This window comes from Marmota monax, unplaced genomic scaffold (assembly GCF_021218885.2).
Source record: "Marmota monax isolate L192 unplaced genomic scaffold, Marmota_monax_Labrador192_F-V1.1 WCK01_AAM20220418_F8-fsc00019, whole genome shotgun sequence".
Classification (NCBI taxonomy): domain Eukaryota; kingdom Metazoa; phylum Chordata; class Mammalia; order Rodentia; family Sciuridae; genus Marmota; species Marmota monax.
In genome coordinates this window covers 3,960,524-4,104,702 of record NW_026695242.1, presented here as the reverse complement: position 1 = coordinate 4,104,702, position 144,179 = coordinate 3,960,524, and the positions used below count along the sequence as shown (strand labels likewise).

The 144,179-nt window shown below is 44.0% G+C and overlaps 2 protein-coding genes and 3 long non-coding RNA genes across 8 annotated transcripts in view; 2 read left to right on the top strand and 3 right to left on the bottom strand.

Annotated features, from left to right (window-relative positions):
* Nucleotides 1-42,425: 42,425 nt before the first annotated feature.
* On the bottom strand, nt 42,426-94,637 carry LOC124076132 (uncharacterized). 2 transcript variants are annotated; one of them, XR_006846255.2, is made up of 5 exons: nt 94,444-94,637; nt 60,273-60,482; nt 56,094-56,199; nt 55,041-55,223; nt 42,426-44,674 (listed from the first exon to the last, which is right to left on the bottom strand). It is a non-coding gene; the product is annotated as an uncharacterized LOC124076132 (long non-coding RNA). The 2 variants fall into 2 exon arrangements; XR_006846254.2 differs by lacking the exon at nt 42,426-44,674 and having other exon boundaries at nt 51,569-55,223.
* Nucleotides 94,638-95,015: 378 nt separating this feature from the next.
* Znf503 (zinc finger protein 503) lies at nt 95,016-99,089 on the bottom strand. Its single transcript, XM_046419925.2, has 2 exons — nt 98,285-99,089; nt 95,016-97,583 (listed from the first exon to the last, which is right to left on the bottom strand). The coding sequence occupies exons 1-2, from the start codon at nt 98,585-98,587 to the stop codon at nt 95,952-95,954; spliced, it is 1,935 nt and encodes a 644-aa protein (XP_046275881.1). The 5' UTR covers nt 98,588-99,089; the 3' UTR covers nt 95,016-95,951.
* A 1,997-nt stretch (nt 99,090-101,086) lies between these two features.
* Nucleotides 101,087-105,756, top strand: LOC124076130 (uncharacterized). The gene is made up of 2 exons (XR_006846252.2): nt 101,087-101,224; nt 104,519-105,756. It is a non-coding gene; the product is annotated as an uncharacterized LOC124076130 (long non-coding RNA).
* Nucleotides 105,757-121,651: 15,895 nt separating this feature from the next.
* Nucleotides 121,652-128,018, bottom strand: LOC124076019 (uncharacterized). Its single transcript, XR_006846234.1, has 2 exons — nt 127,915-128,018; nt 121,652-122,117 (listed from the first exon to the last, which is right to left on the bottom strand). It is a non-coding gene; the product is annotated as an uncharacterized LOC124076019 (long non-coding RNA).
* The window catches only part of Lrmda (leucine rich melanocyte differentiation associated), a 1,020,522-nt gene continuing 1,004,331 nt past the window's right edge, over nt 127,989-144,179 (top strand). For 2 of the 3 annotated variants that reach the window (XM_058577983.1, XM_058577979.1), the window contains exons 1-2: nt 127,990-128,116; nt 134,697-134,797. In XM_058577983.1, the coding sequence (XP_058433966.1) occupies nt 128,087-128,116; nt 134,697-134,797 (131 nt within the window). In that variant the 5' untranslated portion in view covers nt 127,990-128,086. Of the gene's footprint in view, nt 128,117-134,696; nt 134,798-144,179 lie in introns of all 3 variants that reach the window. The other variant, XM_058577977.1, reaches the window with a different exon arrangement.

The following is a 144,179-nucleotide window of genomic DNA, read 5'->3' as shown; positions in this document are numbered from 1 at the left end:
TAGAGGAGGATTGCAAGTTCCGGGCCAGCCTGGATAACTTAGCAAGACCCCATCTCAAAATTAAAGGTAAGAAGGACTAGCTCAGTGATAGAGTGCCACTGGGTTCAATCCCCAGTGCTGGAGGTGGAAAATAACTTTTCATGTTAGGGGCAAGGCCTGGATTTCAAATTGGGAGAAAACCTGGCAGGAGAGAGGGCGATCCTGGAGGAGATGGAGGGCCAGTGTCCAGTGGAGGCTAATTAATACCTGAGTCATCAGTGGGTCTCAGCCCTAGCTTATCTCATAGTCACAGGCCTCTGAGAATATCTTGGTTATTTTGCCTTGATTGTTTTAGTGGTAATTGCTGCATAACAAACTATTCAAAGCCAGTTCATTATATCACAGTTTTTATAAGTCAGAAATTTGGATAGGGCACTTTCTGTAGGACTTCAGCTAGGCCTACTCAAAGACTGGGGGTTACATAATGGATGGGGGCTGGAATCATCTGGAAAAGTCTTCATTTGCTTATTTTCAACTTGTCTTAATTATGATAAAAATACACATAACATAAAATTTACCATCTTAACCACTTTAAGTGTACAGGTCAGTGGTATTAAATACATTTATAATGTTGTGCAACCATTTCCAGCATCCATTTTCATAACTTCTTTTATCTAAAATTGAAACTCTTGTAACTCTGAAACTTAACTCCTTATTCTCTCTTTCCCCTAAATCCCTGACAACCAACATTCTATTTTCTATATAATTTTGAATACTCTAGGAACCTTACAGAAGTGAAATATATAATATTTGTCTTCTTCTGATTGGTTTATTTCACGTAAATCATATTTTCAAGAATTCACCATATTGTAGCACGTGTCAGACTCTCTTTCCTTTTAAAGGCTATATAATATTCCATGTATGTGTATACCTCATTTCATTTATTCATTCATCTGTTTATAGACAGTTGCTTGCTTCAGTGTTTTGGCTACTGAGAATAGTGCTGCTATGAATAAATCTTTATTCACTTTTGCTGAATGATGCTGTCAGCTGAGACCTTGAACAGGCTGTGAATCAGATACTTCCATGGGCCTCTCTGTGGGAATTCTCTGAATTGGCTAGTTGGGGCTTCCTCACAGCATGGCAGCTGGTGCATAGGGTCAGGCATGCACAGAACTAGCAAAGCAGCATGGCCTTTCTAATTTAGCCCTGGAAGTCATTCAGTATCACTTCTGCAACATTCTGTTTGGGGAAGTCATCACAAGCTGATTCTGATTGAACAGGATGAGAATCAGCCTCTTCTTTATGGGGAGAGGCAAAGCTATACAGTGTGTGGAACAGGAGCAATTGCTGCAGCCATTGCCGAAAATATAGTCACATCTTTGAAAAATTGAGCATTCCTGTAAATTTAGGAAGATGAGAGGAGTTGACTCATACCTACTTTGCAGAGGCTGCCAAAGTCACTGTATGGAAAAGGGGCCCTAAAAGCCCAACATCCACTCACTTTAGGGGTTATTTATATTCCACCCCTGGAGTTAATTATCTAGCCTCTGAATATGTGCAGTGACATGGAGATTATTACCTTACGTAGGGGCCTGTTACAGTTATGCATGGTCGGAATGGTAAAAAAATTTTTAGATTGTGATAAAAACCTCTTGCATACAAGGTCCTCTCATAGCTCTGGTCCTGTGCCTGGTGAATGAGGACAAGACAGAAGGAAATGAATGCTCTTGAGTGCTGTGTGCCAGTGTGTGCCTGGGGCCTCCCAGCCATTTCATGGAGGAACAAACCTGTGCCAATCCTCTTGATGTCCATGGAGATAGTTTTCCCCTTGTTCCTTGAAGACAGGGTTTCTCGACCACTCATCACCTTGGCCTAAGCTACAGTTTCTCAGAATTCTTTAAAATTTTTCTCTTTTTCTGGTACTGAGGACTGAACCCAAGGCCTTGCAGATGCTAGACAAGTGCTCTACCACTGAGCAACATTTCCAGCTCTAGCCTTTAGAATTCTTAAAACGTCATTTGAACATCATGCTCTAGCTTAACCAGGCTCATCGTTTTATTTATTTGCTTATTTTTGAAGAAGCAACATCACACAGGTTGGCTCATCGTAGGCTTGCAGTTAGCTAAAAGTCCCTCATCATTTTTCACTTTGCTGTTGCACCTGGTCTCTCCCGTTTGTCCAGGAAACTTGTCATCAGACCAAGACTAGAATAAGGACAAATATCCAGAGGTCCATTTTTGGCCCCAAAGGATCTTCTGAGCCAGGTATTAGTGGCACATGCCTGTAGTCCCTTGGGAGGCCAAGGCAGGAGGATCACTTGAGCTCAGGAGTTGAAAGCCAACCTGAGCACCATAGCAAGACCCCACCTTGTGGGTAGGAGGAAATGAGGCCTGAGGCTGTGTCTGAGGTGGATGAGGGGTCAAATTGAACCCTGGATTCCTGCTTGGATGGAAGTGGGGAGAGGGACAGGCAGATGACTTACTCAGAGACCGTGAGAATCACTACTCACTCTGTACCTGTCCTCTTATTGTCTGGGAATGGATACAAATCATAGAGATTGAGAAATAGCATTCTGGCCAGGTTCAGGAATCCAAGTCACTCAGGCGTGATCTGGGAAGAGCTAGATCCATGTAGAAACAGCCATTCAGACTAACTCCCTGGCAGAAGGACTAGGTAAGGTCACAGAGAGAATTTGGGGAAGGAGAGGATCAGAGAGGGCTGGCTGTGGGCCTCATTATTTTGTGCTTCTGTGGGTTCTTATTCATGTGTATTTACTTAAAAAGGGTAGAATAACTTACTGATGTCCCTCGAACACTAGTTTGAAGACTCTTGGGTTGCAAGAGACAGAAATCAAAATTAAACTTACTTAGAGCAAGGCAAGGAACATACTGGCTCACCTGCTGGGAAGGCCAAGTATAGAGAAGGCTTTAGGCTTGACTAGATAGATGCAAGGGCCTGAAGAAGCTATCAGGACTTGTCATCAGTGGGCTCCGCTATTCTGATTGGCTTATTTGCTCTACAGTAGACGGGTTTCCTACAAGTAGAACAGCCACGGCATTAGAAGCTCTGGATACTAGCCTTGCAATACTTAATCAACGAAGAACATCTCTTTCAGAATCAACATAAAATCCCAGGGAAGGGCTCTGATTGAGCTGTGTGGATCACATGACTATCTCTGGGCCAATCATCTTAGGTAAGATAAGAGAAATTGGCCAGGCGTGGCTTTGATGTCTTCCCTAGTGGCTGGCTGCCTTACAGGCATCTAAGGGCAAGAACAGTATAACCAGGCTTCTGGGACAGGAACTGGCAAGCCAGGAATTGAAGCCGTGCTGCCTTCTCTTGTGTCTACCTGGGATCTCATGTTTACTTTCCCCCTTTCTCATTCTCCTGCTTGCCTTTGAACACCAGCTTTTCCTTCCCTCCTCTCTCTCTCTCTCTCTCTCTCTCTCTATATATATATATATATATATATATATCTCATAATGTCTGCCCCAACTGAAACCCACATAAATATTTAAGAGCCTAATAACAACTGTGACTGAGTTCACATTTCAAGGAAAAGAGAATCCAGTTGGTTGTAGGGATAGGTGTTAAAATACCGGACTGATCAGTAGGGGCGAGGGGCAGGGTTATGTAATACAAACATGGCCCCAGAAGCCTTCCCAATGAAATGCCTGGTAGGAGTACTTTCTTAGAGAAGGGGCTATGGGTGAGGCAGACACTTCTGAACAAGATATTCAAGTCCCAGGAGACCTAGAAAACTGTAAAACATGGCACTGTCCCTGGCCTCACATAGCTTCAAGCCTACCTAGGTATGCAAGATGCTCATCTGGGCTGGGGGTCATTGGAAGGGGGAGGTCAGTGTAGGTCAGGACACACAGAGCTTCTTGGTAGTGTTAGGAATGGACTGGACTTCCAGGTGGACAGAAAGGAAGGAACAGATGCTTTAGAGTTCAGAGTGGATGATGGTCAACGGAGGCTCTTTTCTCACACTTGAGCTGGCTCTGCTGAAGCAGGATGCAAACGCACTTGAGGTGTCATGGTCATTGTGGAGCCTTTTCTCAGGGAAAAAGCTCTGGCCTCCCTGACTCTTCCTGCCAGACTTCTTATAGCACTCTGTTGCTGGATGACCCCTGAGTGGTCTTTTTTCTCCTCTGCCCACCATCTCTGGACATATGTGTACCTATGTCTGTACGAGGGTTATTGGGAGTTTTTCATTACTTTTTGGAAAGTCAAGGAACTTCTCAGGAAGCTAAGAATGAGAAAAAGCAAAGTAAAAACTCCTCCAAGGATAAAAGGAGGATGTAAAGAAATCTGTAAGACCTTCCAGGTGTGGGACTTCTATTCTTATGTTATGTGGTCCAGGAAAGTTCTGGACTTGTTCAAGGCCTCATGGCTGGGACTAGAACCCCAGCTTCTGACCATCAGGGTGGGGCTCTTCCTTGTGCCCTTGCTGGCTAGTGGGGAGAGGGCCTGGCAGGGATGATCTCTATGAAAGGGGTTGAGATCGCCCCCCTCATAGGGAATAAATGCTCAGCCCAGGGAAGTATGGCTCAAATCAAGTCCAGAGAGTGGCCAAGAGGTCACAGCATTTCCTCAGGGAAGCAGCTGAAGGGCCATCAAATGCATCTTATCTGGTCAGATTTCATTTCCTGGTGGAGGAAAAGGAAGAGGAAGAGATCTTTGTGTTTCTCTGCTGTTTTTTCCCCTTTGAGACACACCAGAAACCAGATCCCGTCAGATAAGTCCAGCAGAGCAGAAAGAGACTGAGGCACAAAGAAAAGGTCTCTTAGCAAAGTCACACAGGAAGACGCCCAGAGAAACCCTCTCCAGAAGAGGAGGAAGGAGGGAGCTCATGGCAGTCTCACTTTCCTCAAGTGCCTCACTTTAGACTTGATAATATTTCCAAATGAGCTTTTACATTACAGTGATTGCATTAATATTCTTTTGCAATGGCTAAAAGCCACCAATTGCTAACTGTGAACTTAAAGCCTTCACACTTCTTGTCACTCTGATGTGACATCTCATGGTTTCACACACGGGCAGCTTCACAGAATGGAAGTGGCCCAAACCTCACTTGACCTCGGAGAGGCCCTTGAAGGCAGTCACCCGAGGGCAGGGGACACAGGGAGGGGATGGGGGGGGGAGGGAGGGAAGTGGGGGAGGAAGAGAGAAAGGAAGAGGAGAGGAGGGGCTGCAGGAGTGGGAGAGGAAGAAAGAGGGGGAGACCCCAAGAGGAAGAGGAGGAGCCCCGGAGGGCGAGGGGGGGTATCAGTGAGGGGCCAATTGTCAGGGTTCTATCTGTGCGATGATTGATGCGAGCCTGGGTTTTTCTGTCAGCCTGTCACGGCGCAGGAATGTTTAATGTTCTCATTATTGGTTACGCTGTTGTGTATATTTCTCTGTCAGCACCGCGGACCCAGCTGAACTGGCAGAGCACTTCAAAGGCCTGCGGGTCATTCATCATCCCCATGACGCTCCGGCAAATGCTCAGCTTCAGCTCCGCGCCAGGGATTTGTTATGACTTGCGAGCCGGCTGACAGACAGGGCTGTGGCGGCCGGGAGGGGGACGCGGGAGGCAGGCTCCCAGCCCTTTTTGTCACTCTGGGCAGACGGCAGCGCCCGGGTGCCCCTACTCCAGGGGTGACCCCCCGGGGTGGGGGTGGGGCAGGAGGGCTGGGGCAGCATCAGGGCAGCCCCGCTGGGGTCTCAGGACACCCCAAACTCTTCACCCTGCAGCCCTGCCCTTCCTTCTCTCGGCTGGCGGTGGCGGCTCCCAAAGTTGTGCTGAAAACCCAGAGGTTGGGGGGAAAAAAAGCGAAACTTGCAACCCTCCAGGGTCCGGGAGGGGTGGACTTGCTGGTGGAGGGGGGCGGGGGGGGGGAGCCCGAGAATATCGGAGCTTTGTTTCTTTTCCCAGGCCGTGACATGATTAATCGTTTTCTTCTGATCTAATTTTGGAACATGAAAAACAGCACATTTGTCTTGAAGAAAAATGATGTGCCGAACTGCGCAGATGGAAATTTCGAGCAATGAGAAAGATTAAAGTGAAACCCCACTCCTTAGACCTAATCATGAGTTGTAGATTATTCTGTCGGCCCAGCCAGATGGTAGCTCTGATTCCACAGCCCCTTCTTATATTAATGAATACTAGACTGTTATATTTGACTTAGGTAAGTGAAATGTCTATCAGAGCTAATGGACTGCCAGCCAGCATAACACATGTTGTACCGCTAAGGGTTCTTGCTGCATTTTTCATGTTTTATACTAATGTAGAACATTTTGTTTCCTACTGTTTTTCATCATTGTCACTGTTTGCTAAATATTTTCACATGGAAGTGGGGGGGAGGGAGAGAAAGTCAGGAGGAAAAAGTACCCCCCTCCAAACTTGTGTCCAAAGCTAATTTCCTCCCGTTGGGCTTGGCTATAACTCTACAAGTAAAACAGTCACCCCAAGCAATGCGTACAGGAACTCGATAGTAACGTGATTAAGTTCCTAGTCAACAAGACTACACTCGACTGTATGTTAACAAACCTAATTATAGCCCCATGGTGATAAATTGGGACTGGGCCCTTGCTGCACATCTCTAAGGTCACATCCAGAAGAGCAGCTTGACCCTCTTGTCCCAGGGGAGAGAATTGTCCTGGAGAGGTGTCCTAGGACCAGCATGGTGGAGGGGCTGTTCCTCCCTGACCTAGTTGTCTAGCCCTGAGGGAGGGTGGGCAGATGCCAGGAAGCATTTCAGAGCAGAAGGTCAGAGACATGAGTAATGGGCACTAGGCTTTCCTGCATGAGGCTGGAAGGGCAGTGGCTTCTGAGCCAGAGGCCACAGCATCAGATACCCCAGAGGAAAATATGGTGTTTCCAGCTCATTGGTTTCATGTAGGCCTTTGAAGCTGGTGGCTCAGCCCCTCTGGCCCAGTGGAGGGTGACTCAGATGCTCCCCCTTGCTCCAGACTTCCATCTGTACACTGAGGAGACCCCAAAGAGCTTGTTGTTTAAGAGGAAATCCCGAGTTACTTATTTCTGAAGGACCCAACCAGGCGGGGATGACATCCTGGAAAAGGATTAAGTCCTGGAGATGAAATCTGAAAGTGATTTGGGGACAGTTAAAATGGAGAATATTTGGGACATCTTCGAGGAGTAGTGTCTTGAGAGAAAAATGAGAAGAAATCCACAGGCAGAGGAGAAATCCATACGTGAAAACATGTGGAGGCAGAAAGAAGGAAGAAGAAGAATGCAGAGAGACAATGCAGACACCAAGGAAGTAAAGGGCCTCTGAGCTCAGCTAGGCCCAGCTAAAACGAGCTTCCTACAAAGCACATTTGACCCCTGCTTAAGATTCTTTCTTGGCTATGATTTCTGCAGGAGTCAGTTTCAGGTCTTGGCTGGTAATAGGTAACCCTCTTCATCTACCCCCCAGCTTACCTTGCCAGCCTCATTTCTCACCTGGCCTCAACTGTGAACACTGAATTTCCCCAAGAACACCAGGCTCTTTCAGAACAATGTGCTTTTGCCTGTATTTATCTCTGTCTATCCCATTTTCCTGCCTTCATTCTCTGACAAACTCCTATTCATCCTTCAGGACCCAGCTCCCATGTCTTTCCTCTCTGACATGTTCCTGACATTTCCCAGAAGGCATTATTCTTCTTCTGGGCTTGCAACAGTGTTTTTATCCATATCCCTGGGAAATATGAAAACGTTTGTCAAGTTGCATTAAAAAATGTCTGTATTTACAAGTTTCTCCCTCATCAACTCCCTTCCACAACTACTTCTCTGTTCATTCATTTTTAATCATTCAAAAACTTTTTTAGTGCCAGCTATTGTTCTAGGCACTGGGGATTCAGCAGTGTACAAGTTCCCTGCCCTCCTGGAGGTGACATTTTGGTAGCTGTATGTATAGCTGGCACTAAAAAAGTTTTTGGTGAGGCTTTTTAATAGTAAGAAACAAACTTACTCATGCCAGCTCTAGGAATGGGATAATTGTAAGATGGTGGCAGAAATTCCATGGAGACCCAAGATCAACTGTACAACTGAGTCTTTCAGCTTCTGTAACTTGTAACTGGCTTATTCCGCCACCCCCCCCCCCCCAATTCCTTAATGCCATTTAACGATTTTTTAATTTGGTATGAAATACATAAAGAAAAGTGTGCATGTCACAAGAGTACAGCTCAATGAAGTTTTACAAATTGTAACCTACAACAAGGTCAAGAAACAGAACATTCACTACCTCAGTACCACCCAACCTTCTTTGTTCATTTTTAAAGTTAACCCAACTTTGCCTCACTTATTTACTATGATATTTTGATTTGTTTTCAGTGAACTCATTTTTAAACAGCTTTACTGAAATAGAATGTATATACCATAAAATCATCCATTGTATATGAACAATCCAATGATTTTTAGTAAATTTATAAATTGCAGCTGTGACTATAGGCCAGTTTTAGAGCATTTCCATCATCCCCCCAAATCATCTTGAGCTCCTTTCAGTCAGTACTCAGAGCCAGCCAGCTCTAATAGCAGGCAACCAGGTTTTACATTTAGGTCTATAGGCTACTAAAACAAAACAAAACAAAACAAAAACAAAAACAAACTTTATTGAAATAAAATTCATATATCACAAAGACTACACTTAAAATGTCATTTTTATTATATTCACAAAATTGTACAAAGATCACCACTATCTAATTCCAGAACATTTCATCAACAAAAAGATACCTCATGTCTTTTTTTTTTTAAAGTTTTTTTTTTTTTTTGGGTACCAGGATTGAACTCGGAGGTTCTCAACCACGAGCCACATCCCCAGCCCTATTTTGTATTTTATTAAAGAAAGAGTCTCACTGAATCGCTTAGTGCCTCACTAAATTGCTGAGGCTGGCTTTGAACTCTCTATCCTCCTGCCTCCACCTCCCGAGCTGCTCAGATTACAGGTGTCCACCACTGCGCCTGGCCCCTCATACCCTTTTGCTGTCACTCTCCATTTCTCCCTTACTGTGTTCCCTATAAATCAGTAATAACTTTCTGTCTCTGTGGGTTTGCCTGTTTTAGACATTACATATGAATAGAACCATGCAATATGTGACTTTTTGTATGTCTTCTTCACTTAGCATAATGGTTTCAGGACTCATCCATGTTGTAGCTTGTGTGAGAGCTTCATTGTTTTTTAATGGCCAAATAATAATATTTCATGGAATGAATCCACAACACTTGTTTATCCATTTTTTGGTTATGGGCAATTGGATTGTTTGCACTTTTGAGCTATTATGAATAATGCTGTTGTGAACACTTACTTGTGTGCAAATTTCTGTGTGGACATACTTTTTTTTTTTCTTTTTTACTTGTGTCTATACCTATAATTGGGATTACAGGGTCATGTGCCAACTCTATGTTTAACTTTTTGACTGTGATCCATTTGGAATTAATTTATGCAGATTGAATGAGAGAAGTCTATTTATTTATTTTTGCATATGGATATATAGTTATCCTAGCTCTACTTTTTTTTTTTCAATCATGAATTGCATGGAATTTTGCCAAATGCTTTTTCTGAATTTACTAAGTGAGGTATTAGAATCTCTAGTTAATATTGTTGAATTATCCATTTCTCCTTTCAGTTCCATCAGTTCTGGTTTTATGTATTTTTATGTATTTGTTGTTAGGTGTATATATATTTATTATTCTTACTTCCTGATAACCATTTTATCATTATAAAAGGCCCTTTTTTTTGTCTCTAGCAATATTTGTCTTAAAGTCTGTTTCATCTAATAGTAATGTAGCCACTCCAACTCTCTATGATGACTTTTTGCTTGAGATCTCTTCTCACTTTTTTACTTTCAGTCTATTTATATCTGAGTCTGTGGTGTATATCTTGTTACATTTGGTTAGATCTTTCTTTTTAATCCAGTGTGACAGTTTGCCTTTTGAATGAAGTTTTCAGTCCATTCCCTTTTAATGTGATTATTAATGTGGCTGCATCTATACTTGCCATTTTTTATTTGTTTTGTGTATTTTTGTTTTTCTGTTCCATTGTTATTGCCTTATTTTGTGTTAATAATTATATTTTTATTTTAAAATAAAAATATTTCTTCTAGATTTTTTTCATATAATTCTCTCAGTGGTTGCTCCAGAGATTACAGTTGCATTTAACTTATCAAGATCTATTTCAGAATAATAATACCTTCATTCTGGTAGAAACTTTGCTCAAATATATCTCTTTTTCTTCTCTTCTTTTTTTGTACTTTTATCCCCCCACCACCACACCTTTATCTGTGTTATAAACCCAACAATAAAATGTTATAACAATAATTTTTTGGAAAGTACTGGGGATTGAACTCAGGGGTGCTCTACCACTGAGTATGCTTCCCCCCCTTTTTAAAAATTCTTTTTAGTTGTTGATAGACGTTTATTTCATTTATTTATATGTGGTGCTGAGTATCCAACCCAGTGCCTCACACATGCCAGGCAAGTGTACTACCGCTAGCCACAACCCAACCCTGCTCCCTCCTTTTTTGAGACAGGATCTTATTAAGTTGCCCAAGTTGGCCTTGAACTTGTGATCCTCCTGCCTCAGCCTCCTCAGTAGCTGGGATTACAGGTGTGTGCCTCTGTGCCCAGCTCAGTGTTATAATTATTTATTATTACAAACTTGTGTTTTTATTTTTTATTTTTGGTACTGGGGATTGAACCCAGGAGTGCTTTAACACGGAGCCACATCCCCTGCCCTTTTTATTTTGAGACAAGGTCTTGCTAAGTTGCTTAGGGCCTCACTAAATTGCTGAGGCTAGCCTTAAATTTGTGATCCTCCTGACTCAGATTCCTGAGTTGCTGGAATTATAGTCATGTGCCACCATGCCTGGCCAAACTTGTGTTTTTAAAAAAAGTTAAGAGGAGATTCCTTGGAAAACTGGGAATGGAATCACCATTTGACCCAGCTATCCCACTCCTCGGTCTATACCCAAAGGACTTAAAAACAGCATACTACAGGGATACAGCCACATCAATGTTTATAGCAGCACAATTCACAATAGCTAAATTGTGGATCCAACCTAGATACCCTTCAGTAGATGAATGGATAAAGAAAATGTGGTATATTTACTCAGCATTAAAAGAGAATAAAATCATGGCATTTACAGGTAAATGGATGGAGTTGGAGAATATAATGCTAACTGAAGTAAGCCAATCCCCCAAAAACAAATGCCAAATGTCTTTTCTAATATAAGGATGCTGATTCATAATGGAGATGGAGGGGGGACTATGGGAGGAATAGAGGAACTTTAGATAGGTCAAAGGGGCGGGAAGGGAAGGGGGTTATTGGGTAGGAAAGATGGTAGATTTGAGATGGACACCATTACCCTAAGTACATGTATGAAAACACAAATGGTGTGACTGTACTTTGTGTACAACCAGATATATGAAAAACTGTGCTCTATTTGTATAATATGAATTGAATTACATTCTGATGTCATATATAACTAATTAGAATACATACAATAAAAAATTTAAAAAAGCTAAGAGAATAAATGAGCAAAATATGTACAAGCATCTTTTATATTTATGCAAATATCATTTTTGGTACTTTGTTTCTTTTTCTGCATTCAAATTATCATATGGACTTATTTCCTTTTAACATAAAAGGACTTTGTTTTACTGTATGTAAGCAGACATGCTAGTAATACACATTCTCAGTCTTGTTTATCTGGAAACATCTTTTTTATTTCCATGTTGAGGAATTATTTTATCTGGATGTGGAGTTCTTAGTTGAACATTTTTCTATTTTAGTACTTTGACTATGTTGTTCCATTGCCTTTGGACCTCCATTTTTCTGATGAGAAGTTAGCTGTTCACTGTATTGTCATTCTTCTATACATGGTGAGCTGTAATTTTTCTCTGCTGCTTCTGAGGGTTTTTCCTTGTCGTATGCTTTCAACAGTTTGACTATGTGAATTCAAGTATAGATCTTTTTTTAGTCATCCTACTTAGGTTTATTTAGCTTCTTGGTGTATAGATTAATTTTCACCATTGATTTTTCATCAAATTTGAGGAAATTTTGTTCATTATGTCTTTGAATACTTTTTCTGCTCCTCTTCCTACTATTCTTCTAGAATACCAATTACAGATACGTTGACACCATTAATATAGCCTCACATCTCTGCACATGTGCACAGGCTCTGTTGGCCAGAGGTGTACAGGTTTCTTTAATCTCTGCAATACATGCATGCAACATCTGGCCAAACCAGAATATGTGAGAAATACTCTGACGCTGTCTTACCTCTTGAAACTTTCTAATAAATCCCTGCTAGTCCATCAGTTCTTTGCTTATCTGACATAAATCTGCAAACTTAGATTAAAGGATCCATTGGTCTTTTCTCTTTGTTAGCCACTGAGATCACTTCAATTGACCATACTCTAAATCAGGTGCACAGCCCCTGCACCCCCCAGCATTGGTGGTAAATCTGTTGATTGTACTGGCACTGAAAGAGCTTGGGGAAGAAAGATGGAGTATAAGCAGCCATAGATACATTCTGCTGTTACTAAATTTCAGCAGTTTTCATTAATAAATGTTTCTCTAGCTTTATATATGTTTGGTAGAACTCCAAGGTGCTACAATAGATATTTTTGACAATTTTGTCCAATTTTATAGTTTTTTTTTTTGTGGGGAAGAGGTTTTGAAGATCTTCTAACTCCCTTATACCAGAAGTCAGAAGCCCCTTGACCTGCTTTTTGATCTTCTGCTTCTGTTTACTGAACATCCCTGTCTTCCACACTTGCAGTTCAAATTTCTAATAGAAATTTGAACTGATTGGTCCAAATAGGCTTGGGTAATGTCCCTTCTCTAAGACATTTCATAAGCAGCTGTCTGGCTCTCCTTTGAGAGAAGTGAGAAAGTTAGGGGAGAATTTCAGCTGAGAGAACAACTGTGTGAAACCAGGGCCAAGTTTGTGCCACAAATGTGTTCATTGTGGTTTCCACCTAGGTCTAATTGACCCCAGGTATAGTTGGAAAGTGGTTCTAGATAACTTTAGAGCTGTGGCTGTAGGTTGGGTGAGTGTATGTGTCAGAAAGGATTGGGGAGGTGGGTGGCAAGGCTGTTTGGTCTACATTGTCAAGATAAGTCTATAAAAAGGGGCATGACCAGACCAAACTGCTCTTCTCTTATTTCTTCCTGATTCTGACTCTTTGATTCACCCTGCCTCTGTCTGGAGTGGGTAGAGACTCTAGTATTGAGTATAAATTCCACATTCTTTTCTGTAAGCATTCATTCATTTATTCACAAATGCATTCAAGCAGTATATAATCACTCACCTTGTGTCAGATGGTGTGCCTACTGGTAATGGTCAAGGCACACTTGCTCCTTACCCTCAGAGATTAGTTTATTAAAGGCAAAGGATCTGTTTGCCACAGAGAATGAGTCTGGATAAATCTTTATAGATGGGTTGGGTTGCTATTGTTAGGTCTCTGGGAAAAAAGCGGTTTACCAATTGAATAGAACAGTATAAACCAGATTGTGGAGAATGTTTGAACTACTTAAAATAACTTACTATGTATAACACCTCAACATTTTGTCTGCTTTCAGATTAATCTTGCTAGTTACTAATGTGCATCATTATTCATTAAAATAGGCCAGGTGAGAATCCCATTTAGTAAACTGGTTATTAGTGAAAATGTAATTTTCAAATGTACAGTAAAAGTTCTGTTAATTGACTTTCATTTAAATACTTCTTCATTCTCTCTATAAAACATATGGAGTGATGCCTTTAGCACAATAAACTTCTTTCTTAAGAGATCTTTTTTCTTTCCACTTTTTTTATTGGAGTATTATAGTTGCACACAACGATGGGATTTGTTGTTACATATTCGTACATGCATACAATATAACGATATAATTTGTCTAATATCACTCCCCAGCATTTCTCCCCTCCTTATCCTCTTCCCATCTCCGGGTCCCTTTCCTTTATTCTACCTATGCCCTTTCCCTTTTCATGACCACTCCCCCAACTTTCATTTCCTTTTTCCTCTCTAGCTTCCACATATGGGAGAAAATATATGACCCTTGACATTCTGAGTTGTGCTTATTTTGCTTAGCATAACGTTCTCAAGTTATGTTACATTTTCCTGCAAGTTACATAATTTCATTTTTCCTTATGGCCAAATAAAACTCCATTGTGTATATATATACTACATTTTCTTTATCCATTCATTGGTTGATGATGAACCCACCTGGGCTGGTTCCATAATTTGTCCATTATAAATTTTGCTGCTATAAGCATGAGTGTGCATGTATCACTATAGTATGATAACTTCAGTTCTTTAGGATAAATACCAAGGAATGATGAATAGCTAGATCATATGGTGGTTCCATGCCAGGTGTTTTGAGGAATCTCCATACTGATTTCCATAGTGGTGTATTAATTTACAATCCAACAACCAGTATAAAAGTGTTCTTTTTTCTCCACATCCTGTCCTCCACAGTCATTATTGTTTGTATTATTGATGACTGATATTCTGACTGGTGTGAGACGAGATCACAGTGTAGTTTTAACTTGCATTTCCCTCATCAGTAAAGATGTTGAATATTTTTTTAATATATTTATTGTCCATTTGTATTTCTTCCTTTGAGAAGTGTCTGTTTAATTCATTTGCCCAATTATTAATTGGATTATTTATCTTTTTGGTATTAAGTTTTTTTGTGTTCTTTATATAGTCTAGAATTTTTTTGTGTTCTTTATATAGTCTAGATATTAATACTTTGTCAGAAATGTAGCTAGCAAAGATTTTTTTCCCATTCTGTAGGTTCTTTCTTCACATTTCTATTTGTTTCTTTTGCTTTGCAGAAGATTTTTAATTTGATGCCATCCCATTTATTAGCTCTTGGCATTATTTACTGAGTTTTAAAGTCCCATTGAGAAAGTCATTGCCTATAGCACAATAAGCTCTTGTAACTGATATGTTACTCTCACATATCTAGAAATTACTACAAGTTGGTTATGTGTGCTCCCAAACTTGTTTATGTCTACTTGTGATTTTAATCACATAACTTATTTAAGTATAACACAAGCCAATAAAATATGACTATGACACAAACATTTTTTACATTAACACAATTGAATGTTTAGGAAAAGCTAAATAAATGCATGTAGCAAAATGAATTGGGGGGATATGAAAACTAGAAAACATTGAAGAGAAAAGTTACAAATAACCAAAATATATTCTCCAGGTGAAGGATTTTGCTTGAAAATTATTTTAAAATTCTCACTATATCTTAAAAAATCCCAAATTATTAACATAGATGATTAATTAAGTGTTTATTTCTCTATAGGAAAAACTATGCAAAAGTCCTAACAGTGAAATTATGAGGGGGAAAAATGCTATTGGCTCTAGATAACAAGATTGCTAAATAAATGAATAGCAGTATATTTTAATTTAAAATGTGTATGGTTATGTTTTATTATTTTCTGCTTTAACTTTAAATATTTAAAATATTTTCAGAAATATCTAAATGTTATCTGTATCACAACATTATAAACTATTATTTTGAGTAGGAGTCCTTCTTATTCCTTTCCCTAGAGGAAGTGAATGATGTCAGTTTCCCATATATTTTTTTCCATGGAATCGTTGTTCAAATCAAATAAAAAATTACCCTCTGTATTATGTGACATGAATTAATAGACTTTTTTGATAAACTAGCCAAATCCAAGTCCAATTTATATGGTTTAGGAAGAGTCCTATTGCATAAAGCATCATTTTATTAAAAATCTTGTACATATTATTTGGCATACTTCCTTTCTGACAGCATATATTTTGGCAGAAAAATTATCATCTTAGCCATTTTAAAGTATATAGATCAGTAGTGTTAAGTTCATTCATATTATTGTGTACCATCATCACCATCCATCTCCAGAGCTCCTTTCATCTTGCAAAACAAACTCTCTTCCTTTTAAACAGTGACTCCCCACTATTCTCTCTCACCGAGCCCCTAGCAACCACAATTGTAGTTTTTATTTCTGTGAATTTGACTACTCTATACACCTCACAGAAGTGGAATCATATGGTAGTTATCTTTTTGCATGAAGTCCCTGAAGTTCTGTTCAGTCTATCATTTTTTTTTCCTGTTACCCAAGTTGGATAATTTATATAGTTCTATGTTCTAGTTTGCTGATTTTTTTCCTCTGTCCTCCATTACACTATTGATCCTATAAACTCAGATTTTATTTCAGTTATACTTTTTGTTCTAATATTTGCATTTGTTTTTTTCTTATATCTTTTATTTCTTGGCTGGGATTTTCTATTTTTTTTTATTTGTTTAAAACACATAATTGTCTATTGAAGCATTTTTATCATGACTGCTTTCATATTTGTCACATAATTTTAGCATTTATGCTTACTGGTATTGACATTGATTGGTTTGCCTTTTAAAGAATTCATTTAGAGATATTCCTGTTTTTTAAAAAATATATTTTTAGTTGTAGATTGATTTGTATTTAATTAATTTATTTTTATGTGGTGCTGAGGATCAAACCCAATGTTTCACACATGCGAGGTGAGCACTCTACCGCTGAGCCACAACCCCAGCCCAACATTCCTGGATTTTGGTATGACAGTCTTTTGAAACATGGACAGGAAAGAGACATAAACTCACATTTAAGAAACTGAGTGAAGTCCAAATAGAATAGACCTAAATTAGTCTATGCTAATCAATTACACCACAGTCAAATTACTGAAAACTCAAAATAACAGAAAAAAATATTGAAAACAGATAGATAAAAATAACACCTATAAGAGAAAATAATTTAAATAGTGGTAGGTTTCTCATCAGGAGCCATCAGCAAGATGACAACATTGGAATTTTCTATAGTCATTCCCTCACAGAAGCATGGATTTTGACAACCTATCCCAGACTCTGTAAGTCTGGGAGTCCAATGGATAAGTTCCAGCACTCCATTGATCAAAAAATTAAAGAAAAGACCATTGAAGAGTGTAAGAAGAACAGTTTCATTGTATGCATATCACACCTTCCCCAAAGTGCCACAATTCAGTGCCAGAGACACCAGAAGCCTGTGATTTCTCCCATAGGGAAAAGCGAGAGCACAGTGAATGAGTGCCTATCTCCCTGGCTGTGTGATATGCTGTCTGAAAGGTCCACTTCTTGTTCCACTCAGACCACTAAGGTGATCATCACAAGTGAATGGTTGGGAGAAGATGGGAGCATGAAAGAGAGGCCATCGACTCTAGTAAACATTCTATGGACCCCATCAGGAATCCTGACCATGAGACACTTGAGATTACTTGCCTGTGGCACCAAATGGGTCCCTGGGCAAACCAAATGTTCTGCTCCCCCATGCTGTCTTCTTGAGCTTTCCTGGGCAGATAGCAAGTGAAAGTATCTCATACAGATGACTGGTTCAAGCTGCAGTATCCGTAGCAAGCACACAGACTTGAGCATTTCAGGGCATTGCCCTAGTTAAAACAAAAAGGAAGTTCTCAGCACCTGACCTGGATTTGTGGGGTGGAGAGAAGGCATACAATCTTAATCTTTTCACTTTTTTCAAGAAGGAACTAGAGGTAATTAGTGAGCATTAGAAAAGTTCTGAGAAAGGTCAGAGGACATAGCTGGGTGGTTTGGTGAAGGTGATTCTCTCCCAAAACCAGTGGAGGAGGTGATAATTTCTTCAAAAGTGAAGACAACATGGGGCTGAAGTTGTGGCTCAGTGGTAGAGCACTTGCCTTGCACATGTGAGGCACTGGGTTTGATCCTCAGCATCACATAAAAATAAATAAAAAAAGGTACTGTGTCCATCTACAACTACATAAAAAAAAAGTGAAGAAACAGACTTAAGGAACACGAAGACTCAAGGGAAAAGACACTACCGAAGTAATCAACCCAAAGATATAGAGATCGACAAATTGTCTGACAAAGAATTTAAGATAATAATTTTAAGAAAGCTCAGTGAGTTTCCTTAAAGAACACATATAGACAACAAATCTGAAAAACAATACAAGAACAAACAGAAAAGTAGAGAGAAACTATAAAAATGTACCAAACAGAAATCCTGCGGGTTTAGCACACAATGAATGCAATGAAAAAAGTGAAGGATAGTACGACAGCATACTTAAGCAGAATAGAGCACCTGTGAATTCAAGGGCTGGTTACTTGAAAATCAATCAGAGGACAGGGGAAAAAGGAGAGTGATATAAGAAGCCTGTGGGGTTTATGAGACATCATCTTTGCATGAAAACTTCCCAAATGTGGAGAGAGAGATGAACAGCCAGGTACATGAATCCGAAAGGTCTCTGATCAGGCTCAACCCAAATAAAACTTCACTATGACACATTATGATCAAACTGTTAGAAATCAAAGAGAATTTTGAAAGGAAGAGAAAAGAGGCTCATCACATAGAGGGAACCACTATGAGGCTATCATTGGATTTCTTAAGAGAAACCTTGCAGGCCTGGAGACAGCAGGATGATATACACACATTGCTGAAAGAGGAAGGGGGAGGGGGAGAGGGAGAACATGCACCATGAATCCTTCAACTGGCAAAGATGTCCTTCAAAATGAAGGAGAGACAAAGAGTGATATGTATTCAAGAGGCTGAGGCAGGAGGATTGCTTGAGTTCAGGAGTTTAGGGCCAACTTAGGCAACACAGTGAGACCCTACCTCTTAAAAAAATGAAGAAAAATAAATGAATTTCTCAAATGCTGAAGGAGTTGTTGCCATTAGACCTGCCTTATAGAAATTGCTAAAAAGAGTTCTTCAAGCTAAAATGTAAGGATGCATATTAGTAACATGGAAATATGAAGTATAAAACTCACCAGTAAATAGAAGTAAATAGTTCAATTTAGAATGCATTACAATATTGTGTTGCTGGTGTGTAAATCACTTATAGCTCTAGCATAAAAGATGAAAATATTAATAATAACTATCACTTTAATAACTTGTTAATGGATATGGAAAATAAAAGATGTAAATTGGGACATCAGAAACATAAAGTTGTGGTGAAGTAAAAGTATAAAATTTTGTATGTGATTAATGGTAAGTTGTCATCTTAACATAGCTTGTTTTAACTCCCTCTTTATATATTTTCTTTTCCTTTTTTTTTTCTGTTGGTACTAGGGATTGAACCCAGGGATGCTCTACCACTGAACTATATCCCTAGACCTTTTAATTTTTTATTTTGAGACAGGATCTCACTAAATTGCCCGGGCTAGCCTCAAACTTGTTATCCTCTTGCTTCAACCTCACCAGTAGCTGGAATCATAACCATGCTGCACCTTGCCCAGCTAACTATATATACACATATATAAAATTACATATATGTGTAATTTTAGAGAGAGAGAGAGAGAGAGAGAGAGAGAGAGAGAGAGAGAGAGAGAAAAGGAGAGACACAGGGTCTCATTATGTTGCTCAGGCTAGTCTTGAACTCCCAAGTTCAAGTTATACTCTGATCTCAGCTTCCCAAGTAGCTGGGAGTACAGGCACACATTTCACTGTTCCTGGATTGTCCTAACAATTTTTATATAATTCTCATGGTAACTGCAAACAAAAATGTACAGTAAATACACAAAAGATCAAGAGGATGGAATCAAAGAATACCACCTACAGAAACTAATTAAATCACAAAGGAAGATAGCAATGAAGGGAGAAAGGAACAAAGGATCTACAAATCAGCCAATGAACAAAACATCAATAGTAAGTCCTTACCTATCAGTAATTATTTTAAATGTACATGGATTAAATTTTTCAATCAAAAGACGTAAAGTAACTGAACAGATTAAGAAGCAAGACCCAAGTACACATGTGCTGCCCATAAGAAACTCATTTCATCTTTAAGGTCACAGAGTTTGAAAATGAGTGGATGGAAAAAGTTACCATGTGCAATAGAAACCAAAAGAAAGCAGCAATAGCTCTATTTATATCAGGCAAAATAGACTTTAAGTTGAAAACTGAAACAAGGGAAAAATAGGGTCATTACATAATGATAAAGCACTCATAAGAATTATAAATAGGACATAAGAATTATAAATATATATGCTACCAACATTGGAGCAATGAAATGTATTAAGCAATTATTAACAGATTGAAAGGGAAAATAGGCAGCAATACAATAATAGCAGGGAACTTTAGTACCCCACTTTCAACAATGAGCAGGTTATCCAGACAGAGAATCAATAAGCAAATGTTGAACTTGAACTATGTGTTAGATCAAATTGAGCTAACAGACTATACACAAAACATTCCATCCAAAAGCAGCAGAATATACATTCTTCTCAAAGGTACATGGAACATTCTCCAGGATAGATCATATATTAGATCACAAAACAAATCTATGCAAATTTAACAAGGTAGAAAGCATATCAAACATCTTTTATGACCACAGTGCTATGAAGCTAGAAATCAATAATAGGAAGAAAATTGAAAATTCACAAAAATGTGGAAATTAACTCATTATTAAACAACAAATAGGACCATGAAGAAATCAAAAGGGAAATGTAAAATATTTTGAGACAACTGGGTGTGGTGGTGCACTTATGTAACCCTAGAAACTTGAAAGCTGAGGCAAAAGGATTACAAGTTCAAGGCCAGCCTCACAATTTAGCAAGGCCCTAAGTAGCTTAGCAAGACCCTACCACAAAATAAAAAATTAAAAAGGGCTGGAGGTCTTTCACCTCCTTCATAAGTTGATTCCAAAGTATTTTTTTTTGAGGCTATTGTAAATGGGGTAGTTTTCCTCATTTCCCTTTCAGAGGATTTGTCACTGATATACAGAAATGCTTTTGATTTATGGGTGTTGATTTTTTAAATATTTTTTAGTATCAATGAACCTTTATTTTATTTATTGATACATGGTACTGAGAATCAAACCCAGTGCCTCACACATGCTAGGCAAGTATTCTGCCACTGAGCCACAACCCCAGCCCTATGGGTGTTGATTTTGTATCCTGCTACTTTGCTGAATTTACTTACTAGTTCTAGAAGTTTTCTGGTGGATTTTTTTGGGCCTTTTAGGTATAGAATCATATCATTGGCAAACATTGTTAATTTGAGTTCTTCTTCACTTACCCGTATCCCATTAATTTCTTTCATCTAATTGCTCTTGCCAGTGTTTCAAGAACTATGTTAAATAGAAGTAGTGAAAGAGGGCATCCCTGTCTTGTTCCAGTTTTTATTTTTTTTTAAATTTTTTATTGTTGGTTGTTCAAAATATTACATAGTTCTTGACATATCATATTTCACACTTTGATTCAAGTGGGTTATGAACTCCCATTTTTACCCCATATACAGATTGCAGAATCACATCAGTTACACATCCATTGATTTACATATTGCCATACTAGTGTCTGTTGTGTTCTGCTGCCTTTCCTATCCTCTACTATTCCCCCTCCCCTCCCCTCCCCTCCCCTCTTCTCTCTCTACCCCCTCTACTGTCATTCATTTCTCCCCCTTGTATTATTTTTCCCCTTCCCCTCACTTCCTCTTGTATGTACTTTTGTATAACCCTGAGGGTCTCCTTCCATTTCCATGCAATTTCCCTTCTCTCTCCCTTTCCCTCCCACCTCTCATCCCTGTTTAATGTTAATCTTCTTCTCCTGCTCTTCGTCCCTACTCTGTTCTTAGTTACTCTCCTTATATCAAAGAAGACATTTGGCATTTGTTTTTTAGGGATTGGCTAGCCTCACTTAGCATAATCTGCTCTAATGCCATCCATTTCCCTGCAAATTCAATGATTTTGTCATTTTTTAATGCAGAGTAATACTCCATTGTGTATAAATGCCACATTTTTTTTTATCCATTCGTCTATTGAAGGGCATCTAGGTTGGTTCCACAGTCTTGCTATTGTGAATTGAGCTGCTATGAACATTGATGTAGCGGTGTCCCTGTAGCATGCTCTTTTTAGGTCTTTAAGGAATAGACCGAGAAGGGGAATAGCTGGGTCAAATGGTGTCTCCATTCCCAGCTTTCCAAGAAATCTCCATACTGCTTTCCAAATTGGCTGCACCAATTTGCAGTCCCACCAGCAATGTACAAGTGTACCCTTTTCCCCACATCCTCGCCAGCACTTGTTGTTGTTTGACTTCATAATGGCTGCCAATCTTACTGGAGTGAGATGGTATCTTAGGGTGGTTTTGATTTACATTTCTCTGACTGCTAGAGATGGTGAGCATTTTTTCATGTACTTGTTGATTGACTGTATGTCCTCCTCTGAGAAGTGTCTGTTCAGGTCCTTGGCCCATTTGTTGATTGGGTTGTTTGTTATCTTATTGTCTAATTTTTTGAGTTCTTTGTATACTCTGGATATTAGGGCTCTATCTGAAGTGTGAGGAGTAAAGATTTGTTCCCAGGATGTAGGCTCCCTATTTACCTCTCTTATTGTTTCTTTTGCTGAGAAAAAACTTTTTAGTTTGAGTAAGTCCCATTTGTTGATTCTAGTTATTAACTTTTGTGCTATGGGTGTCCTATTGAGGAATTTGGAGCCCGACCCCACCGTATGTAGATCGTAGCCAACTTTTTCTTCTATCAGACGGCGTGTCTCTGATTTGATATCAAGCTCCTTGATCCATTTTGAATTCACTTTTGTGCATGGCGAGAGAAAGGGATTCAGTTTCATTTTGTTGCATATGGATTTCCAGCTTTCCCAGCACCATTTGTTGAAGATGCTATCCTTCCTCCATTGCATGCTTTTAGCCCCTTTATCAAATATAAGATAGTTGTAGTTTTGTGGATTGGTTTCTGTGTCCTCTATTCTGTACCATTGGTCCACCCGCCTGTTTTGGTACCAGTACCATGCTGTTTTTGTTACTATTGCTCTGTAGTATAGTTTGAAGTCTGGTATCGCTATACCGCCTGATTCACACTTCCTGCTTAGCATTGTTTTTGCTATTCTGGGTCTTTTATTTTTCCATATGAATTTCATGATTGCTTTCTCTATTCCTACAAGAAATGCCGTTGGGATTTTGATTGGCATTGCATTAAACCTATAGAGAACTTTTGGTAATATCGCCATTCTGATGATGTTAGTTCTGCCTATCCATGAACAGGGTATATTTTTCCATCTTCTAAGATCTTCTATTTCTCTCTTTAGGGTTCTGTAGTTTTCATTGTATAAGTCTTTCACCTCTTTTGTTAGGTTGATTCCCAAGTATTTTATTTTTTTTGAAGATATTGTGAATGGAGTGGTTGTCCTCATTTCCATTTCAGAGGATTTGTTGCTGATATACAGGAATGCCTTGATTTATGCGTGTTGATTTTATATCCTGCCACTTTGCTGAATTCATTTATTAGCTCTAATAGTTTCTTTGTAGACCCTTTTGGGTCTGCTAGGTATAGAATCATGTCAACTGCAAATAGTGATAATTTAAGTTCTTCTTTTCCTATTTTATGCCTTTAATTTCTTTCACCTGTCTAATTGCTCTGGCCAGTGTTTCGAGAACTATGTTGAACAGAAGTGGAGAGAGAGGGCATCCCTGTCTTGTTCCAGATTTTAGAGGGAATGCCTTCAATTTTTCTCCATTCAGAATGATGCTAGCCTGAGGCTTAGCATAGATTGCTTTTACAATATTGAGGTATGTTCCTGTTATCCCTAGTTTTTCTAGAGTTTTGAACATAAAGGGATGCTGTACTTTGTCGAATGCTTTTTCCGCATCTATCGAGATGATCATATGGTTCTTATTTTTAAGTCTATTGATGTGGTGAATAACATTTATTGATTTCCGTATATTGAACCAGCCTTGCATCCCAGGGATGAATCCTACTTGATCATGGTGCACAATTTTTTTGATATGTTTTTGTATCCGATTCGCCAGAATTTTATTGAGGATTTTTGCATCTAGGTTCATTAGAGATATTGGTCTGTAGTTTTCTTTCTTTGAAGTGTCTTTATCTGGTTTACGTATCAGGGTGATGTTGGCCTCGTAGAATGAATTTGGAAGTTCTCCCTCTTTTTCTATTTCCTGAAGTAGCTTGAAAAGTATTGGTATTAGTTCCTCTTTAAAGGTTTTGTAAAACTCTGCTGTATACCCATCCAGTCCTGGGCTTTTCTTAGTTGGTAGTCTTTTGATGGTTTCTTCTATTTCCTCAATTGATATTGGTCTGTTTAGGTTGTCTATATCCTCCTGACTCAATCTGGACAGATCATATGACTTAAGAAATTTATGGATGCCTTCACTATCTTCTAATTTATTGGAGTATAAGGATTCAAAATAATTTGTGATTATCTTCTGTATTTCTGAAGTGTCTGTTGTGATATTGCCTTTTTCATCCCATATGCTAGTAATTTGAGTTCTCTCTCTTCTTCTCTTCGCTAGCATGGCTAAGGGTCTGTCGATTTTGTTTATTTTTTCAAAGAACCAACTTTTAGTTTTCTCAATTTTTTCAATTGTTTCTTTTGTTTCAATTTCATTAATTTCAGCTCTGATTTTAATTATTTCTTGCCTTCTACTTCTTTTGCTGTTGTTTTGCTCTTCTTTTTCTAGGATTTTGAGATGAAGTATGAGATCATTTACTTGTTGGTTTTTTTTTTTTTAAGGAATGAACTCCAAGCAATGAATTTTCCTCTTAGAACTGCTTTCAATGTGTCCCATAGATTCCGATATGTTGTGTCTGTGTTTTCATTTATCTCTAAGAATTTTTTAATTTCCTCCTTGATGTCTTCTATAACCCATTGATCATTCAGTAACCTATTGTTCATTCTCCAAGTGATGTATGCTTTTTCCTTCCTTCTTTTATCGTTGATTTTCAGTTTCATTCCATTATGATCAGATAAGATGCATGGTATTATCTCTACTCCTTTATATTGTCTAAGAGTTGCCCTGTGACATAATATATGATCTATTTTTGAGAAGGATCCATGTGCTGCTGAGAAAAAAGTGTAACTGCTTGATGTTGGGTGGTATATTCTATATATGTCAATTAAGTCTAGGTTATTAATTGTGTTATTGAGTTCTATAGTTTCCTTATTCAACTTTTGTTTGGAAGATCTGTCCAGTGGCGAGAGAGGTGTGTTGAAGTCTCCCATGATTATTGTATGGTGGTCTATTAGACTCTTGAACTTGAGAAGAGTTTGTTTGATGAACATAGCTGCACCATTGTTTGGGGCATATATATTTATGATTGTTATGTCTTGTTGGTGTATGGTTCCCTTAAGCAGTATGTAGTGTCCCTCTTTATCCCTTTTGATTAACTTTGGCTTGAAATCTATTTTATTTGATATGAGTATGGACACTCCTGCTTGTTTCCAAAGTCCATATGAGTGATATGATTTTTCCCAACCTTTCACCTTCAGCCTATGTATGTCTTTTCCTATCAAATGCGTCTCCTGTAGGCAGCATATTGTTGGGTCTTGTTTTGTGATCCATTCTACTAGCCTGTGTCTCTTAATTGGTGAGTTTAAGCCATTAACATTTAGGGTTATTATTGAGATATGGGTTGTTCTTCCAGCCATATTTGTTTATTTATGTTACTAAACATGGTTTGTTTTCCTCTTTGATTATTTTCCCCCCCTTTACTGTCCTACCTCCCACTGTTGGTTTTCATTGTTATTTTCCATTTCCTCTTCCTGTAATGTTTTGCCGAGGATGTTTTGAAGAGATGGTTTTCTAGCTGCAAATTCTTTTAACTTTTGTTTTTCGTGGAAGGTTTTAATTTCATCTTCCATCCTGAAGCTTAATTTCGCTGGATACACAATTCTTGGTTGGAACCCATTTTCTTTCAGTGTTTGAAATATGTTATTCCAGGATCTTCTAGCTTTCAGAGTCTGTGTTGAAAGATCAGCTGTTATCCTGATTGGCTTACCCCTAAATGTAATCTGCTTCCTTTCTCTTGTAGCTTTTAAAATTCTCTCCTTATTCTGTATGTTGGGCATCTTCATTATAATGTGTCTAGGTGTGGATCTCTTATGATTTTGCACATTTGGCGTCCTGTAGGCTTCTAGGATTTGGGATTCTGTCTCATTCTTCAAGTCTGGGAAGTTTTCTCGTATTATTTCATTGAATAGATTGCTCATTCCTTTGGTTTGGAGTTCTGTACCTTCCTGTATCCCAATGACTCTTAAGTTTGGTCTCTTAATGTTATCCCATATTTCTTGGATGTTCTGCTCATGGTTTCTTAACAGTCTTGCTGAGCTGTCTATGTTCTTTTCAAGTTGAAATACTTTGTCTTCATTGTCTGATGTTCTATCTTCTAAGTGTTCTACTCTGCTGGTAGTATTCTCCATTGAGTTTTTAAGTTGGTTTATTGCTTCCTGCATTTCTAGGATTTCTGTTTGTTTGTTTTTTATAACCTCTATCTCCCTGTATAGTTGATCCTTTGCTTCCTGGATTTGTTTGTGTAATTCATTGTCGAAGTGATCTTTCATTGTCTGATTTTGCTGTCTAATGTCTTCCTTGATACTCCAGATCATCTGAAGCATATATATCCTGAATTCTTTATCTGACATTCCATCTGCTGCAGCTGTTACCTCTTCTAAAGTTGAGTTGACCTGCATTGCTTGTGGTCCTTTCTTTCCTTGTCTTTTCATACTGCTTGTGTTTCTTTCTGCTTGGTGAAACTGTTGTGTTTTTGAAATGTTTTTTTCCCCTATATATTTATATTGTTCTTGTATAGTTGAAAAGTCTCCCTTGCAGGGTCGGGCGGCGGTCTGCCTACCTTGCAGGCGTGGGTGGGGGCTCTGCTCTGCCCTTACTCCAATTGGGGTGACGTGTCTACCATGCCGGTGGGTCGCTGGGCTTATTCCGGGCGCGGGAGGCGGCTCTGCTCTGCCCTTACTCCAATTGGGGTGTCGTGGCTACCACGCCGGCAGGTCACTGGGCCTGTTCTGGGCGCGGGCGGTGGCTCTGCTCTGCCCCTACTCCAATTGGGGTGATGAGTGTACCACGCCGGCAGGCCACCGGGCCTGATCCGCCCGTCGGTTGCAGGTCTGCCTACCCTGCAGGCGCGGGCTGCGGCTCTGCTCTGCCCCCTCTCCAATTGGTGTGACTTGTCTACCACTCCCGCAGACCACTGGGCCTGTTCCGGGCGCGGGCAAAGGCTCTGCTCTGCTCCTACCCCAATTGGGGTGACGTGTCTACCACCCTGGCCGGCCGCTGGGCCTGTTCCACCGGTCGGTCGCAGGTCTGCCTACCTTGCGGGCACGGGCGGCGGCTCTGCTCTGCCCCTACTCCAAATGGGGTGACGTGTCTGTCGCACCGGCAGGCCACTGGGCCTGTCCCGCTGGTCGGTCTCCGGTCTGCCCACCTTTCGGGCACGGGTGGCGGCTCTGCTCTGCCCCTACTCCAATTGGGGTGTCGTGGCTACCACGCCGGCAGGTCACTGGGCCTGTTCCTGGCGCGGGCGGCGGCTCTGCTCTGCCCCTACTCCAATTGGGGTGACGTGTGTACCACGCCAGCAGGCCGCTGGGCCTGATCCGCCGGTCTGTCACAGGTCTGCCTACCTTGCAGGCGTGGGCTGCGGCTCTGCCCTGCCCCTCCTGCCACGCCCGCGGTCCGCTGGGCCTGATCTGCAGGTTGGTCGCAGGTCTGCCCACCCTGCGGGCACGGGTGGCAGTTCCACCCCGCCCTCACTCCAATTGGGGTCACGTGACCACCACACCGGCGGGGCCTGATCTGGGCTCGGGTGAAGGCTGTGCTCTCCCCCTACTCCAGTTGGGGTGACGTGTGTACCACGCTAGCAGGCCGCTGGGCCTGACCCGCCAGTCTGTCGCAGGTCTGCTTACCTTGCAGGCGCGGGCGGCGGCTCTGCTCTGCCCCTCCTACCACGCCCGTGTACCATTGGGTCGCAGGTCTGCCCACCTTGCGGGCACGGGTGGCGGCTCCGCTCCGCCCCCTCTCCAATTGGGGTCACGCGACCACCACGCTGGCGAGCCACTGGGCCTGCTCCGGGCGCGGGCAGCGGCCCGGCTCCTCCCCTCTGGCTCGAAGACAAAGCGAGAGAGACTCGGGTGTCTGTGACTCACCCTCCCTACCAGGAGACCAACTGTTTCTGTCGCCGCTGGTATTGATGAAGTTCTCTCATCCGCCGCTTTCTGATGACATCAGATCTCTGCCATGTTGGTATCCTATGCAAATGGCAGCATTTCGTTCCCTTTGCCGGGTGACCAAAGCAACGGGTGAGTCCTGACCGGCCCTCACAGGCCCCGTCTCAGTCCTGTTGCCACTGCCCACGAAGGCTCGGTTGGTATTTACCTCCACAGTACTCAGCAGGACCCGGACCGAGAAGCAGTTTCCGTGGGCTCCTTAGTCCTGGGCCAGAGCAGTTCCGGGAGCCGGAACTCAGCCGCTCCGTCGGTGTATGCTCTGATAAGAGCAGGCTCCAAGAAGCAGTCTCCTCGGGTCATCTAGCACTGAGCCTGAGTAATCTGTCTGCAAGCCGCAGGCGAATGGCAGCCTGGAATTACCTGTTCTATGGCTCAATGAGCTGCGGTCAGTCGAAAACAGGGATGGTGACGTCAGCTCTCCAAGATGGTGGCTGCTGGCCTCCTCTGTGGTCTGACCGGTGTGGAGAACCGAATTGGACCGCTTCCTTCCCCCGTCTCGAACCCAGAATTCAGCACTGAGTATGGTGCTTGCAAGCCTGGCAGAAACTGCAGCGCTATATCCCTGCGTTGCTATCTCTTCGTTTCCCAGCGCGCGCTGCAGACTCTAGCCGCGGGGCGATTTGCTGAATAAGCAGTGTTACCCTCCGTGTGACAAATCTCTCGCGTTTGAGTCCCCGCAGCTGATCCTCGTGCGATGGAAATCCTTCCTCCAGGTTCCGGAGCACCCCACTATTGCTGGAAATTCCTAACAAGATAGCCTTTAGCAGTCCTGACTCGTCATTTTCCCACACAGTGACGCTGCACACGGGGGCAATGCATTCCCCTCGCCGCCATCTTCCGTCTCCTCCCTTGTTCCAGTTTTCAGAGGGAATGCCTTCAACTTTTCTCCATTTAGAATTATGTTGGCCTGGGGCTTAGCATAGATAGCTTTTATGATGTTTAGATATGTTCCTGTTATCTGTAGTTCTTTTTAGTGTTTTGAACATGAAATAGTGCTGTATTTTGTTGAATGCTTTTTCTGCATCTATTGATATAATCATATGGTTCTTATCTTTAAGTCTACTAATGTGGTGAATTAAAGAAAGAAATTAAAGAAGACCTTAGAAGATGGAAAATTCTACCTTGTTCTTGGATAAGCACAATTAATATTGTCAAAATGCCCATATTACCAAAAAACTCTATACAGATTTAAGGCAATTCCAATAAAAATCCCAATGACATTCCTCATATAAATAGAAAAAGCAGTCATGAAATTCATCTGGAAAAATAAGAGACTCAGAATAGATAAAGCAATCCTTAGTAAGAAGAGTAAAACAAGTGGCATCACTATACTAGACCTTAAACTATACTACAGAGCAATAGTAACAAAAACAGCATGGTATTGGCACCAAAATAGACTTGTAGACCAGTGGTACAGAATAGAGGACACAGAGACTAGCCCACATAATTACAGTTAACTTATATTTGATGAAGGCACCAAAAATGTACATTGGAGAAAAGATAGCCTCCTCAACAAATGGTGCTGGGAAACTGGAAATCCATATGCAACAAAATGAAATTAAACCCCTATCTCTCACCATGCACAAAACTCAACTCAAAGTGGATTAAGGACCTAGGAATTAAACCAGAGACTCTGTGTCTATTGGGAGAAAAAGTAGTCTCAAATCTCCATCATGTTGGATTAGGCCCCAACTTCTTTAATAAGACTCCTAGGGGGAATGGAAGGCAGCAGAATAAAATAGACATTATTATTGCTGTGGGTATATATGTGACTGCATGACCAATGTGATTATGCAACCTGTACACTCAGAAAAATGAGAAATTATATCCCATGTGATTCAAATGTATGATATGTAAAGATCATTGTACTGTCATGTGTAACTAATTAAAACAAAACATAAAAGATCTAAACAAAACAAAACAAAAAGACTCCTATAGTTCCTATAGTGCAAGAATTAATATCAAGAATCAATAAATGGGATGGATTCAAATGAAAAAGCGTCTTCTCAGCAAAAGAAACAATCACTGAAGTGAATAGGAGCAATTTAGGAACAAATTTTTATCACATGCACAACAGAGCACTAATATTTAGGATATATAAAGAACTCAAAAATCTTAACACCACAAAAACAAATAACCCAGTCAATAAATGAATAGACACTTCTCAGAAGATATACAATCAATCAACAAATATATGAAAAAATGTTCAACATCTCTAGCAATTAGAGAAATGCAAATCAAAAGTACTCTAAGATTTCATCTCACTCCAGTCAGAATGGCAGCTATTAAGAATACAAACAACAATAAGTGTTGGCGAGGATGTGGGGGGAAAGGTACACTCATACATTGCTGGTGGGACTGCAAATTGGTGCAGCCAATCTGGAAACCAGTATGGAGATTCCTTGGGAAACTGGGACTGGGAATGGAACCACCATTTGGCACAGCTATCCCACTCCTTGGTCTATACCCAAAGGACTTAAAAACAGCATACTACAGGGACACAGCCACATCAATGTTTATAGCAGCACAATTCACAATAGCTAAACTGTGGAACCAACCTAGATGCCCTTCAGTAGATGAATGGATAAAGAAAATGTGGTATATATACACAATGGAATATTATTCAGCATTAAAAGGGAATACAATCATGGCATTTGGAGGTAAATGCATGGAGTTGGAGAAGATAATACTAAGTGAAGTTAGCCAACCCCCCAAAGCCAAATGCTGAATGTTTTCTCTGATTTAAGGCTGCTGATTCATAATGTGATGATGGTGGGGCATGGGAGAATTAGATGAACTCCAGATATGGCAAGGGGAAAAAGGGAGGGAGGGGAAGGGGGCATGAGGGTAGGAAAGACAGTGGAATGAGATGGGCATCATTACCTAAGTAAATGTATGAAGACATATATGGTATGACTCTACTTTGGGTACAACCCAATATGAAAAATTGTGCTCTGTATGTGTCCTGTGAATTGTAATGCATTCTGCTGTTATATAACAAATTAAAATTTCAAAAAAATGAGAAAAAAAATTTAAAAAGGGCTGGAGATGTAGCTCAATGGTACAGTGCTTCTGGGTTCAATCCCTAGTACCACTCACCCCCCCACCAAAAAAAATTGAGACACATGAAAATGGAAAAACAACATACCCAACTTATGCAGCAAAAGCATTTCTAAGAGGAAATTTTATAGGGATGAACTTCTACATAAATAAATAAGAAAGATCTCAAATAAACAACCTCACTTTATACCTCTAGAAAATAGTAAAAGAAGAATTACCTAAGTCCAATATTCATAGGAAGAAGGAAATGGCAAATGTAGAGCAAAAATAAATGAAATAGAGACTAGAAAAGTGATAGAAAATTCAAAAAACTGAGTTGTGTTTTGAAAAGAGTAACAAAAATTTAGCTAGATAAGAAGAGAGGGCATGCAAATAAAATCAGATATGAAAGGAGAGACTTATAACTAATCCACAGAAATAAAGAGAATCACAGAATCTACTATGAACAGTGAATTGTACACCAACAAATCAGAAACTAGAAAAACTGGATAAATTTCTGGAAACACACATTCTACCCACACTGAATGGTGAAGAAATAGAAAATCTATTTCTTCATTATATCATAATGAGAAAGGAGATTGAACAAATCCTAAAAGAAATTCCCCATCAAAGGAAAGGTCAGAAACTAATAGCTATCCTGGTGAAGTCCACCAAACATTTAAAGAAAAATTAATACCAATCCTCACTCTTCCAAAAAAAAATTGAAGTAGTGGGAACACTTCCAAAACTCATGTAATGAAGCCAACATTACCTTGTTACCAAAACCAGACAAGGAAAATACAAAAATAGTAATAATAATAATAATACAGACCATTTTCCCTGATGAACATACATGGAAAAATCCCCAGCAGTATACTTGGAAATCAAGTTTAACAGCACATTAATGGTGTTCTACACTATGATCAAGTGAAATTTGTCTCTAGGAGCAAATATTGTTCAACATACACAAGTTATAAATTATACAGCACATTAACAGAATGAAGGTTAAAAGTATATGATTATCTCACAAGGTGCAGAAAAAGTATTTGAAAAAATTTAATATTCTTTCATGATAGTAAAAGACTTAAAAATTATGCACAAAAGGAATTTAATTCAACATAATATTGGTTACTTATGACAAACCTATGGTTAACATACAAATGGTGAAAAGTTGAAAGCATTTCCTTTAAATTAGGAAGAAGGTGAGGATGTCTACTCTCACCATTTCTATTCAATATAGTAATGGAAGTCCCAGCCAGAGTAATTGGTGAAGAAATAAAATTGTCTGTCTGCAAATGACATGATTTTGTATATGAAAGACCCTATAAACATAACCAAAAAACTATTAGAACTAACAAAAAAAATCAGCAAAGTGATACAAAAGGATACAAAATCAATACACAAAAATTAGTTTTATTTTTATACACTAGCAATAAAGTATTTGAAGAAGATATTCAAAAAATAATTCATAATAGGAACAAAATAAATAAATTAGGCATCAATTTAACTAAAAAGCAAAAGATCTATGAAACATTGATGAAAAAATTGAAGAATACACAGATAAGTGGATAGATATTTTATCTTCATGGATCAGAAAAATCGATATTTAAACAAATGTTCATACTACCCAAAGTGATCTACAGATTTAATCAGTTCCTATCAAAATTCCAATGACATTTTTAATAGAAATAGAAAAAAATAGGAAATTAGTATGAAATAACAAAAGACCCCAAACAGTGAAAGCAATCTTGAGTAAGAAAAACAAAGATGGAGCATCATACTTCTTGATTTCAACATATATCACAAAGCTATACTAATCAAATCAGTTCCTGTATAAAAATGGATACATAGTCCAATGGAACAGGGTAGAAAGACAAGAAATAAACCTATACATACTTGGTCAACTAATCTATTACAAAGTTACCAAGATATACAATGGGAAAGAATATTTGCATCAATAAATACTGTTGGGAAAACTATATCCCTACACAAAAATAAATAAATAATCATGTTTACTTTATACATATACAAAAATTGACTCACAATGTATTAAAGTTTGAAATTTTAAATTCAGCAGAAAATGCAGGAAAATCATCATGACATTAGTCTTGGCAATAATTTTTTTGGATATGACAGCAAATTATAGGCAGCAAAAGCAAAAATAAACAAGTAAGGTTACATCAAAATAAATTATTTCTGTAGACAGCAAAGAAAACAGCAGATGAAATGGTAGCATATGGAATGAGAGAAAATATTTGCAAACTGTATCCAAAATATAAGGAATTCATACACATCAGTGGAACCTCCCCGCCTTCAAATAACATGTTTTAAAAATGGGCAAATGACCTGAAGAGATATTTCCCCAAACAAGACATAGAAGAAATATCAAATAGCTATATCATCAGGGAAATTCAAATCAAAACCATATTGATATTTGACCTTTATCCTTGTTAGGATGGCTAAATCATCAAAAATTCAAAAGATGGAGGCTTAGTAGAGGAAAAGGATCTCTTACACAGTGTTGATGGGAATGTAAATTGGTTCAGCAATATGGAAAACAGTATGGAGTTTTTGCAAAAAAATTTTAAATAGAACTATTAGGCAATATGGCAATCCCGTTTCTAGGTCTATATTCAAAGGCAATAAATCACTATTTCAAAGAGACATCTGCATTCCCATGATCATCTTAGCCTTAAAAAGGAAGGAAATTTTGCTATTTGTGACAACATGAATGAATCTGGAGGACATTTTTTTAGGTGAAATAAGCCAGATGCAGAAAGACAAATACTGCATAATCTCACTTATCTGTGGGATCTAAAGAAGTAGAATTGATAGAAGCAGAGACTTGAAGGCTGGATACCAGGGACTAGGCATGGGGGAAATGGGGAGATGTTGGTCAAAGAGTATAAACATTTAGTTATAGAATGAATGTTTTAGTTCATTTTGTGTTATTGCCTGAGACTGAGACTGTATATGTAAAGAACAGAAATTTGTTTCCTCCCAGTTCTGGAGGTTGGGTAGTTCAAGATGAAGACACAGGCATCTGGCAAGAACTTTTATGTTGTGTCCTTACATGGCAGAAGGCATGCCCTTGGGAACATGGTGGGTCTGGAGAGACAGGGGCAGAGGGAGAGGGAGAAAGGGGGAACAAATTAACTCTTTTTAAACAGTTATTAATCCCATCCATGAGGGCAGAGTTTTGTGTGCTAATCACCTTTAAATGTCCCTCCTCTGTATTCTGTTATAATGGCAATTAAATTTCAACATGAATTTTGGAAGATACAAACATTCAAACTACAGCAAGTTGTGTAGATCGAATATACACCATGGTGACTATAGTTAACAATAATGTTTTGTATTTTGAAATTTGGTAAGATTAGTATTCTTTACACAAATGTAGGTAACTACATGAGGTGATAGATAAGTTAATTAACAAGATTGTAGTAATAATTTTCTGATGTATACATATATCAAAACTTATTGTTGTACATCTTAAATTATACATTTTTTTTGTCAATTATACCTCAATAAATCCAGGAAAGATAAACAAAAGCCATACTTGCCAGAGGAAGTGGCATAGTATTTCCAAGTGTTGCAAACAAACAAAAACAAACAAACAAAAAAACCCCCAAAACAGTCAAGTACTAAGTCCCACAAAAATATTCTTCAGGAGTGAAGAAAAAAGACAATTTCTGATGATGGAAAAGTAAGAGAATTTGTCCCCAGCAGAACAATCCTAAAAGAACGAGTGCATAAAATTCCCTAAATAGAAAATGTTGTTTGTTACTAACTTAGTGGTTCTAAGTGAATATAGAAAAATAAAACCACTGTATTACAAACAGGAGAAAGAAAAAGATCCCAAAAGGAGGAAGTCTCCAAATTTCACTTGAATTGGTAAAGCGAGGACCCAGGGAACTCTAGCAAGTTACGTATGTATAATGTAATGCTAATAACACTATTAAAGAAATACTCTAAGAAATACCATAAATAAAAAAGGAAAATTGAGGCTGGTGCTGTGGCTCAAGCCGTAGCACGCTCGCCTGGCATACGTGTGGCCCAGGTTCAATTCTCAGCACCACATACCAAACAAAGATGTTGTGTCTGCTGATAAACTAAAAAAAAAAAAAAAACTTAAAATTCTCTCTCTCTCTCTCTCTCTCTCTCTTTTTTTAAAAGGAAAATTTTAAAGTCAAATAACCTGCAGGAAGGCAGGGAAATGAGAAATGAAAAACAGAAAGGATAAAAACAAACTATAAAAGAGTTCTAACATATCAAATATATTTACTTACATATATATATATATATATATATATGTACGTATATACACATACCTGTGTAATTAGATTTATATCAAATATAAATGGATTAAATACAACTTAAACGCAGAGATTGACCAAATGGCTTTTGCTAATATTTTAAAACTTTTTTTGCATTAGTATTTACAAATGATATTGGTCTATATTTTTCTTTCTTTATCTGGTCTTTGTCTAGTTTTGATAACAGGAGAATTATTTATTTCATGAAGTTAGTATTCTCCTATCCAAACTTGAATCAAAAAAGCTTTAAAATATTAGCAAGGGGCTAGAGCTCAGTGGTAGAGTGCCTGCCTAGCACATGTGAGGCACTGGGTTCGATCCTCAGCACCACATAGAAATAAATAAATAAAGATATTATTTAAAAAATTAGCAAAAATGGTGTGGTGGAACACTCCTATAATCCCAGCTACTTGGGAGGTTGAGGCAGGAGGATCACAAGTTTGAGGCCAGCCTCAGCAATTTAGCAAGGTTCTAAGCAACTTAGTGAGACCCTGTCTCAAAATAAAAAACAAAAAGGATTAGGGATGTGGCTAAGTGATTAAGTGCCCCTGGATTTAATCTATCTGTCTGTCTATCTATCTATCTATCTATCGGAGATTATACACACACACACACACATACACACACATATATGTAGATATATTATACAAATAGAATTCAGCAATAAATAAACAGAGTTATACACCACAATGAAGTGAGTTATCAGAGAGTCAACTGTATGGATAAACAAGAAAGACCCAATTATATGCTGCCTAGAATAGTTATATGCTACACTTACTTTGTGTAGTTCAATATTTAAAAATCAATTAACTAATGTAATCTACCATATTAATAGGATAAAGAAGAAAATAATCATTATAATTCTTGATTATAGGAATTGATGCAGAAAAATCTTTTGACCAAATTTAACATCTATTCATGAAATAGTTTTATGAAGTTTTACTATTTGGGGAAATTGGGTTATGGATGCACAAATTTCTGTTCTATCTCAAAATAAAGAGGGTTTTTGTTTGTTGGTTTCAGATGGCCCTGGAATTGAATCCAGGGCTTTCCACATGGTAGGCAAATCCTCTCACTAGACCACCAGCTCAGCCCCATTTTATTATTTTAAATTTTGAGATAGGGTCTCACTAAGTTGCCCAGGCTGGCCTTGAACTTTTACAATCCTCCTATCTCAGCTTCCCAAGTATCTGAGATTACAGGTGTGTGCTACTTCATCTGGCTTCAAAATAATTTGATTTTAAAATCTGAACTCTTATAATTATCACTAAGGATGTCAAATATTGTATAGGAATTAATAAAATATTTATAATTAATTTTAAAATCTATATCATCATTGGTATTTTCTATCAATTACTAAGGAAGACATGTTAAAACATTTCATTATGGTGTAGAAATGTCTACATCTTGAAGTCTGTCAGTTTTAGTGTTATGTATTTTGAGACTGTGTCATTGTATGCATATATATTTGGAATTATCCAATCCTTCTGATTTAACATTTAATCTTTGTATATAGCGATGCCTTTTGCCTTAAAGTCTATTTTTTCTAATTTTAGTGTAGAGATATCATCTCTCTTTTGATTATTATTTGCATGATATCTCCCTCCTGTCTTTTTACTTTTATACTTTCCATATTCTTATGGTTAAAGGACGTTGCTTATAAACCACCTGCAAATGTTTTTAATATGATATGAAAATTTTTGTCTTTTAATTGACATACCTTGCTCCCTGTGTTAGTCAATTTTCTGCTACTATGATAAAATACCTGAGAAAAATAACGTAAAAGGATAAAAGGTTTACTTTGGCTCACGGTTTCAGAGGTTTCAGTTCATGATCCCCTGACCCTTGGGCCCAACATTTTGAGCTTTTGGTGAGGCAGAGCATCATGGTGGAGAGGGCATGATGAAACAGAGTTGCTCACCTCACGATGTCCAGGAAGCAAAAAGAGAGGGAAAAGAGACCTAGAGAAAAGGGGGAAGGGAGGAGACAGAAAGAAAAAGAGATGGAAGATAGCTGGGGCCAGGGACAAAACACACCCTTCAAAGGTGCACTGCTAGTGACCCATCTCTTCTAACTAGGGCTCGCTTCCTGAAGTTTCCACGACCTCCCAATAGTGCCACTTCTGTTGGGGACCAAGTCTCCGATATTCAAGCCTTTGGAGGACATTCCAGATCTGGCTGTAATGCTCACTGACATTTAATGGGATCACTAATACAGTTAGGGTTACATTTACCATGTTAATATTTGTTCTGTTTATTCCCATGGTTTTGCAATTCTTTTGCTCTCATTTCTTTTCTTGCTTTAGACTAGGCAAGTATTTTATTATTGCACTTCCTTCCTAATATGTTGTTAATTGCATATTCTTTTACTATTATTTTAGCAATTATTCTACAGCATGCAATATATGTCTTTGATTTATTAAATTCTATATGAAATAATACTTTACCACTTTTACCAGGCAAGGGCCTTGAAATACTTTTACTCCATTTATCACCTCCAACTTTTTATGCTTCTGTTTTCATCTATTTTAGTTTTATTCCCACATTTTGGATCCCTTGTGACATAATTTTTCTATAGAAATGATATTAATTTTTCATTTTTTATAGTTGATATTTCACTTTGGGTTTCCCCTATATCCTGGTTGATTTTTGAAAATTCACAGAGTGAACTTCATTTGCCATTGCACACTGTTCTATGGGTTTTGCCAAACTCATACCACCACTACCTTAAATTAGAGTCATCTATTACTCCCCAAACTGCCTCATGTTATCCCCATATTGTCAACTATCTTTCCAGCTCTAAGTCCTGAAAATCACATATCTGTTATCCTATGTAGTCTTATGGCTCTTCTTTCACATAGCAACATGCATTTAAAGTTCATACGTATTATTGTATTAATCAATAGTTTGTCCCTTTTATTGCTGTGTAGTACTCAATTGCATAGTTGTATCATACAGTGTTTATCAATTTGCTAGCTGAAAGACATCTGAGTCGCTTCCAGTCTGGGGAAATATTGTAAATATTCATTTATCATAGGCATAAGTTTTCATTATATTGAGTGAATACCTAGGAGTGGATTGTTCCTTCATATTGTGTGTCTGTTTAATTTTTAACGAAACTGTCAAATTGTTTCCCAAAGAGGTTGTACTATTTTACATTTGCACATTGATATTTGAGACTTCCAATTACTCTACATCCCTGTCAGGACTTGGTATTGTCAGTCAGTCTTTTTGATTTAAGTCCCTGTAATATGTATGTTATAGAATCTCATGGTTGTTTTAATTTGCATGTCCCTAATGACTAATTATGTGGAACTCTTTTCATGTGCTTATTAGTCATCTATATATCCTCTTTGGTGAAGTGTGTGTTCAGAACTATTGCCATTTTACAAATTAGGTTGCTTGTTTCCTTATTGTTGAGTTTTGAACATACCTTATTCATTTGATACACAAGTCTTTGTCAGAAATATGATTTACAAATGTTTTCTTCCAGTCTGTGGTTTGCTTGTGCATTTTCCTAACAATGTCTTTTGCAAAGCAAGAGTTTTTAATTTTAATAAATTTCTGTCTTTTTTGTGAATAATGCTTTTATGGATCATGGTTTTAGTATCTAGAAACTTTTTGTCTAAACTAGGATCATAAAGAATTTCTCTTGTATTTCTTTGAGAAATTTTAGTTTTTCATTGTACTTTCAGCCTTGTGATACATTTTGAATTGTTTTTTTTTTTGGTTTTGTTTTGAGATACAATTTACATACCATAAAATTCACCCACTGAAACTGTACAACTCATTGGTTTTTAGTATATTCACAAAGTTGTGCAACCGTCACCACTAATTCCAGAGCACTTCATCATCTGAAAAAGAAGTCTCATGCCATTTGCAGTGACCCTCTATTCCCCCTACTCCTAGCCTTAAGCAACTACTACAGCATCTTTGTCTCTGTAGATCCTTCTATTTGGCATAATATTTTCAAGATTTAGTTTTTTTGCGGGGAGTACCAAGAATTGAACTCAGAGGCACTCAACCACTGAGCCACATCCCCAGCCCTAATTTGTGTTTTATTTAGAGACAGGGTCTCACTCTGTTGCTTAGTGCCTTGCTTTTGCTGAGGCTGACTTTGAACTAGCAATCCTGCTGCCTCAGCTTCCTGAGCCTCTGGGATTACAAGTGTGTGCCACTGCGTCCCACTCAAGATTCACTTCTTATGTAGCATGTGTCAGTACTCCATTCCTTTTTATGGTTGGAATACAATGATATTTCATGTGTTGATATACACATTTACCCATTAATCATCTTAAAGACATTGGGTTGTTTTCACTTTTTAGCTATTATTAGTAATATTGCTGTGAACATTCATGTACAAGTTTTTGCTGTGAACGTGTGCTTTTAATTATCTTGGGGGTACTTAGGAGTTTTGAGTTAATTTGTGTATAAGGTGAGAGCTATGAGTTAAGCTTCTCCTCTTCTTTCGCCTCCTTCTTCCTCTTTCCCTTCTGCTTCTCCTCCGTCTCCTTCCTCATCTTTGTCTTCTTCAATTTTCATCTTCACTCTTCTCTTCCCCCATCCTTCCTCCTCCTTCTCCTTTTTGAATATGAACATCCAGTTGTTCAAGAACCAGTTGTTGAAATGACTGTCTTTTCTCCACTGAATGGCCTTCTCACCTTTGTCAAAAATCAGTTGTCTATGTAGATATGTTTCTAGACTTTTTATTCTATTCCATTGATCTATGTGTTTATCTTTTTGCCAATAAAGCACTGTTTTGATTATAGTAGTCAAAAGTCAGTCTTGAATTTGGGTTTTGAATCCTTCAACATTGTTCTTGTGTTTCAAAATGACTTTGTTTATTCTAGATTCCTGTGCCTTTCCTGTGTACATTCCACAGTCCACTTAGTCACTTGTGATTCTAGAAAAATATACTGAGATTTTGATTGGAAATGTATTGAATCGATAGATCAATTTGAAAGGAATTGTATTCTTAACAATTTGATTCTTTCAGTTCGCAAGCATGACATATCTTTGTATTTATTTAGGTTTTCTTTGATTGCTTCCATCAATGTTTTCAACACAGAGATCTTGAATATATTTTGTGAGATTTAACTAGTATCATTTTTGGTGCTATTGTAATTGGCATTGCTTCTAAAAATGTGAATTCCAATTTTCATTGCTAATTTTTAGAAATACAATTGAGTTTTTTATATTGACCTTGTATCCTGTAATTGACTAAACTGAGTTTTTAGTTGTAGGAGATTTTTGGAGGGTAGATTCTTTGGAATTTTCTATGTAGACAATGTGTTCATTTTAGTTTTATGCATATTTTTATCATTCTTATTGCTTTTCATTCCTCCATGAATCTTTGATATTTTATCTAGTATTATTTTCCTTCTGCCAGTAAATCTTTCTTCACTATTCCTGCTTCTTCTTCTTTTTTTTTCTTAGTATTGTTTTAGTTGTAATTGGACACAATACCTTTATTTTATTTATTTCTATGTGGTTCCAAGGATCACATAGAAATAAATAAATAAATAAATCTGTGCTAGGTGAGCACTCTACCGCTGAGCCACAACCCCAGCCTTGTTCTTCTTATTTTTTGGTGTTATAAATGATCCAACTTTTGTTTGATTGGAAATGTATTTGTTTTCTATTTATTTTTAAGGGATATTTTTGAAAGATATAACAGTAAGTTGGCAATTATTTTTGCCCTGAACTTTGAAGATACTCTCATTATCTGTCCTCCATTTTTTTAATGGAGAAGTGGGTTATTATTACTAATTTGAAGGCCCTCTCTTTCTCTCCTCCCCATCATCTCTCTAAAAGGTTTTTTTTTTTTTAGCAGTTTTACCTTGATGTGCCAAATGTGTGGGTGTGGTTTTTTTTTTTTTAATTTATTCTGCCTTGACTTTCTAACACTTCTTAAATATGTGGCTTAATTTTTTTCCCTTTTGGAAAATTCTTAGTTAATGATCTCTTCAAATATTGCTCTTGCTTTAGTTTCTTTCTTTCCCTTTGGGACTCCAATTACACATAAGTTATGCCTTTTCACTCTGTTGTAAGGCTTTAATTTCCTTTCTTTATTTTCCATTTTGCTTCAGTCTGTGTGTTTCCTACAGATGTGTCTTCTAGTTTTCTGGTCCCCCCTTCAGTTGTGTCTACTACTATTAAACTGACCTATCCAGTTATTAATTTTAGTTATTATATTTTTCAGTTTTTCTGTATTTGCTCCCATTTTTCAATAGATTCCAGTTCTCCGCTAATAATCTCCACTTGAAATTAATTTTTAAAAATAAAATGAAGGGGGTGCTGGGATTGTGGCTTAGCGGTAGAGCACTCGCCTAGCATGGGCAGGACTCCGGTTTGATCCTCAGCACCACATAAAAATAAAGGCATTGTTTTGTGTCCATCTACACCAAAAAAATAAATATTAAAAAAAAATATATTGAAGGGGCTGGAGTTGTGGCTCAGAGGTAAAGCGCTCGCCTAGCATGCGTGAAGCACTGGGTTCAATCTTCAGCACTACATAAAGTAAAATAAATACATTGTGTTCACCTATAACTAAAAACATAAATATTTTAAAAAATTAAAAAATATATATTGAAGCTAGTTATTTTAAAATTGTATCTGATAATTCCCATGTATAAATCACCTGTAAGTCTGTTTGTATTATTTGGTCTTTCTCTCTGGTGTTTTGTCATTTGGTCTTGTCTCCTGGTAAGTCTGATAATTTTTTATTAAATGCTTGACATCATGGATAAAAAATTATCATGAAGATTTGTGCTTCTAGATAATATTATCTTCCTCTAGAGAGGATTTGCTCTTGTCTCAACTAGATCAAGGTCAGATTACCTTAATCTCTTCTTGGATTGAATTGGTTTAAATCTGGATTTTAGCTTTTGTAATGACTGACCTATTCATATATGCTAGAAATAAGATTAGGCCTTCTTTTTTAGCTATAACTCATCAAGGGTCCCAACTTAACCCCAGGGTTATTTTCCAGTTTCCTTTGCTTACAATGGCCCAGAACTCAATTCCCCCCTCCCCACCCCCATGAATTACAGGAAACTGCTGAAATTTCTTATCAACTTCTCAGTCCCTCAACTGCATACATATCTGTAAATGCCTTCTAGAGAAACATGCCATCTGATGTCTGGTTCATATGAATGCATTCATTTTCCCTTTGTGTTCTTGGCCTTTCAAATCTTCATTGTCCTGGTAACTTCTCTTCATGCTTAAACTTTCTTTTATAGTTGTTTTTGGCAAAGGTGTTTGTCTGACACAAGACAATATACCACAGGCAAAAGCAAAATTAATATCATGGGCTTTGGAGTCAAACTTTCAGGGTTCAAATTTCAATTCTATCATTATCTTGCTATGTGACTGGGAATAAGGTGTCAACTCTGAGCCTCAGTTTTTATATTTCTAAAGTGGGGACATATAGAATCTACCTTCTAGTGATAGTGTGTGTGTGTACTTAGAAAAGTGCCTGGAAAACTGGAATACAAAATACTTTTTTTTGTATTGGTGTTTGCTATTATTATCTTCACTCTGACTAGGTTTTCTTTCCAGTTCTCTTCCATCGTATGATGTATATCATTAATGGACTTTTCCTGGCGACTGGATGAAGTCCAAACCCTACATTTGTAGTTCTCAGCCTTAGTGGCATGCTAGAGTAACCAGGGTGTTTTTAAAACTCCTGAGACCACAGCTGACCCAGGCCAACTACATCAGATTTTTTGAAGTGAGATCTACTTATCAGTATTTTAAAGAGATCACCAGGTAATTCCAGTGTTCAGCCAAGATCGAACACCCCTGCTTTACATTGTGGCTTTCAAGACCAACTGAAGTCCAGCCCCAACCTGCCTTTAATCACCACAATGCCCTTGCCTTTCATTGTGGGCATTCCTTGGTAGCAGGCCTATCTGTTCAAGGTCCAGACTTCATAATCCAGGCCTAGATAATCTCCTGGCAGATCACACAAGGCTCAGACACTGATGGGCTATCGCTTTGCCCTCCCTTCCATGGTGGTATGAGTGGGGACACAGGCATGAGCTTCTACCTTTGTCCCCTCCCCTGGGCTCCATTCCTTTATCTTAACTTGCATCTGTTCATGGCATACTTTCCCAGGTATTTTTTCTGTCCTCCTCCTTATACTTCTACCAGATCTTCCTTTTTTTTTTTTTTTACTTCCCTTTTCCCAAGACTAAGAGCCCCCATTCCTTTCAAGACACATACTTTTAACCTATTTTCTTGGCTGCTTGGCACGGTAGCTGGTTTCCAGATGTGGGTCTGGAGAAACCTGGGGTTCCCTCAACAGTGGCCAACCCATGCTCATTCCTCCCTCAGTTCCTTTGTGTTACCATCTACCTAGAATATTTCTACCCCTTCCCCTTCCTCTGCCATTCTGAATCTATCCAGCTTCCAGGCTCCAGGTCTTCCATGGTAACTACTCAGCATCTCCGGTGCACACTGATTTTCCTCCCCCACACTCCTGCTCACTTTGTCTATTCCACACAATTTTGCTCCCAATTATGTACAGGCCTCTAATGGAGAACCTGGGACACAGTAGAAATTCAAAACTGAAATCCCTTACCTGGAAAATCCCTTCACATCAGCACCTAGATTAGTATTTGAACAATTGGGGGTGGGAATCTTGGGAGCCATCCTTAGAATTCTGCCAACCCTAAGAGTGCAGGGGCAGAAAGCCAGAGAACCATTAAGGAAAGGTCCCTTAGATCCAGTGTCCAGCGCCTTGCAGAACAAAAGGCACTTTTTGGGGTCATCTAGTCCAGACCTCTTCTTTTTCTGATGAAAATACTAAAACCCACAAAGGGGAAGAGAATTTATAGGTCATCTTCCATGCGCCTACCCTGGGCCAGGTACTACACTAAATGCTTATGGGGGATACACCCATAAATAAGACTCAGCGTCTGCCCTTAGCATTTCATTACCCATGCACCCAAAGTCCACAGAATTTACTTTTCCTTCAGACTGTAGCCTAAACCCTGCAAAACCAAAAAATTGAGTCTTCCTTTCTCATCAGTTAAATAAGGATAAACATATGATTTAAGTGAGACAATGTGTGTAAAGTGCTTAACAGAGGGCTTGTCACTTTGTAAGGATTACATAAATAAATGTTAGTGATGATTACAATGAGCTGTACTCTGGTCCAAGTGGAAGAGGGGATTCTGTTAGGGAGAGCCAGGCCTTCTTTCTCTTGACCTTTCTGGGTAATAAGGAGCAATACTTGGGCTCTCGTCCTTCCTCCTTTTCTCTTCTGAGAATTTTGAGGGTCTGGAGAGGTGCCTGGAACCTGGCATTTTCTGAAGAGAGAGGAAATAGATACAGAGAATAAAGAAAAAATAACAAAAGTGTCATCATAGGGATATGCCCGTGGGAATTATCTATTGTTTGGAGAAACAACAAACATAGGTTGAGCACCAGCTGTGTACCCTGCCTTGAGGTTCTCATTAGAGGGCGAGACAACTTCAGTGGTCCCCACTGAGAGTCTCAGGCTACTCTCATCCTTTGCCTCCCTCTCTTTGTCAAGAGCTGTTGCAGTATATCCTCCATCCAGGAAAGTTAGGTCTGTTTGGAGAAGGAAGGTGATTCTGTCATTGCTATAGTTAGGATGTGGTTTGTCCCCACCAAAACTCATGTTGGAATTTGATTCCTAACATGATGGTGTTGAGAGGCGGTGGGACCTGTTGAGATAATTAATTAGCTCATGGGGAATCAACCCTCATGAATGGATCAGTGTCTTTCTCAAGAGAGTGGCTTAGGTCTCCCAGGAGTGAGTTGGATTAGTTACCATGAGAGTGGGTTGTTACAAAGCAATGTCACTCTTGGTGTTTCGGCCTCTTTCCTGCGCTGCTTTCTGTTCTCAAAAGTGTTCCCACCATGTGATACCATTTGCCATATTATGACACAGAGTGTGTCTTCATGGACTTTTTAGCCTCCAAGCCCTTGAGCCAAAATAAACTTTATTTCTTTATGAAGTATCTAGTCTCAGGTATTTTGTTATAGCAACACAAAATAGACTAAGCCACATACTTACTAAAAAGTTCTTCTAGGAAACCGTGTCAGAGGAGGGGAAAGGGGGCTAAAATTGGGATTTCAAATTTTGGGATGTCAAAAATGTACTGAGTAACTTGGCTGTAGTTGAGAAAGGAGCATTGAAAAGAAGCTGGGAGAGCCTCAGAAAAACTAATTATAAAATGCCTCCCAAGCTAACCTCAGAGTGTTTAAAAACCTGCTTATTGTGTATTACTGATGGTAGAAGTTTGAGGCACTGCAACATGCTGATAGGGGAGATATTTTGTCAAGAGCAAAGGAGAACTGGGCACTGTGGTACACACCTATTATCCCAACTGCTCAGGAGGCTAAGGCAGGAGAATTGCAAGTTTGAGGCTACCCCAGGAATTTAGTGAGACCTTGTCTCTATATAAAAAATAAAAAGGGCTGGGATATAGTTCAGTGGTAAAGCACCCCTGGGTTCAACCCCTGGTACTGAAAAAAAAACAGTCAAGGAGAGTGTCCACAGAGGTGTTATCTCTTCTGCTAACACTTGGGGCAGGCACTGCCTGTGATGAGCCAAGCCTTTTGGGCCACATCTGGTGACGTCCTTAGGGAGGCAGTCACTGGGTGGAAAGCGGGAGACCAGGGGGCAAAGAGGAATAGTGTGGTGGCAAACAGTTTTAAACATTTTGATGCTATTTAAATTATAAAGAACCCATAAGTCTTCACGAGTTGACCATTCTGTATTTCTTCCAAGCCAGTGGGGAGGTGGGTTGTGAAGCTCTGTGAGTCAAAAAGCCCTCTTGGGCCACCTTTTTGTATAGACAAAGAATGAAAATAAATGACACAAGATTTAGAATAATAGTAATTGGGGGCTGGGGATATGGCTCAGTGGCAAAGCGCTTGCCTGGCATTGGGTTCCATTCTCAGCACCACATTAAAAAAATGAATAAGCAAAATAAAGTTATTTATTTTGTAAAGTATAAAGTCCATCTATAACTAAAAAAAACCCCAAAAAATAATAGTAATTGTATGCGGTGCAAGAAACATGACTTTCGTCCCTACTGGTGGGGTGTAAGTTTGTTCAATCTTTCTTGCGGCATTTGAACAGTATCAAAAGTCTTAAAAATGCTCATAACACTTTGATCTAGCAATTCTACTTCTAAGAACATGTTCTAGGGAAATTGCTGGACAAGGGCACAAAGATCTATGCACAGTGACTTTCATTATAGTTTTGTTCACCACAGTGAACAGCTAAAACAAGCAAAATATCCAGTAATTAGAGATTGGATAATAAATGGAGGTCACTTCATGGAATACCATGCACTACTGTAAGGATGCTGCTGCTCTTTAATATTTATTGATATGAAAATATGGTTATAAATGAGAACCTGAACTACAGAACAATATATTCATTAAAATCTTATTTTCATAGATAAAAAATAGATCTACATTTATTTCAGTTTTTTTTTTCCATCCCAAACTGTTATTTCACCTATGTGGTTTCACACTGCGATGGGCCCTGTGGAGGCCTGATGGCACACAGGTTATTGCCACAGAGTGGTTTACAGTCCCATGTTGTGATGATCATAGGTAGCCTGTGCACATTACTTTGCATAGTATCTGGTACACAGTGGGTAAGTAGAGGTGGAAAAAGTATTGCTTCCAGAAAACCTCTTAAACTGTTAAAGAAAGCATTTTTTCTAGGATGGCTTGGCTGATGTGTTAATTTATTGGGTGCTGGGGACCTTGAGTATGCTAAGTACTTGCCATACCACTGAGTTACACCCTAGTCTCTTGGCATGAATAGAATAGAAAGTTGACACAAAAAATTGGCATAGTTTGTTGACCAGAAAGCATGTAGCTGGTATCTCAATTTTGAAAAAATTGTACATGCACCCATAAAAGACATCCGTAAAAATATAAGTTAAAAAATTTAACAGTGTTCGAATAATATTGGATCAACAGTGATTTTATGTCTTTTTTGGCTTTAACACACCCAATTTTGTGTGCATAGAATAGCCAGGTCTTCAAAACTTCTCTTCTCTTCCAAGTTTTTTTTTTTTAAAGACTTTAATTACTGATATAAAGTAAAACAATTACTTGTTGGTTGGCTGAGAATTGCTAGAAATTAATAAATAGTTTGGAAATTATTTAGTAAATTCTAATTACTTAGCAAAAGTAATTAAAATATTTATAAGTGAACACCCATAAAATACCACCAAGCAAATACATTACTCAATAAATGGTTTAATTAGTATTTCATTACCAGAAATTAATCTCAGTAACCAAACATTACTACAAATTACATGTAGGATGGACAACTTATTTTACTGCTATTAATGATTTCAATTACTAAGTTTGTGCAAGCCTCGTTCCTTCCTACTGCCTCCACCACCCCTCTGCACCTACCCGGGCAAGTTCTCCCACACACTGGGCCTGGATTAGGATGCTGGTGGCTGGTTTGACCCTTTCACATGTTGGGAATCCTCAGCATAGAGATGAAGAATTTCCTGGTTGTCTTACTGAAATAAAGTCCCTGGAGACCTGTTAAATCAGCTGAAATCAGACTCCAGGGGATGGTGGGCTTCTTATCCTAGATATTGTCTTCTCTGGAGTCTTCTAACTCACTTAGCTGCAAGATTTGGTTCCTTCCCCAGGTCCTTGCCAAGGCCTTTGTGGCACTGGCTTGGATTCCTCGTTCACCTCTCAGGTAGGATGGGGGTGCTGGGCTGGGCTGGGCTATTAAGTCATGCAGCTTAGAAAAGGAGTCCTTTCCCCTAGACTGAGGCAGTCACACATCTGGGTAGATTCAACTCCTACTTGTTCCTTGGTCAAGTTCTTTAAGAAAGAGACTCTGACATTTGAAATTTGCATGCAGAAGTCTCACTGGGGAATGCTCTCAGGAGCTACCCCTGTACTGGGGTGGCAGAAGCAGGACCGCAGAGGGAGAAGTTGAGCAAGCCCACAGGAAGCTCTGAAGCTGGAACGATTATGCCAAAATGCCCTGGTTTGGAGGTGGGGCAGGCCTTTGTCATCTCAAATGCCCCGGCATCGGCATTGGTTGGGAGCTGCTGTGGGGAATAATGTGCCTCTCTTTGACTGAGGACAATTCCTAGAGAGGAACTTAGCTACCAACTGTTAATAGCTGACACTCCTTGCAGCTAGAGGAGCCAGTGTCTCAGCTCTGCAGGAAGAGTATGGGCAACACACCCCAGAATGTCCTGAAGCCCCTTATGTCATGGGCAAACTGAGCAACTGCACTTGAAGGCGCTTGTGGGGTGTGGTTTCCTACTGGCATGGCATTAATGCCTGAGTTGTCCTAGTGTTCTCCTGGGGCTGGGGGAAGCCTCGCTTTTGGCATTAAGGTACATGCTTGCTTAGGTGCCACAGGACTTATAGACAATATGTTCTATGAGAGCACATCTCATTGTGTCCCCATAACTTAGCACATTTTGTGGCTCCATTAATATTTGCTGGTTGAATACATCATTGTGAAGATACACAATCACTTAAATGCACTAGTATAAACTATGATGCACTTCTCAAAGGGAAATACAGAAAATCTGATCTAATCTGGGGAGTCAGGGAAAGCTTCCCAAAGAAGTGGCACTTGAGCTGAGACTCAAGGAATGGAAAAGATGAGCCAGGCAAGGTGGAAGGCTTGCTTCCCAAGTCAGGCCTGGACAGGCCTTCACCTTTGTCCCCTGTAAATATCTCCTTGGAGGAAACGAGAGAACCTGAGAAGTCATGCTCATTGAATTTCTCCTGTTATCTGTGGCTAAAGTGTATCCTCTGTCCTTATCACAGCCTTATCTTGTACAAGATTCGTGTGTCAGAGGGCTCATTTTCATCCATCCTTAGCAGGGGTGGCTGTAGGATGGCTTCATTTGCACCTGGGTATACTTTCTGGTGTGGGAGATACAGGTGAAGTGTCCTAGCTGGAGGTAGAGTGGGTCACCAGGGGTGTCTTGTATTTGGATGCCAGTTGTTGTGGGACAAGTGGGGCTGGAAGCAACTGGGCTGCATCACCACTAAGCCTCCTGTTTCTCATCTGTCCTTACCTCTCCCCACCCCTTTGCCCCACCCACACTCACTACTGCCCACCAGTCACCACTGTGCTCTGCTCATTTCTCCTCCACACCTTTGTAGGTGGCCACCCTTTTCTCCAGGGCCGCGTCTCCACTCACCAAGTCCCTGCATGGAACCCTGTCCAGTAACCCCAGGTCATGCTGTTCTCAGCCTTTCCTGGATTTCTGTAGCCCTCAGCTGCGGATACTTTAGGGCAGAGACTCAGTTTGTTTGGGTCTAACCATGCCTGGTCTAGAGCAAAGAGTTTGGAAAATGCTGGAAGGGCTATCAGCCCTGAAAGAAGACCCCGGTAGGCCCGCTTCTGCCACCATGCCCTGGTTGTGCCAGGCCACGGGAACTGTGATGTGGGGGACACTGCCAGGTCTCCCCAGGTGGGCAGACTGTGAGGGGCACTTCAGGCTTGGTTTCTACTGGTGGTGGCAGGGTTGGGAGGGAGAGAGGAGGATGGAAAGTTCACGTTTATTATGTCTGGGACTTTGTCCTTAATCAGTCTATAGCTAATTAGCCGCCTCTTCCCAGGCTCAGCGGAGCATCATTAATCACCACAGGAGAAAGCTGACTGTGGTGCCTGCCAGCTCAGGGGAAATCCTGACTCCCTGGGTGGGCTCCTCTTGCCTGGGGTACTGGGAGGACCACAGAGGTGTCGGGGGCTCTCTGTGAGGGTTCCAGGGTGGCTGGGAAGGTGCACAGGGGCCGCTGAGAGAACTACTGGCAGAAGGGTGTGGCACCTTTGTGTCCTTCTTTGTTTCAACATTCCAATTTTGTTCCTGGTGAAAATGTGCCTAGACCCAAACAAGATAAAATCTCAGATTCCCTTGCAGCTAGGGAAGGCCATGTGACCCTGTTCAACCCAATGAGGCGTAAGCTGAAATCTTCTGGAGGCACTAGGAAGTCTTTTCTTTTCCTATAAAGGTGCTGCCCCTTCTTGCCTTTTTTTCCCCCTTGAGTGAAGACTTGAAGGCTGGAGCTGCAGCAGCCATTGGCCACTATGATAGAAAGACCAAAAGAATTACAGCAATATCAGCCCTGACATTGTAGAACTGGTAAATCAATGCCAGTATCCGTCCTACCTTTCTGTCACGTGAATAGAGTACACCTCTATTTGTTTAGGGCACTGTTGGTTGGGTATTCTGTTTTCTGCAACTGAACACATTTCTCAAATGGAGATGACTTAAGTGTGCCTGCAGAGATGCCCCATGTACCGAGAGCAATCCAGGCACTCCCGGGCATTGCCAACTACTGGGCACAAGTGACGCTATAGTGGTAATGATAAGCCAAGTGTCACTGGCTTAGCTCCTCCTATCCACACAAAAGCTCCAGTTCTTCATCCTTTAAAGTCTCATTATCCAATGCCTTTTAAGCCATCTATGTCATTATGAAAGTATCTGGGTGTGACATTGATCTATCAATGGTGTTAAACTGTGTGATGGAGCACTTAGGCAAAACTAGGTTTTCTAGAAAATAAGTAACATCTCTCCTCTTATTATGCAGTTATGAGGTAAGTAGGCAAACGCATTTGCTCTAGGAAAGGGTGCAACAAAAATATCCAAAGAAGGTTTTGATGTTTGGAGCTGGTTATGGAGGTAAAGATATTTGCATAGGGACCAGCAGCCTCCTGGGAAGACTGAACTCAAGACCCTGACTCACCCTTTCGTTTTGGGTTTAAGGTTAATGGGAGCCTTTCTGTTAACTAAGTTGGTCCCCTCTGAGATCCTTTGATAGGAAAGGATAAAAGCACACCAGAGAAGAAACTCACCCTCAGGAATTAGGGAGTTAGATTTGGTGAACTGAGTTAATAGTCAACTTAGAAGTTTATTAGAGAGGCTGGTCCTCCCAGCCCTGCAGTTCTGGTTGTGCTTTGCTCTGTGTGTCCTTCTGTGTGGAACAGCACTATGATTATGCAGGTGTTGAACTGTGTGGGACCAGTTTTCAACAGTTACCCGCTGTAGCAGCCAACAATTAAGTCTGTTCAACCCTGTGTCCATCTGGCTTTTAAGAAATGGAACAGGTCCTGATGCACCAAGTAAGTATCTCTGGTTCCAGGACAGTTTGGAGAATGTTGAGTTAGAGAGGTAATATTGCACAGTAGATAAGAGAACAAACTCTGCAGTCAGACTGTTTGGGTTCAAGTTCCCACTGCTACTTAAGTAATGTACAGGTCTGGCCTGTGGGTATGCAGACCTGTGTAGTCTCACAGGGCCCCCTCCTTAAATAGGCTTTATGCTTGGCTTGATGTTTGGTATCTTGAAAGTCTTAATATGTTTTGAACAAGGTCCTCATGTTTTAATTTTATACTGGGCCCTGCAAATTATGCAGTCAAATCCGCTTAGGCAAATGATTTTGAAGGCTGGAGGGTATACCTCTGTTTCCCTGTATGTAAAATGGGTAAAAAATATTACCTCAGAGAGTTGTTGTATTATATACATTAAATACATTAGAACAGGACTGGGCACATATCTAGCTCCATGTATGTGTTAGCTGTTGCTATCATGTTTATCAATGGAGGCAGCTGAGGACTCCAGCAATTAATCTGTAAAACACAGAGAGGTGACTACATCCCTGTTTCCATCTAGTGAGGCTGATCAGATCAAGCTCACAGGGAACAAGGCAAGGAGTGGGAAATGTGACCCCTCGACTTACTTCTCACACCAGATGAGATGCCTCATTAATCCCACATCCATCTGGGCCCACAGAGCTGACAAAGAGGGGAACACTGAGACCAGAGCAGTGTGGAGTCAAGGCTAACCTCCTGCCTGAGGGCCTGACAGCAGAAGTCAGGCATGGCTCAGAGGAGCAGGCTAGAGCCCTCCTGGACACAGCTTGAGTCCTCCCAAGGAGCCAGGCCCCGGCAAGCTGTCCTCAGACTCAGGCCTCCTCTCCTCCCCCTGGAGATGGCATAACAGTCAGGGAAGGGGAGCCTAACCCCAGCCTTCCTTCCAGCTTCTACTCTTGCCAAGGCTGTCTTGCATCAAAGACTTAGATCAGAGGGAAGGGTGTAGTGGAGAATGCTTTAATATGAAAATCATTCTAAATAAACTTATAATCATTGACATATAACATACAAGCAAAAAGGAGTAGGATCTTCAGTGTCCAGCTTAAAAATCCTACTGAAACAAACACATTCAGTTCAGGACATACAGCGTCCCCAACACCCTGAGAGAGCTCCCTCCAAGTTACTCCTCCCTCCCAATTCAACCACTATCTTGCATATTGTTTTTAAAAAACATTAAATTTCACCTTTCCTAATTTTTATTTAAAAATTCCAAATCTATATAGTAAATTGGAAGAACAGAATAGGAATACCCACATGTTCACTTAATATATCAGTTATTAACATTTTGCTGCAAATTCTCTGTTGTCTTTCTTCCCATCTTTCTCCTTTTCTCTCTGTTGTCTCCCTATCCCTACACATGCAATTTTCTGAACCATTTGAGAGTTGTTTATAGACAGCATGACCCTTTGTCTCTCTTTTTCTCTCTCTTTATGGTGCTGGGGATTTAATCCAGGGCTTCATGCATGTTAGCCCCAGCAACGCTTTATCTCTGAGTGTTTCAGCATATATCTCTTAAGAATGAGGGCATTTATATAGTGTAATTATCACACTCAAGAAATTTAACATTGCAGGGCTAGAGTTGTGGCTCAGTGGTAGTGCGCTTGCCTTGCATGCGTGGGGCATTGGCTTAGATCCTCAGTGCCACATAGATAAGTAAAATAAAGGTATTGTGTCCTAAAAAAATAAATAAATAAAAAGAAATTTAACATTGCTACAGTGTTGTGTAAGTTAATATTCATATCTTGGTTATTTTGGTAATGTTCTTTATAGATATATATTTTTAAAATCAATAATCCAAACTTGAAGAACATTTTGAATTTGGTTGTATATCCCTTTCATGTTTTAAAATCTAGAAAAGTTTCTTACATTTGCTTTTTGTGATATTGGCACATACACATTTTTTTTCAGTGCTAGGGATCAAACTCAGGGCCTCACACATGCTAGGCAAGCACTCTATCACTGAGTTACAGCCCTAGCCTGAGACTGATGTTTTCAAAGAGTGCCAGTATGTTTGTATTATGGATTTGTAGTTCAGAATTTGTCTCATTATTTGCTCATGATTGGACTTAGTTTAAACATACTTGTCAGGAACACTATATGAGTTTTATTATTAAGATATATTTATTATTTCTAATTAATTTATTATTAATAGTAACTGCAATTTATTGAGCATCCATCATGTGATGTGAGGATTATTGTGCCCATTCTACAAATGAGGTAACTGAGGCAGAGAGTGGCTAAGTACTTTCCCAAGGTCATGTAGTCAGACAAGGTGCACTAGGATTGGCTCTTGCTGCAGTACCATACTCATGACCTCTATAACCAACCACCAGTGATGACAGGGAAGAGAAGGAGGCTGTGCCCAGGAGGGCAGGGACTGCATATGTTCTCTGTTGAAGTCCAAGAATCTCTAAGGCCAAGCCCAGAGCAAGGATCCATAATTGCTTATTGAATAAATGAATGAATGATTGTTTTGTGGACAAAGATCAACGTGGAATCCATAGTGTAGTGTCACCTGAATCACCAAGAAAGATTGTCAGAAATATATATCTATGGACCCCACTGTGATCCACTGAATTTACAACTCTATTGGTAGGACCTGAGGATCCGTATTAATCAGGTTTTCCTAATAATCGTGACAGAGACAAAATTAAGTGAGAAAAGCAAGTTTAGAAACAGTATGTACTGCCTAATTTCATATATCTCTTTCTCTGTGTGTCAAGGTGATGAGGTTAGATATGGATTTACAGTTTCAAGAAGGATGCTAGGAAACTGTTACCATGCCTGACTCTGAGGAGTGGGTCCGGGGCCTGGAGGGCGGGAGGAGGACTTTACCTTCTACATTATGCATTATCAGAAATGACACGGGGTTGAATTAATGCGTTCTTATTGTAAAAAATTAACACCATAGATAAGTAAGACCATTATATAATTTATCACTGAAACAGAACACTTTTGAGAGTGAAAAGCAAGCACTATTATTAGTCACACCTGCATCAGGGAAAACAGGCCTCTTGGGCAAACCTGGACAGGTGGTCACCCCTTGAAAACCAGAGTCCCCTTTGATCCTTCCATCTGGTTATGTCTACCCCCAACCAGAGGTAACTGCTGTGATCAGTTTGATGTGTATTTTTTCAGATCTCATAAGTACAATATGTAGCCCTTGAAAGCTCTTTGTTTGGAGATATCTCTTTTTCCATAAGTAATATCATGCATGCAAGTTGTGTTTTCTTCACGTGACAGTGTATTTTGGAGACTTAGCCATGTCAAGCCTGCATGGACCTATTTTCATTAACAGCTGTATAGATAGCATTCTGCATGTGAATAGACCCTCTTGTTTTTCCTTGTGAATGGAATTTCACCTTGTTTCCTAGTATTTGTAATTAATAACAAGGCTAATGATCATGATGTCCATATTTTCCAACAGTGGAACAACCTAGCACCCCTCAGAAGTCCATCTAATGTTAAAATACTACCAAGAGGTAGTATTTTAAGGAACAACTGAATTTATGAGCATGCTTCCTCACCAGGCTTGAGGATTCTTCAATTTTCCTGTCCAGGGGGGGTACAGGGCAGGGGGTCCAGAAGTAGGGCTTTCCCCAGCTTCACCATCAGATCTTCAGAACATCTTTGGCCACTCCAGATCTTTCCTGCATCTGAGGTTTGACAGCTGCCAGAACCTCCATTCTCGATGTTCTTCCTCTTTTCTGCTGTTTATGAAATTTTAAAAAATTCATCCCAGATGACAGTTGGATGTGGTGGAAAGAGCTTAGGTTTTGGAACTAGACAGATTAGGTTTAACTCCCAGTTCTACCACCAACTGGCTACGTGATCTTGAGTAAATTGCTTTACTGGAAGTTTAGTTCTTCATTTGTAGAATAGGGAAAATATTATCCATCTCACAACTGTGAGCACTTAGGTGGATTGACAGAGCTGGTAATGGACATGCCTTTTGCTGCTACAAAGTGAGCCCTCCATAAGTGTTCATCTTTCTCTTGTCTTACTATTGCTTTGTGTGTATCGGTGGCACTACAAAACCAGGAAGCTCCCTATGGGTGCTCCTACAGGCAAAGGTTATGTCCTTTTCCTCTTTGGCACCATCTCTACCCCTAAGTCCTAGGACAGGATTGGTAAACATTTTGGGACCCAGGAAGGAGGCAGGAATACACGGAGGCTGCTTCAAGGCTGGGCTCATCTTTATCCAGGGTCCTGGGGGCTACCTAGAAAAGGACAGGGAAATAAACCCTGCTTTTGGACAGATCCCTCCCTCATGGGAGTTTCCGATCCCATAGGAGCAATTGTTCCTAACCCAGGGGTCTCCAGGCTTTGCCGCCAGGGCATCTCTTAGTCCCATGGAGGGACTGGTCAGTAGCCTCTGAAGTGCTAGCCTGATGAAGGAGACCTCATACTTACTCCTAGGAAGTTTCTAGACTGATGGAAGAGGCATACTCTCACCTGGGAAGCCTTCCCAACTTTTAGTGCAGACTTCACTTGGCAGGCCCCTCATTTCCTTACCTATGTGTGCATGTTGCTCTCTCCACTGGACTGTGAGCTTTGTGAGGGCCGATGTGATATCTCACCTTTGGGATCTCTGGTCCCAGATTGTTGCTGGGCATCCTGGAGGATGTGTGTAGATTGGGCACATTCTCAAGGCTCCTCTTTTATAGGAAGAATCAGAGTCCTCTGCTACTCAAGGGCACAGAAAGAGCAATTTAGAGAGCGTGGGTGATCATCAGAAGCCCAGGAGGAGGGGCTGGTGGGGGATCACCTGGGTCCAGGGCAGAAGGCCTGCTTGGGGCACCTGGCCTTGCCTGTCCTCCCACATCCCCTTGCATCCCTTTCTGGAAGGTTCTGCAGCTCCTTGAGTCTCAGAGGAGCACCCACATGTCCTCTTCCTGTGAGGACCATGTGCGGAGGGGCCACCTCTGTCAGCCTCAGAAGTGAGAAGATTGTCAGACCCTGAGCTGACGGGCAAGTCAAAACTGCTGGTTAAATGGCTTTAAAGTAGTGGCCATTTATAAGTTAATGAAAGAGAAAATAGGCACATTATACATACAGATTTGTCCTTAATGAGGGGAAAAGGCATTGTTTACTGATGCTCAGTTCTAATTAGCCATGCACCCGGCTAGCTGCTTTCCAGCAGTGCTGTGCCCCTGCGCTCCCATCTTCCACCAGCTCCTTTAACCCCTTTTGTGCCGCTTGGACCCCACTCACTCCCCTACCCCCAAGCATCAGGTTCCAGGGCTGGCTGAGTGGCCCCTTCCTGACTAAGTCTGTGGGGACTTTGACCCTGGCAGACAGACCTAGCAGCAGCTTGTGTCTTGTGTTCTCCTCAGTGGGGTGTCCAGGTGGAGGGCGATGTTGCCAGGACCCTCCCGGGCAGCCACCCTTGGAGGGAGGCAGAGCTCCGCATGGCTGCTCTTTGAGGGCGGGAGGGGCTGCAGGGTAGCGAGGAGGACCCAATGGGCGAGGCAGATGGAGGTGGGGACGGCAAGCTGGGACTCCCTGGGAGGGAAGTACTCAGGAATACCACCCACAGTCCCATTCTTTATGGTTTCTCTGAAGCCATCAGGAAGGAAGGTGACCCCACTGGGACAGGCCAGCAGCACAGGACATCCAAGTGGGCACCTCACTGGAACCATTGTAGAGAATACTCTGTCCGTTCTCAATCCAGCGTCTGCACACATGAGGTCACCCTGGCACAAACAGATAACCCTTCACCCAGATCCCAGCCTTTGGCCCAGCCTGCTAGATGCTGCTTGTCCTCAGCAGGAATTAACCAGCAACAGAGAGGAGAGTGAACATCATGACCACCTGCCAAAGTGGGGTTCCCAGGGTCTGCTGGGCTTGGGAAACCAGTAAGGAAAGAAGGAAAAGGAGTTGTCCACTGAAGGGTTGGGGGAGATGGTCACCCCAAGCCCTAATCATCCAGGGGCACTTTGAGATGTCTTTTTTTTTTTTTTTTAATTGTTTTCTGGCAGTACTGGGGATTGGACCCAGGGCTGCTCTACCACTGAACTACATCTCCAACCACTTTTATTTTATTTTGAGACAGAGCCCTGCTAAGTTGCCCAGGCTGGCCTTGAACTTGTGATCCTCCTGTTTCAGCCTCTCAAGTTGCTGGGATTATAAGTGTGCCACTGTGTCTAGCCCAAGCTGTCTTTAAGAGGCTATAAGAACTTGGCTTTCCCTTGAACTTTGTGGATGAGTCATGGGCAGAATTTCTAACTAGCAAGGTGCACAATGCATCCTCCGCTCTGCCCTAGGAGGCCTGGGGTATCGTGGCTGGGGCTGTAACGGGTGGCAGAGCACCACCTCTACAACCAGTAGGAAAGAGACCATGACATGATCTCACAGCACTGTTTTAGGGGTCTGATACAAAAGTAAACTTCCTGGCTGATTAAAAAGGCATTTGGTATAAATGCCACATTTTGTTTATCCATTCGTCTATTGAAGGGCATCTAGGTTGGTTCCACAGTCTTGCTATTGTGAACTGTGCTGCTATGAACATCGATGTAGCAGTGTCCCTGTAGCATGCTCTTTTTAGGTCTTTAGGGAATAGACCGAGAAGGGGAATAGCTGGGTCAAATGGTGGCTCCATTCCCAGCTTTCCAAGAAATCTCCATACTGCTTTCCAAATTGGCTGCACCAATCTGCAGTCCCACCAGCAATGTACAAGTGTACCCTTTTCCCCACATCCTCGCCAGCACTTGTTGTTGTTTGACTTCCTAATGGCTGCCAATCTTACTGGAGTGAGATGGTATCTTAGGGTGGTTTTGATTTGCATTTCTCTGACAGCTAGAGATGTTGAGCATTTTTTCATGTACTTGTTGATTGACTGTATGTCCTCCTCTGAGAAGTATCTGTTCAGGTCCTTGGCCCATTTGTTGATTGGGTTGTTTGTTCTCTTATTGTCTAATTTTTTGAGTTCTTTGTATACTCTGGATATTATCAATAGACGAATGGATAAAAAAATGTGGCATTTATACACAATGGAGTATTACTCTGCATTAAAAAATGACAAAATCATAGAATTTACAGGGAAATGGATGGCATTAGAGCAGATTATGCTAAGTGAAGCTAGCCAATCCCTAAAAAACAAATGCCAAATGTCTTCTTTGATATAAGGAGAGTAACTAAGAACAGAGTAGGGACGAAGAGCAGGAGAAGAAGATTAACATTTAACAGGGATGAGAGGTGGGAGGGAAAGGGAGAGAGAAGGGAAATTGCATGGTAATGGAAGGAGACCCTCAGGGTTATACAGTGGAGGAGGTAGAGAGAGAGGAGGGGAGGGGAGGGGAGAGGCGGGGAGGGGGGAGGGGGGAGGATGGGAAAGGCAGTGGAGCACAACAGACACTAGTATGGCAATTTGTAAATCAATGGATGTGTAACTGATGTGATTCTGCAATCTGTGTATGGGGTGAAGGTGGGAGTTCATAACCCACTTGAATCAAAGTGTGGAATATGATATGTCAAGAAATTTGTAATGTTTTGAACAACCCACAATAAAAAATTAAAAAAAAAAGACATTTGGATGGCTTTATATCAATTCATTTGAATATACAAAATACACAAAATGCAGAAGTCCTAGAAAAACACAAGTGACCAAAACTGACAAAGGAATAGAAAGTCTGAATAATCCCATAACCATTAACATGAATCATTAATTAAAGATCTCTTAGCTGGGCTCAGTGGTGCATGCCTGTAATCCCAGTGACTCGGGAGGCTCAGGTAGGAAGATTGAAATTCGAGACCAGCCTGAGCAACTCATAGAGAGACTATCTCAAAGTAAAAATAAAAAATAAAAGAGGGCTGGGGATGTGGCTGAGTGGTTAAAGCACCCCTGTGTTCAAACTTGATACAATCAATCAATCAAGATCTCCTCTTAGAGAAAAGTCCAGGCTCCAGTGCAGCCCTACTTTTGGCAGTCATTGGACAATTGTTGCTGTTAATAAAGCTGAAACTCCCATCTGCTGTCACCTCCTGAAGCCTCTTTTCTACACATTCAAACCTTGAGATAAGGTAAGTCACATGCCAGTTCTTCTTCCCATCTTTACCTCAGAAGATGTGTCCTGTATCACCTTTCTCACCAACACTTCCTCTTTATTGCAAGTTTGAACTGGTAGCCAAAGGACCTTTTATGAGCATATCTATTAAGAGTCTTTGTGTCAAGCAAGCCACCTATATTCTTATTTAATCTGCACAAGCATCCTGCAAGAAGGATATTGTTATCCCCTTGGGAGGCCCACAGAGATGGCCTGATTCATTCAAGCTATGAGATAGTGAGAGAGGAGATAGGAAAGATGGAACCCAGGACCACCTAATGCTGAAGCCTGTCCTTTCCCTCTGAGGCATATTGCCACCCCAGGGCAATCCCACTCCACCCTCAGGGGTAGAAAAGTCATGACTGAGTCCACACTCCATACCCATCTCCAGCTTTCACCATCTAGACCAGAGTTTCAGGCCCCTCCACCCTGATCACAATGCTTGGGAATTTCTTTAGTTGGTCTGTGACCCTCTTACATGGTAGCCCCCAAGAGCTGAACCTGCCAATAAAGGCTATGGTTGGCTATTCTGGTTAAGTTAAAAATTACCTCAAACTTAATGGTATGAACAACCACTTATGTTTTACACTCTGTGGCCAACTGTGAGAAGAAGGGGGACTTGAACTTCCTGTATTGTGAAGGGGAACTTGAACTTCCTGTATTGGGTTGCTGAGAGTTTAGAAATTCCAATAGGGCACATTGGAGTTGCTTTACCTCTGTTCCATGATGCTTGGGCCTCCGCTGGAAGGTTCCAAGGCAGAAGTTGGAAGAAGGTTCCAAGCCTCTAGGGGCTGGAATCATTTGAATCATCTGATGCATCTCATATGCATCTGGTGGTTTGTACTGGCTGTTGGGTGGGCCTTGTGACCAGAATATCAGTATGTGGCCTTTCCATGTAGCTTTGGCTTCCTCACAATATGGCAGCTGGGGAAGAGAGCCAGGTGAAAGCTGTGTTACTTTGTATGACTTAGCTTTGTTGGTTATGCAGCATCACATTTACTACATTTCACTTACTGATGTAGCTACAATTTCAAGGGTAAAGGAAATAGACTCTACTTCTTGATGAGGGAGTGTCAAGGTTCTAGGAAATCAGGGATGACTGGAAATGTTACTTGGTCCCTTTTAAAAATATGGTGTGCCTCATCATCTTCACCCAGAGGAAGCTCTCCAACAGGGGGACCTGAGATATGCCCAAGATGTTGTAGTGTCATCCATTCACATGCTAAGTGCTGCCTCCCTTTCCATCCAAAGCTGCACAGCCTCCAGATCCCACCTTCACTCAGATTCTGCCCTTGAGGCCCTAAGAGATTTGATCAAGATGAGGGAACTTTCGGCTCAATTCTCTCCAGCCTTCTGGGAACATTGCTCTGGGTCACTGTGGCTACAGCCCAGAGAAAAATTTCTCCCTCTGGGGGCTGTTATTGAATTAAAATTTTATATCCCATTTCTTAAAGAGTAAGTATATTGAACAGTTTCTATATATGGAAGAAGAAAACAAGAAGTCCTGTTTTTACTTATATGTAGCTCTTGTTTTTGTTGATCCCATGGGAAACATGAGATTCTTCCATAGGGAAGAAGTTGTCAGAAGTGGGAGAACTGACTTGTGAATTCCATCATTGGGGTGCTGAGTAAGAGCCTCTCTGCCCTGTTTTTGGCACAGGAGCATGGTTCACACAGCTGGCTCACTGGCTGTCACCCTGGAAAGTGTAATGAGCTGATCATGACAAGTGGAGAGGCACCTGGTACAATAATAACTAATACACCCACATTCTACACTCTTGCCTGAGCATTTTATACAACATGGTACCATTTAATCTGCTTAACAATGCTGTGAGGAAGGGACTGATGTTGTTTTCACAGATGAGGAAGGTAATTTCTTTAAGGCTCAGAAAGTGTAAGTAGTTTTCTCAAGGGTACCCAGCTAGGAAGTGATGGAATTGAATCCAGACCCATGTGCTCCAGAGCCTCTTCTCTTAACATGGAGCCATGATGTGCAGACAGCAGGCTTCACAGCTTAAAAGGAGGAGCAGGAATTGTGCAGTATAACACAGGAGGCACACAGGTTTGGGATGTTGATCTCTCCTGGTTGGACACCAGAGATTTATTCTGCTGCCTTAGTTTCCTCATCTGCAAATGGGGATCACACCTACTGCAATGGATTGTCTTAAGCACTAGAACAGTACTCCAGACCCAGTGGGTAGCATGCATGGTTAAAGAGTCCCCTTCTCTTTGTCCTTCCTCTATTTTTTGTTTTGAGCCCATCCTGGGGAGGAGGCTTCCCTACCCAGGGAAGTAGGGAAATGGCCAGGACGAGTCTGCTGTCCATGGCCACTCAAAGTCTCTGGTTCTTTGAGCTCCCTCTGGATTTCAGGACTCCAATCCCTCTTCACTGTGATTTTCATTGGGAGAACTTTAAATGATTTTATAAAAACTGCAAATGTACAAGGTAATTGAGTCTTCTGTTTTATTACCCTGAGCTGCCTGGACCTTGCCTGGCCTCCTCCTCACTCACAGAGCCGCCAGAATAAAGTTGGAAGTGTTTGTGCTGGTAATATATAGGACTTAATTAACCTGGCCTTTTATAGCATTTCCAATGGAGGGTTGGAACGAACTTCGAGGCAGCTTGAGAAAAGGGAAGGGGGGCCGGGGTGGGAGTATGTATGTATGTACAACACTTGATGTTGGTTTTCCCCTCCTGTTCTTTCCTCTAGTACTTTAATCAGCATTTAATGACCCAGTCGAAAATTCATTATTCGGACCCAAGCTGGTGGGAAGGCCTGGAGGGGAAGGCTGCCTTTCTCCCTGCCTCTCGTACCCCATACAAGTCAGTGAGTCCCAACTATGCCAGCCACATTCCAGAAACTTCCAGCAGAGCTTAATCCTGCTCATTTTAAGTAGGAGACAATGAATGGACATTAACTAATGGACTCCCTGTGTCGCCGGCTAACAGTGTCCCCTACTCCAGTGTGAACCAACCTGAGATGGGTCCAGTAGAACATGTCCCCATTACCGGGACCCAAGACTGAGTTAATGTCCTACCCAGCCTTCCCACTCCCTCTCCGATCCCAACATTCTACTCCATTCCTGTCAGTACAAAGCTGGGTGTAAACTGGACACCCTTCTAAACCAGTGACTCAATTCAGATCCACCCCGGGCACAGAAGGAAGGGTGTTTAACTGCCAGCGTGCCTTCATGTCTTACAACTATTATTTTCGGGAGACTTCCAAGCGAGGGCAGTTAGGGTAAGTGCCTCTCACCAGCTGCCTGCTCAGACCGTGCTCCAGATACCCTGGCTCATAAATCCTGCCCCAACACTGCCGAGCACTTACATCATCCCCAAACCTCATGCAACAATTCGATTTGGAAATAAAAAGGCAGGTGTTAATTGACTCACTCCCTTTGCCCCTTTGTGGTGCCCCTGACCCTTGATAGCTTTTAACCTTGCAGTTAATAAAAGTTTGGGGCCCAGTCCCAGCACAGTTCCTCATTCATTCTTTCATAACGTCAGCACATTCTTCCTGAGTGAGTGTAATGCACAAGTCACTGGCCAGACCCTTCGAGGGGGAGGATTAAGTGGCCAAAGATGAGCGAGAAGCATTCCATGCCTTAGGAAGGCCTACAGAGGATGGCCACAAATAACACGGACTTGGGCAGCAGATGCCGTGGGCTCTCAGGGAAGGCTTGGGTGCAGCCAGAATTCTGGAAGAGTCTCCTGATCTTGAGTTGGTCCACCCAGCACCTATACCTCCTCCAGGAACACCCAGATACTCCTTTGGGGAACTCACATTTTTCACTAAGTTTGTCATTCCAAACGGGGCTGAATGTTGGGTGCCCAGGGGTCAGTCCATGAGTATAGCTAGCCAATCAGAGCAGGTTGGCCCCTGGTCACAGACAGATTAGTACAGCTACCAGCTCGGGACTGGAGCTCGGCCAGGAGTTGTTATTGCTCAACTCCCGGGAAGCAGACACTCTTTCCATTGGGACTGGTCCCAAGTAAGCAGCAGTGGCCTGCTGGTGCCCATTTAGCCTCACCTAGGGGAGGCTTCCTGAACCCCAAAGCAAAGCCACTGCTTCATTCTCTCCTGAGAAAGTGGCTATGGCTTTAGGCCCTGGCTGTCTCCTGTGCCACTGTGAGTAGATGTGGGTTTTCCAGCGTGTATACAATCTCATGTCCAAGTGACCCTTTGTCCACCTTCAACTAGTCTGTGCCCAGGGAAGTCAAGGAAAGGAGAGCTGAGTGATGGGAACCAAAAGATGGTTGAGGAGGCTGGGGAGCTGGATCCAGCCTGCCTAGGGCCAGACAGCTCTTGAACTTTGATTGCATTGAACCAGAAAATGGCCTGGGCTCTCTTCCTTGGTTTACACTTGAGTGAGTCAGATTTCTCTGAATTTATGTTGCATTCCAGCCTCTGGGTTCCAAGATTTCTAGGTGCAGGAATCAATTGGAAGCTATTCTTGTCCTCCCCCAACTCAAGGGTGGGCCAAGGAGACAGGGGCTTCTGTCCACTTTCCCATTTGTGATAGAGTCAGGGCACTTCAGGGTCAGGGCCCTGAGCACATAAGTTGAGGGGGCACTGCTGCTTTGTGGGACTCTAAGAGTGAGTCCTCCTTAAATTTTGCAGCTTGGGCTCCTCTTGCTTTTCCCTAGTCCTGGCCTTGTTCAAGACGCTAGGGGTCCACTCCCATCTGTTCCTAACCCCAGCCTGAAGAATTCATAGTTGATGACTGTTGTCTCCCCTCCACCCCTCACACACACACACACACACACACACACACACACACTGGCGGAAAACGTGGCTCATTCTCTGAACCTTGGAAGATAATGTTCCATAGAGGCCTGTTCTGGGGATTTACATTGGAAGCAGAATCCAATGCCACTCATTCTAGCCCAATTATCCTTTAAGGGTAGTTGACCTACAGCATCCATGTTTGAGAAGAGGCTCAGGCACACAGAAATCAAACCAATGAAAAGTGGGATCAGGATCCATTTGGGACACTATATTTACTGTTATCATTATTTATTTATGTCCCTCCATGATTAGAATTATTTTGTAAGAAGAGATCTTCCCTGGTTATGGACTAGTTGAAGGACAGAGAGACAGGCCCATGGACCTGGGGGACCCCTCTTGGGATAATATACACACCTGAAAACCCAGCTGTGCTCATTGTGGTGCAGAGAAGCTGGGGCCAGAAGTCAGAGCACCCCGTCAATAGTACCAGCTGGCTCTGTCTTCAAGGATGACTCTTCACTCCCCTGACCCCTGTTAACCTCTGTGTGATGCAGGATGGGCTCTGGGGCAGAGATCTGGTTACAGTTCTTGCTCTTACTAACTTAGGCAAGTCTCACTCTGAGATTGTTTCCTCATTGTTATTCCTCAGTGGGAATCATTAAGATACTTTCCTCTTAGATTGTTTTAGGATTGAATGAGATAATGAAGTGCTCAACACAGAGCCTGGTGTAAATTCTCAATGAATTATTGTTGTTAATATTGTTATATCAAACAAGAGAGCATTTAGAAGATCAAAAACATTGCCACACTCATTCTAGATCCATTCCCAACCCTCTGAGAACTGACAGTTGTGGTTTTCAGAGCATTAGAAAAATAATGTGGAGCTGGATGTGGTGCACGCCTGTAATCCCATCTACTTGGGAGGCTGAAGCAGGAGGATTGCAAGCTTGAGGCCAGCCTCAGCAACTAAGTGAGACCCTGTCTCAAATTTAAAAAAAAATAAATAAAAGGGGTTGGGAATGTGACTCAGTGATCAAGCACCCTTGGGTTTAATCCCGATACCAAAAACGAACAAACCAACCAAAACCCCCAACCCAAACCAAAACAAACCACCGCCAACAACAACAAGAACCAATGTGAATTCAATACCAACTATGAAGGGGGAAGAGCAAGGGCCTGCATTTTCAGTTTTGAGGGTTCCCACTCATCCAACAGCAGCAGCACCTCCATCAGGGTTCTGTTTTCTCAATGGATGCCTTTTCTAAAAATTCTACAAGGAAACTTGTACCCCTCAGATATACTTGGGTAACCCTTAAACCATTGCATTGTTAATTTCTTTTCTGATGTGCACCCCTTTCTCTAGTTAGATCATCGGCATCTTGAAGATAGGGACAGCTTTGGACTTCCCGAAGCCTTCACATGTCTAGGAACAGAACATCAGTCTCAGGCTCAGGAGCCTGATAGCTGCCACCTGGCAGATACCATGTGCCTGGGGAAGACAAAATAGAAAGCACAAAAGTCATTACTGGGGATGAAGAGTATCTCCGCTTTGCAGCAGGAAACTCTTACTCTTTTTGGACAACTGGAATAATCAGAAAGTTCTTTCCGAAGTAGCGGCAGTCAGAAAGACCTAGGGCACTCCTTTACCAAGAGCCCTTCTCAAGGCTGCAGTGGCCCTGGGTAGCCAGCTCAGCCTTCCTCCCAGCCCCAGGGCTGCGACTGAACAATGTCAGCTTCTTAATAAAATCAGCACCAATGCCAAGCCCTAACTCCACTGGAGAAATAGCCCTGCGCCCCTCAATCCCATTAACATTTCACACCTTAATGTGGCCATATTTTTGGAAAGCCAATATGAGCTGAGTAGCTTATTGGTATGCAGCTCTGGCTGGGGGTGGAGGCTCTGGGGAGGGGGGAACTCTGGAAAGGGGATGTAATTAAGCCTGAGAATGTTCAATATATGCCCCAAAAGGGGGGTACTCAGGGGTGCGAGAGCAAGAACGATAGCTTGAGTGTTGCTGGGAAGTCCCACCGTGGCTCCCACCCTGGCCCACCCATGCCCCCACCTGAGCAGGGCCACCCACTCACCCTTTGGGTATCTAACTTCACATTTCCCAAGCAGGTCCTATCGGCAGCTCTTCTCAGATAAAATACATCATCATTTGCTCCATTAGAAAATAAATGTATGGCCATATTATGGGATTTGCATTCCATTACCTTGGTTTGCATGCCATAAAACATTTATTACACCCTTGGGCTAAAGTCTTAATAATGACTGGGTGCAAGGCACTAATGTGGTGCTAGTCTTGCTCGGGAACCAGAGATTAATGCCTTTTGATGTCACCCAGCTAATAGTTGTGCTCACCAATTTGTCCCATCAGAAGACATTAGAATCAGGCCCTGCATGAGGGTGGGGGATCACTGTTGGGCTTTGGAGGGAGCCAAGTCTCCTCCTCTCTGCCCTGCTACCTGGTCTTTCTGAGAGTGAAATTTCAGCATTCTGCTCTTCAATACCCCATTCCATGGTCACACTTGCCCCCAGCTTTGGGCAAGTCCCCACCCAAAGCTGCAATGTGAAAGATTGTGAGAGATGCCATCAGGGGTTTAAATGCTTGCTTTCCTGCTAGAAAGCAGTAGAGGTGACTGCAAAGACAGGGGGCATGTACACACACACACACACACACACACACACACACACACCCTTTCTCTGTAAGAACTTTATTTGCCAGGCCTGCCCCATTTGGTTCCCTATGGAAGCCAAGTACAGGAGTCTACCTTCAGCCCACAGCCAGGCCTACTCACAGCTCCTACCAGGGACACAGGTCCAGGGTGCGAGCTGAACAGGCCCTTTGTGGGTCCTCTGTGGCCTTGGCTGCTTTTGTTGGGGCAGTCTCTGGGGCTAGACCCTGAGAATGTTCTGTTTGTGGGTTGTTGTGATTCTCTGTGGGGTCCTGGGCTAGGGACGCCCCTACCTTTTTTATTCAAGGTGTGTGGCCAGGAGATGACTAGTCATTTAACCTCTCTGCTTTGTTTCTCCACATGTGTAAGCTAGCATTTAGTGTGTGTGTGTGTGTGTGTGTGTGTGTCTGTCTGTCTGAGCAGGAGGGGTGCTCTCTGGATTCTGCAGCCTGTAAGACAGTCCCATGCAATGAATAATTCTCCTGGGTCTCATGGAACTTTTGAAAATTCTGCCCAGGTCTCTGTGTTCTCCACAACTCTAGGGGGCACCATTCCCTTAAGTGATGAAATGAAGGGCGGTGCAGAGCACAATCTGCACAGCTATCGGAGAGGTCCTGGGCTTGACAGCGATCCCAGCGGAAAGGCGTGACTTTACAGTGGCCTGACTTGGAACCTAGCTTTGTTTGACTCCAAGAATTTTTGCATGGCTGTGTTAACACACACTGTATTTTCTAGATTCTGGGGATGTACTTTTGAAGCAACCGAGGGGAGTGTACTGTGTGGTACACGGAGCCTTATCTAGCGCTGCTCACCAGTTCTGAAACTGCTCTCCATGGAGGGAGCACACCCCTGTGGCTCCCGTCTCCAGCACACTGTCCTGTGGCACTGAGAGCTGCCCCGTTGGGCAGTTTTATGTGTAGCTGCTAGCTTTCCACTTCTTCATGATTCCTAAGCATTTACATATTGAAATATGTATAATGCTATTATAACTTACTTTCCTTAATTTCTCCCTTATATTACAGTTGGGTCAATATATTGATTCTTTAAAAAAATTATGTGGATAGGTTAGTTATATTATCTCTGCTTTCCATTCTAGGATAGTAAATGGGAGTGACAGAACCTGATAATAAAAGGAGGCCATGGTTCTGATGGGCGGGAAGCCACTCTGCGGCACCTGCTCTAGGAAGGCCACTCTGATGGTGGTCAGCCCACACCCCACCCAAAGCCTGCCTTCTTCCTCCTTGAAATGAAGTGCTTTGTTATTATTCCAATTTTCCACGTTTTTTTTCCCTTGAACATCTCAGGAACGATCATGTCAGTTGTGCCTCCAGTAATTTCATAAGCTCCCCAAGGACAGCCTTGAAGTGGTGGCTTCTCATGGTCCTGAAATGAACAAGTCCAGGGGTGACAGGGCCTCTGTGGGCAAGCACCAGGGGAGGGCCTCCACAGCAAACAGAGTTCAGGAAACCCCAGCCCTCAGCTCAGAGCACTGGGGCAAAATGGAGAGCCCCGAGATCCAAGAAGAGGAACTTCACCATAGTTTTGGCAAAGTAAGGACTGAGTGGGGGAAGGAAATAGTTTTTTAAAAAAAGTCACTGAAGAAACAAACTGTCCAAGGTCTGGGACTATTTAAGATCAGCGTATGAGAACTCCAAGATATGTTGAGGGAATAAAAAAATATATTTTTAATGTGATGAGATGGTGACTTCAAAATCCCTGGTAAGCTGGGGATGCAGCTCCGTGGGCGTGCACTTGCTAGCCTGGGCAAGATCTGGATTTGATGCCCAGCGCCACAAAAACAAAAGAAAATCTAACAAACCCCCAGACGCTTCTGGGGCAAAGACACATCCTTCATAAATGGGAAAATTGGCCAAGTACAGAGGACAGGGTTTTGGTAAGTTAATGGATGGTGGCACCAGAAAGGGCTTTGAAGGGGGACTTTCCTCTTGGGAGCTGCACTTGCCATGTCCAGGGGACAACACACATTCCCAAGACAGAGTCCCTCCATTTTAACCTGGGGCAGCAATGGGCCTAGGACTCAGAGGGAAGGAGGCAGTGCCCGGTCTCCAGTTATTTCTAGGAAGTCCCCAAATGGACACAATGATCTATTTAGTTTTCTAAAGAGAGAAGAAAAGAAGTGGTTAGTTAGATACCTGCTGCATTTTGGGGAAGTTGACTTCTTAGTGTGTGTGTGTGTTTCACTTTTGGAGAAGAATGAACCAAAATTCAATGGAAATGTAGAGGGTGTCAGAATTCCATCCCTGGGGTCCCCCTGGGCTCAGCCTGCCTGAGTTCTTATCCTAGCCCCACTGCTGAGTAGCTGAGTGACCTTAGTTACATAACCTCTCTGTGCTTTGGTTCCTTTCCCTCTGGAATGGGGATAGTAACATCATTTTACTGGGTTCTGGAAGTGAATATGGTATAGGAAAATGTTAGAATAGTGTGGTGGCATATGGTGAGTGCTCAATGGCTGTTACTTTTTAAAATTTTTTTCCTTTGTTCTTTTTAGTTATACATGACAGAGGAATGTATTTTGACATATCATACATACATGGAGTATAACTTCCCATTCTTGTGGTTGGACATGATGTAGAGTTACACTGGTCATGTATTCATATATGAATATAGGAAAGTTATGTCTGATTCATTCTTCTGTCTTTTCTATTCCCATTCCCCTTTTTTTTACCCCTCCATTCCCCCCATCCAATCCGGTGAACCTCCATTCCTTCTCCCAGATCCCACTAGCCTATTATTAATCAGCATCCGCATATTAGTGAAAACATTCAGCCTTTGGTTTTGGGGGATTGGCTTATTTCACTTAGTATGATAGTCTCCAGTTCTATCCATTTATTTGCAAATGCCATAATTTTATTCTTCTTTATGGCTGAGTAATATTCCATTGTATATATGTACCACATTCTCTTTATCCATTCTTCTGTTGAAAGGCACTTAGGTTGGTTCTATAGCTTAGCTTCAATAACCATTCTTTGAGCAGTGGCACATGTCTATAATCCCAGTGACTTGGGAGGCTGAGGCAAGAGGATCATAAGTATGAGGCCAGCCTCAGCAACTTAGATACTCTTTCAAAATAAAAAGGACTGAAGATATAATTCAGTGGTAAAGCACCCTACGCTTCAGTCCCCAGTACCATATAAAACAAAACAGAACATCCTAAAACAAAAATCTTTCTTGTAGTTGTCATTACTCCCCACCAAAAAGGGCTAGGTTTTATTAGTTTCCTGGTCCCTTCCTACTGATTAACCAATGAAGGGTGGCTTTAGGAACAAAAAGAAGCAGCCAAGGGAGATATATTTGCCTTCTACCTTCCCCAAGAAGCCAGGGTAGAGGCCAAGTGCCCTGGTTCTGGTTCAGAACAGCAGGTGCATTTGAAGTGGAGATTAGCCATGTGGCCCTAAAAATTCAGTTGGTAGGAGATAAAGAGTGATCGTGCTACTATGGAAGTAATCTATATAGTCAATCTGTGCCCCAGAACATTTTGATTAGAGAACATTGTGTTCAGAAGGAGACTCTCTCTTGGCCAGGGGAGAAAACAGGATTTATATCTTTTGTATGTACCACTGCTTAATGCAAAGCAATTTTAATGCAGTTCCCCACTGCATCCTGTTGAAAGAATTCTAAATCCACATCTGGATATTGGAGAACGAGTGTCAAGATTAATCTACTAGTGATGTCTGTTAGGAACACGGGATATGGAAGTGTCCACACTGATTGGGGGAAAGACGTCCCAGTCAGCTCATAATATCCTGGACCAGCACAGCTTGGGTTCCTGGCTGTGGCGCCCTGTGCTGAGCAATAGTGTGGCAGGATGGGATTTCCTGCTACTGTGGACCAGCAGACCTGATTTCTCAGCCCTCTTTTGCCAGTCTCAGTGGCCCTGGGCATGTCCCTCTATTTAAACTCTCTATGTGCAAGAGCCTTAGAGGGACATGGAGAGGTATTGGGGAAATTTTAGGAATTTTGAACTGGAAAGTGTCATAGAGGATATGACAGACATGGTCACTGCCCCTTTGCCCCCTTCACCTTTACCATATCTATTACTCCAAACCTGATTTTTAGCTGCTGGCTGCTACATTTCTTGGCCTGAGAGGTTTCTCCAGCCTTTACACAGGGGCAGGAAGGAGTCCCCAACCAGTGACTCACAGGATCATTGTATAAATATCCCAGCTTCTCCACCCCCTGGATGGGATATCTCTGAGAGGTATGTTCTATCTTGGCTCTCAGGTTCCCCAGTAGGAGTGAGTTCCAGGTACCCACAGTGTTGGCTTACCCCAAAATACACTCCTTGTTGGGTTTGGTGACACACTCCTGTAATCCCAGCTACCTGGGGAGGCTGAGGCAGCAGAATCTCAAGTTCAAGGCCAGCCTCAGTTACTCAGTGAGACCCTGTATCAAAACAACAACAACAACAACAACAACAACAACAACAACAAAACAGAGAACTGGGAATGTAGCTCAGTGGGCTCAATCTCTAGTACTCAAAACAAAACACAACACCATTCACTCACAACTTTCCCATGTTAATATATAAATACATGACCAGTGTCGTTCCACATCATGTACAACCACAAAAATAGGAAGTTATACTTCATGTATATAGGATATATCAAACTATTTTCTGCTGTCATGCAAAACTAAAAAGAACAAGTAAAAAAAAAATATAACAACAACATCATCAAACACCATTTACTGTTTTCCTTCTCTTTCCCGATCACTTCCTCTCTCCTGGGGTCGCCTTGAGAGGCTACCTGCCCAGATCCTTGTTTCGGGGTCTGCTTCTGCCTACCTAAGGCAGAGGTTAGGTGGCCAAACCACTTTGTGTTACTGAACTGAGATAATTGCCAACCTGCTGCCACCCAAAGAGCAAATGGACAGGATGTAATAAGTGTCCACTTAGCAAAGCCCACACACAGCCCAGAAAGAATCAGAACATTCGCAACACTAGGAAGAAGTTCTGTCCCCCCAGCTCAGGAAATGATCCTCTCTCTAACCCCCACCCGGAAAATCTTGTAGGTAAGGGCCTCATGATGCGACCTCCCTCTGGCTTCTCTCTCACCAGCCGTCTGTTCCTAATAACCCCACCCACGCACCAGAGCCTCTCTGACTTGATATTGCAGGACGCTGTCACTTGAAATTAATTGCAACTAATTAAAAATGATCCGGTTAGGACAATTGCACAATGGCGCTCCGGAGACCGCTTCATTCCCAGAGGTTTGGTGGCGTTTGCGGCTGCTGCAGCCCCGGTCTGCTGGACGGGGCCATACATCATCGTGTCATTTTACATTGTTATTTCTCTGAAAGCAGCAATTTAAAAGAGTCTCAGATGAACCTTGAGCAACTTTGTGCTAAAAAGAAAAATGTTACTGTCCAAGATCTGAAAAATATAACATATAGGCTCAAAGAAGCCTCTTGACATGAAAAGCAGCCTTAACTTTGTGCCACGATTTGCATATAATATATAATGTTGTAGTAAAAGGGCCCACAAAGCGGGCAGCGGCTGCGGAGCATCGATCCTCAGCCCCTTTGTTCAAACTGGGTCACCTAGTGTTCCAGGTTATTATTTTATCACAGCCATTTCTCATGTAAGGTGACAGGACAGCATCTAACCCTCTGGGTTCTAGAGAATGCCCACCCTTTCCCCTTAGTGGAGACCCAGGGTCCTTCCCGACTCTGATTTGGAAGACATTGCCAGTGCCTCTTGGTCCTGCCAGTTTCCAAACTGATCCCAGTAGCAGCAGCTGTCCTGGGAAGAGACACCCCTTGGGCTCAGAGGGGCCCAGTGAACCTGGAGTTGGGGCAGTCAGCTTTGCTAATAAGCAGCTGGCAGCTCCCACACTCTCTGGAAGGGAGACCAGGCAGCTGGAATGAATTTTGGCATGTTCTTGAGTTGAAAATCATTCCTCAGGTCACCCATGGAAAAATCATTCCTATCAGCTCTATCCCATAGAGCTTCGGAGGTGTCCGTGGACCTCAGAACCTCTCCATGTCAACAAGGCAGTGGGGAGGCAGGCGTTTGAGCAGAAGGGATATGGCAGGAAATTATTTTCCTTAATTATTTTTTAATGCTCTGACCCATTCCTCCATTTTTAAAAAATGAGTTGATTTTCAAGGGTAGCAACAAGAATAACAGATCTCTGCAGAAATAGATATTTATTTCAAAAATAAAAAAAAAATAAAATCTTTAAAATTCAAGGTCCAGGAGAAATAGAAAAGCCTAGATGGATAAGATGAAAGGTGGAAGGGGAAACTCAGCAAGCAGATATACAGAACAATCTTATGTAATTACTGAAATTTGGCTCTGGGCTTCCTAGTGGTCAAAGCAAAAAAAAAAAAAAAGGAAAATAAGAAACATCGTGAACTACCAATGTCACAAGGTCCTTAAAGTGAAAGCAGACAAACTTTAGAAGAAATGAGGCTTTTTTTTTTTTTCTTCTTGTGGTGTGGCCTTCATGTGGGTCATGCAACAACAGCCAGTGTCTTCCATGGCAACCATATAGTGATCTAACCTTGAGGGAGGGGTAAAGCTGATTGCATTGGGTACAGTGGCACAGGCCTGTAATCCCAGTGGCTCGGAGGCTGAGGCAGGAGGATTGCAACTTCAAAGCTGGCCCCAGCAAGTTGGTAAGATCCTGTTTCAGAACAAAAGATGCAAAGGGCTGGGAGGATAGCTCAGTGGTGAAGCAGCCCTGAGTTCAATCCCCAGGTAAATAAATAATAAAATAAATAAAAAATTTTGCTATCTCACAGTGAGATATTCGAACTATTTACTAATTTTTAACAGGTCTAGCAATTGCCTTGGCTTTGTCTCTTCCCAACCCTTCAAGTAGGGCAGTTCTGTGCTGAATGTCTCAGGGAGGAGATGGGGCTGAGGGAAGAGGGTAACACGGCAGGTCCTGCAGCAGGTCAGGGGCTGAGGTTAGAATCCAGCCATCTCTGGCCTCTAGGACACAAACTACTTTTGGATTTGACCTCTGGGGTTCTGGACTTTGGCTTATATTAGGCCTGCTTTGCTTACTCACAGGTAGAGACCAAAATCTTGGAAGAGGAAAGACCACATAGATGTGGAAGCCCACGCCTGACCTCACTTCTTCTGGCCTTAGCTTCCTGCCATGACCCAACTGAGCTTTTTTTTTTTTTTAAGTTTTTAAAACTTTGTTCTAATTAGTTATACGTGACAGTAGAATGCATTTTGATACATACATAAATGAAGTATGACTTCTCATTCTTCTGGTTGTGCATGATGTAGAATCATACTGGTCGTGCAATCATATATGTACATAGGGGAATAATGTCCAATTCATTCTACTGTCTTTCCTATCCCCCTCCCCCCTCCCTACAGCACCCCTTCACATTCAAAACACTAGAAAAACTAGGGATTGTAGGAACATACCTCAACATTGTAAAAGCTATCTATGCCAAACCCAAGGCCAACAGCATTCTAAGTGGAGAAAAATCTAAAGCATTCCCTCTAAAAACTGGAACAAGACAAGGATGCCTTCTATCACTACTCCTATTCAACATAGTCCTGGAAACTCTATCCAAAGCAATTAGACAGATGAAAGAAATTAAAGGGATATGAATAGGAAAAGAAGAACTCAAACTATCACTATTTGCCCTCAACATGATTCTATATTTAGAAGATCCAAAAAATTCCACCAGAAAACTTCTAGAACTAATAAAGGAATTCAGCAAAGTAGCAGGACATAACACCAACACACATAAATCGAATGCATTCCTATACATCAGTGATGAATCCACTGAAAGAGAAATTAGGAAAACTATCCCATTCACAATAGCCTCAAAAAAAAAAAAACCCACAAAAAAGAAAAAAAAACTTGGGAATCAATCTAACAAAAGAGAGAAAGATCTCTACAATGAAAACTACAGAACACTAAAGAAGAAATTGAAGAAGACCTTAGAAGATGGAAAGATCTCCTATGATCTTGGATAGACAGAATTAATATTGTCAAAATGGCCATACTACCAAATACATTATACAGATTTAATATAATTTTTATTAAAATCACAATGAAATTCTTCATAGAACTAGAAAAAGCAATTATGAAATTCATTTGGAAAAATAAGACACACAGAATAGACAAAGCAATCCTTAGCAGGAAGAGTGAAGCAGGTGGCATCACTATACCAGACCTTAAACTATACTACAGAGCCACAGTAACAAAAAAAATGGCATGGTATTGGCACCAAAACAGACATGTAGACCAATGGTACAGAATAGAAGACACAAAGACAAAGTAAATACAGTTATCTCATATTAGATAAAGACACTAAAACATTCATTGGAGAAAAGACAGCCACTTCAACAAATGGCGCTGGGAAAACTGGAAATCCATATGTTACAAAATGAAATTAAACCCCTATCTCTCACCATGCAAAAACTCAACTCAAAGTGGATCAAACTTAGGCATTAGAACAGAGACCTGTGCCTAACAGAAGAAAAAGTAGGCTCAAATCTTCATCATGTCAGCCTAGGATCTGACATCCTTAACAAGACTCCTGAGGTACAAGAAGTAAAATCAAGAATTAATAAATGGGATGGATTCAAACAGCAAAGGAAACAATCAGTAATGTGACAAGAGAGCCTACAGAATGGGAGAAAATCTTTATCACATGCACCTCAGATAGGGTATTAATCTCCAGGATATATAAAGAACTCAAAAACTTCAACACCAAAGAAAAAAACAAATAACCCAATCAATAAATGGGCTAAGGAACTGAACAGACATTTCACAGAAGAAATAGAACTGATCAACAAATATATAAAAAAAAAGTTCAACATCTGCAGCAATTAGAGAAATATGAGTCAAAACTACTCTAGCCAGGTGCGGTGGCACACCCCTGTAATCCCAGTGGCTTAGGAGGCTGAGGCAGGAGGATCATGAATTCAAAGGCAGCCTCAGCAAAAGCAAGGCGATAAGCAATTCAGTGAGACCCTGTCTCTAAATAAAATACAAAATGCCACAGTCCGGCTGCAGCAGACTAGCTGGGGGGTGACGGAGAACTTGTGTAGATTGATACAGCAGGAGTGGAAGCCGTTTATTGCAGGACAGGAGAAGTATTTATACATTCCACACAGCTTATCTAATTAGCATAAACTAGATACATCAGTCAACCAATAAGGAATCTCCACACTTAATGGCTCGCTTTTGTTACTTCTCAAACCACTCCCTCTGGCATTTTGCCAGGCACCATCCAGACTTGTTTACGAACTCTAACATTCCCCTGGCAAAATGCCAGGTGTTATTTTGACTTGTTTACAGACTCTAACAACAAAATAGGGCTTGGAATGTGTCTCAGTTGTCGAGTGCACCCGAGTTCAATCCCTGGTACCCAAAACAACAACAGCAAAAATACCCCCCAAAACAAAAGAGCCCTAAGATTTCATCTCACTTCAGTCAGAATGTCAATTATCAAGAGTACAGTAACAATAACTGTTGGTGAGGATGTGGGAAAAAATGTACACTCAGACATTGCTGGTGGTGCTGCAAATTGTTACAACTATTATGGAAAGCAGTATGGAGATGCCTCAAAAACCTTGCAATGGCACCACCATTTGACCCAGCTATCCCACTCCTTGTCATATACGCAAAGGTCTTAAATCAGCATACTACATTGATGCAGCCACATCAATGGTCATAGCAGCTCAATTCACAATAGCCAAGCTATGGAACGAAGCTAGGTGCCCTTCAACAGATGAATGGATAAAGAAAATGTTTCATATATACACAATGGAAAATTACTCAGCCTTAGAGAAGAATAAAATTATGGCATTTGCCTGTAAATGGATGGAGCTGGAGAAAATATTATGCTAAACAAAATAAGCCAGTGCCTCAAAAACTGAAGGCTGAATGTTTTCTCTGAAATGTGGAGGCTGATCCAACTGAGCTTTTTACCCCTGCCTCTCCACTGTCTCCTCTACCCCTCCCTGGCTTAGCTGTTCTTATCCTCAAAAACCTGGTTTTCCAAGTGTGGTTCTGAGATCAGCAGCATCAGCATCACTCAGGAACTTGCTAGAAACTCTCAGTCCTCACCCCATACCTACTGAATAAGAAACTATGGGACGTGGGAGTTGGGCCTAGCAATATGTGTGTGGGGTTTGTTTTTGTTTTTGATATTGGAGATTGAATCCAGGGACACTGTGCCACTGAGCTATGTTGCTACATCCTAGATCTTTTTTTCTTTTCCTTTTTCTATTTTGAGACAGGGTCTCACCTAGTTGCTTAGGACCTCACTAATTTTCAGAGGCTGGCCTCAAACTTGAAACCCTCCTGCCTTAGCCTCCCAAGTCACTGGGATTAGTTGTACAACACCACATCTGACAGCAATCTTGGCCTAACAAACACCCAGAAAATTCTGATTCATGCTCAAGTGTGGGAACCACTCCTAAACCATACTAATTCAGACCAAGCAGCTCCAGAAAAAGGACTTGTCTTGACTGCCCAGGGTCCCCAACGCAGAGGTCACCCCCAGGGTCCTTAGTAAAGATCAAAGGAACCCCAGGTCAAAATCTTTATAGAGATCTTTATAGCTCAGTGGGTTCCAACTGCTTGAACTTGGTGCCATCTAAACCCCGAAGTTAATTTGCTCTCTGCATCATTTCATTAGTTGGCCTAATCCATAGATGGAATTTTACAAAATGTAGACCTGGGCTGGGAAGGTTTTCAGGCTCCGTTGTATCTGTCAGTCACACCATCTCTGAACTACATAGCAGCAGGAGGAGAGCTGTGTGATGCATCCATGTGGGGTTGGAAGTGTCTGCCCCTTGACCTCAGTCCACTCATTCCTGCCGAGGTGGGTCTTTTCATCCAGGGAAGGTGCCTCAGGTGAGTTCAAGAGCTTGATTTGGGTACACTTTCCCCCCAAATCCATCTGCTTCCTGGATTTCTATCCAGGTTGATGTGGACATGAGTCATGAAGAAATGGGGATCTCAGGGTTACTGCACTGAGCAGTTCCAGAAGATGCTATTGTACAATGCGAGTTCTTCATGGTCACTCCTGGTGGCCCTGGGACTCCCTTCCTCTCTGCTGTCACTTAGAAGGAGGATAGCTGCCTCCTTTCTGCCCTCCTCTGGCTCCACAGATGGATAGAAAGCCCCCTCGAATGTGCCCATCAGAAAGGTGCCTAGGATAAGGTGGGTCATGTCTGCTTGCTACCGAGCAACACAGCCCCTGAAGTCTCCAGATTGCATTCCTTGTCACCGTCCTGGCTCACAGCTGCTTCTGTGATCCTGGGGGAGGGTGCAGATAATTTGGGCACCTATGCAGTTCCTCTCTGTTTCTCTCCCTCCTTCTGTCCCTCAGCCCAGGCAGCAGTGCCTGCCCTGGCGGAACCTCCATCCACCCTCGTCACTCAGAGGCCTGTCAATATAATGCACGGCCTGTTGAGGGGAAGTGACATTTTGAATAGTGGACACTTTTCCGGGAGCATTCATCCTAGGTCAGCCTCATGATAAATAAATACATTTGGCATTTGAAGTCAGCAGGCAGGACACAGCGATCAGAACCCAAGCGCAGATGCACACGCAGTAGGCCAAGCTGACGAGGTGGAGCTAGGGGGTGTGGGGTGGGGGACACTGTGTCAGGCTTAGGGGAGACTTTGCTCCCATTCTTCCTGGCAACTATCAGGAAAACAGGAAGCGGAGAAAGCCTTTATCCCTGAACCACAAGAGGGTCCCTTCTTTCTGTTACCCCTTCTTTTCCTCACCTGTCCCTGTCTCCCCTCCCAAACCCCAGTCCTGATCTTAATTACCCCTAACAGTGCCCTAAACAAAGTATTTATAAGGTTTACTGCGTTTGTCTTCCCGTTCCTATTAATAAAGTCTGGGAATGTAGGGAAGAAATATGGGTGGGTGACAGGGTTTTTAATGGTGCCTCACCTTAAATGCATTTTAAAATATGTAAATCAATAAAAAAATTATTTGTAATAGCAGCCTAAGAGTGCTGGTTAGCCTGGCGCGGAGTGAAATGCATGCACAAGCCCTATTACCATACATCCTGGGAGCTGTAGTTAGGATTAATCTGTCAAAGGGGATGGTTTAGTGTTGATGAATATGACATGTGACCATTAACGATGTTGATTTTATCTCCCGAGATTAGCATGATTTACTTCGGATGGATAATAATGTCATTTGCTTGATGCAGTAGATCTGTTTACGAGCTGATTAAATTGTAAGGCCTTGCCTCATTTCATGCTATTTGGTTTACAGCTTCATTACCACAATCACAAAAGCTGGGGAAATGTCCCACATTCCATGTCACAATAAATCACTGCTTCACGTTGCGGGGATGGATTTTAGCAGTTCTGCCCAGCACGGACCATTCTTGGCTCCCCACTAATCTGTGATCCAGAATACATTAGGGGGATCTTCAGGAACACTGGAATGAGAGGGGGGCAGGAATCTTCTTGGATCTTTTAATTGAGATTAAGGAAGTCCTTGAGTAATTAGCTGTAACAAATTACCTTATTATTTAGACAGTGAAGTCACTGTTTTTGTTGCAGGGATGATTATCATAAATACGCAGAAAAGTGGCACTCAAGGAACCAGAGGGAAGGAGGGAAGCAAATTTCATTTTCGCCCATTATCCTTTGTTCGGGGAGAGGGGCTATGTGAAGGCAAGGGGTGTGAGTGTGTGGGGGTCCTCGAGGAGTGGGAAGTGTGTGTGCCTCATGGCCACAGCACTCCCCCTTGGCTCTTCTGGGTGGGAAGTGGCTGCTTTGGAGGGAGAAGAGGAGCACCTGGCAGGGGCTGGAGAAGTACCCGAACCACAGACCCACTCCCTCCATGCCAACCTGTGCCCAGACCCACCCAGGTGTGGGCATGCTCCACTGTGCATGGGGGCGAGAGAGGGACCCTATGAGATGGAAAATGTAGGGCCCTTTGCCCTTGGAAGGCTGTGGTGGCAGGTAACACAGACTGTCGATGTTTCCAGAGCACTATGAGGGTTTGAGCCCTTGCCACCTGCCAGGTCCTATTCTCACCACTTACATAACCCTGTGAGGTCAGACCACTGCTCTCATCCCACGTTATGGATGAGAGAATTACGCTGTGTGTGGGGGTGGGGTGGGGTGGGGTGGGGAGCATGAGGTTCCATGCTGGAACATGAATCCTGAGGCCCCAGAGTTCTACACAACACCCACCTGCTGCTGATGCGGAACCTGCCATTTGACTCAGGCATAGGAAGGCAGATCTTCAGGATTTGTGCTTCTTGTTCTGGAATCAAAGTTGTGACTCTGGATGGGCCCTGTCTAGGAAGGATTTAGGACCCACAGTGAGGAGGAGCACAGGGACCAGGTCTCAGTGGGAACTTCAGTAAGATTCTGCCATGAGCAGAATCAAGGAGGACATAAGACTTTGCTTCCTCAAGGCTGGGCCTTTGGAAATAGAAAGCAACCACTTCAAAGGGCGAAGGTGGCCTCCCTCTGCTTCTCAGCTCAGTACCTTCTTAGGACACTGAGCGGTCGAAGGGGGGAAACATGGCAACTCAGAAAATTCTGCAGGCGGGATATTATTCCAAAGCTCTGTGCGGTTTCACCTCTGCACTTGAGGCTTGGTTTTGAGTGCATATGTCACTCAACTAGAACACAAAACCAATCATTGTCCCCTTACAGCAGAGGCCACTAATACCCTCCAATCTGTTCTTTCTCTCTCTCTCTTTTTCTTGTCACAGAATCCTGATTTGTAATTGATCTAAATGAAATAAAGACTGTATTTCCCTCTCCTTTAGCTAGGTCAGATGTATAACCACTTATATCAACTACTTATATCAATAAGATATAAGTTGATGTATCATGGGTTCTCTTCTTTCTATTGGCTGGAATCTAGATGTGATAGCTGGCACTCAAGCATGCATCATGGGCTACGTGAAAAGTATAGTGGAATAACAAACCAGAAGGACCAGAAGTCTCTGATAACAGGTTCCCCATGCCAGTCCTGGACTGTCTGCCTCTAGATTTCAATTGGGCGGCAGGGGAGGGGAGGGAGAGAGTTAGCTTTTTAGTTGAGTCTGTCACTTGCCACAGAACCCAATCCTAACAGACAAACTCATCATTCAGCCATAGGCCAAAATGTTGACAGGTGGATCCTCCCTGAAAGTATGAAGGAGTCCTGTACCACCCAGGATACCCTTCCTCTGACCCTGTGTTCTAGGGTTTCATGACATCTCTCCCATGGAAGTTCAGGACAAGTACTCCTCTACCTGACTCCTTGCTGGATCTGTCCTCCCCTGGGCTTCTGAATGCACTGTTCTGCAGTAGAAGGGTCAGTGGTGACTTGCTCAACTTGCTCTTGATGTCAGGATAGTGGGTTGGAAGATCCAGGGCCCACGGTTCTTGTCCTGTGTCCCAGGAGAAAGCTGGGTTTTTACCCTTGGGTCCCTGTGATCTTTCTGCAAAAGATTCCTCCGCAGCCCAACACAGACCTTGCAGCCCCCTGATGCAGCCCTCCTGTCTCGGGCTGGGTGAGACGAGAACTCTGTGAACAGACTCTGCAGGAATCTCTTCTCTCGAGTGCTCAGCTCCATCCCTCTTCCCAGTGTTGGCCAAGGCCCCGTCTCCTTCCCCTCTGACCCCAGTTTCTCCCTGCCCCAGTTGCCCGACTTCTGCTGTTTCTGGAATTGTCAGGTCTCCAGGGTCTTCCAGGGCAAAGGTCAGCCCATTCAGATCTGGGCAGGAGCTGCTGACTCTGCAACTCAGACCCCAACATTTTCTGAACTCTGTAAACCACCTAGCCACGCCCTCTCCCAGGCAATCTAGGACACACTTAGCCCCTCATTCAGTTTCCCAGTCACTTGGTCACTCAGTCAGCTCCTTGGTCATTAAATCAGCCTCTCACATGCTTGGGTCCTTGGCCAGATGCTCAGCTACATCATCACCCTGCCATTTCATGGGCTCTTCTGCTCACCTGTCAGCTGTTTGTTGGGCATTTACTCTGAACCAGCCCTATGCACAGTGTTGGCGGCAGTAAGGACAAGGAACTTGCCAGCTCTGTCCTCAGCCACGTGGGCTGCTGGTGTGTCCATCAGTCATTGATCTGTCAATCTATTGATCTATCACTGGATCCGCATGCCAGCTATTTGATTGATGGCCAGCCCCTTGCCATGGCAGGCACAAGGGCTGAACTCTAGGGGCCTGGTTGTCAGTCCAGGGGAGCTGCCCTTGAGCTATAATGGAAACCTGGCAGTTCAGGATCACCCTGGTTCCTGTGGGGGCTAGAGAACCCACGGGGCTTCTCCAGAGAGGCCTCAGGTCAGGCCCTTGGAGGCGTGGGGTGGAGGACATGGTCTGCTCTTTATGGTGGGCCTCCTGTCTGAGGACACTGAAGATCTTGTTTCCCAGGCCCCCTTTCTATCACCTCCTGGTGATGGTACAGATGGATGCACTTACACAGATAATTTCACATGTGTGAACACAGACTCACAAAGACTCACAAACTCACAATAAATTCACACACATAGAAATACACACTTGTGGGCTGGGGATGTGTCTCAAGTGGTAGCTCGCTTGCCTGGCATGCACGAGGTGCTGGGTTTGATCCTTAGCACCACATAAAAAAAATAAAATAAAGATGTTGTGTCCACCGAAAACTAAAAAATAAAATTTAAAAAAAAATTCTCTCTCTCTCTCTTAAAAAAAAAAAGAAATACACACTTGTACACACTCACATGCCAATTCACATAGGTACAAGCACACACCCACACACACATATACATTGTTATTCTGGCTTGTTCAAAGGTAGGTCTGCCCTCCCACCACAGCCAGGCCCTGAAGGATGCTCCCCTGCCACATTCAAACAAGTGTCTGAGTAATGCTATTACACAAAGTCTCAATGCTATATGGACATGGCTCCCTGTCACATCCTCACTCCTACCCTCCACTCAGGTAACTACCTGGCCATCCCGCAGATGGGACACAGCCCCTGTAACCCAGCATCCCAATAACACACTGGCTGTGCAGCATGTACACCTTGCCAGAGCCCCACCTTGTTGGTGCCATGTTCAGAGCTTGAAGAACCCCAAGTTCCAGCCCCAGAGCCACATCATCTGAGCCAGTTTCCCTCTGAGGCCTCTTGTTAGCACAGGATGTGGTGCCTCTGGCCACCTCTCCATCCCAGTTCCTCTAGGCCTTCATCCCTTTCTCTCCAGTTTGACATACGTCCCTCACACAGATCCTCAAAGGGGACACAAATGTATCTGAGGGAATGTGGAGACCGTCCCATTCCTTGGTGCTGAGACTCTGGCTCTCCTCTCACCTCTCTGCCACCAGCCTGGCTCTCTGGGGATGAAGATAGGCAGGTTGGAGTCTGGAAACATCCTTCAGACCATGTGGACTCAGGGACCAAGCCAAGGCCTGAGCCCATCCTGGGGACCCAGAGGCTGGTTCAAGCAGAGAGCTAGGGGATAGGAACCCAGCTAAAGTGTCATGCCACAGCTGGATGAAGGACAAGCAGGAGAGAAACAGGAAGAGAGGTGTGAGGGAATACAAAATTAACCCTGGTCACCCTTTTTCTGTGTTTGGACCAGAAAAGGGATTCTGGCCCAGATCACTAATATATTGCTATAAGAAAAAGAATCCCAAATTTTGTGGCTTAAAAACAACATCAACATTTTTTTTAATCAGCTGTTGGGGCAGAACTTGGTAGGGAGGGCTCAGCTGGGGCAGCCTCAATGCAGGGGAGGAATCTACTGAGCCTCATTCACTCACGTGGCTGGCAGTTGAGGCTGCTGTCGGCCAGGACCTCAGCTGGGGCTTTCTGTTGGAACACCCCCACATGGCCTGTTCATGTGGCCTTGGCTTCATCACAGCATGACAGCGGGGTCCCACGGGTTGGCTTCCCCAGAGGAGGCTGTATCACCTATTATGACTTAGATTTGAAAGTCATATGACATCATTTCTGCTCATCACAGTCCTGACCAGATTCCAGGGGAGGAGACATAGATCCCACCTGTCTAGGAAGGAGTGTCAACCTCACAGGATGAGAAGAGTACATGGGATGGGATATATTGGCCCCACCAGAGGATTAGCAAATGCAACCAGCAAAATGACTGTTCCTCATAAGACTTCTCATGAATTTCAGGCTCCAACCTCAGTCCAAATTTCTTCTGTTTTGCTCCACTTGGGGAACATATCATTTAGACCCAAGGTTTCTGCTCTTTCTTCTCTGCTTACAACTCACCAATTCACATCTCTGACTCTGACCCAAGGCAGCCATTGAAAACTCAACCTGTTCACAACTCCATCCCCTGCCAAGGCCTGCTCCCCTCTGGAGTTTCTTTCACAAACACAGATGCAGCAGACTCTACTCCACCCCCAAATCCATTTTCCCCTTCTCCCTGGCACATGGCCACCCAGCCAGGAACTACATTTCACTGCCTCCCTTGCAGCTGGGCATGGTCATGCAACTTTGAGCAACTCCTCCTCACTTGTTTGAAAGGGTGCTTCTTATCCTGGGATTGCTTCCTCACCACCCATGGGCTGGGTTCTGTCCATAACTCACCACATGAATGGGCATAATATACTAGGAGAACATCAAGATGGGAACATCAAGATGGGAGGTGCTTGAGTCCCTGAGTGACATCTTGGAGCAGAACAGTCTCACCAGCATGGCAATTACCTGAGAGAGTCGCTTACCTGATGTCACAGTGTCTGGGGGCATCTTTGTTAAGTAGTATAGCCCCATACCCGAGGCCAAAGACCTTAAAATTCTCTTTGCCTTCCATCTCTCTGCATGGGCTCTCTCGTCCAGCGAGGAGGTCCACAGAACAGGGTAGAGGAGAGTGTGGCTGCAGAGTCATGAATTAAGACCTATGGAGACCAAGCTGGCAGCAGATCTGGTTTTATTGCAGAGTTACCACCTATATAAACTCCTGCAGTAGCTAAGCAGATTATAGGCAGCCACCAATACAATTTTTTGCCAACTGTCCTTGTGGCAACCAATCAAGGAGCAGGCCACGGAGCAAGCGCTGTGACTGCAACACAATCTTACGCCCGGGGCTGTGCCTACGCGGTAAGCGGTTTGCTGCTCACATGCTTAGCAGGAGGGGAGTGATTTGCCACTCAGGCGCCCTTAGCATATGCCATGAATGTAGTACTCCATGCACTTGTTCCCACATCTCTCCACTCCACTCCTGCCCTTCTCCTAGTACACTTATCCTCCCTTTGTCTTTCCTGCAGGCTCTCCCCTGTCCTGTTCCTCTCTGAACTACCAGACCTCCAAACTGGTCTTTATTTCAAGTCTCTCATTGTCCCACCCTGTCGTGTTATTCCCCTGCTCAAAGACCTCTGATGGCTCCCTATTGCTTAACAAAGAACAGGACACCATCTGTCCTGCCTCTACACCTTTGTTCTTGCTGGTTTCTCCTCCTGAACCCCCAAACTCCCCATTTTATACACATCAAATGCCAACTCATCCTCCAAGCCCATGCCAAGTGCTGCTTCCTCCCTGCCGACAAGGACTGTCCACATCTTGTAATTGGAATGAGTCTTGGGCCTCTATGGGTTCTATTTGCCACCACAGTCTGCCTTAACTGGAAAGTTATTTGAGGACAGAGACCATGACTTCATCATCTCCCCACTGCCTCCATGCCTAAGATAGTGCTGTGTATGCAGCAGGTGCCCAATACATGCTGGCAAGTGCACACTCACTTTCCAGGGTAGAAGGCTTATAATTCCACCTGAGCACCTGTCTTGCCACAGGTGAACAAGTTGTCTTCCTTCTTGACTTGGTGGCTTCCTAAGGGAGGCTACTCTTCACACAACTTCCCTGAGGTCTGGATGGCAGCAACTGTAACCACGCTATTGACTTTGAGTGCAGAATCTGTAAGTGGAAGTTCACCAGTTTTATGGGCAAGGTCTTTGGAACGAAACAGACCTGGCTTTGCATTTCAGCTCTATTAATTATAGGCTGTGTAACTTCAGTCATGTCACTTAAACTTCCTGAGCCTCAGTTTCTCTTTTAAAACATAAGATTAATATAATGCTTATTTTCTAGAGATCTTGTGGGGATTAAAAAATAATGTATAAAAGCATTTTGTATAGTACTTGGCACAAGGAAAGTGCTTACTAAATAGTAATAATAATCATAGCCCCAGTTCTTTTCTGTGGCCTGAGACTGGTGAGAGGACACAGGGAAAGCTCCACTCTGGGCCTGGTCCCCTGGGATCCTTACTGTTGGATGGGGGTTTCCCTGTGGACAAAGGTCAGAGAATGTGCATGGTCACTACTGATTGACCTCACTAAGCATTTTTCTGGGTACTCTCCGGAAGGTGAGGATAGGGGAGTAGGACTTGTTTCTGGAGGAGTGGATGGGAGGGGTGGCTACCTGCTAAACTTTACCTGGCTGCCTGGCATCAATAAATAGCTAAGGGCCCAAGGTCAGGAGCACAGAACTGGGTAGGCTGCAGGGGCTTCTGGGAAGACAAGGACTGTCCACAATCAGGTAGGCTGCCAGAATCATCCCACAGTGGTCAGTTTGCTCTAATGTGAGGAGTCCATGGGGAGAAGGGGTCCAGGCTTCCAGATGACCAAGCTTGGGTCACAGGAGATGGCAGGTACTGAGGGCAGACAGAAGATGACTCCACACAGTGGCTCAAATGAGGACGTTATACTGTCCTTCAATATCCCATCAAACCTGGGGGCAGCAGCAGACAACAACCAGGTCTTCCTCACTGGCAAGGAGGAGGATCCTGCCAATTCAGGGCCTGTATAGGAGCTGCAAATTGCTGCTATCCTGATTAGAAGAGGTGAGCCAGGAAAAGTTGAGCAAATCCCTCTTTGGGAGAAGGGGGAACCTTCATTTTGTAGCCTTTGCCAATTGCCATAGTGTAAATACTCCTGGGTTGGTCTCAAGCTACCTCCATAATGACGAGCTTGGAAGAGGTGTGCACAGTGGCTCCTGTGAGCTGATTCCAGCACACTGCTGGATGGTGGATGACACCTGTGTTTGGAGAGAAAGGCAGATGTGTGTGGCCTCAGTGTACAGAGAAGTAGAAGCTGGAAATAATTGGCTATGGAGTCTAATATCCTCTAGGAAAAAAACCAGCACTGCCAGTTATTGACCTTGAACAAGTCATTTCACCTCTTCTATGCCTCATCTATAAAGCTGGGCCAGTGACAGTGCACACTTCATGGGGTCCAGTGATGGTGGCGTGAGTTATTCATTACAGTTGATCACTTCAAGTCTCTGATGCTCAGAATATCTGGAAAGGAAAGCCTGGCATTCCTCAGGGCGTTTCCCTAGAGCATGTTCATATTTACATCACAGGTTTCCTCTCAGGATTGAAGGTCTGAAAGGAGAAGGCCCATGAATGATCTGAAATAATTCATCCTATATTGTGTCTGTGTCCTCATTGTTAGGAAGTGGGGAGGTCCTAACTTTTAAGGTGGAAGTCTCTTAAAAAAAAGCCTGCAGTTTCTGCACCCTTCCCTCAACCTTTCCCCTGCCCCAAGGCCTATGAGCTACTGATGTGGTGGGCATAGAATCCCCACCTTGGGAACTGCCCCCAAAGGACTCTGGAGGACAGGGGATGTTTGTAAAGTGTGTGAAAGAAAATGGCAGAGACCCAGGGAGGCAGAAGCCAACTGAGGGCTCAGGAGATGTCTCTCCCTTACTGAAACCCCAGGCTAGCAGATTCTTCGAGCAACAGGGCAACCAAAAAGTCCATATTCATCAGTGCCCTCTCAAGGGATGGTGGCTTTCTCCTCAGCCCTTGCAGTTGCCAGGAGTCTCCTCTGTTCTTCTCCACCGGTCCCCCTGCGCCTCTCTCTACAGGTGGGATAGAACTCGCTCAATTGTTGCTGTGATCGATGGTATCGTTAGTCTTCTCCTGAGTTGGGTTTGGTTTCTTTTAGGTTTCTGTAGCTATACTACAGTTATTTAAGGTGAGCTCAGTCCAAAGTTGACTGAACATGGGTCTGCCTCTGTTTCGACTTGGAGGCTGTGTTCAATTTTTTAGTGATAACAGGGAAGGGCTGGCAGGTGGGTTCACCATGCTACTCCCTTTTCACACAGCCTTTTTTAAAAAAGAAGATCCCTCCTCCCTGGCTTGGTGTTGTGTGTGGGCCAAAATGAACAGGTCTCTACAAAGTTTCTTATGAGAGTAAAAACTACTTTTAATAAATCCCACTCTGCAGCATTGCATTATAAAACAACAGGCTCCTAAAGTTACAGTTGAGCTGCACCAGCCCTGAATGAAAACTCCTGAGGGCCTGCCAGTCACCCTGCCTGCTTTATCAGGAAACTACGGTTTAGAGGTAGAAGTGGTCGTGCAGTGGCCCTGTGGGAGGCCAACACCTGTCCTCACTTGGTTCTGGGTGACCTCACCCAGAATCCCTGTGTCAGTTTGGGATTGCAGGGGAGTTGGCCAGTGTTCTTTCCAGCTCCCCCTTCTCACCCCCTTAGAAACAGCACTGTCCCTATTAGTGTGCTTGGGCCACCATACAAAATAGCACAGACTGGGCAGCTTAAACAACAAATTTCTCCCATGGTTCTGGGGGTTGGAAATCCAAGATCAAGGAACTGGCTGATTTGGATTCTTCCTCTTCTTAGGAGGCCACATATCCTCTCAGATTAGAGTTCCACCCTCATGGACTCGTTGAACCTTATTTACCCCCCTAAAGCCCCCATCTCCAAATAGTGTCAGACTGGGGAATGGAACTTCAAATGAGTTTTTGCAGGGAGGTGGGGACACAATTCTGTCCATAGCAGCCTTGAATTTATTTGAGATAGCAGTGTGTCCAACTAAACATTATATTTCCCAGCTTCTCTTATAACAAGATGTGGCCATGTGACAAAATTCTATCCAATGAGGGGCGAATGGAAGATTCTGTGTGGATTCTGGAAAGACCCATAGAATGGGAAGGGGTCCATTCACCCCCTTTTCCTCCTCCTCCCTATTGTCTGGCATTGGGTGATAGTAGCTGAGCTTGAGCAGCCATCTTGACTCAGATGAGGTGAGCATGAAGCTTCTGGGTTGAGTTGGCAGAGCCAAAGACAGAAGGACCCTGGGTATCTGGTGCCAAAGGGCTACCCAACCTGGACTGCCCACCTCCAGACTAGGAGAACATTTATTTTCCTTAAGCCACTGTTTAGGGGTCTTTGTTATCGTCAGCAGATGCAACATGTAACTAGTGCATTGAAGCTCAACATTCCAAGTTTCTCTAAGGCCCCTACTACTATTCTTCTTTTCCTCCCTTCTGTGGAAGCATAATCTCCCCCAAGAGGACCACATTCATTTGCATCTGTCCTCCTTTTGGTTTTTTTTTTATTTTATTCCCACTGTTTTCTCCTCCCTCCCTCCCTCTAACAGTTATTGAACATCTACTGTGTTCCAGGCGCCATGCTAACTGTCAGGACTAGACATAGGTGCGGGAAATGGTCCCTTTACCCCGGTAACTCATCCAGACTTTCTGGGCAATATAAAGTGAGTATGGTGGTGGAAGGGACAGAAACTATGGGAGCAAAGGGAAGAGCATTAAATCCAAGGAAAAGTCCCTGGGGGGCGTCCAGAGGGAGCTGACACTTGGCCCAAGATCTAAATTAGGAACTGTGAGTTGAAAAAGAAAATGAAAGGCAAAATCTCAGGCACAGGGTCCAGCATAGTGTTATACTGACATATTACTTCTCTGTGACCCTCTAATTCCTCACTTGTGAAATGGGGATAGTAATAGTGATATGAGTAAATGAGTGCACAGAATAGTAAGTGTGCAACACATGCTGCTTACTGTTTTAGTGGTGTTGGTGATGTGTGGTTTGCCCATGTAGTCACAGGCCTGTGTCAGTTTGGGGTTGAAGACAAGCTCAACAGAAGATATAAGTGACTTGTCCCTGGCCACATAACTATGAAGAAGCACCACTCAAAACCAAGTGTCCTTATCCCTGGCCCAGTGGTCTTTACACCTCTACTTCTGCCTTTGCTTTAAGTGCTGAGGGAGTGCAAAGTGAGGGAAAGAGTAGTGTGTGGAGGAGAAAGATCCGGTGGGCTTCCTGGAAGAGGTGAGTATTGAGGGATTTTTGCTGTGCAGGGAGAGGAGAGATATTATATTCCAGGGAAGGAGTGTATGATGGGCATGATTGAGCAGGGTGTTGAGGGGTGGGTTGCAGGGCTAGCTGGCTGGCAGAGGGCTTAAACTGTGAGGTGAGGCACAAGGTAGAACAGGCAAAGATGGATCAGATAAGAAGATGAACCATGATTACAGGCACCCTAATGGGCCACAGGGAGTCACAGAAAATTCTTGAGCAAGGGGGTTGTTCATAATAAAATGAGACATTGGGGAGAAAAGAAAGAAAATACCTATATTGAAAAGATAGTATGGGATAGGCAGTAGGTTGTGTATTTCAATTTGTTATTATTATTATTTTCAGTGCCAAGGACAACTGGATGCTAGGCAATTGCTCTACCACTGAGATACACAGCCAGCCTCAAATTTATTATTTCACTGGAGCCTCACAACAACCCCAGTTGGTTGGTATCAGTGTTTCCCATTTTATTGAAGAGAAAACTGAGGATTGAACTCAGGGGCACTCAGCCACTGAGCCACATTCCCAGCCCTTTTAAATATTTTACTTAGAGACAGGGCCTCACTAAGTTTCTGAAGCTGGCTTTGAACTCAGGATCCTCCTGCCTGAGCCTCCCTAGCCACTGGGATTACAGGCGTGCACCACCAATGTGCGGCTTCATATGCTTTTAAGCTGTTCTCACTCTTAGAATGTCCCTTGCAGTTTGAGTGTCCCCACCAGGCACTGCACTGTGAAATCTTTTCACAGGGCAGATGCCCCTAGGGCACACTCTGGTGTCACACTGGGCAGAGAGGGCTCAGTCCCCCTGGGCCTTTTATACACCCCTGGCACTGGACAGCTGTAAGTGCTTGGTCTCTGTAGAAACGAGCTCCAATTCCAGTTTTGCCAGAGACTTTGATCAAAATCCTCAACCACACCTAGCCTCAACTTAGGTGGGGCAGTGGGTGTAAGCCTTAGGCTGGTAAACCAGACCAGGCTGGAAGTGACAAACACCTGAAGTGAAAGGATAAAATGCCTGTTTTCATTTCAAAATAATGGGAATGGTGGCAAATTGGAGGGGTAGAGAGGAAATAAGATTACCCATGAGTTGATAATGGTTGAGGTTGGGTGATGGACTTAATGGGGGTCCATTACACTATTCCTTCTACCTCTGTGTGTTTGAAAATCTTCATAACAAAAAATAATAACAGAATACTTAAGAAAAACAACAACCACCACCAACTATGTCCACCACTCGCTTCCCTAGTGGAACCAGATCTCTGATTCCCAGGCAATGTTCTACTTTCACATCTCCTCAGGTCCACAGTCTAGGTGAGAATCCAGCTTCTATACTCTACCACACTAGCTATGGGATCTTACACTGGTGTGTTTCCCCTGTCAAGTCTCAGTTTCCTCTTCTGAAAAATGGGATGAAGGCAAATGACTTTATGGAATTATTGTGAAGTTTGTTATTTTATTTATTGATGTGTCTACTTTTGTGCAGTAGTGAAGTTTAAATGGGGTAACACAGGATAATACGGGCTGGAAGTAGTCCATAACAGGGGTGAGCAGGCCATCAGGGCTTGGCAGTCATTCCAAGCATCATGAGACTGCTAGCCTCAGGGGTGAGCAACCCTAAGCCAATGTGTGTAGCAGAGGCCAGTGCAGAGCCTAGCAGGGGACAGGTCCACCTCCTGGGTGACTTTTATGAGTTTTCCAAAGCACAGGTTCATCACCTAGAAAGGGCATTTCATTTGCCTTTCCTCACAGATCAAACACAATGCCTGCTTCCTTTCCCCTCCCATTTGCTTGAGACCCTAAGTGTATGCCACACAGACCCAGGTGTGCCTCTGTCTGAGCAGGTAGACCACTGCTGTGAATGTGGGTGAATTCGTAACACACTGGCAGCCAGGAGTGAACAGTGTGTTAAAGGCATCTCTATTTGTGTTGGTAGTGCTTACCTGGGGGTGGGGGGCCCAGCCTTGGGACAGATTTCAGCAGCTGATCTTTCCCTATCTTTGAGGCACACTTTCCTCATCCATATTTATTCTGAGTCATCCAGCACCAGAACACCCTGGTCACTTGGTGTCACCACCAGAGAGACAAGCAGGGATAGGGCTGAATGGAGAAAAAGGCCTGAGCTTGACATTGGCTTCCAGGACTTAGCCTCAGTTTCTCTGTCAGTGTGGAGTGCCAGTAAAGGAATGTGCCATCTGCTATGAAATAATCCGTGAATGAAGGACCGAATAGATGCACAGGTGTGTGGAGACCTTTTCAGTATGGCAGACAATGTAACCTGTGGGAGCCTTGAGGGTGGTGGTGGGCGCTCCACTAGGTGAGGAGGAACCCATTCGCCTGGGCCAACCCTTTAGGGATAGGGGCAGAGCAAGAGAAAGCAATGGCAGAGCTGGAGGAGGTGAAGAGGGACAGGGCAGATGGTTCGCAGTAGTCAAGAAGGAGCGAGGAGCGACAGGGATAGGACACCACCCTGAAAGCCACGCGAAGGTGGAGGCAGCGCGGGGTCCTGGGATGACTACCTAGTAGCAGGCGGGGGTTCCACGTCTCCTTCCCGCTCCTCCTGGCTCCGCAGCGCCGCCTGGCGGACGCGCGGCTCTCCGCTCGGGCTCCAGTCGCTGTTTTGCCACGCAGGGGCTCCTGTGGCTTTCAGGAGAAAGGAGCAGAGGTCCGCCGGAGGGGGCGACTAGAGGGGAGGACGGTGGGGAAGGGCGTTGATTCCCCCGAGGAGGAGGCTCGAACCTCTCCTGGGACACGCAGTACATACTGGCACTCTCCCTTCACTAACTGGAGACAGGGGTGACTTGGCTACGTCCAACACGTCGGGGAATCCTTTTTGTCCCCAGTCCCCGGTCCTGCAACACTGGGATTTTGCTGCCGTTGCATAACTTCTCCGGGAAGAAGGTCTCATAAAAAAAATTTAAGGGTTTTGGTTTTTGTTAATAAGATACCAGGAGGGGGCACAAAGGCACGAACGTCCCATTCGTCTCCCTGCCGGTCCCAGGCCTGGATCTCAAGGCGGTGGAATTTCTAGGTACTTCCCTGCCCGAGCAGGTCCTGGCGAGCCAGGAGTCTGCGGCCCAGAGATCCCGCCAAAGGCAAAGGACAAAGCTTGCGGGTCACGGTGGCCAGGGTCGCCTGGCTAGTGCTGGTGAGAGGATGAGCAGGGCTCTCAGGTCCCTAGCTGCAGGCGATGGAGTGTGGAGACTCTGGTCGCACCGTTCGGTGAACATCCCCCTCGCCCCCCTGGTGGCGATAATGGTGGTGATGTGTGTGTGTGTGTGTTGGGGGGGGGGGGTGCGGGGCTATCTGTCGGAGAGCTGGGGACGACGACCCGGCCAGTCGGCCAGGACTCTCGAGAGCCAGGCCCAGCCTAGCCTCTCTAGGCTGGACCACAGTGGGAGCCGGGCAGCAGTGTCCCCGGACGCTAAGGGCCAGGATCCTTCTCAGGCGCCACTTCTCGTTTCTGGGTCTCCAGGCGTCCCTCCGTCAGTTTCTCAGAGGCGCCCGAGACTATCCCCAGAGAAGGGGCGGCGAGGCCTGAGTTTCCACCACCTGGGCTTGGGCAGCGGCCTGGGAGCTCCCGGCGGAGTCCCAGAGGTCGCCTGGGGCTGCTCTGCGTGCGACCCGGGAAAAGGCCCAGCAGCCGCGAGGCAGGCGATGGGAGGAGGGTGGAAAATCTCAAAGTCACTAACCCCCGCGCAAACGGCTGCCGGGCCCGGCGGCTGTCGCACCCGGGCTCGAGGTTGAAGGCGCACTCTCCGCAGCCCCCAGAGGCACCGGCGAGAGCTGGGCACCGCGGGAATCCTGAGACCCGAGAAAACTCAAGAACTAGAGGTGCTCGCTCAGCGCCGCAACTTTGGTCCAGGATCCCAAGAAAGGGCTCCTCGGGCCCAGCGCTCCCAAACCGCCAGAAGACCAGAGCTTGAGCCCAGGCCTGGGGTGTAGGGAGCGGGCACGGAGCGTCGGAACCCCTCCCCCGCCCAGAAGCTATTGGGTCATTACGCGGTTCCATCTGCCATTCCTGCAGCTCTGTCCCGGGGTCCAAGTTGGGGAGAAGGGAGCGGCCGCACAGCGGGGATCCGCGCGGGGACCCAGGCTCCCGCCGCGCTTTAGCCTAGAGGAACTCGCCGTCCAGAACCGCACTCGGCGCCCACTCGGTCGCCCCGAGAGGCGGAGCAGAGACACTCAGGCCCTCACAGGGCCGAATTTAAAGGGACTTCCGGGTCCCTTGCCCCAGCGCGCTCTCCTGCGGCGCGGACCGGGATGGAGTGAGGGCTGTGGAGCAATGCAGACAGGGAAAAGAAGCGGCGGCGCCGGCCAGCAGCGGGCCGGTACTCCCGCGGCAGGAAGGAGCCCGGGGGTGGGCATCGGGATCAGGCAGTGGTGTCTGGTTGACCCTAGGCCGCCAGAAGAAAAGCAGAGCCAACTCACGTTACTCCCGAGGGACAAGAGGGTTCCGCGCGCTCTTTCTAGGCCCAGGCAACTGGTTCCCCAAGAGCCCCTCGGTCTCCCAGTTTATCCGGGCTGCAGGCCCGGGGCAGGGGATGCTTAGAAAGTGAAGCGAGGGACAGCCGGTGGCCGCAGGTCCTCGAAGCCCTGGCCCGGACGGCGTGTCCCAGCCTGCTCCGCTCTCTGCAAAAAAAAAAAAAAAAAAAACCAAACCCAAATGCCCAAAAATCTCAAGAGGAGAACTTAACAAAAACAAAAAGGCCTCCCCCCCCTCCACCCTTTCACTTTTAACAAGCCAGCTGCTCAGAGAAGATTTAAATAAAAACGAAATGAGCAATAGCGAAGGTCACCAAACTTCCCCCTTTAAGAACATTTTCCTGAAGGCCAACCCCGCGGCTGGCTGGCCCTTCCGAAGCCTGTGCCTCTTTCAGAAAATCACAACAAAGCAATAGGAAATTCTGCCCGGATCCTGGGAAGAGTAGCGGTGAGGCCCCGGGAACCCACAGCAGCCGAAACTGCCCGGCTCTGCTCTTCAACCAAAAAATAAAAAATGATAAGAAGAAGTAAAACCTTTTAATACATCAAATATACGGAATTTAATCTTTAAAGCGATACATTGTCTATTATTTTAGTACATGACGTAAACCTTGTCCCCTTCTCAGCGGGTGGACTTAAAAATTAAAAATAGTTAAGTGTTCCTTTTAAAGAACAAAATAAGGCAAATGAGGTTTTGGAATAGAATTGTTTTTCCTTTTTTTTTTTTTTTGTTTTCTTCCAGAATACATACAAAAAAATACCCATTCTCTTTTGATGGTATACACCTTAAAAATAATTGCAATTTGAAATTAGAACTGACAAATTGTTACTTGTTTCGTCTTTTTCATTTTTGTAACAAACATGCATGTAAATTTGTGTTTCAGTCAGACATTAAATAAGAACGTACGATACAATCATAGCAATTTTAAAGTAACATTAAAGAGAAGACCTCTAGTTCTGTGGCGGTTTTGTTTTTATTTATAATCTACAAGGGATGGGAGGGTTTGTTTTCCACATTTTTACCCTCAAGTTAAAAAAAAAAGTTTCCCTCCTCCTTTTTACCTACGGAGCTCAAACTAAATAATGCACTTTTGAACCACGGGTCCGCTTGGAGCTAACATAAATAAATACCAGTGTCCACCGATGAAGTCCTCAGATGAACACCTTCTCAATTATTTTTTCCTTCCTTTTTTTATAAAAAGTCAAATGATATTTTTTTCAACTTTTATAAAGTTTGGGTGGGGGAGGTGAGAAGTAGGGGAAAGGGGAGTTTCCCACCGGGTCTCGTTCGCTGTTGATGGGTAGATAGGTACATACGGTATATATATATTTTTCCTTCGGTAGCGTGGGTCTTCCCCACTCGCGGGTGTCAACAGCCTCCGCCGGGATCCCGCCCCTCCCTGGGCTCCTCCCCTCCCCCAGTTCCTTTCGCTTGGTAACCCTCCCGGCAGCCCTCACTGATACCCCAGGGCGGAGGCGGTAGTCAGTCTCTGTCCGTAGAGGGCGTAGGGAGAGTAGTAGGGTCCGGTGGCGGCGGGCACCGGCACCGGGGCGCCGGGTGTGGGGAGCGGGCTCTTGGAATAGGGGTGGTAGCGGCTGCTGAGTCCCAGCGCGTGATGGGGGCTGCGCAGCGCCAGCGTCCCTGGGCTGCCTGGGGCGCCGGACGTGGGGATGTGCATGTGGCAAGCCATGGCTGCCGCCGCGGCGCTGGCCAGAGAGGACGAACTGGGGTAGCCCGACAGCAGTTTGTCTGTCCCAGGGAAGGCCGTATGGGTCCGCAAGTGGCTCAGCAGCTCTTCGGACGTAGCAAAGCGCTTGTCGCACGGCCCGTTGGCCGACACCCAGTTGCAGATGTGGGGGAGAGGGTCGTTAGGGAGCATGAAGCCATAAGGGTAGAGGGGATGGCCAGCCAGGGAAGGCGGTGTGGCGCCCGCAGCGGCAGCGGCCGTTAGCGAGGAATGCACGCCGTGCAGTGGGTGCGTGGGGTACACCAGTGGGTATCCGGATTTGAGCGCTGCGGCCGCAGCGGCGGGATCATGAGCGCAAGAGGCGCTGGCGGCTGCTGCCCCTGCCAGGTGACTGGCGCAGTGGTAACTGAGGCAGTACGGGTCCCGGCACAAACTGGCTGTCATCACAGACGGTGGCGACGCCCCGGCCAAAGGGCTCGAGCCGGCCGGTTTACTGCAGCCCAGAGAGCCGGCCGCTGCTGCAGCCAGCTGTGCCCCCACCAGGCTGCCGGGCTTGGTGGGATCCAGTGCCACGCCGTGTGGCAGGAACTGGGGAGGGTAGCCGGCGTAGGCCCCGGCCAGGCTGCCTGGGTAGGTCATGCCCGCGGGAGGCAAAGGGAACACTGTCTGGCCTGGCTTGTAGGGAGACACTGGAGCCACCAGCCCAGAGCCCAGCACCGAGGAGGAGGTGGGTGCGCTGGGGCCCGAGCCAGAGCTGGAGCCCGAGGAGCCGCCGCAGTCAGAGCCTAGGGGCTTGCCTCCGGGACCCCCATCCGGGTGTTGGTTGACGTCCACATTAATTCCGCCGCTGCAGCTAATCCGGCCGTGCGCCAGCCCGGTGGGTCCCCCTTCCGCCGAGGCGCCCCCGGCACCCTTGCTGCTGCCGCCACCGCCCGCGTCAGCGTCTTTCTTGTCGTCCTTGCCCTCCGGGCCGCCCCCGGCCGAGGGCAGCATGCCGCCGGGCGAACAGGCCGAGGCGCTGGAGCTGGGGCTGCCTGTCCTGGGCGTGAATGGCTGGCAGGTGGCGCTCGGTACCCGGAATCCAGACTTCTCCGCCGAAACACCCCCGCCGCCGCCCCCGCCGCCGCCTCCGCCTCCGCCGCCGCCTCCTGGCTCCTTCTTATCCGAGCCAGGTTTGGAATACGGCTTGAAACTCGATTTGTCCTCCACGCCGATGTCGCTCAGCTTCAGGGGGCCCGACTTGGTGTCCTTGTCGCCCCCGGCGCCGCCGCCTGCACCACCCGCGCCGCCCCCATTGGAGGCAACCGAAGAGAGTTTGGAAGAGGGCGAGGGGTCCGGCTTCCCGATCTGTGAACATGTTTGCGCCAACAGTGCCAGCGGGCTCTTCTTGGCATCCAGCTGCGGGGTCAGACGGGGGAGGTGGAAGAGGGGTCATAGAAAAAAAGGGGGAAACCCTTTAGATATCCTGGTTTATAATGCCCCTCCGAAACAGCCCGCTAAGAGCATTTCAGACCGGAGACACTCCCTCCACAGACACTGCAAAGATTCTCGCCCTTGGGAAAGGCGGAAGAACCCACTCCAAAACCTCTGTCAAGATCTTTCCCGCAGTCTCTTAGTGCTAACTGATTTGGGGGGGGGGGCACCTTACAAAATGTTTTGGTTTTCGGCTCCTAGACCCAGAACTGTAACCACTCCCCACACACATCTCTTAATTCTTCAAAGGGCTTGGGCAGTCGGCGCCTCAGAGACTGCTTACATACACTAGTTTATGGGCAGCGAGAGGACCAGACTTTCGAACGGTATTCAGGTCCCCGCCCGACTTCGGGACCGAGTAGGAAGGTGTGTGGGTTGGGATAGAGGTTTTAACTAAAAGGAGAGAAACAAGTTTGGGCCTCCTTGCTCCCTGGCATTCACACCCCGTTCCGCCTCTTTCCTCCTTTGCGCCCTAGTTTTGAGGTGCTGAAGCGCTGTCCTCTCCCTCATCCCAGAGCTGAATCACTCCGACACCCCACCCCCACTCTCAGATCCCCAGAGAAAAAAATCCTGTAGGGAGCAGCGAAGGTAGTGGTCCTAGGTCAACCCTGGGAGAGAGTCCTTACCTCGATGGGGCTGACGGGAGTGGAAGGCAGGGGCTGCAGGTACTCGGGGTGCAAAATGTGGCCAGTCCGTGCCGTCAGCATCTTCAGCACCTTGATGGGCAGGCGGTTGGCCTGGCGCAGGGGGTCAGAGGGGGGCACGGCGTGCACAAAAGGCTTGGTGCTGCCGGCCGGGGACGAGCCTGGGCCGGGGCCGGAGCTATTTCCAGAAAGAGCGCTGGTCCAGGCAGGGTCCGCACTGCCGCCTCCGCCGCCGCCGCTGTGCTTACTGCTTCTTAGGGCAGAAAGCGAGGGCGCTGTGCTCATGACCCACCCGCAAGCATGGGAGCAGCGGGGGGAGGGCTCCCGGAGGCGCGGGGCGGGCTCGGGGCTGCACGCTCGCCCGGGGAGCAGGAGCAGCAGCAGCAGCAGGAGGAGGAGGAGCTGGCGCGGCGGCCTCAGGAGCCCAGTACGCCTTCTTGGCGCCTGGAGCCAGGGGCGAATAATCCTGGGTGGCCCGCAGTGGAACGGTGGCCCGGCCGGAGCAGCCGGCGGGACTGCGGGAGCGCGGAGCGGTTAGCGGCGTCCGCCTCGGGCTGCGCCCTTGCGCTGCGCTCTCGCGGCCCCGAGCCGGCGCTGCGCTCTACGATGTGAGCTGCTGCTTGTCCAGCCGGGGCTCTGGCGAGGAAACTCACTTCAAAAGCAGCTGCACCGAGGGGGAGATTAAAGCCTTTGCCGCCTTCCAATCAAATGGGAGCCCGAGGTGATTGGAGGGTCAAGGGGATGTGACGCGTCCCGCGCCGCCGCCGCCACCGCCGCCGCCGCCGCCAGGACTCTCAGAGCTGGTTTTAATGGGCAGCTCCTTCTTTGCCACCCCCCAGCGAGTCCCCTCCCTCGATTTCGCTCGGAGGACAAGATGGACATTTATTCTACGTTTGCCATCTGCCGCCTCCCTCTTTTTTTTTTTTTTTTTTAATCCTGGTCGTTCTTTTCCCAGCTCAAAAAATAAACTGAAACCTTTTGGAGTGTGTGTGTGGGGATGCGTGTGCTGGCAAACCGCGGGGGCGTCCAGAAGAAGCTCCGGCGAGAGTGTGGATCAGCCGGACCGTCAACTCCAGGGGCGTGCAGAGGGCCGGAACACAAATGTTCTTTTTAGTAATTGATATCCCGCGCGGCGCGGCCACCAGGGTAAGGAAAGGTGGAGAGCGGGTTCTGGAGGAAGTCCGCCCGCCCGCTTTGATTTCCTGAGATTCCGCAGCAGAGAAACCAGAAGCTAGAGGGGCAGCGGAGGCGGTGGTGGCTCATCCCGGCGACGTGCGTTGGGCTCTCCGCCCTTCTTGGCCACGTGACACCTGAGGACGCTCAGATTGGGGCAGGAGCGGGGGTCACATGTTTCCTCTGTTTCAGTCCCCCCCCCCCCCCACATTCTTACTCTCCCCAGCCACCCTCTCTTTTCCTCTTCCCCCCACCCCCGTTCTTTGGGCATCTCCACCCCTCCATCAATTGTCAATGTGCCTCGACCGCAATCAATCAGTTATTTGTCAGCTCTTGTCAATCCGCCCGTGATTTATGTCAGCTTTTGTTGCTGATTACAAGGCGGGTGCGACTTGAAGGGAAAAAGAGAGAGGGAGAGAGAGACAGAGGAAGGAAGAGACCGTAGGAACCGGAGGAGGGGAAAAGAGGAGCGGCCTCCTGGGATGCGCGGGGGAGGTGGGAGTAAGAAAAAGAATGCAAAGGGGGGCGGCAGGCGCTCAGTGTCAGGAAAATGCATTGTGAGAGTAAAGTGCGCAGGTGCGCCTAGGGCGCTGAGGGGCGCACAGGCCCGGGATGTGCGCCTTCCTCTATGTGTTGGAGAGACACGTATAGCCTCCACCTTTGGGGTCTTCCGCCCGTTGGGGTCGCGGAGTTAGGGGCCGCTCTGGGTGTCCGGACCTGTAGCGGCGACGTCTAACACGGGAGATTTCCCGCTTCCCCGGATACCCTCGGGGGTGTGTAGCATGCTGTCAGGCTGCGATCCTGGTTCTATGGTGCCCTACCCTAAACTTGGAGACTTCTTTCCAAGAGCTACCCCACCAACGTAACCTTGAGTCCTGGAGGTCAACAGTGGGGCAACACATTCTCAATTCTTTGCCCATCTTGATCGCGGCTAGGATTAAAGGCTGCAGAAAAGAGACCATAACGTGGGTGTTTGGGGAAACAGGTTTCAAGATTCACCCTTTCCCAGTCCCTAAACCCTCCCCCATTATCCGTCCCGCGCCATCCCCGCAGCCTTGGGAGCTGGGGTTACGGTCGGGCCGCTTGCCCGAATTTAATGGAACGCTGAGCCGGGACTGTCTTGCGCTTGGAGAGCAGAGGGAAGGAGCGAGAGAGGGAGGGGGTGGCTGCCTGTGGGAACACGGGTTCTTCCAGGGAAGCGGAGCGGGTCTGCGGCGTTCCCCTCGATTTGCACTGTCAGTCGGGCTGTTTGGAAAGAAGAGGGGAGGCGCTGTGCGTGCCGCTGTGTACCTGGATCTGGGTGCACTGTGTATATGTAAGCCTGCACCGCTGAGTTCTCAGGGCTTTGGGAGCGTGTGGAGCGAGTTCGAGGGTCACCTCCAGAAACTCGCGGAAACTAGAAGGGGGTGAAAGGAAGACACACCCCTTCCTCGGAAGGACTTGGAAGACTTTGAATCTCCCCTCCCCCACTTTTCTGCCTGACTCTTCTTTTGTTGTCAAGTCCTTTTGATAAATGGTCGGGCTGGGAGCGCTGGGAGCCTGGAGCCCGTCTGTGCCCGCACAAGGGGCGGGGGCCGGGGCTGGAGACCCGGTTTAGACCTGCGCAGCACCCGGAGCTGAACTGGGTACGCGTGGGGGTCAGATCTGGGACCTGCCCTCGGCGTGCTTGCCCTTTCCTCTCTCACCACCCTACCCCCTTTCCTCCTGTCTCTGTCTCCCACTCCGCACGGGTACCGAGAACTTTCTGGGGTGAGTTTTAGAATTTCCTCTCAGGGTTTATTTTTCTGCGTTTTAATTTTATCCCTTGATCCTTTAGATTGGTCAACTTTATGAGATGGTAACTTGACTAAAGCTAGATTGGAGAGGACAGAAGAGAATGCGGTCTTGTGCATTTGGGACTGGGTTTGTGTGCATGTAAGAACACACCTGCACTCAAGGGGTTTTGTAGTGTCTCTGTTCGAAAACTGAGGAAGGTAAGTCGGTGAGACCGTGGGGGAGATCACATGTGAGGTTGTGAAGGTTGTTTGATCATTGGAGTGCGAGTCCCAGGTGCTGGTTTCTAAGGACCAAAGATTCTAAGCTGGCTCTGCGTGTCTGTAAAGCCTCTCTTATTCTGCGGGTGTGTCTGCCCGCGATACTGCACGGCAGTCTAGGTATCAGCTGGGGCCAACTGCAGTGCTCCCAATGTCGCGAGCTCGGCCTCGGGCTGCTTGTCGCCCAGGCCTCCCAAACAGGCCTGGACACCGAATGGGGCAGCGGCCATAGCTAGGAATGACCGCACGCGGGGGGGGGGGTCCTTCCCCACCCTCCTATCCATCTCCAGGCGCATTTTTTCTCCTCTTCTCGGATTCCAGCAGCTTTCTTATTACACAGTGAAACTCAGGGGGAGCCACCCCAACACTCAAAGCCGGGGAAGCCTTGAGTGGCTCCTACGCCTATACGCTATAGGCGTATACGGCTATAGCTTCAGACCCTCATAGGTATGCGCTGTGCTTTGTGGGCGCGGGTCCTGGGCCTTGAGCGTTTATTCTGCTCAAAACTCAGCTCCCAAGGTCCGAGCGCACGGGGGCGCCTGGGGTCCTGCGCGCCCGGGTCTTTTGGTAGGCGTCATCGTCGGACAGAGCCTGCGCACCTACGCCGGAGGCCAAATCCCCAAAGGCCCAGAAGGCCGGAGCTTGGGGGTGGTTATTAATTACTCCGCGCTGAGCCTAAAGCCTTCAACCACTAGCAGCGGTTGGCGTGGATGTCCTGTAGGTTTTATTTGCACACAATGGAAATGATTTGTTTTTCTCAAAAAAAAAAAAAATGGGCATGGCAGATATTTAAGGACGGGGTGGGAGGAGGAAAAGGAAGGGGAGAGAGCTGAGGAAAAAAGTTTGAAAATGCCTTGAACTGTTCACTGTCGAGATGGCTAATCAGTATTGAGGCCGGAGGGCAGGCGGGCCGCCTTTCACCGCCGCTTCCCTTTCATCTCGGGCTCGGCGGAGGCGCTCAATTAAAAGCCTATCAGTTTGTAAGTAAATCAACGCCTATCAGAGTTGTCACATCAAACAAAACGATTATTATTGCAGCCCGCCTCCCCTATTAATCTCCCTCGAAGATAATCCGCCTGACAGGTCAGGCCCGGCGAGCTGCAAAGCCTGGCCCAGAGCGCCCAAACAGTCCCGGACTGGCGTGCGCCCCCAGGGGCCTCCCCACCCTCGTCCTCTTCCGCCTTGCAGTCCTTGGGGAGGGACAAGAGAAAGAGCACACCGAGGCCGCAGGATCCAGGCCAGCCCCACCCCACGGGGAGAGGGGCTCAAATTCACCTGACCGGTGGAGGGGGTCCCGTGCGACCCTGACAGCTTCTCGGGGCGGGAAGGCGCCAGACTTGCCGGAGCGGCGACCGGTCTTAGTCCTGGGGCCTTCGCCTTGGCCTGCCATCTTCTAAGCTCGCCTCTACTTGCTCTCCGTTTCTCCCCCCAGCCCTTCTTCTTTTTGTTTTCACTGCAGCTTCTTTCTTGATCCTTTCTTTTCTCTTCATTTCCTCTTCCTTTTCCCCTTTTCTACTTGCCAGGAATATTTTCCTATTATCTCTCTCCTCTCTTAGCGTCCCGTAGAAACCACTTAATGTACAGTCACACTTTCTGGAGTAGGGCATTCTCAGGGCCCGGGTTATTTCTTCCGCGGCAGGGTTGCCTCAAGAGTGTGTGCTATTTCCCAGATTTCATGACAAAGTCCTCCCTTATTTCTTACCAAACAGGGACTCTTAGAAGCTGTGTGCTTGTTTAGAGGCTGAGTGCATTCGAAGGGGGTCGGAGGGGAGGAAGGAGAGAGCGAACGCGACCACAGGGCAAATTGGATGGGTGGATGGTTGCAAGTGCCCTGTTCTGGAATTAGTATTTGGTCTTGAAATTTCACAGTTGCAACTTACTATTTGTGTTGTCTGGGCTTCGCTAATAGATGGCGGAGCCCTAGGGGGCCCGGGAACGGCACTGAATATGTGAGGGGTGCCTAGTATTTCATAAGTAAATTCATACAGGTAACAGCTTCTATGGCTTCAAATTGGCGTCCTAGGGCTGGGTGGGGTCTGGCTTTAATCGTGGCCTTCTCGGTGGCTTTTGGCTTCCAGCTTTGGGACGTCTTGGCTTCAAGTGCGACTCACTCTTTTCTGTACTTTTGCTCCAAATGCCAATCGTCCAAGCCAGAGCCTGATGGAGCCAGGATGGAGGACTGGCTGAAGTGTCTGAGGAAGAAAGGTTGCCCACACGACCCCAGACCCTGCAACCTTAAATGCCAGGTCCAGTACTCCTCGAAAGCCTTTCTTTCTGGGCCTGCATTTGGGAGAACAGAAACCCCAAGGCTCTATCTACAATGCTGAGCGTCCAGGCCGAGCCTCTCCCAGCAGTCACGCCGGGTTCGAGGTCGCCTTTATCCAATAGAGCCCATCTCAGCCTGCTTGGTGCCCTGGGCTGCAAGAGGGTGGCCCCCACACAGGGTTCCCAAAAGTCCCTCTATGTCTTGACTCTTCACAGCTGACTTTGTAGAACTGTTTATTTTATTTCCATACCCAGAAATATTCTGTTGATGCAGTGGCTCAGTTATCTGTCCGCCTGCTTTTCTTAAAAAAAAAAAAAAAATATATATATATATATATATATATATATATATATATATATATATATATTTCACATCTGCCACACTGCAGATATTTAAAAAGCTGTAGATAACGGCATCCCTCCACTGTGGCTATGGGAAATATTTACTGGGCGGTTATTTGGACGTAAGTTCTATTTCGGACCCAAATGACACCCAAGCAGTTGTAAAAAGACACTGACTCTAGATTTTTCCAACTTAATATATGTGCATACACTGAGAATTTAAGACTATTTTGTATCCTTCTGTAGATCTAAGTATTCAGATGTGTTTTGTTACATGCCCTTGAAGCCAGAAGCTACCAGTGGTGTCTGTACTGGACATGGAGCTGTTTGTACAATTTTTTTTCTCTCTCTCTGCACTTACACATGAATCTCGATCTAATAAATTCAACCTTGTCATTTTTAGAATCGACGGGATTTCTCTGGCTGTCGTTTGTGCTGCGTTTATCCGAATAAATCCGACTCGCAGACATCCAGCAGGAAACGGCTTCCCGCTGGCGTGAACGCATATGCTTTGGCCCAGCCGGGACTCGAGGTGACTCCTTGTATCTGGGCTGCTATGGGTCTACTCTCCGAAGTAGGCTGGACAAACGGCCCCCACAGGTCGAGCGGCCTCTTGCTGACCAACTGTGCCTGACAGACCCCACTTCTGCCCAGGCTTCAGAAACCTGTCCTGCCGTGGCAAAAACTGAAAGCAAACCCCTGCAGAAGTAGTTCGAACTTCCCTCGAGGCAAGTTTGCAACAGATTCAGTGGCAGTTTTGAGAGGACAGTGGGCCAGTGCGAGTGAGTGTGGGATGGGGCGGGGACGAGGAGGCCACCTGGTGTCTGAGCTTGGCTGGAGGCAAAACGTCAAGGAAGTCCCATCCTTCACACTACTCTTCGGCTCCTGGTGGTAAAGAATTTTCTAGCTGCGGAGGGCGAACAGCTTGATTTTGAGATCGCACTGGGAGGTTAAGGGGACCGCATTGTAAAAGTTGCAGAAATCTTTGCTCCGAAGCGTCAATCCCGCGGGGCTCAAGAAACTTTAGAACAGCTTTCCTTCCTTGGGGCAAATCAGCCTGGACAGCCCCTTGCCCAGCTCTCTGCCCTCACCTGGAATCAGCGGTTAAATAACCTTCCAACGCGGAAGCCGCAAAAGTTCTCAGCTCCGCCCAACGGTCACGGACAAGGCCCGGACGCACAGGGTGCCGGGACGCACCGGGTATCCGCAAGGCCACTTCTGGGAAGGCTCGGCCCCGGCGGGCAGAGAGGCTTGCGCGGAGGTGGGAGGATGAATGTGGTTCCCACTCCCACTTGTCTCCTCAGACCCTCATGGTGATCCCCCAACTCCGGGCAGTGGGCGCTTCCCCCTGGGTGTTGCATTTTCGGGGCGCTAGAGCGCAAAGTGCGCTCGCGGATTGGCGCGGGGGCGGCCTCTTGTCTCTCCGCGGGGCCTGTCGCCGGGCCGGCCGCGGCGGGTGAGTGATGAGGGCAGAGAAGGGCGCCCATAAATCGCGGGTGTCAGGGCGAAAAACTCTCTTTATTGTCTGCGTGATGGATGGGCCCGGGGACGAGACACCAAATACTTCGTATCGCCTTTAAATGGGAACACATTTTCCGCGGCCATAATTCATGTTTTTTAAATAGAAAGTTTGAAATGTTGCCTATATTTCACCGGCCCTGACATATTTATGAATCGCTCCCTGCATGCAAATATCATTATTTAAAGCGCTAAGGAGAGCGCGGGGGAGGGGAGGAGGCGCGGCCCCCAGGGTGTGGGGGTGGTGAACCGGGGAAATGTTGGTGGAGGGGGCCATCTCCCTAAAGGGCAGACGAAGAGGTGCGGGGTGGGGGGGAGCCGTGTCTGGAACCCCAGAGCGCCCCGGGGCTTCCCTCCTGCTGCCAGACCACGCACAGCCGCCGGGGCAAGTTCGCGAGGCTTGGGGCGGAGGACAAGCCCTTGTCTCTTGCCCGGAGGCCAGGAGATATTTTGTGTCCTCCTCCGAGGCCCTGGTCCAACCTGAAGCCACCTTTTCCAAGAATGACGTTAAAAAAAAACATAAAAAGAATTTAGCAAACTCAAATAATAATAACCCAACATGTTTCGTGTTCTTTGCCATTGCATCGATTTTATTGATTTTCATTCTGCAAACCTGGGACTGTGAACACCCCGGGCGGGGCAGCCGTCAGAACCCAGTCATCGCGGGGGGTGGATGGGAGTACAATCCTCGGTAACTCGGTGTCTACTCACACCTAACTAGCTCACCATCTCCCAGGCACAACGGAGACTGCGCAAGACCCGGGACACACATGGCTCGGCCCCAAGCTCTAGGGCTCAGTCCCGCCCCTTATTTCTCCCCAAAGCACTTCAGCGTTCCCAGGGTTCACATCCGCCCTCCCCAATCCCAGACGGTCAGTATGATCGCCTCGGGCGGGGGGGGGAAGCCGGCCACGTGCTGTCGATCTCTCCCTAGTGGGTCCGGCCTGGGAGGCGTCCACACCTGCGCCCTTACTTGCCGAGACTTTACCTGTGCGGTCCCCAGCGCCGTCTGTGGCCGCGCAGATAACAGAGAAACGGTAGAGAGGGCAGGATAGTGGAAGGGACCGAGAGCACCGCCCGAGACAGCCAATACACAGACCCAGGACCCTCTCCCTGGATCGGGTGCTGGGGCCCTGGCCCGACTAGCTCCGGGAGCGGAATTGCGCTGGGGAGAACAGGCAAGGGGGTGGGGCGAGGGGGAACCGGTCTCCAGGGAGGGGCGGGCCCAGAAGCACTTCCGCTGGGGGTGGGGCTGCGAGCTGACGCGCAGACCCCGCCTCTCCGCCGCGCCAGCCAGCTCTCCACTCCCGGTGCTCCGCCCCTGCTGCCCAAACAAGGAGCTCTCTCAGGCCCTGGCTGGAGACCGGACCCGGGACTCGGGTTTTGAGGGAGTGCTACAGATAGCTCCTCTCCCCCCCCCCCCCCCCCGTCTGGGGTTCTTTTAAATCATAACAACAGAAGCACCCACACATTAGCAATCTAGGCTCAAACTCATACCTAAGATTTGTTCAAACTTGGATCATTTGGTGATCCTGAGACCTGAGGGCCCAAAGGGCCCGAGGGGTTCTCAAACTTTCAGATGTCCTCTCAGACCTGTGGGAATAAAGTCCATGTCTACAGGGTTCCACTTATCTTCCAGGAAGAATAAACCTAATACTTAGTGACTATCCATTTTTTTCCAGGTAATATCTGAGGACTTTGTTATGAATTAAGCCCTTAAAGCAACTCTTTTAGGTAGGTACCCTGAATGTCCTGTTTTCTAGATTAAAAAGTTGGGGCACGGGGAGAAGAAATTGACCTTGTGTTACTGGCTTCCTATCCATACCCCAGTCTCTCTTCTTCAAGTTCCCTGCAGCCCTCCTGTTACTCTTCATGAGTCTTCCCGGTCTTTTACTTCTCTGATGAGGGAAAGATTGACCTGTTAACCACAAGCACTTACAGCTGAGGCCAGATCTGTGAAGAAGAGGATCCAAGTAGAGGAGAAGAGACTAGGCAGTTATAAATGGGATGAGCACAATTCAGCTCCTGGCTAGCTCCTAGCCTACTGGGAAGACCAGACCATTGAGCCTCCCTTAGTTTCCCTACAATCCCAGCCAAAGCCAGAGCATGCTTGCTTGCTTTCTCCACCCCACACCCCCTTTTTTTTTGGTACCAGGGATTGAACCTAGGAATGCTTAACCACTGAGCTATACCCCCAGCCCTTTTTATTTTTTATTTTGAGACAGGGCCTGGCTAATTTGCTGAGGTTGGCTTTGAACTTGGGATCCTCCTGCCTCAGCCTCCAGAGCTGCTGGGATTACAGGCATGTGCCACCATGACCGGGTTCAGAGCATTCTTTCTTAAAGGGGGGAAAAAGTGAACCACAGAAGGCTGAGGCAGGAGGATCTCAAGTTCAAGTCCAGCCTCAGCAACTTACCTTATCTCAAACAGCAGCAACAACAACAAACTGCTCTTAGGATCAAGTTGAGCCTGCAACATCTTTTGGCTGGCGGATCTTTTCTTTCTGCCTTTGTCTGTCTTCTACTACCCCTATCCCTCAGCTCCTGCTATCCATGGCTTTCTTTTGGTTAACTCAAGTGTGCCTTTCTATTTCCCATCTCAGGGGCTTTGCTGATGTTTTCCATTTTATCAGGAATGATCTTTAGTCTTTTTCTTCACCTGGCTCACTCCTCCTCTTCCTTCAGGTCTTAGCTTAGGCACAACCTCTCTGCCCCCTCCCACCTCCTGTAATTCTTGGCCCAAACAGAATTTCCTGTTGAGAGTCTGCCCCTTTCACTTCTGGATGGTAAAGTCCAAGGAGCAGGACTGGGCTGGTCCTTCAAGGAATGAATGAAGAAAGTGTGTATTAAAAAAAAAAAAAATATATATATATATATATATATATATATATATATATATATATATATATTCATTCCTCAAAGGAATAAATTAAGAACACACACATGTGTATATATATCAACTATGCTGAATGAGTGAATGATTACATATAGGGGTGCACTGTACTTTGTGAGACCATTATTTATGGTCTCATATCCCAAGATGTTTTCAATTTAAAAGGGGGAGATAACAGATAATGGTTATTTTGAATCTTTATATTGTAAATGTCAAATAAATAGATGTTGGAGGAGGTAGAAGAGAACTATCTGTAGTTTTACGGTCACTTATTCAGGCTTTGAAAGTTCAAAGAAGTGCTGGTTGACACAATTTAATAGAAAATACATACCTCTCCCCATTACCAGTCCTCCTAACATTCAGGCATGTATCCTACCCCACCCGCTACCCTCTGCCAAGACTCTAGCCTGGGCCCCTGTTCCTCTGCCTGTCTTCACATGTTATTGCAATCACACTTCAGTTATTAGCTTCTAAATGAGATGCTGCTACAAGAACCTTCTAATTGTTCTGCCCATCTTCAGCCTCTCTCTCTTCTAACTCATCAGACATACTCCTTCCTGGTTAATTTTCCTGACCACATAATTCCCTTGTTTAAAAATCTTCAGAGGTTCTCTACTGTCTGTGTATAACACTTGACTCCAAAATCTGGTTCCAGCCCCTACTCTTCAAGTTGCATTCCAGAATTATAAAACAAACACATGTTCCCCACAATCAGGAAAATACTCAAAGATATTCGAAGAAAAGTGTTAATGATCTTCCACAACCCTCTCCATTTCTCACCCAGTCTCCTGAGGCATCCAATGTAAGCTTCCATTCCTTTTGCCATAGTCATCATTTTCCTATAAGCTACACACAGGTACTATGGGGCTATTATGTTATTGCTGGTTTGTACAAAAAAGGGTATTGTGAAAAAAGGGTACTATGGGTCTCTGCACCTTGCTCCTTCCTTAATTTTTTTTAATTTTATTTTTTTAGTTGTAGTTGGACACAATACCTTTATTCTATTCATTTATTTTTATGTGGTGCTGAGGATCAAACCCAGGGCCCCACGAATGCTAGGTGAGCGCTCTGTTGCTGAGCCACAATCCCAGCTCTCCTTCCTTCTTGATAACATAATGGGTTGTAGACATAGAGATAATTCATTCACTTGTTAACTACGTAGTATTCCACAGAATGTCTATACTACACTTATTCAACCATTCCCCTATTAATGGATATATAGGTTGTTAGTAGTTGGTTTTTCCTTATAAAATTCCTTGTGTCCATATCCTTGTAATCAGTGATTTTATTTCCATAGAATAGGTTCCCCTAAAGTGCAGCTGTCTACACACCTACCAAATAGAATTTCTTTGTTTTCCCCATATTCCTGTGTCTTTCTGCTCCTTATGTTTCCTCTTCCTGAAAAGCTCTTGTCCCCAATGCTTGTGTGTTCAACTTCCAATCCTGCAATGACCAAATCTGATATTAGAATTTGGATATACTGTCTAATGTCCACCTCCCTCCTTTTCCTCATCTTCACATTGTAATAATGTACCCAGTCCAGTATGTGATTTGTGATTGGCATAGACCAATCATGACAATCCTGTTTTCTTCTTCCCAACCATCCTGGCAGCTAGGGTTGACCTTGTAACCCACTTTAGGCAAACGAGGAACAAGAAGAAATAAAGGAGTGATAAAGCAGGTGGGAAGAATTGGTAAACACCCTTGTTTTCATGATCAAAGGGGATATTATTATGTTAGAAAAATTAATTTCCTATTTGTACATTTGCAGCCAAACATACTTTAACAAGTGTTATTTCCAATGGCATTACACCGTGAAAACACCATCACAGTGGTCCAGAAAGGTCTTAGAAACTTATTTGAAAGATTTTCATTCAAGTATTGTTTTAGAAAATAGCCTTAGGAGCAGGCAGACATTCTTTGGAGGATGGCTTTGGCATTTTAGAACAGCCAAAAGTTACTGGGAGTCTAGCCTGGTGATACCTTGAACCCTCAGTGCAACAGCAAACTTATATAATGTACATTTAAGGTTTAAATATATATATATATATATATATTTTATCACCTTTGGCTGCCTTGCATCTGAATCCCCTTCGCATTGGTTGGAAAGCAGGGCCTGCTTCCACCTACAGAAGCTACTCCTGGCCTGGCCGTTGAGGCTCTGCCAACATGATGCCCTTCTTGGCTCTCTAACTCTCTAGGGATGAGCAGAGAGTTGGGAGTAGTACAGAAACCTTCTCATTTGTAACAGAGATTCTGAGAGCCCAGCAGCAGCACTGAGCCTAAGGCAGTGGCATTGACTATCTCAGGGAGGCAGAGAGGAAATTACAGTCACCACCATGTCTGGTTTTGTGATAATGGCAGCCACGCAGGCAGCGACCTAACTAGACTATTCCAGTAGCATTATCAACTGTATCTCCATTTCCCAGCCACTGTCAGTTCTTGTCCATTTCCCAAGTGTGGAGCTCCAGCCTTCTCACTGATCCTGTGAACTTCTTGATATCCTTCTGCTAAGATGCCAGAGCTAGTTTCTGTCACTCACGAACAACCAACAATATCAACTGATTTTGCCATAACCTGGTTCACAGGGTGGTTTCTAAACACTTGATGGTGATTGCTGCTCAGTAGTGCCTGGGGGCTCCTATGATGGGTAAAGTGTGGGGCTCCAACTTCAGTCTGGCTGAAGGCCTCCAACACAAACAGATAATGATTTCAAGCAAAAAATTGTTAAGTTCAGCAAAGAGAATCAGTCATGCTAGAATTGAATGAGACAATCATATTAATGGTTTTATTGAATGTCCACTGGGTCCTGAACACTATTTCAGGTAGCCTCACAATGTTACCTTATTCAGCTCTTACCAAAGCCCAGTGGGAAAGGACTGATTATCCCCATCTGGTTCGAGAATGTACAGAGTTTCTCCCCTTGACTTCTAGCCCCTCTTCCCACAGGCTGGATGGCGCTCAATATGTCTGATTAAGGTTTCTAAGGCATCAAAGAACACTGTCAAGATCGACCACCTTAGGTGACAATCAACTCTGATTCTTCCCAGCAGAGCTTAAGAGCTTAAGTGCCTGGTACCTTGGAGTGCTCAGAAAATGTTTGTTGAAAGCAATCAATGGCATGGGAACACACCTAGGCTACAGTTCTTTGGGAAGGTGATGGGCTGATGCTTTTGAGGTCTTGAGCATCAGGGAAGGGAGGGGGCGGTTTTCTTTCACACTGCTCTGCACTTTTCCCAACCTCTGACCTTGGCCAAGATGCGTCATGTCTCTGGGATCAGAGTTGATTCTTTTGTTTTCTTTTCAATCTCTATCCTTACTTCCCTTCTTCTCCCACCTCCCACATTTTGGAAAGCATTCAGGGCACCAATGATGTCATTCTTACTTTTACTCCCCATTCTACCATGAAAATCAACAATACTCAGTAAATATCACTTATATGAATACATTTTCAAATATTTTTCTCAGGTCTCCCTTTTGCTTCTGAATATTCTGTCCTTCAGGGACTACTTGTACCACACAGTTCTTTGGTCAAATTCACCAAGTTTCACTTGAAGAGTCAAAAGACTTGCCTGCCAACTTGTTCAGAAGGAAAGGGGGGTCTTTTGGCCTTTCACTGGTGGGGAACCAACTTCTTCAACAGAGCCGAGGGGCTATGGAGGCAAGGGGTGGCAGCTGAAGCTCAAGGCCTGAGCTGGTTGAGATGGGGAGGGCAGGTCTGCAGGCTTGAGAAGGCAGGGTTTGGAGGGGTGTCTGCTGGGGGTTAACTGTCAAGACAAGAATCATCTTCCATCTCTGTCTCCCTTAATGATGATCAGTCCCCAGATGGTGTCAACTGATTCCCCTTTGGTTCTGGGGTTTGAACCATGGGTGCTTTACCACTGAACCATGTCCCCAGACCTTTTAAATTTTTTTTTTTGAGACAGGACATTACTAAATTGCTAAGGGTCTCACTGAGTTGCCTGGGCTGGGCCTCAAACTTTTTTTTAATATTTATTTTTTAGTTGTAGTTGGACATAATAGCTTTATTCTGTTTATTTATGTGGTGCTGAGGAGCAAACCCAGGGCCTCTCACATGCTAGGCGAGCGCTCTACCTCTGAGCCACAACCCCAGCCTGGCCTCCAACTTTTGATCCACCTCCCTCAGCTTCCTGAGTCACTGGAATTATAGGCATGTGACACTGTGCCTGGCCCCCTTTAAAGGAGGCTATATAAGCATTTACTGAATGAACAGAATGAATGAACAAGTTACTTCCTGTAGAAGCCCAGTGTGAAAGGAGTTAATAAACATGCTTAAATGAGGCTGGAAGTCATGGGAGCAAAATGTAGATTAGCCCCAAATGTCACAAAGATAAAAGTAAGGAAAGAAGGGGTTTCTAAAAGGATGGCATTGTTCCTAGGACACTCTGCCCCAGCCTCAGCTCTCAGCTCTTACCTTCCACCCAAAATCCTCTGAAGGTTTCTCTTCCCAGCCCCGCCTTCCCGACTGCTCTCATTGGACCCCACATTGCCCCAAACCCTCAGGGACAACTCATTTTATACCCCAAAGTTTGCATTGTCTTTGATGTTCTCATTGAATCTTCTTACCTCAAAGCTTGCTGTTTCCCAAGACCAGTCACCCAGCTAGCCTGGGATTTTTGCCTTAATACCAACCAACTGGCCTCAGCCTGCCTTTGATCAGGGGGCTCCCTCCTGTGCCATCCACCTCAGGACTCAGGACCCCCACCCCTGCCTCCATCAGAGCAGGACATGGGCCCTTCAGCCTGTGTGGGCTCTAGGGCCCAGCTGCTGGTTCTAAAGAACAGCACTCTTCTGTTTACTAGGTGTGTGACCTGGGGCAAAGTTCTTAACCTCTCTGAAGTTTCCATTTCCTCCTCTGCAAAATGAATATAATAATGGACTCTACCTCATATGGTCAATGGGGAAATGAAACAAGATAATACATGTGCCTGGTGCTAGGAAGTGCTCAAAGTGGTTGTTATTATTGTCCCTCTGTGTTCCTTCTTACCTTTGAACCCCAGGAGTGCTGTCTGTGCCATTTGTCTGGCACTTAATTATCTACTAATTGATGACATCTTTTATTAGCCATTTAAATTCTTATGTTTAACTTCGTGTTTGTGTGTGTGTTCAACTTTCCAATTAGATCTTAAACTCCTCCAGGCCTGAACCAGATGCTTTCTTTATATTCTCAGCACAGACTAGCAGCAGGCTAAGTAAAAAGAGGGCACTAATTAATGAACACTTATTAAAGTGAGTAATAAAACATCCAATGTCTGTATAGTTCTCTCACAACCAGGATCTCCCTTAATCTTCACAATAATCCTTTTTGAAAAAATTTGTTCTTTGTAGTTTTACATGACAATAGCGTGTATTTTGTCGTATCATACATATATGGAGTATAACTTCCCATTCTTGTGGTTGTACATGATGTGGAGTTTCACTGGTTGTGTATTCATATATGAACATAGGAATGTTATGGCCAGTTCATTCTCCTGTTCTCCCTGCCATCCAATCTGGTGAACCTCCACCCCTCTCATTGTGAGTCAGCATTTGCATATCAGAAAGAATATTCAGCCTTTGTTTTTTGGGGATTGACTTATTTCACTTAATATGATAGTCTCCAGTTCCACCCATTTACCAGCAAATACCATAATTTCATTCTTCTTTAAATCTGAGTTATATTCCGTTGTGTATATGTACCACATTTTCTTTATTCATTCATCTGTTGAAGGACACCTAAGTTGGTTCCATAGCATAGCTATTGTGAATTGAGCTGCTATGGACATTGATGTGGCTGTATCACTATATTGTTGATTTTAAGTCCTTTAGGTATATATTGAGGAGTGGGCGAACTGGGTCAAATGGTGGTTCCATTTTAAGTTTTTTGAGGAATCTCCATACTGCTTTTCAGAATGGTTGCAACAATTTGCAGCCCCACCAGAAATGTATGAGTGTGCCTTTTTATCCAAACCCTCTACAACATTTATTGTTACTTGTATTCTAGATAATTGCCATTCTGACTGGAGTGAGATGAAATCTCAGTGTAGTTTTAAAATTTTTCATGTATTTGTTGACTGTACCTATTTCTTCTTCTGTGAAGTGTCTATTCAGGTCCTTTGCCCATCTATTGATTGGGTTATTGGTTTTTCTGGTGTTCAGTTTTTTGAGTTCTTTATGTATCCTGGAGATTAATGCTCTATCTGAGGTGCAGGAGGCAAAGATTTTCTCCCATTCTGTAGGATCTCTCTTCAGTTCTTTGCTGTGAAGAAGCTTTTAAATTTGATTCCACCCCATATATAGATTCTTGATTTTATTTCTTGCTCTTTAGGAATCTTGTTGAGGAATTTGGTTCCTAAGCCAACACGATGGAGATTTGGGCCTGTTTTTCTTCTATTAGGTGCAGGGTCTCTGGTCTAATGCCTAGGTCCTTAATCCACTTTGAGCTGAGTTTTGTGCAGGATGAGAGAGAGGGGTCTAATTTCATTTTATTACATATGGATTTCCAGTTTTACCAGCACCATTTGTTGAAGAGGCTATTTTTTTTTCTCCAAAGTATGTTTGTGGTGCCTTTGTCAGCATGAGATAACTGTATTTATGCCTCATAATAATCCTTAAGGCATATACTGTAATACCCATTTCACAGATAAGGGAACTGAGGTTCCCAAAGAGGAAATCACTTGATTTAGTTCTAAAGATCACGGCTCTTAATAGCCTCAAAACAGCCTCCTTCAGCTTTCAGATGTTCTCATAATGCCTCCTTCTCCTGCTCCAGCGCCCAACATGAGCCTTGTCTGCTAGTTTAGCTTTCCTGCAGGCTCTCACATTCTTTCCATGTCCTCATAGGGAGTGATATTGGAGACAGATCATTACATTTAAAAAGCCAGTTATGAAAGATCAGAAACATGCCCGCACCCACAGTAAGTACCTGTCACTAAGAAATCAGGCTGTAGGGATGTCTGTGGGACCAGTGATCATCTCAGGACTCTCCTATTTCTCACCTGCAGTTTCCACTATGAACATTGCTTCCTTTTATAAGTGGAGAACCAAAAAAAAAAAAATACTAATTTCGTTGGCTTACTTGTTGAACAGATGATGTGATCTCCCGGTTGTGTATTGCTAAAAAATACTCCTGAGTTGAAGCTTCCTCTTTCCTCTCCCCACTCTCATCCAGGTGGGAAGGGAACCATCCCTGGCACTTATTAGTCACAGGTTTGAAATGCAGGGGTGGGCTGGAGAGAGAGAAGTGATTGGTGCGGGGTGGGAATTTGGGGATTCTTTTATCCCCTGCATCTCAAAGGCTGACAGGCTCTTGAGGGGGGTGGAAATGACTGGTAATTAGTGAACCTTCTCTGCCACACACACTAAAGACACACTTCACAGTCTCTGTGACCTCTGCGGCCCGGTGAGGCTTTGTTATGTAGATGCTCTTAATTGGGTGAGTCACTGCAAACAGCTTTGGAAAGAGCGGTGTGGGCTGTGCTTAGGGAGGCTTCCTACCAGAGGGTCTAACTCAGGAATTAGGGGGGTGCTGGTGGCCAGGGCCTTTGCAACTCCACCCACCCATAGGATTGAGAAGTGTTCCCTGTGGCTCAGAAACCCTCAGTTGGCTTTCAGGGCATCTGTAGGGTTAGGCTATGGCCTCCCCCTCCTCTTCCTCTTTCCCCTTCTCCTTTCTTGTTTATTGATCATCTATTCTGGACAAGGCTGGGAATATTTTGAGATACAAACCGATTCCCTATATTCAAGGAGGTGACCACCTTGTTGGTAAGTTGGAAACAGATATAAATGTACTTGACCCCACTACAGCAGGCATCAAGGCCAGGCACGGAAAGAAGCATTAATGTGGCATTTCAGATGCTGGAGCAGTCACTGAAAGCTGGGCCCCCGGGGAGAACTTGTCCACAGGGTGAACAGGACTTGGAGGGGTTCTGGACAGAGGGATTCCCAGGATGTGTAGACTTCATGAACTAAGGCATCATCAGGTCACTGACACATTGAATCATAGTCTACACCTTGAGCTTGGCTCAGATGTCAGAGGAGTGGAGTGAGGGGTGGGGAAGATTCGGTGTCCCACCTGCTTCTCCTCCCAGACGTGGGCACGATGCGTGAAGGCTTAAAATGCATCAAGCAGGATTCATCAACCCCCAGCCAGTATTTTAGCGAATGTCACCACCTAGGCCCCTCCATCCACTTCTCTCAGGTGATATTGAGTCAAAGATATTGGGCTGTTACACTTTTGCTTAGCCCCAAATCTTTATATCCCCATTGCTACTCTCTCCCTTCAGGTCTCCACCACAGGGGAATGGGGATAGAATGCATTTCAGGGCCTACTTTCCCCTTCTAAATATCCTCCCCAACCTGTCTGACCAATTACTTTGAAACACAAATGTGATCATTTTACCCCCATAGTCCTCCTGGCAAGGCCCACAGAGCTCTTCCAAGGTGGCTCCTTTGTACCTCCTGTGTTGTCCCTTTGTCCAGGTCACCAGTGATCTGATGTTGTTAAAGCTGATGTTGATTCTTAGTCTTCCCTTTATTTGGCTTTAAGCAGTACCAGATATAGTTGATCAATCCCTTTTTCTTTTAGTTCTTGACCTTTTATTCCAGAATTTTTTAAACTTGTGAAAAAAATTTAAATAGGACAATGAACTCCCAATACCCTTCTCCCAGATTCACTAGCTCTTAACATTTTGCCATGTTGCTGTCTCTCTCTGTGTCTCTTTTGCCCATTTTTTCCCTCTGAATTATTTTAAAGTCATGTGCATCTTGATGTCTACTCCTAATTTCTTCATCTTGTATCTCCCAAAGAAAAGGACATTTTTTCTTTTCTTTTCTTCTTTTTTTTTTTTTTTGTAGTACTGGAGATTGAACCCAGAGGTGCTCTATCACTGAGCTACCTCCTCAACCCTTTTAATTAATTTATTTATTTTGAGACAGGGTCTTGCTAAGTTGTGGAAGCTGGCTTTGAACTGTGATCTTCCTGCCTCAGCCTCCAGAGTTGCTGGGATTACAGGTGTGCACCACTGTGCCTGGCTGGAAAATGATATTTTCTTATGAAACTACAATACCATTAGCACAACTAAGCAGAGTAATGTGAATTCAATAACTTCATAATAATATCATCAAACAGTTCATGTTTAGATGTTCCCAGTTGCTCCTAAAATGTCCTCTGAGCTGTTTTCAGTTCCAGTATCCAATATAGGATTATGCATTGTGCTGTCTCTTTAGGTCGTTTTATCTAGAACAGTCCTTTTGCCCCCATGACATTGACATTTTGGATAGTCTGGCCTAGTTGTCTTGTAAAATTTTCCACCTTCTGGATTTGTCTATTTCCTCCCAAGTGGATTCAGGTTAAGCATATTTGGCAAGAATAACATGCAAGGGGTGTGTACTTCTCAAAGAATCACATCAGAAGACCAAAATGTCAGGTTGTATCACCTTGGAGATGCGGCATCTGAGCTCTTGGTTGGGAAGTGGGACCTTTAGACCTCTCCACTGTATAGGTGTGTTCCCCTTTTGCAATTTGTAGGTTATCTGTAGGGTGATACTTTGAGACCATGTGCATGTTGGGAACCCCATCTTTTTTGATAACTTTCTTTTCTTGGCTTCTGGGTCTTAACTTGTCTTTGGTTCTTCCTTAACTTCTCCAGCTACCCCTTCACATGTCATATGGTGATTCTTTTGACCTCTGCCAGAGTACACTAATGCTCAACCTTCAGATTTTTTTCTTTCTGTCTTAGGGTTTTATACGTCATCTAAGAAATCAGATTTCTAATTGTGGTCCAGATCTGCCTTGTGAACTCCACACACTTGCATCTATCTGTCTGCTTCACATCTGTACTTATAAGTCTCAAAGTCTTCTCAAAGTATCAAGTCCAAAAAAGACCCCTGGACCCTTCCATTCCCCAATTTTCTCATCCATTTTATATGACAACTCCATCAAAGATAATCTTGGGGTTACCTTTGACCTCCGTTTTTTCATACTTTTTTTGTCCAAGCCATCATAAAATTTTGTTGATATCATCTTTAAAATATATTCAGGTGGGCAGGGCATGATGATGCGTGATGCACACCTGTAATCCCAGCAACTTGGGAGGCTGAGGCAGGAGGATCAAAAGTTCAAAGCCAGCCTCAGCAACTTAGCAAGGCATTTAGCAATTCAGAAAGACCCTGTCTCTAAATAAAACATAAAAAAGGGCTGGGGATGTGACCCAGTGGCTAAGCACCCTTGGGTTCAATCCCTGGCACTGTGTGTGTGTGTGTGTGTATACACACACACACTAAATAAATAAATAAATAAATAAACACACACACACACACACACACACATACACACACATATTTTTTCCTTATTTCCATGATTTCCCTGATGACCTGCCTGTAGCCTATTCTTCCTGCTTTCCTCTCCATGGCCCATAGCATAGCAGCAGAGCAGTCAAAGCAATCTTTACAAATGGGAGTCAGATCATGCCTATCCTCTGCTTAAGGTTCTTTCTCTCACTGAAAGTTTCAACTGAAGTGTTAACTTCAGCCTATCTGTCCCTCCGTGAGCTGTGCCCCCATGTCCTTCCATGTGACTTCATTTACTATTGTTCTCCCCCTCACTCACTCCAGCTACTCAGATATTTCCCAAATTTTCCAGCAGACTCTTGCCTCAGTGCCTTTGCACTTACTCTTCCTGTTGTTGGGAATAATCTCCCCCTAGCTGTCCACTTGGCTCTCCTCCACTTCCTACAAAGTGTTGAGCTTCAATATCACTCTCTCAGTGGGGCCTTTCCTGATCACTCCATGTGTCCTGGCACTTTTTTTTCCCTTTCCTGTTGTACAGATCTCATTACCACCTGATGCTGCATTTGCTTATTATCCATCCCCCCGCCCCAACTGCAAAGGGTAAGAAGAAACTGTTCTTCTGCTCCATCCTTCGAGGTTAGAACAGTATCAGGCAAATAGTAGGCACTCAGAAAATAAATACATGTTTCAAATATTCAATTTCATATTAGATTTTATTTATTATTATTATTTTTTGAGATGGGATCTTGCTATGTTTCCCAGGCTTGCCTCCAAGTCCTTGGTTCAAGGGATCCTCAGCCTCTCAAGTTGCTGGGACTGCAGGTGCATTCTAGTGAGCCTGGCTAATAAATATTTTTTGAATGAATGAATTGAATGAATTGGATGATTGAATTTTTAGTACTTGAGTATAAGCTATAAACCCTTTCAGTTCTAAGGAACTACTGACCATCTACAATGTCTGCATTCTTTATTGGCCACTAGTACCCATTGCAATGAGATGGGAGATTGGGGTGTGCTTAGGAATAGGGTTCAGGGTTCAGACTGTAGCCACCAGGTGGAATGCTGGATCCAAGGCTGACATGTGTCCTGTGGGTCTGCGCATTTACACGTGTGTCCATGTGCTATTTTGTCTGTGAGTGTTTGGATGCAGTCATTGATAAGGGCTACCGATCCTTCCGTGTTTCTCTCTCCAAGTAAACCACAGTTGCTTCAAAGGACTCTAGAACTTCTGTGTGTTCATGCATGACTCTGTTTCCAGATGCTGTGTCTCGAAGCCATAGTCCATCTATTGCAGTCACATTGAGATACTCTTCTTTTTGTCTTGGGTGACACTTTGCTTGGGTGTCCTTGTACGCATTTGAGTTCCAGTTTATCACTCAGGCCAAGCAGAGTGACAACATGAGAACAGGCATAGCTCTTGTGTTTGCAGTCCCCTCTGTTTGGAAAACCCTTTACTCAGGTTTTCCCAGGGCTGAGTCCATCTCATGATTTGGATTTCAGCTCAAACATCCCTCCCTGAGAGCAACCTTCCCAGGACACACCACAGCTGTCTGAAATCAGGCAGTGTGTGCATCACAAGAGCACTGTGCAGAGGGGGTGGGTGGGGCCCAAGTCCCGCCCATGTTGTGCTCATCAAGGATTTGACAGGAGGGAGGCCAGCAGAGCCCTGGACACTGTAGCTAAGTCAGCATTCCCCACCTTCCCCACTCTTACTCCCTTGTTAGCTTTTGTCTTTTTAGCATGTATCAGTGCCTTCTGAAATGGTGTATTTCACATACTTGATTTCATATTATTTATCTACTGGTTACCTGTCTCCTCCCACCATAATGTACACCTTGCAGGAGAAGGACCATATCTACTCTATTCCTGTTTGTTCCTCCAGTGCCTGAAATAAAGCAGGTGCTCAATAAATAACCACTAGTGTTTTTTTGGGGGGGAGGGGGGATGTGCATATTTACTTGCATTTTTATTTGTGTCAGTCAACTTTCCATTACTGTAACAAGTCCCTAAGTTAACCGGCTTATAAAAAGTTTTATTTTGCTTCATAGTGATTTTATTTTATTTTTTGGTATTAAGGATTGAACCCAGGGCCTCACACATGCTAGGCAAACACTTTCCAACTCAACTACATCCCCAGCCCTGGTTCATAGTTACGGGGGTTTCAGTCCATGATCCGTTGGCCCTGTTGCCTTGGGGCCCAGGGTGAAATAGCACATCATGGTAGAAAAGCTTGGTGGAAGAAAACTCCCCCTTCAAGGCCAAGAAGCTAGAGAAGGAGAGAGAGAGAAAGGAAGGCCCCACTTTCCCCTCAAAGCTCTTCTCCAATGACCTGAGGACCTCCCACTAGCTCCCACCTCTCGCAGGTTCTACCACCTTCCAATAGTGCCAAACTGGTGACCAAGCCTTTAACATATGGGCCCTTGGCGACAATCTAGATCCAAACTATTGCATTATTATAGTAATCAAAACTCCTTAGATCAGCTAGTTTGCATCTGAGAAAAGCTTAGTTGCAAATGGATCAAACATGGGCACCATCTCGTTAGTGGCAAAATTAGGTATTGAATGGAGGGGAGGACTCCTGGACCAGGACTACTACAAGGCCGAGCAGCCCTGCATCCGGCCTTCAGCCTCCGGCCCTGGTGGTACCAGGTGCAACTGATGCTTGCTTTGTCTTTGGCTCATAGTTGCAAACAGCATCCTTTCAGAAAAGTAGGAAGAGACTTGGAATTAATGTTGGTAAATCATGGTAGAACTCTCATGTGCGCATTATTATTATTGCCCCCCATATATTCTAAAACAATCCCTGTAAATACTTATAAAAATAAATCTCAGTGACAAATTTTGTATTTTACTTTATTTCCAGGAACACATTGATTCATCATCATCTCTTCAGGGGTAGGACAAATTGGAACGCTGGGTAGTGAATACAATTTGCAAATAGGCAATATAAGTAGGGAGAAAATTAATATGTATTCCTCGGTGCTCTAAAAGGAGAGGAAGAACATTAATAGCCATTTCCTTGCAGATATAACTTTGAAAATGTTATTTCTGATCCATCAGCGTGGGGCTCCATATGAGGAAAATGGTTACAACGTGACAAGAAGTGATTAGACGTGAAATGGTATCTTTCAGGGGATCCTGTAGCCGCCTCATCCTGTTTTTAGTGGGACTTAGGAAGAGTCTTGCTTTCTTGCCTGGCCTGGGGTCAGCTGCTTGTTTGCTGGTGACACTGGGCAAGTCTCTTCTCCTCTCTGGACCTCAGTTTTCCCATTTGGTAGTAGGAGAAGATGATATAAAAGCAGCTGGTTTGGGATAATCACAAATCCGAATTATTACATAGGGGATACTTGGGCAAAAGACAAATGCTAGGGAACTACCTCCCTGAAATTATGTCAAGTTCCATGTATTTTAACTGAGGGTTTGACGGGGGTGGGGGAGTCCTTCCCCAACTTCCAAGTGGCAGAACTTCCCAAGTCAAGCTGGAATTCTGGAAAAATGCTCCCACTGGAAATATACTGTTTTAGTCAGGTTCTTCTTCTTCTTCTTTTTTTTGGGTGTGTGTGTGTGTGTGTGTGTGTGGCCAAAACACCTGACAAGAACAATTTAGAGGAGGAAAAGTTTATTTGGGGACTCAGGTTTTCACAAAACATCAAGATGAAAGGGTGTGACAGGGGAAAACAGCTCAGGACCTGGCACCAGAAAGGAGAGGGAGAGAGAGGGAGAGAGAACTGGTAGGCACAAAGTATACATACCCCAAAGGAACGCCCCCAGGCCACCTTCCCTGGCCACACTCTACCTGCCTACAGTTACCAACTGGTTTTATCCCTGTCAGGGAATTAATGCACTGATTAAGCTAAAAATTTCATGACCAATCATTTCACCTCAGAACTTAGTTGCATTGTCTCACACATGAGCTTTTGGGGGACACCTCATATCTACACCATAACATAGTTGGAAACATGCTTTTCTGGTCCATGTTCTCTTTCCTCTCTGAAGTCCAGGATGAACCCTTCTCTAAATCAGAGCTGACCTGCCTCCTATGGCCAGTCAAGGACCTGGAGTATTTGACAAGTTTAGGCAAATTGGGAAATATGATTTGTTTCTTGTTGCTGTTCTCATGATTTGTTAAAATAATGTTAAGAGATGAGCATATTGTCATTTCAGTGGTCAATTCTCCTTTTTCTCCCTTCCATGCCAATCTCATTCTTGATTTTTAATTGCAAAATTCTTAGATGCATGTTGCAAAAACCACAGAAGAAATGGAATGAAAAGCGGAAGCCTCTTTCCTGCTCCCAGCTTCCCTGAACCTACTTCCTTCTTGCTCTTTGCTATTTGCATTTTAATAGGGGAGCAACACAACCTTTTAAGACCTAAATAGAAGGGAAACTAGAAGCACTAAGAATTAATAATAGTAATAATTACAATAGTAAATAATAATAAACTAACATTCATGAAATGAATACTCATGCTTGATATTATGAAAGTATCCAATATACATTTTTCAAAATTCAATTTGTTCCAAGTGGGAGATACTGGAAGTGTTTTGAAGCACAGAGAATCCAGGATCCTCTCACTTATGCGCAAATACTTGGGAAAGGGCTTTGCAAACTTCTTCTTTTTCTTGCACCTCCCTCCTAGAGGCTCAAAGGAGGTTGTGACAGCAACAAAGAACACTTCATAGACACACATCCAGCCTCTTTATAAAATTGAAATCGAAATGTGCTGAGTCTGAAACAGGGGCTGGGGCATGATTAATTACAGTAACCATCCTAACCTGAACAGGCGCTGGGCCTAAAAGAAGCGAGGCTGTGCTGAAGAAAGACTCAGCTAAGGACAGGTAGGAATGCTAAGAAAACTTTGTCAGCTGGTCCTGTCCTCCCAGCTGCTAATGCACAGAGTTGGAAGATTTCAGGAGTCAGTTTCTGCTTTGCTGATTCTGGCTGACCCTGGCATCAACTCCCTTGATTGGAAATAAACAGGATCTTCCTTTTTGTCCTCAGGAATGTGATGGAGGAAGGACTCTAAGGGAAAGGGCCTCTTCTGCCAGAGAAAAATAACACCAACAACAATGACAGTAGGAATAGAATCCTGCCCTCTTCATCAAGGGCGATAAGGAAGTGTCCCCTTGTGTTGTCTAACCATCTCGCTCTCCAGGTGCCCTGCTACAGCTCCAGAAACCACAGGCCCTGGAGGTCCAGCCCAGGTCTGGTTGGAACTTCCTGTATGGTGGGTCTCAGGAGAGCACTTACACAATTTGAGAGGCACACCTCTTTTGGGGGTTCAGAAAATAGGATCACAATTGCAGCATTTCTTGTTGACGCAGGATTGCGGATGTCTGAGGGCAAATTTGACCATCTCTCCCTAAGGCCATATGTTAGTCGTAAATGTCCCTAGTGTCTAGCACAGGGCCTGGTCCTTGGAAGCTGGGGCAGACAGGCTGTGGAGTAAAATGAGGCAGGATAGGGGAAACTTGCGGCTCATAATCAGTCATAGAATGGGGTGAGGGGACCCGGGAGAAACCGGGGTGACTACATGAGGTTTCTATGTGTCTCAGTGCTCCTGGGGTAGGGGCTGAAATAACCTAACCTGTTCACCCAGAAGCCCCAGTGGATCTCAGTCCACTCTTGTAAATCCCTGAATTCCAAAGGAATCATTTGTTCCCCTCCAGGGTCAGCGGTACTGCAGCGTTCCTCTACTGTCTCCCAAGAACTTGACCTTTATTATTTCTATTTAATTGAAGAAAATGATGAGGAAGTAGAATGATGGCCCCCTCTTCTCTTCCAGTCTTCCTTGGTCCAGGGACACAGATTCTTTTTCTCCTCCTCATTTCTGCTCTCCCTCCACCCCCTTCTTCTTCCTCCTTTTCTTCGTTCTGTTCTGAAGAGTAACCTCCAGAAGTTGAGGGGAGTGAGCAGAGGTGAATCTAGATCCTATCTGTTGGAATCTTCCCTCAACTACATCCAGGAAACTATTGCTATAGTCTGAATGCCCCCCCCCCATTGATAATGTTAAAACCCTAACCCTGAAGGCAGTGATATTAGGAAATGGTATCTTTGGGAGGAGTTAGGTCATGAAAGTGGAGTCTCATGAATGGGATTGGTGTCCTTATGAAACAGACCCCAGAGAGCTAGCTCACTCTTCCATGGTGTGAGGACGCCAATGATGTGAGGACACTTCGACACTGCCAAGCTATGAATCGGAAAGTGGGCTCACCACACACATCTGCTGGCACCCTGATCTTGGACTTCCCAGCATCCAGAATTGTGAAAAAGAAAACTTCTGTTGCTTATGAGCAATCCAGTTTATGGTATTTTGTTATAGCAGCTGGAACAGTCAAAGACAAGTACTCCCCTCAAGAATTTTGAACAGTTCCCTATTGTTATCAGTTTACATTGCAAACACTAAAGGTCACCTCAGGCTGAGCTATCTTGAACTTTATTTTTGTGTGATTTCCCCATACAGTTAACTGACCTGAGGTGTCCACTGAGAAAGAAAGGGGCAAGCAGACAATGGGGAAAGTGGAAGAAGTGAGATACAAGGCTGCAGAGTTAAGGTTTAATGGGATTATAAGAGATCTGAGGAACACACTAGAATTTTTGGACCGAATGAATAGTTGCGTGGGAACTGTTGCAAGATTTTAGGTAGGGCTCGATTGGGCTTTCAGCATGGTCACCTGGGCTATGTGAGAGGGGAATAGCAGTGAGGGGTCAAGAAAAGGGGACAAGATCCCTGTCCACTTGGTGTCATTGCTACATAGCGTCTGCATAACAGTCTATGCTCAGAAGCATGGTACATGAAGGCAGGGGCAGGAGAGGGGGCCTCCAGCAACTCCTCCAGATGAGACAGGTAGGGCACTTCTTTGATTTCATCTTTGCATAGCTTTGGCCCTGCTTCCTTGCTTCCTGAGTCCTCGTCTATTGGTCACAGTCCTTCTAGGAAGACGGGTGAAAGGTGGCGGGGAGGGCAGAGTATCATAACTGTCAGGGCCCAGGGCCACTTCCTCCTTTTCATGTAGGAAAGGCAGAGGAACGTGGACAATGGACCAGCAGAGAAGGGAAGGGGCAGCTGGCCCTTGGGGCAGCAGGCCTTGGGAGGCTCCCTTTGATCCCCTTATCTCTGGAGGGTAAGCTCTCTTCCTTGGCCTGCAGGACCTTTAGTTGCAGCATTTCCTGGAACCCCCATAATAAACACAGCCAAGAGAGAAAGCAAGTCTGCATTCTCACAGCTCTACTTGGCTATGTCCACTCCTTCCAGCAGAGAGAGGGGCAGCCCATCAGCTCTTGCAGACCGAAGCTGCTCACCAGAATGCTGACACTGAGGCCCATGTAGCCCTGCATTAGGACCAGGGAGGTCTGAGAAAAAACTGACAACCACAGAATGCTTCACCATAATCATAACTGTTATCATAGCTGTGTGACCAGGAGCTTCTCAGAGCTATTTAGACAAAGGGAACAAAATAAAAGCCCTGTTATCATCCCCTCATTGGAGATGGGGAACCACGGTAATCAAAGGCTGGGTTGGGGTGCTTGCAACATGTGTGAGACCAGGTCTTCACATCTGGACTCAGTGCTCCCGTCTCAGCTGAATGATGCCTACACCCATCTGTTCTAAGGGAACAGGGTGGGAGATTTGAAAATGATACTCCAAAGTCTGGTGCTTTGGTGTACTGAGTATTTTGAACTGAAGGAGACCAGAAGGCCTTAGAAGCATCTCAAAAGCAAAATCTCTTTCTACTGCCCTCCTGTCTTCCACTCCATCTTCTCCCCCGAATTGAGGCATGGAAACTAGAATTATTCTTCCCCAAGGTAGGTTATAGAAACTAGAACTCCTTTCGCCAAAGCCAGCCATAAAACTTAGAAATATTACTTTAACCCACCTTTCTGGGTAGGAACTGACAATAATGAAATCCTCTGACCTGCCTTGTCTGATAGCAGATCCTAAGATCTTCATTCCCCAGGATTCCTACCCCATACCTGGGAGGATGGAACACAACACAGAGATCAAAAAGAATGTGGACAGGCCTTACTGGGTTTCTCCCTTCAGTCCATTACATCACATTTTGTCCAATCACATTTCCACACAGCTGTCCATTTTTTGTCTAGCCTAAGCATAAAGAATTTCCCTTGGATCTTCCATCTTCACTTCTGAAGTCTTCCATATTCTCTAAAACTTTGATTAAGCAAATTTGTTTTCTTTGTAAACTTGTCTTTTGCTAGGAATGTGGGGTATGACGCTGGTGATGTCCCCTACACCATTTGGCGCCGGGCTGGCTTTTAGCCCAATAAGGAGTGGGTGAAGATGAATAGGTATCCAGAATCACTCTGAGGGTGAAGGTGGATAGGCAAACATAGGTAGGGAGAAAATTCGGATCCTTCCAGAGACAGGCAGGCATGAACTTATGAGTTACCTGAGGCTGGATTTCATCCAAACAAGGGGCAGAAATAGCGACCTCTCACCTCCAGATGGGGAGGTGGGGTGGGAGAAGTGTGTGTGTTGAGGGGGTGAGTGATCTCGCTGCTGACAGTGCCTCTCTTGAGGGGGGTAAATAAGAGAAGTCTGATATTTGGAGACATCATTCAATTCTCTTTCCCTAAGGTTTATTATTGACAAGCCCTGGAGGCTGTGTGTGGGAGGGGCTGGGGCGGGGTCTGAGCCCAGCTAAGACTTTATAGGGAAATTCAACTCCCCCTCTTCTATCTCTCTACAAATGGAAACCCCATCCTATCAGGAGTCCTTTCAACCTACTGATTCCTCTACTCCCTACCAAAGCAGGCGAGAGAGGGATAAGAAGCCCCTCCTCCAGAGACAGTTGAGGGCAGTTATGCAACCTACATTGTGAAATTTAGGAAAGGCCCGACTCTGCGCTCCAGACTAACGGCTCAACTGGGGCGTCCCTGTTTGGGACCCCCACCCTCAAACTGGGTCCTGATTAATGAAATAAAGTTTTGGGCATGGAATTTTGGAGGACATCTCTTGGGGCGAAGGGACCCTGGGCGGGGGCGGATCAGGGAAGTCAAGGAGTCCTGTCTCGTTGGGGGCGCGGGGGTCGGCTTGCAGCGGGCCACCTGTCGCAGCGCGCCGGGGGCTGCGGAGGCTCACCTGCTAGGGGCCCGTCCGAGCGGAGGGCGGCGGCGCTCAGCTGAGCGGAGTTCCCCGCGCCCGGCCAGCGCCTGGGGCTTCCGCCGGGTCAGCTGACCGCCCAGTGCGGAACTGCGCTCCCGCCGCCGCCGGCCGGAGCCCCGTGCTGCGCGCGCTCCGGGTCTTGGCTGTCATGGCTGGGCTCGTGGTCAGTGGAACTCAAGTAAGTCCGCCGGAGCGAGCCCCGCCCCCGCCCGGGGCATGGGCGGTGTGGGGAGGGACCGCGGGGCCGGGGTACCCCAAGTCTTCACAGCGCCCCCGCCTGCGATGGCTGCGCGTGCAAGTGATGCGTGTCAAGTGCCCAAGCCTGCCCTAGTCTGCTGAGGACAGGCCGCTCTTTCGGCCCTGGCACGCTCCCTGGAAGTGCGGGAAGGGGCCCAGACCCTCCCACTTCCCCCTGTTCCTAGCGTCCCACTGAGCAGCCCCCAGGACCAAATTCTACTTTCCACACAGTGCTGCGGCTCACGGTACTTTTGGGGGCCCATTGAAAGTGTTTAACTTTCTTCTTTATAATCCGGATTTAAAGAGAACTTTTGGTCAAAAAAAAATGTTTTAACATATCATAGTGTATTCATCTTTATACCAATGCAGAAGTTAACTGATATATTTTAAATGGAGGAAAGAGGGGGCATGGAGTCAAAATATCTAGGGCCACCAAAGTCACAATGAAAATCATAATGTATCTGGGGGAGGGTCGCTGAGTAGGTTCTGTTATTAAGGTAGGCTCCTTATCCAAGTCTGGCGGAAGCTCAGGGTTCGCTACAGTTTTATTGGCACCCCTGATTTCTTAACAGGTGTTCCTGGGGGAAAGAACACTCCCAATTTCAACCCTGAATGATAGACACCTGGGCTCACGTGTTTTCAGCCCTGTAGTAAAGCCTCAGGTGTTTTTAATTCATTGCTGGAGGGAGGAACTCAGCCTGGCTGAGACCAGGTGTTTTGTATCTGGTGGTAAAGCCAGATCTCTGTCTTTAACCTCTTCTCTACTTTCTGATTAAGCCAGCCCTCCCCCTTCCCGCCTTTCTCCACACAACCTGAAGAAGCAGTTCTGAGTTTTTGAAGCACTCCCCTTGGGTTGCCTAAGGCAGCCAATGTCAGGCACATTTTGGATTTTGAGATTACTCTGGGCTAAAAGGAGCGATTTCTCTTTAGAGGTCTAAGGGGTTTTACAGCTCCAACAGGCTGGTTGTGCATTTCACCAAACTGGTTGCTACCTGTATTTTTTCTTCTTTATTTTTAGAATCCTGTCATTTCTTCAATTTCTGCACATTATTTATTCAGTGTCTACTATGCACCGTGCACCACCAGGTGTTGTTGGAAATTAGCCTCTCCATGGTCTCTTTGCACTGCCCCTACCCCTTGTTGTTGCCTGGGATTGCTGCCTCTGTCCTTAGTTAGGCTCATAGTCTGTTAGGGAGCTGGAGAAAGTCCAGAGTTCAGAAATGAGAGGTCTCTGTCCCCAAACCCTTGGTTTCTCTACATTTTGAAACCCAGAATCTCTGCTTGAAGCTCCTTCCAAGTTTATGGAGGACTTGTCAGTGGGGCTGTGAGCTTTCCCGTGCCTCTGTTTCCTTTTTCTACCCCCATTTGCCAAACTTGATGTTTCCTGCACCCCCTGTTTTTAGCCTACTCCAAACAGCTCAAGGGCATCCACTGAAGTGTGCTTGAGATATTTTGGGGTTTTGGAGACTGCTTTAAGAAAATGGAGCTGTCTGGGGAGGACTGGAAAATACCCCTGGGGTTTAGTACCCTATTTCTTAAACTGCCCAGGTCAGTGGATTTAGTATTTGGTAATAGTCTGCTCCTGCCAGTTTATAACTAGAGGTAGCAACTTTAATGTGTAGCATATTACTTTTCAAACTTTCGTAGATATTTCTTTAAAAAATTTTTTTGACACATATCTATTTGTGGTATTTCAATACATGTATACAATGTGTAATGACCAGAAGAAGGTAATTGGTATATTCATCACCTTAAAACAGATTATTTATTTATTTTAGAGTTTTCAGAATAGCTAGCTGTTTTGAAACACACAACCCCCCCTGTTTTCAGTTATAGTACCCTACTGTGCTACAGAACATTAGAAGTTATTTCTCTTACCCACAGCACCTCTGTACCTGTTAACCCCGCCCCTCCTCGCCTGTCCAGTCTCAATAAACCACTATTCTATTCTCAGGTAGATCCTTCTTAAAGGGTGAACAAAACAAAACAAAACAACAATGAAACCACAAAACTTCCCATGAGCCCATAGTATCTGTATCATGTATATTGCAGTGTTATGGAAATATACAAACATAAAGCCAGATGTAACTTTCTCAACATATAGAGACCCATAACTCCCAAATAAAATAAAGCAATGGTTTAAGTATAAAGAAAAGAAAGAAAAACTCAATAACAAACCATTTAATGTGATGGATGATGACGTGTGGTTGAAGTTAGATCATGGCTCTCAATGCCACTGTGGGCTGACTGTGGCTCAGCTGCTTTTATAGAGCTCCTGTCACTTTTATACAGGCCTGTCACCGCATGTACTTGAGGATGTCCTCTTCCTCCATCACATTTCTTTGTAAAATCTTTCTCTTAAACATGGGTCTGACTTCATTTGGCTTCTCTTGACTCGAAGTCATCATTTATATTCAGCATTAAGTCCTCTATTTTCACTAATGCATGACAATTAAAATTGTAGAATTGATGCAGTTTTGGACACAAATGTTAACTTGGTATTTGGGCACTGAAATCATGTGCTCAAGAGACATTGGAAATAACCAATCTCTCCCATAGGGACAGTGGTCTCATTCTGCTCTATTTACCTAGTGATTGCTAGGTGCCAATGAAAATGCTATGTGTCTTAAATAGGGAATTATATGTGATTTATGGGACTGTTTCTTCTTAAGTTGATTTTCATTTCATTTTGTTTTTTTTAAAAATTATTATTTTCCACATTTCATGAGGGAGGGTGTTTCTTGAGGACTGAATAGATGCTGGGCACATAGTTGGTATTTAATAAAGATGAGTTATTATGTTATCCTTACTACTTTTGGGGCAGTTAGGGTTAGGATGATTTACAAAAGAGGAAATAGACTTCACAAGGTTGTGACTCATGCAAGATAACACAGCTAATAAGTAGCAGCTCAGGGACTTATACATTTTATACCTAGGGATGTTTTTACTGTGACAGTGACTCTGGTAATTCAAATATAATATGGAAAATCCCCCACCCTTGCCTAGGGATAGGCATCATAAAATACCACCCCTCGCCCCCCACCTGACTACTCACAAACCTATCATGTCCGGAAAGGCCTTGGGAGTGACTGTCCTAAAGGCCAAGAGAAACTTGCAGTCTTTGCAGTTTGGTCTTCTGCAGCTTCCACAGAGGGGCTGAGTTTGTGCATGGGTGGGAATCCCGCCCAGACACTCTCAATTCCCTCTGATGTTCCTTTCTGCAGGGATCTTTAACTTGACGTATTTTCATTTGCCTGCAAATGATGTTAATGCCGGTTAATGATCTGTCCTCTTATTCCACACAAGGTAGAAGGGGTACAAATTATATAAAGTAGGAAAGTTAAAAGTTCAAAACTTTGTTCTAGTTCAGTCTGAGTCAAGGTAATTGACTAAATGCAATGACTTTTTGTCCTGAATATGCTCTTGCTTCTATGCCATTTAAGAGCTATTAATTTCTGCTTCGCGTGGTGGCACACGCCTATGGTCCCAGCAACTCAGGAGGCTGAGGCAGGAGGATCACAAGTTTAAGGTCAGCCTCAGCAACTTAGGCCCTAAGTGACTTAGTGAGACCCTGTCTCAAAATAAACTATAAAATTAAATAGGGCTGGGGATGAAGCTTCAGTGGTAAAGCAACCCTGGGTTCAATCCCTAGTACCTACAAACAAACAAAAGCAATATAAACAAAAAGACCTTGCTAATTTCTTCATCCCTGCTTGCTGAAAAAGAAAATTATTTTTGGTCTGGCTCTTCAGGCCTTGTATCTTACATTAGGTGGTCCTGTGCACTAGGAAGTTTCCCTATGTCCTGAGAGGTCTTCCACTCAGAAGCACATCTTAAACAAGTCTCTCTTCTAGCCATTGGTTGCAATGCTCGGCAATGACTGCTTGCTGCTTTTAAGTCTTTTTCCAGCTGATTTGAGCCCTTCAGCCTGGTTGGCTTAGCTGACATCTCTAAAAGCTGCCAGCTTATTACCAGGGCGGTCCAAGCATGGCTTATCAAGTTGGTTCTCATGCAAAATTTTAGAGACTTGGTTTACATCTTTATGGATTGGGAGCAAGTTGTGTTGTGTTTTGTTTTCCGAGAATGTTGTGCTGTTAAGACCATATACTAAAACAAGTTGTTAGATTTGTGATCCAAGTGCTTCTTGATGACAGCTGGCCTTGGTACTACTGTTTCTTCTGAAGGGGAAGGAAAAAGGGAGCAAACATCCCTGTCTTTTCCCAGGCTCTGGCATTCTCCTTGGGCCTTCCAGATGGTCCTGTCAGCCAGGAAGATTCATTTTGAAGCCAAACATCATGATAGAGGCATCATTGGTATTTGTTGATCAAGAACACTTACATCCACATTGGATTTGTAGGGATTCCCCAAGTTCGAAGTCCTTATTCATGGTGCAGAAACTGCTCTAGGCTTTGTCACTAAGAAGCTGTCTCAGGTTGATCAGGGTTTTGGAGTCTTAATTTTCTGGTTTAAATGACAAAAGTTTTGATAAGCTGGATCCCTACTGGATTTAGTCCTTGACTAATCTATAAGGAAAGAGTTCAGTGTCTCTATTCAAGTCTCAGCTTTCCTGACTCAGAGTTCTTGAGTGATGATGACATATACATGCTGTGGTACAGGCCAGGGTGAGTGGGATTGGTTTTTGGGTGAGCCCCATAGGTCTGGGGGTAAATGCAAATTTGTAATGCACAAGAATCTGCTGACTAAGTGAATCTCTTGAGGGAGTCCTTAGATTGATTTGGGCCTTATATCTTTGATATCTCCTTGGTGTATGATTTCTCATCTCAGAACTTAATGTATTATACAAGGATCTATGAAGAAGGAAGGGCCCCTTCTTCATAAGGGGAGAGATTGCTAGATTGAACCTAGATCCCTTTATTTTTCAGTTTGTACCTTTCTGAGTCAAATTATTTCATTTCAGTCAGCTATTTTTCTTTTCTTTTTTTTTTAAAGAGAGAGTGAGAGAGGAGAGAGAGAGAGAGAGAGAGAGAGAGAGAGAGAGAGAGAGAGAGAATTTTTTTAATATTTATTTTTTAGTTATCGGCGGACACAACATCCTTGTTTTGTATGTGGTGCTGAGGATCGAACCCGGGCCGCACGCATGCCAGGCGAGTGCGCTACCACTTGAGCCACATCCCCAGCCCCAGTCAGCTATTTTTCTATGCATTCTCCCATTTTTCTTTCCTCCTGGAGTGAAGTTACTGAAGGAGAATGAATGGAAAAAGAGTGACTACAGGCTATTGTATTGTCAGTGGTTCACCCCCATTGGTTAGGAGAGGGGTGAGTGATAACTTGAAAAATGGAAGGTGCTAGGGTGTCCTGTGGTTTGTATTAGGTCGAACTGTGTGAAGTTTCTATTTTATAGTGCTAATAGTTGGATGTTGGTAATGAATGTGGTTTAATCTAGTATCTGAGGATGTAAATGGCCACTATATTTTTGTACCCCCCCAACTCATTCTGAGACATGTTCATCCATAAGCACAGAATGTAGGTTTGTAGGGAGAAAGGATCAAGGCTGTAGCTACAAGACAGGCCTGAATTTCTACCTGGAAGTTGAAGGTGGTGTACTTTGGGCATGTATCATGTATTGTGGCCCGTTGGCCATCTCTGATGCATGGGCTCATTTTTCCAATTTTGGAATTGCCAGCCAGTCCTATCTTCAGAATGCTATTTATAAGATATCTTTAAAATGGGTTCCCCAAAGTGGGCATTTAGGGTAATGACAAAGTCCATAGACCTTCTCACAGTTGTAAGTTCTGGGATTGAATTTTAGTTCAGTCTTGTAATATGTGAGCACTTGCCAGGCATTTAAAATAAATAAAGTAAAATAAAATAAATGACTAAGGAGGCAGCTCTGTCAGCTGAATGGGGTTGATTGCAAGAGGCTCCCTGGAAGAGGGAGACTTGGAGACTTGGCCATATGTCATTACCCTGTCACCTTTTAAGTATCATTTGGAGATTGGAGGGCATTTTATACTCAATAGTAATGGGATGGAATTTGGCAGTCTGGGGAGGTTTGCTTAACTAACTCTATTGTTCTAGCACCCTGAGGGTTGAAGGCCAGTGAGTTTATCTGCTGTGTCCTTTTCTGAGGCCATGTGCATTACAGGGTGATTGGGAGGGGACAGTGTAGAAGAGACAGAAGGAAAGCCAGAGGGGCAGTTGTTGGAAAGACCCCGGAGTGAGAGGCTGGTTGTTAGGATTCTATTAGTGTGCTCTGACATTGGGGTTTCTTTGGACACCTGAATCTGGCCAATTTTAGTCTAATTTCCATTGTGCCAGGATTAGTCTCCATCACACTAGCTGTTTCAGGAAAGGGGAAAGGGGAGCTGTTGGCAGAATCCCTGAAGCCCCTGAAGCTTATTTGATCAGGAAAATAGTCACAGTGTAGCCCTTTTGTGTGTGAGGAGCATGCGTTTAAAGGTTTAAAGTTGCGGAAGCAATCATCAGATCAATGACTCAGGGTTGTGAGCAGCTGGGTAATTTCCGTTTGCCACATTGTTTCTGTTCCATTTGATTTCCAGGTGTCCTACATAGGCCAGGACTGCAGAGAAATTCCAGAACACCTTGGCAGGGACTGTGGACATTTTGCAAAAAGGCTGGATCTGAGCTTCAACCTTCTGAGGTATGTAACCTTCACAGGATGCAGGCCCAGCCTGGGAGGCCCAGTTCCCCTGGGTACTCATGGGCCAGCAGATGGAAGTCAAAGGTTCCAGCTCTGTACAGAGTGTTCTTTTATTTAGTGCAGGGTCCTGAGACACATGGAATCAAAACCCAAAAGTTTGACTCCACTTCAAATGATTTGTTGGCTTGTCTTTTTGTGTCGTTGGAGGAGCATCAAGTGTTGGAGCATCATCTATGTCACCTGAGTTTCCACGGGAGGCCGTCACATTATCACTTTGTTCTTTCCCTTTCTCACTGCTGCCTGTGTAGATGAGTCAGAATACTCTTAGGGAAGGAATGAGATGGAGCCAGCAAGAGTTTTGGGGGCATTTAGGTGTGCTTTCTTGGATAACTCCACCTTCTTAGGCATTTGCCAAATCATAGGTAGGGCCTGTGCATGTGTATGTTTTCTTTCTTTTACTTTTTATGAATTAGAGCTTTAAATATTTGTGATTATGATTTCTCCCAGATGGTGTTTCAAAGGAATCAGACACTGTTGGCATGGGGTGGGTGGGAGGGAAGGAAATCCTCTAACAACTGTTCCAATCTTGGCAAAAGGTAAGTGTGATCTTGTATGTTATTTTAATGGAGAACACAGTTATTTCATTTTGTCCTAAAAGGTTATGGCTTATGACTGGGACCTGGGGGGCTGGGGGAGTAGGTACTTGAAAGGCACATATCAGTGGGATAAATGAGCAGGGTCAGGCTGGTGGCTTTTCCCATTAAGCTGGTTCTACTCAGAGCTTTTCCCCTAAGTGCCATCATTGAGTTCTGTGTTGTCCTCTGTCTAGGACAAACTCTTGGGGTAGAAGGAGGGGTGAGGAACCTGAATCCCACTCTGGAGCTCAGGCACTATCCTGCTTTCAGCCTTGGATTCTTTTCACTCCCAAACTTGGAGTCAAGATACTTGTGACTTAAGAATTTGGGGGAAATGGACAAAAATTGAGCACTAAGGCAGCAGTGGGTAGAGGAGAATGTGAGCTACACCAGCAGAGTTCTAGCTGGTGCCCTGGAGCACTGAGACCCACTGAGTGTCGTCTCTAGGAAGGATGGTAGAGGGAAGAGCATGGCCACCATGTGTTCTTTCCCTGACTCCCAGGGTTTGCATGTCTGTGGGGAGATGTGGAAAGTGGTGACCAGAGGGAGCCAAACAAAGAAATGCAGATCCTAGAGAAATGCAGGATATTTTCTGGTCCCAGTACCCAAAGAAGGGACAGAGTGCACATCCCAGAGTGGGATATGTCTGACACTTGTGTGAACCTTGGCGTGTGTGCACTCTGAATAGCTCCCCTGCCTGGGTTCAGACGAAAGGTTCCTTTCGTGCAGGAGTGCCTTTTGTGGGACTGGCTTCCAGGGCCTCAAGACATCAGGACTCGGGGCTGTGGTTGTCTTGGGAATGACTGGTGGAAGCCTGGATGTGCTTCTGGGGAGGCTGGACCCTGTGAGGGAGTGTCAGTGGAAACAGGCCATGGGACTGGGCTATCAGATCTGAGGAGATATCTTCGTCGTGCCTGGGGCCCTGCCTGCCTTTGGCACAGAAGAGGCTGAACTTTGAAAAGTGTGTGCAGGGCTGGATCTGTCCTTATTATAGGAAACGATGGATCCTATATGCAGGAAAATTTACAAGGGGGAGGTCTGTAAAGTGGATTCAGTGGAAAAATAGTAAACACATATTCTCCTTTGATGAGGGGAGAGAATTTTCTGTAGTGCTGAATTTGAGGCTGCTCAGGAGCTGTTCTTGGGGTGTCTTCTCTGCACTGGGCTGTACCTGGGTTCGGACAGGGTTGCACAGTGGAGGGGTGAGGCCCAAGGTTCAGGAAGAGTTTGTTTAGGAGGGAGTTACAGACCAGAGTGGAGAGAAGCACACTGACTTGACTCGGATATGCTTGGTTGGGATCATCTTTACCCTTCTTTATTTACCTAACTATGGGGCAAGGGAGATGGCACTATTCTTCATGGTGTCAGAGGAAGATGTGAATGTACTCTGGTTACAGTCCATCTTTGCCTTTATCTAGATCAGAATCTAAGATGTTTTAGATGCTTAACTGTTCCCCTTAAAAAGAATAAGGGTGAGGAAGAGGGGAGAACAGAGAGTAGCGAAGAGATAGGAGATCATCAAGCTTTCCAAGTAAGTGGGTATGTCATAAATGACCCAAGCCTGGTAGGCTTCAGGGATCATCATATCGAAATGAAATACTAGAAATCTGCACCCCATATCCTGTAGAAAGTTTCCTCCTAGACCTGCCCCCCTCCATGATTATGGGATTAAAGAGGAGCATATTTCCCAGTCAATCTAAACTGCACCCAGATTTACCATATCATCCGTTCTGATTATCTCTTCACTTCTTGTCTATGGTTCTCCTTTGGCAGCCTGCTTGGCTCCACTAGGGATACCTGCTCTTCTATGAAGCCAGACACAATGTTATTATGTATTATGCCAGCTCACGGTGTAGTGTGTATGTGAAGGGGTTGGTGGTGGACATTGTAGCATATAGCGGGAGACACATTTGGGATAGCACTGTTCCTGGGAATCTTTTGGGTACTCCTTGCTGGCCCTGCTCATTTAGGGTTAGGCCTTCTGCATATGACCAAGTGCTTTTCTCTCCCATGTTATTTACTGTATTTCCAGAGCTGCCCTGAGAAACACAAAACTCTTTTCACTTTTATATATACAGAAAAATTAACCCTCTCCCTTCCTTTTAAGAACATCTCTGCAGCCTTCCTTTTGACATCCCAAATCAAGTCAGGGTACAACCTAAAACAGAGCAATAAAATTCTTCCCTGGATTGCAAGATTAGTTGCAGTCTATTTGTGTATTAGGTCACAATTTATTTTTAGGCAAAGGGTTCTATTTATTCATTTTTTGAATAGTTCAAACCTGCACGTGGCAGAGGCTTTCCAAAGATCAAACATACAAAGAGGGAGACAAGAGTCTCCTCCTCACCTGTGTCCTTTAGCCTCCCACTTCTGCTCTGAACTCTTCACTATTGTTACTTAATTTTTGTGTAGTATTCCAGAGTTGGTCCAAACAGATATTAACATGTGATAATTTCTTTTTTCCAACTTTATTAAGGCATAATTGACAATTAAAAAGTGTACATATTTGTGGTCAGATGTTTTCATAGTCATATATACTTAGGTGATTACCATATTTAAGCTAATTTGCATATGTGTCACTTCACCTAGATACCTTTTTCTAATGGTGAAAACATCAAAGATCCACTGTCTTAGAAAATTTCAAGTGTATACTACAGCAACATTAACTATAGCCAGCCTGCTGTCTGTTGTATGAACGTGTTTAATCCATTTTGAGTGTATTTTTTGGTATCATTTTTTATGAGTGTATTTTTATATATGGCTTGAGATAAAGAGTCAAATTTCATTCTTCTCTAGAACTTATTCATCTTGCATAACTGAATATTTTTCTTTTTGAACAACATCTCTTCATTTCCCCCACCCACCAGCCCTTTGCCAACCACCATTCTATTCTTTGTTTCTGTGAGTTTGACTTTTTAGATTCCATATGTAAATGAGATGATACAGTGTCTTTCTGTGCCTGTTTTGTTTCACTTAGCATAATGTCCTCCAGGCTCATCCATATTGTTGAAAATGACAGGATTTCCTTCTTTTTTATGGTGAGTAATATTCCATTGTGTTTATCAGTTTCACTTTTTCGAAAAAATCCATTCACTTGTCAGTGGACACTTAGGTTGATTCCACATCTTGGCTACTGTCAATAGTGCTGCAATGATCATGGAATGCAGATGGCTCTTTGGCATGCTGCTTTAATTTCATTTGATTTATTCTCAGGAGTGGGCTTTCTGGGTCATATGATTGTTTTATTTTTAATTTTTTGAAGAACCTCTATACTGTTTTCCATAATGGCTATCTCAATTTGCATTCCACCCCTAGTGTGTGAAGATTCCTTTTTCTCCACATCTTGGTCAGCACTTGTTGTCTTTTGATAATAGCTATTTAACAGGTGAGAGACGATATCTCATTGTTGTTTAGGTTGGTACTTACCTGATGAATAGTGATTTTTTTTCACCATATATCTACTGGCCATTTATCCTTCTTTTTTTGGTACTGGGGATTGAACCCAGGGGTACTTTTCCACTGAGTCACATCCCCAGCTTTTTTTATTTTTTATTTTGAGACAGAATCTTGCTAAGTTGCTGTGGATCTCACTAAATTGCTGAGGCTGGCCTTGAACTTGTGATCTTCCTGCCTCAGCATCCTCAGTTGCTGGGATTATTATGCACTATCGCATCTGGTGTGCACTATCACATCTGATTATACATCTTGTTTTGAGAAGTGTCTATTAAGAATCTTTGTTCATTTTAAAATGAGGTTATTTCTTTTCTTGCCATTGAGTTGAGTTCCTTATATATTTTAGATATTAACCTCTTAGATGTATGAAGATACGGTTTGTAGAAGTGTCCTCCAAAGGCCTAGGTGTTAAGAGGCTTGGTTGCTAGCTCTATGGTGCTATTGGGAGGTGGTCCCTTAGAGGTGGGACCTAGTGGGAGGTCTTAAGTCATTGGGGGTGTACCTTTGAAGGGGATTATGAGGTATTTCTCTCTCTCTTTTTTGAGGTGAATAGGCCTTTTTGGTCATATGCTCCTGCCATGAGGCACTGCCTCCCCACAGGCCCAAAAGCAACAGGGCCAAATGACCATGGACTGAAACCTCCAAAACTGTGAGCCAGGATAAACTTTTCCTATTTTTAAGTTGATCATCTCAGGTTTTTTGTTATAGTAATGCAAAACTGACTAACACATATGGTTTACAAATATTTTTCCCATTTCATAGGTTGTCTGATCATTATTTCCTTTGTCGTGCAGAAGCTATTTAGCTTCTGTAATCCCCTTTATTTATTTTTGCCTTTGTTCCCTGTGCTATTGGTGCCATATCGAAAAAATCATTGCCCAAACCAATATCAAGACACTATTTCTCTTCTAGTGATTTTATAGTTTTAAGTCTTACATTTAAGTCTTTAATTCACTTTGACTTGTTTTTTCTTTATATAATGAAAGATAAGGATCTAATTTCATTCTTGTACATGTGGATGTCTTGTACATGTGTCTGTTTTGTGCCAGTACTATATTGTTTTTCTTTGTAGTATGTTTTGAAATTAGGTAGTATGATGTCTTCAGCTGTGTTCTTTTTGCTTAAGATTGCTTTGGCTATATGAGTCTTTTGTGGTCATACTAGTTTTTGTGAAAAAAAAAAATGCCATTGGAATTTTGATAGGGATGACATTGAATCTGTTGATCACATGAGGTAGTGAGGACCTTTCAACAATATTAAGTCTTCCAATCCATAAACACAGGATTGCTTTTCATTTATTTGTGCCTTTTAAAATTTCTTTCCTCAATGTTTCATAATTCTCAATATATATATTTTCATTTCCTTGGTTAAATTTATTTCTAAGTATTTTATTGTTGATTCTGTTGTAAATGGGATTGTTTTCTCAATCTCTCTTTTGGATATTTATTTATTGTTAGCAGGAATGTAACTGGGTTTTTGTATCTTGATTTGTTATCCTGTAATTTTACTCAATTTTTTAGATTTAATTTTTTTTTCAAAGAGAGAGGGAGGGAGGGAGGGAGAGAGAGAGAGAGAGAGAATTTTAATATTTATTTTTTAGTTATCGGCGGACACAACATCTTTGTTTGTATGTGGTGCTGAGGATCAAACCCGGGCCGCACGCATGCCAGGCGAGTGCACTACTGCTTGAGCCACATCCCCAGCTCCCAGTTTTAATTTTTTGGTAGAATCTCTATGGTTTTCTATGTGTATCATCATGACATCTGCAAACAGAGACAATTTTACTTTTTCTTTTCTGATTTGGATGCTTTTTATTTCTTACCTATTGTTCTGGTTGGGATTTCTAGTACTATACTGAAAGAAAATAATAAGAGTGGGCATCCTTGTTTTATTCCTGGTCTTAGAGGAAAAACTTTCACTTTATCACCATTGAATGTGTGATGTTTGCTGTGGCCTTTATTCTGTTGAAGTACATTCCTCTGTACCTAATTTGTTGAGAGTTTTTTTTTTTTTATCATGAAAGCATGTTGAATTTTGTTGAATGCTTTTCCTGCCTCTATTGAGATTATCATATGATTTTTATCTTTATTCTGTTTATGTGGTGTGCCTCATTTATTGATTTGTGTATATTGAACTCATCCTTGTGTCCCATGGTATAGTATCCTTTTAGTGTGTTGGGTTTTTTATTTTTATTTATTTACTTTTTGTGGTGCTGGGGATTGAATCCAGGAGTACTCTGCACCAAGCTATATCCATGACCCTTTTTTAATTTTCTATTTTTGAGATAGGGTCTCACTTAGTTTTCCAGTCTGGATTTGAACTTGTGATCCTCCTGCTTCAGCCTCCCAAGTATCTGAGATTATAGGCACGAGCTTCTGGGCCCAGCTTTAATGTGATATTGAATTCAGTTTGCTAGAATTGTTGAAAATTTTGCATCTGTGTGCATCAGGGATATTGGCCTTTAATTTTATTTTCTTGTTGTGTCTTTGTCTGGCTTTGGTGTCAGGGTAATTAATTCTCACCTTGTAAAATGAGTTTGGAAGTGTTCCCTCCTCTACTATTATTTTGAAGAAGTCCAAGAAGAGTTGATGTTAATTCTTTCAATGTTTGGTAGTATTCACTAATGAAGAATTAGGTCTAGGGCTTTTCTTTATTGGGTAGTTTTTAATGACTTACTTAATGGCCCTGATTATTATTGCTCTGTTCGATGAATTTCATCTCATATGCCCACATGTGTATTTACTTTACTACCAGGCCCCCAAACCCATCCTTCTTTGTTGTCTTATCATTCATTCTTAGCCATACACCATCCTTAATGTTGATCTCATCTGTAAAAATGTTGGTTCTGCTGATTCTTCTGTGGCTACCTGCTCATGCTGACAGGAAGGGTAGTTATGAATTTATAAGCTCAGAACTTTTGTTTAAAATTACCATCTGATTTTTTCTTCCTTCCTATTACATCTCAGGGTATTCTGCATTAACATTGATGAATCCACCTCTGTCTCAGTTGGATTGTCCAATAATAAACTGTTTACCTCCCCATGAAGAAGGTCAGAACTTTCAAGTTTTATTGTTTAGATGACTCTGTCTTGGGGAAATTAAAGTCACTGGAATCAATGTCAGGTTGGAAGTTGGAAAGGGAAGTAAGAAAACAGGCCCAAATAAAAACTCAGTCTCCCTTTTGAAGTCTGAACATCACTCTCCTCTGCTATTTCAGCCTGGATCTGATTCTTCCTGTTGTGATTAGGTGGGAACAAGTTTAGCTACAATGACTGGGACAATCTCTTTGTACAAAATTTTGTACAAAAATTCCCAGAATTGGGATCCTGCCATCCATCCTGAAATGAGGATAGAGGATTTAGGAAGTTAATCAGGTTACATCCAGAAGGAGTGACCTTTTGCCCCTTGAATCTGAATGCATGAATGTCCATGATCTAATGTCTTTATCTTCATGAAATTACATTTAAGATCTTTATTTTGGAAGATAATTTTTCTAATGTAAAAGCAGCAATAATAAATATAGAAATATTTGAAAATATAGAAAGTTATAAAGGAAACAGTTGTGTTTTGAAATCACTGATAATTTTACCAGCCAGAAATCACCATTGTTAAAATCGTGATGCCTTCTTAGTCTTTTTTACTGCCTTAAAAAAAAAAAAAATCAATGCTCTTGTTCACACTGTTGGAAGCATTTTTCCATCTTGATAAATACTGCTCATACTGCTCACAATTTTTAATGGTGTCTAAGTTATTTCTTAGTATTGGACATGTGGTTGTTTCTAGATTTTTACTGTTATAAATGACTCTATTGTAAATATCTTTGGAGTACTCATTGATGAGTATGTCTTGGTTGCTTTGGATAAATTCCTAGAGACAAAATTGTCAGGGGGGCTTTCCTACATGTGTCAAATTTCCCTCAAGAGAGATTATGCCAGTTTCTGCTACCAAGAGTATATGAAGTCCATTGGTTGAATTCTTGCTTGAGCTTCTTCATATTTTGCCTTTACTTTGCAGATGAGCAAACAGAATCCTTTGATTTGCTCAAGGCAAAGAGAATCCTCTCCACCCACTGCTAGGGAGTGAACGCAGAGGCACTCAACCACTAAGCCACATCTCCACCCGCTTTTAAATTACATTTTGAGGCAGGATCTCACTAAATTGCCTGGATTGTCCTTGAACTTGCATTCTTCTTGCCTCAGCCTCCCAAGTTGCTGGGATTACAGGAGTACACCTCCATGTTCAGCCCAAAGAGAGCTTTTCAATGAGTTGTTCTAATTTCAGTTTTTCCTCTCCCTGTTTGGGGCAGGGAAAAAATCCTCTCTGGTGGTCCCATTCCTGTCCCTCAAGGATCCCGAATGCTTTGAGTGGGTTGTCTGCTTAGCTTGTTGAACACACTGGCAGAGCAGAGCTCCTGTGGCAGTGATAAATATGCCCATGTCAATCTGGCAATAAAAGTGAGAGGGTTTAATTGATCTATGGCAACAGGAAGCTTATGTTTTAAAAATTAAATTATTTGCAGTCGCATCTTATTTAGCATCACTCTGATAAATGCACTGGATAGGGAATTGCTTAGGAGAAAATTTCTTAGGTGGGAGCTTGCTTGTTGCTTCCCTGGCTTTGACCAGGATGAGGGGAAAGGACTGGGAGATTTGTGCAGTTCCAGTGAAGATCAGAGGGTCTACCTTCTCCCTGCGCCTGCATGCAGAAGGGGACACCTGGCATACCATCACAGCTTCTTTAAGGACACACAACCACACTTTCTTTTTGTTTTCTATTACTATTTTTATTAGTGCATTTTAGTTATACATAATATAGGGGTTCATTTCGACCTAATCATACAAGCATGGAATATAATTTGCTTCAGTTCAGTCTGTAGTATTTTCACTTTCTTTTCCCTTCCCTCCCTCCTCCCCCTGTTTCCTTTCCTCTACTCTTTTGGTCTTCTTTCTATTTATTTATATCTTTTTAAAATTAGTGCTTTATAGAAATGTATAAAGGTGAAATTCACTATGGAATATTCATATATGTACACAGCATAGTTTGGTCAAATTAATTCTACCGTTCCTGCTTTTTCTTGTCCCTCCTCCTTTCCCCTCAATCACCTTCTTCTGCTCCACTGATCTCCCTTCCCCTCTTATTTTGGTCCAGCTTCTGCATATGAGAGAAAATATCTGACCCTTGACTTTCGGAGTCTGGCTTATTTTATATGATATTCTCTAGTTCTATTTACCAGCAAATGCCATATTTTCATTTTTCTTTATGACTGAGTAAAACTCCATTGTGTATATATACCA

Bases quoted from the DNA above. Each gene is read 5' to 3' on its own strand.
- Znf503 (XM_046419925.2), bottom strand. From the start codon at position 98,587: ATGAGCACAGCGCCCTCGCTTTCTGCCCTAAGAAGCAGTAAGCACAGC. The intron at 97,584-98,284 runs GTAAGGACTCTC...CTGACCCCGCAG, and splicing joins CTCCCGTCAGCCCCATCGAG to CTGGATGCCAAGAAGAGCCC.